Source organism: Musa acuminata, chromosome BXJ2-5 (assembly GCF_036884655.1).
Source record: "Musa acuminata AAA Group cultivar baxijiao chromosome BXJ2-5, Cavendish_Baxijiao_AAA, whole genome shotgun sequence".
Classification (NCBI taxonomy): Eukaryota; Viridiplantae; Streptophyta; class Magnoliopsida; order Zingiberales; family Musaceae; genus Musa; species Musa acuminata.
The window spans coordinates 1,335,362-1,476,284 of record NC_088342.1 but is presented as its reverse complement, the minus strand read 5'-3'; the positions used below and the strand labels follow the sequence as shown (position 1 = coordinate 1,476,284).

Here is a 140,923-nt window from a genome sequence, read left to right as displayed (position 1 = left end):
AGATTCAGACTAACCTGCTTGCCCAGACTCTAAGCTGATGTTGCAAGAATATGGGGGAAGTGAGTCAATAGATAAATCATTTTTTTTTTTGGTTGGAGCTGGATACAGTTACTTAAACATGTTCACATGCCTACATTATTTTATCTGAAATTTGAAATCTTCTAGATTTATGGTTTACTTTCCTGTATCCAGATTTCTTAGTTTTGAAATTTGTCACAAAGTGTTAAATCTAATTATATCAATTCAAACAGTCATCGAGAAACATTTTACCTGGTTGATTGTTTTGGAGTTGTATTTTTTTTCTCATCTTTTCGTTTTCTTTACATATTTGTTTTAAAGTTTTCCTTTTCAAGAATATAAATAATATGTTTGGTTGGGGACTTTATCTTTTGTTGTTGATACATCCAGTTCAAGTAATCTTACGTTCATGGTATGCAATTTCATATCGTACCGGAGTTTCGACGTTCACTCGATACGATACGAAATTGTATACCGAGCGGTATACCGTTCGGTGTATATATGTATGTTATATATATATATATATATATATATATATATATATATATATATATATATAAGGCGACATCACCTTTTATAAAATATTTATATATAAATATTTATATATTTTTTATTTTTTATTTTTGTTCCGCCCGATAATGGATGGTCCGTGTACCGGTAAACTGATGGACCGGTACGTATCACCCGTATCGGACAGTATTATTCGAAATTACATACCTTGCTTACGTTATTATCTATCTAAAATATTTTATTATTTTGTGTTAATAAATTCATATGTTACCTAAAATAATTATAAATATGAATTTTCAGATATTTGATCTTTATTCCATCTGTCCTCATCATTAGTCAGGAATGTTTATGACTTTATGAATGCCAGTATTGATGCATTTCAGTATTTTTCTAAAATTATCCTCACCTATTAGAGAGGGAAATATTTATGTGCTTGTTTGTTGGTTATGCTGCTTTAAAGCCAATAAAAGTTATGCTTTGTTTTTGTTTTGAATATTAGATGATTGATTAGGAGATGATTTGGCAATCAAAAGTGAGTTAGAGAGCTACTTGGTCGACGGTTGAAATTATATTGCTCAAGTAGGGGGCCTTCCATGTTCCCTGCCGTTTCTCAAATTTATGCTTGGCACTTCATATGCTCATTACTTGATGGCAGTTGATGTACGTCGTTTTCAAAATTTAAGTTGTAATTGAGATGTTTAAAATGTGCTAGATGAGCAGCCATTTAATGTTAAACATGTAAAAGATCTTGTTTCTTAAGATAAATGATTGCAACTTCTCAGTTCTTCTTGCTTTAAAATGCACACATAGAGAGTCCTACAATTTGGAAGAGTTTGATGATGAAGATGACTGCAAATTCTTAATCATGTTCATATTTCTTTAGTAATCTGCATCTCGGACATTCTCACTGTGTTAGAACCAATATCCTGGTTAAATGTTTCTTTTTGCCAAGAATCGTCATCAAGAATGTTTTACTTTACATGCATTGAATATTGTCTGAAGTTGTGCAAATAATTACTCGAATATTTTGCTCAGCATTTTTAAAGACTATATTAAAACAATCTTTAAGCACATTAATTGATGAAGGCATGTAGTATTAGTTTTGTGGAGACAACAGATTGTTGATTTTTCTTGATGAGCCTGAATTCAAATTCATCCTTGCCAGATGCCTGATCTCTTTAATGATGGACACGACCATTATCCATTTAGTCCGAGGCGCTACCTCCTTTTGTGAATGCAATCTCTTTCTTCTGCTGTCTTGAATTAGAATTACAGTTTCACATTCTTACCTCAGATCAGTTGTTATCTATTTCACAGTTATTAAATTAGTTGGGCTTGCAAGCCACAAGAATCGAGGACTGACTTTTAAAGCATGGTCCTGTGGCAGGTTACCTGCTTGGCATTCAACCCCTTCAATGAATGGGTCGTGGCAACAGGCTCTGCTGATAAAACTGTCAAGTTATTTGACCTTCGTAAACTTGAAAATGCTGTATACACATTGGACTGGCACAAGTAAGCCACCTTTTACTGTGTTATTACTTAAATCAGTTCTTCTACTTGTTAAAACTTGAAATCTTAAACTGTTGTTCACATTGTTGTATTATGACTAGAGAGCAAGTTTTCCAAGTTGGTTGGAGTACAAAAAACGAGACTATTCTTGCATCTTCTTGTATTGGTAGGAGGCTCATGGTGTGGGATCTTAGCAGGTATTCTTTGAAGGCTTTGATAAATGTTCACCTTGTACAATTTGACTGAATCTTTTGTTTGTGCAGTTATGATGTATTTTTTGGTTGTTTAATTTGCTAATGATTTCCCTTGTTTGCTGGCCTTAATCAATGGAGCATAAAGTTCTGTAGCATTATTAGATGGTTATGCTCATGTGGCCCCTTGATCATTCTCATAAATATCTAGTTTTTATGGAAAGTAATGTTGTAAAACTTCAATGCATTAATGGATTAACTGAAGTTTAATTAATAAATCAATGGTGTATTAAATTTCTAGATTGGAGGTATTCTTTTCTTTTGTTTGATAGGTTATGTTAAATATGTGGCTCGGTGCTATCATTTTAATTAGGGACAGTCATTTTTTATTTTAGTTTTTGGAGTAAAGCTACAGTGCCTCATAACTCATTTATAAGAAAAAGTGGGAAAGATAAAGAAACCAAGGTGGTAATAACCAGCAATTGCCAGCCCAAGCCTTCTCAGCACTAAGCAGTTTGGCAAAATCTTGAGTTCATATGGATGATGAGTTTCTGTTTCACATATTTCATGTGCATTGCATGATGAGAAGGTGCTGCCGGAGTTGGATCAATCTTTTACTCTAAACAATGGAGGCTTCAGATCCAAAGATGTGCAAGCAATCATATTTCTCAGTCAATGTCCACTGAGTCATTGAGTTGATACAGTCTTAATTGAGCTCAAAATAGTAAAGATAAGATTTCATGTCATATAAGAAGCCCTTGTAGTAGTGAAATCTAATAATTAGTATTTAAGCTTTAACAAAACACTACGAGTATCATGTATGATTGAAGAGAAGCTTTTGGACTAGGGTAAAGTTGCTCTCGTTTGAACTGGGTGTCAAGGTGTTTCCGAGCCTCTCTGTTTGTAGAGGTGATGTATGTGATTCAACTGAATTCAGAATTTATCCTTGGTATTTAATATCTTTAAAATTGCAGTGACGTAATAAAGTAGGATTTGATTTACTTTTTTCTTCAACACTGAAGCATCTCTCTGTAGCCTTTTCAACTCTCTTTATGTTGTCATGCTTGACATCTGCCTTGCAAGTCGAACATCTATCTCATGACAATTATTTTTACAGTCCATAGCTTAAAATAAGTTCCATACAGAAATAAAAGGATTTCCAAGGCTCCTGGCAATTATCTGACATCTGCAAACTATCGGGACGAGTACAACATAGAATAAACAGTTACTTTAAAATTCCTTTTGCTTTTGTATACTTGTGGCATCATGTTATGTTGAATTCACTGTCATGTGATATGCTTGCTTTGAATAGTTTTGTCTGATGAAATAATCGACCTATTAACTCGATAGGTTTAGAATCATGCGACTCAAAATGCTTAAAACTAGTTAATGATATCACATCCATCAGATACTTGTATGCTAATTTAAGTCTTCTCTTATGATGTTCGACTAAATTGTGAGTGTTGTAACATACAAACAGGTACAACGACGAACAAACGCCAGAAGATGCAGATGAAGGCCCAGCATCATTGCTGTTCATCCATGGTGGTCACACAAGCAAGATACCAGATTTCTCTTGGAATCCCTGTGAGGATTGGGTCATTGCCAGTGTTGCCGAAGACAACATACTTCAGATATGGCAGATGGCAGAAAGCATGTACCTTGATGAAGATGGTTTGCCAGGAAACGAATCTCCTTAAGCCTCTTAGATCACACATCCACCATCTGAAATCAGTAACCATGTCGAAAAGGACTGGTAAATTATAGACCAACATTGCCTGCCTCTTATTTGTAACTGCAGTCAGTGTTTGTTTCTTTGTATTTGTATCTCTGCCTTTGATATATATTAGATCTCTTTGTGGTATCAGCTCTTCTCTATGGAATGGGTATGCTTATTATTTTGCTTCATGACTTTGCTGCTGCTGGTGGAATTAATAGAAGAACATGTTATATATGGAAATAGGTAAATCACATGGTACATCCACCAAATCCGAACGGAAACGTACCAAACGATATTGTAACCCTTGAATCACAACCCATTAGAAAAACAAAATAAAAATTTTAAATCAAAGGCTTTGTTCGTTCTAACAGAAAATGTTAGAAAACCACATAGAGCATAAAGGAAAAAACCACGTAGCGGAAAATAAAAACAGAAATTAATTTTTTAAAAAAAATAGATTTATCAAATCATCATGCGAACATCGAGAGCAAAAAATTTTAAAAGCGACAAAATCGTATCCCCAAATCTATATATCTTAAGGAAAATTGTATATCCCCAAATCTACATATCTTAGTTCATGGATCGAAGATTATGCTCCTCATGTTCTTTCCTCGTATTCGTGTACCACCACACCGCAGCAACAAGGAGGGATCGATCCCTCTTGTTGTCCCCTCTTGCTGTCCTCTTGAAGGAGGTGGCGGCAATATAGGTCTAACTTATCATCCCTTTAAGCTCGAACTTTTATATATAGAGAGTCCTCTTTATTTACCCTAATGGATCATGTTTTAATGGGTATTGAATCTCTATCCAATTATCCTAGCTTAATGGATATTGGATCCTCATCCAATAATCACTCGAAGCCCTATTGGGCCTCATCAAATGGATCCAATAAAACATAAGCTTATTGGATATCTTATATCCACTCCTATATTCGTCACGTTGTCCTTCATATATGTATAACCCTTTAAGCCTAATACCGAGTTGGTCATGAGTTGCACTTGTCAGAACTCTTTCCGACTTAGTGAATTATTATCCTCATAATAATTCACTTAACTCATCGATTATAAACGTACTAGACCACTACGTCATAATCCTCATATAATACATAGGGATCTAATCCATTGGATTTGTCTGTCCTCAGTTACCGTGTATCTATAGTCCCTCGTTCATTTAATATCTTAGAGATCATATACTGGGTATGGTGCTTTCATGCATATATGAAATTCATCCAAGTCTCATTTTAATTGGATTCTCACAAAGAATTCCTTCTCTCAATCTGAATCTTGCGCTTATCGGATTCATCACGATTCGATTAATCCTAGCAAGAGATTTTCTTAAGTGAGAATATATGAAATATTCCTCTTATGATACCGAGAGTGAAAAATCCTCTATTGACATCTAATTGCCTTTATAAGGTTGGCTGACGTTCCCACTGACAATTTGTATTAGATTTAGAACTTCCAAACTTATAAATCTTGTATAAAAGAACGAAGCACTCAAACAAAACATCATTGGTATCTTAAGTCTAAGAACCAGATACACAACTAGGATTATGAAATCGCTATCTAACGATAAGGTATCAATAACCATCAAATATTTCGTAAGCAGATCATTCAGTGAACTCATTCTCTACTAAACACTTGCACTATATCCCTAATGTCCCCATATAAGCAAGATTAATTGTCTTCATCATATGAACGGATATATAACACATCAATTTGTCCAATTATCTCGATATCTCTCTTAAGTAATATATGACGATTGAAAATATTTAATAATCTGTGTTTAAAGTATATGAGGCACATGAAGTAACATGAAATCTCATTCTCAGTGCTGTCCCAAGTATGATGGTGAAACAGGAGGAAGGAGCTCAGACAAGGAGTCACATCTCACACACTCTTTAACTGCATGAAAAGAAATTTTCATGAAAAAGAGGAATAAATTGCTAAAGCAATGTTGTCACAAGAAAGAAGACCATTGATGATTTGAATTCATCCATCCCCAAACAGCAACCAAGCAATCAGAACATATACAATGTTTCTGAGGTGGTGCTTATTACAACGAAATCTTGTATCACGAATCACATTATTAAAGACAAAGTGCCCAGGAAAGGCTATAGCATGTCAGCAATTCCATCATGTCACCTACAAAAGAATACGAATAGAAATGCCACCGATTACTTCGAGATCCAAGAATTGCTGCACAGGGCTGCATTAGAAAGCATGAATCGTGTTCGTGGAGGGTCATTTACTTGTTAGGTTTGAACTGTTGTGACATGCTTCAACAGCATGTTGATTACATCTGCATGGATAGCTGATGAAGCATTCTTCAAGTTCTGGATCTTAGTCTCTGTTTCCTTCTCAAGCCTTTTCACATTCCATCCAGAACTACCAGTGCTCTGCAAACATCACCAGCGAAAAATTCATTTAAATACATTACTACCATCAAAACAAGTAAAACTCTGTGGGGGGGGGGGTTTCTAACTTTATCACTATTAGTTTGTGTGATTATGAAGGAGCAAGATCAGCATTGCAATGACAACTCTTTGCAATTCCTATACTCCAACTACATTCAAAAGGGAAAAGAAAGAAATCTCAAAACATCACCTCAGAAACTTTTCTTTGGTAATCCTCCTCTAAAGAGGTACGATAGGCAGCAGCTTCCCTCTCAGCTTCATCCTTTGCCTGCTTCAACCTTCCAGTCTTCACTGCATAAAAAAACATGAAAAAGATTTGGAAAAGAAAAAAAGGTACCGACTGTTGACCTGACATGAACTCTCTAACACTGGTGTCAACTCTTAAACAAGATTTAGAGAAGGAGTTTGTATGTGATAAAACGATCTCGTAGTCATAAAATCATATCCCATAATGCATGATTCATGCTGTCACTCAAACATATCACTGGAACTCAGACATGGAAAACATTACTCAAGTACCCATGAACTACCATTTTCATTTACAGCAAAAGGAAACTTCGATCAACACGTAATAAAGGAAAACATACCATGTTAATGAACCTAGAACAAGAAAACAAGAATAACGAGGAAGAAAGTACAGTTTCTGGCGCTAGAGACAATCTGCTGGGCCTCTTGCTCAGCAGCTAGCAGCATATGAATGCCACCATGTCCTCTTACGGGATCCATGACCTTGATACAAACTGAAATAGCAAATTACAATACAAACACATTATATTGGACAAAAAATCTTGATACTTGTGAGAACATAAAAAATAGCATCAAGAAGGATGATATTTGAAGGTTATATGACACAATTGGATGAAAAAAAATAGATTTTTTGGCTCGTAAGCGCTGGTGGAAATAGCATAACAAAAAGTATATAGCGGCATCGTATAAATGGTTGATCAACAGGTCTCAACCATGTATAATTAGTTGGTTTATTTTAGGATATTTCAGCTGCAAATTTGCATCATCCACAACATTCTCACTATCTAACAGATAATACCAAGATTTAAAAGCCATGCCAATCCGACGAACATCCTTAATCAAGCCATCTAGTGACAAATATTGCAAATGGGAAGCAATGCAAGCAGAAAACCCCCCGTCATCGAAGCGTTCGATCATCGTGACTCGGATTCCGGGAATACAAATCATACATTTTGATAAGGTTACGGCGAAATGCCGTTCAATTCTTCCCCCAGAAGCCCAGACATGTTGGGCCAAACTCTAAATTCGAGGGGATTGGATCTCAGAAAGATCATAAAACTTCGACAAAGGAAGGATCGATCACATTTCTATCTCATTTTAGATCAGAGAGAGAGAGAGAGAGAGAGATGGGGATCGAAAGGAACAATCACCTTTGGGTGGAGGACGGGGAGGGCCGGCGACGGATGACGGTGATGGGGAAAGGGACAGCTTTTAACGAATGCAACAAACGGGGTATTGTTAGGATGGCATTCGGCGGGACGTGTTGGTCATTACATTTCTGTAGGAGGGCATTATAGGAAACTCATGGGACGTATCAGTCATCATATCTATCTAGGAGGGTAATTTAGAAAAATTATAGCCTATTTTTGAAGATTATTATTTATAATCCTTTTTGTTATTTACATTTTAATAAGATCTTTTTCATTTCTTACTTATAATCTTTTATTCTTTTTATTCTTATTCATTTTAAAAGTGACGTAACATAATTAATAATAATAATAATAATAATATGAGACATTTTGTCATGAACAATCATCACTCAATCATAACACCTCCGTCATTTTTAAATATGATATAATTAAAAATAATAATAATATATGATATTTTGTCATGAACGATCATCGCTCAACCATAACACCTCCTTCAATGGATTATTCGTCGTTTTCGTTTTGCTTCTTTATATATTTGATAATATATTTTATCTTATTTTTATATATTTTTATTTAAAAACTATGAGTAGAAATAATTTACAGAGCGATCATTCATTAGAATGAGTAAAATTATATCAAAGTATCTTAGTTTTCATGTGTCATAGTATACATTTTGCAAGCTGCGGTCCAGAGAAAAACACAAAGTCATCTCAGCACCACAAAAACCTTTGGGTGGCATTGGTTATATAGGGGTCTGGGCTAATGTTGAGTGTTAATTGGATTCATAAGTTCGCACGTTAAGCTTACAAAAACTTACCAACACGCATGATACTTGGTGAGTAGTCGTTTGTAAACTTATGACTGTTTGTTTACCTTCTAAAGTTCTTATTTTTTCTCTTACAAACCTTGTGTTTATCGAATTGCTTATAAAATTGCACTCTTTGCGAGATGTTAAGATTTATCAATTATTTATTTTTGAACTAATTAATTTACTCTTTTATATATTTTTTGGGACCTGAATGAGTTTATAATTAGGTCGACTCTTTTATATGTTTCTCTGGTTATCTCAATGTCCCTCTCGAGTAACCTACAACCGAGATTATTTAGGATATATATTTAAAGATGAATCAATCTCATTATCGTGATCTCATCACGATACAATTCTTATTGCACAGATCCATCAACATCACAATATTTGTAACAGATAATATAAAGTGAAAAAAATATCAAATATATAATAAATAAAAAGAGTGTATCATGTCATATTTGTCATTACTCGCGTGATTAGCTTGCAGGGGACCTACGACTAACACTTACTGTGATAATAGATATTTTGAAAAAGTTCACTGATGTTATGCCACTTGAGTTACCAAAAACTCTACTGTCACAAAAAGGCCTAGATCATTACATCAAACTAGAGCCACGAGTAAAGCCTTAAATATTTTTCATCAAAAACAAGATGGAAGCCTCCAATTATCTATCAATTATCGAGCACTAAATAAGGTAATGTGACCAAGTATAGAGCACTCAAATTTTTGTGATGCCTTTTGGCTTAACCAATACTTTGACTACTCTCATGAACCAATCTTATCTTACTAGCTAATAAGATAAGATAAAATAACAGAAGTCGGTAGAACTTTTGAGATTATTGTCCATACCAGAAAGTTATAGGAGAGGAGAGGAAATGTCGAGAGTGCTTTAGATTTTATTAAAAATATATAAATAAAAATTTAAATATTCTTAATATAGATAATAATATAAATTTTTAGTTCAATGGTAGAAAAAAATTCGTCTAGCCTATCTTCAGTAGTCGGAAGCCATCTAAATAATCCAAATAAGTTAGAATGTTACGATTTTATTATTACTATAGTAGTATGAAAATTTCAACTAAAATTAGAAACCATTTCACTCATTATTCTCATAACAAACCATAATCTACACTGACCTGATGGTATGCTTCCTGAGATTTACACAGTTGGATTTGATCAGTAATCAAGTCAATATGATGAGGATCAAAATCCGAGACAGAAAAAAGACAAGAAAAATGTTGGTCTTCAGCATTAATATCATGATTAGGAAATATGATAAATGCTTGTTTGAAACCTTCAGTGTCACTGGAACCCAACATGAAGTGCTGATCTCTCTTTGGCTTTATGTAGTTCTTCAATCAGTCTGATGTTTCACTGCACTGTGCAGGGAGAAAAAGCAACAGCAAATGGAAGTCTCAAGGCCATGCTGTGTAATTGGATATCAAGTCCAAGAACACTGTTTTAGATGGATACACATATCTGCAAAAGATAGCTTCTTTCTTTTCATCAATTGATGTCCAAGATCTTACATGGTATACATCACCTGTTGAGCCATGAGTCACGCTAAGCTAACACACCATGTCACCCACAGAAATAAACAGTGTGCTTGGAACCATATGGGTCTAATTTTGATTTCAGAAGCAAGAAGTTGTCATCATGGAGATGAAATGGAGGTATCATGAAGCACTCTTCCCAAGTCTTTGTTCCAGGTAGAACTGAGTTTGCTGGCTCCTCTGTTCCAATGGCTTCGCAATAGATAGGGAAAAGACATCAATAGCTTCCAACCATGCCAAAGAACAAGTTAATTGGATCTCACTGTTCTCAACTGTGACCAAGAACTGGGTTTTTGAGTTGAAGCTCAAAGCTACATTTTCCACTTGTCCATTAAAGGACAGAATATTTTGTCTGTTGGAATGTGGCTTTTTGCTCGTGACTTGGGATTGCCAAGAGGTAGATCTGAACTGAGGTTGAAGAAGAAGAGTTGAGATAAAGAGTTTTGGGCCCTTATGCTTTAGGATATAGCTCATGAAAGAAATTGCAATAATAGCATGTAAAATCTGGTAGGTCATTTGGCACATTTGACATGATCCTTGAGATCATAGACATGAAATTTACAAGTATAAAGAACAAAACATGTTTTATGTATAATTTTTGTGGGGGCACTCTTTGGAAGTTTTGCTTACATCAATCTCTTTTTAATTCATCTTTTATTTTTTGTGGGCAGTTTTTGGAGATGTGGAGCTTTCAGGTCCTCTCTTTCTATGATTGAATATGGGATAGAATGGCACAAAAAGGTTACCCAGTTAGAGAACATCCTCAATGGGTTGGTTATAAAAGAGGTAAAAGAAGAAGAAGAAGAAGAAGAAGAAGAAGAAGAAGAAGAAGTCACAACTGTTGCAAGAGAGTCTTTTTCTGATCTGAATTCATGAACATTTTGGTCTCTCGAAGAACCCTGAGAGCCTCACTCGATGGATGTCATGTGAGAGTGGAGAGTTTACTGAGATCTAGCAACTGAAAGAAAGGAATCATTGCAGAACATAAGAAATTGACTACTTGCATGAAGAATCCAAATATCTACTGCTGCTCGTCTTTGGATCCTCTAAATCCCACCTTTTTGTCTCCCACATGCAGTACACCTGCAATAATTTAAGATCACTACAAACCCACAATCCCCCACACAGCAAACACCACCAGGTTGAACATAAGCTGAGGTTATCGGGAACTTGTACATCAACTTCAGCTGATCATTAACTCTGCAAGATGAAACATGTATCAGAAGTTTTTGTGATACACACTTGGCACGCATGTAATGATTCTGCTAGATGCTAGTTTTTTGGTCAAGCTTGCACATAATGGCTGCTGTGACAACTCCACGACGAGCAGCGAAGGCTGAGAACCAAACAAAGCTTGTCCCTAGAGAGAGAGAGAGAGAGGAACAAGTGCTGCATTGCTTGCAGTAACTACATAGACTCCTCGACACTGTCGGCAAGACTTGGGAGTCGACTGGAGTCACTTCACATAATGTAGTCGGTCAGCTTTCGGCATCCATGAACAGATGTAGTAATCTGATTGACCTGTGCACTGTTGTTGGCAGACTTCGTCTGGAGATGCAGAACAGTTTGCGTTGATGGGATCAACTGCAGGTTTAGATTTGAGATGTCGGAAAGCTTCATCACTTTCATTGACGAGGGAGAACACTTTCAATGGAGAGATTCTATCGCAGAGTTGCTGGTAAAAATGCCAACCTCACTGCATGCTTACGGTTTGGGAGCGAGCGAGTCATGCGATGACATGAACTGTGGCATCACCTTTCTTCCCCAATAGCAGTCGGATCAATCATGAGGCTCTAATACTCGATTAATCTGATAGCGAGCTTCCCCACCATTAGCACAAAGTAACATCTCATAACATTAAGAGGAGTCTCTGTCGTCCAAGTGCAATAGCTATAGCATTATTCCTTCAACCACCATAGCGTACAATAATCATTTTGTCTTTAATTGAATTCCAAAACAAAAACAAAAGTAACATCTTCAACTTCAACAATAGTCACGATTTGATGAGTATACAATCATTAACTTCAATTTAAATATTTTTGATGAGAATAGTAATTATGATAAGACTCGGCTGACGTCAAATGACGTCTCACGCAACAGTTCCTAGTCAATGCAGACGGGAACGTCGACCGAGGCGCATTAACATCCTGCCAAAGCTCAATTCTTCACGTTACGCCAACACAAAGTCAGACGCTACCAGCCTGCCTCCTGTAAGCGGGCAGCTCAGGAAGCAGTAAGCTTCCCTATAAATACCCTCTCGTTCATCAGAGAGAGAGAAGGAGGGACAGACACATAAAAACACTTCTTCATCTGAAACCCCCTCCACATCTGCTAACTTGATCATCGGAGGGGTCGGGCCGAGCACCTCGGCTCGACCTTTGTGCAGGTGCGAAGCCTAAGGTCCCCTCCGGACGCGCAGGTAAGGAATTCCTGCCCGGAGGAGATGGCTACACCGTCCTGATCGGACACCGCACCCGACCGCCTCTGCGGGCTCGAGGAACGCCCCAAGGAGGTCCTCGTCGTTCGAACCTGAACCGAGCCGCGTCGGCCCCAAGGCCACGACTCAGTTGTTTCCCACAACAATTTTATATTGTGATTCTGATTTATTAAATTAGTGGAGTCAATTATCTCATCCCTCAAATTACCACATTTCCTTCCTTTTGCTCCAAATAATGAGATAAGTGAAATCAAGAATGGGTGATGTTTCTTAATCCGAGGAGGAATAAAAGGTTGATGATGATTGGTGTAGGCAAAGCACCCATCTCCGAGCATTAAGAACCTTCCAAAACCTTAATTAATGATTCTTAAGCCTAATGGTGTCGTGTCATCAAAATATAAATCGAGTTAGAAAGAGTTTTAGGAGAAATTATCTAAGCAACCACTTCTAATAATGTTGGTAATTACGAGGGAAGGCAGATTAAAAGAACGTCGGTGATCGGACGTGCCTCCTCAGCCTCGCGCCGATCGTCGAATCCTGGCCGTCCACCGCGTTACCGCTCAACCCACAGCAACGGCACGTGTGCGCGCTAACCCGAACCCCCTCTATTTAAGCTCGAACGCGCCGCCCCTTCCCCCGCCTCCGAAGGAAACACGGTCCTCTCCGGTTCGGCTTCGGGCGAAAGCAATGGCGCTAGCGCCGCCTCCGCTGGAACCGAGCGCGGACGCCGACAAGCTAAGCTACGAGATCTTCTCCATCCTCGAGAGCAAGTTCCTCTTCGGCTACGACGACCCCAATCTCCTCCTCTCCTCCTCCGCCTCGTCGGCTGCCGCTTCCGCGCCCCGGCCCGCCGGGAGGGTCCGCATCCTCTCCATCGACGGCTGCGGCCGCCCCTCCGACGCCCTCCTCGCCGCCGTCTCCCTTGCCCGCCTCGAGTCCTCCCTCCGCCGCCGCTCCTGCGACCCCTCCGTCCGCGTCGCCGACTTCTTCGACGTCGCCGCCGGGTCCGGCGCGGGCGGCGTCCTCGCCGCCATGCTTTTCACCCGCGGGCCCGACGGCCGCCCCCTCTACGCGGCCGACGAGGCGCTGCGGTTCCTCCTGTCGCAGACCGGACGGTCGTCATCGGGGCATTTCGCCCCCGCGAGGCGGGGCCCGCTCGGGTGGCTGTTCCGGCGACGGCCTGGGGCGGTCCTCCGGCGGGTTTTCGGCGACGCGACCCTGCGGGACACGGTGAAGCCGGTACTGGCGCCGTGCTACGACCTGGCGACGGGGGCGCCGTTCCTCTTCTCGCGGGCGGACGCCGTGGAGGCGGACGGGTACGACTTCCGGATCCGGGAAGTGTGCGCCGCCACGTGCGCGGACCCGGCATTGGGTGCGGCGCCAGTGGAGATGAGGTCCACGGACGGACGGACGTGGATCGCCGCCGTCGGGGGCGGGGTGACGATGGCCAACCCGGCTGCCGCGGCCATCACGCACGTGCTCAACAACAAGCGGGAGTTCCCATTCGCCGCGGGGGTGGAGGACCTCATGGTGCTGTCCCTGGGAAGCACTAGCGGCGGCAGCCTGGGGGCAGAGGGGAGGAGGAGGAGGCAGGTGCCGTCGGCGGCAGAGCTCGTGAGGATCGCCGGGGATGGCGTCGCCGACATGGTGCGGACCCTCCCCGTCTTTTCCCCCCACCTGGTCTTTTGTTTTTAGCTTCCTTTTTTTTCCTCTTTATCTTTTACTTATATAACTGCAATCCTGACAAAAATGTCGATTTGTCGGCATTCCACGAACTAATCTCGTCCGTCCATTATTCGATGGTAACTGTTGATATGAATTCCGTATGATATCAGGTGGATCAAGCGATTGCCATGGCATTTGGGCCTAACGGGATCAGTAATTACGTGCGGATTCAGGTAACAAAACCCTTTTCATATTATTATTATTGATGAATAATAATAATAATAATAACAGACTCGGCGACAATAATCTCAGGCTAATGGATTCGGATCGGGCAATTATACCCCCAAATCAAGCAACGCCACGAAATTGCTTAGTTCATTGGAGGAAACGTTGTCGCAGAAGAACGTGGAATCGTTGTTATTTAGGGGGAAGAAGATGTCGGATCAAAGCAACGGCGAGAAGATCGAGTGGTTCGCGAGCGAGATCGCCAAAGAGGACGAGCGGAGGAAGAAGAGTCGGATTCCCGTGGTAGTGTTGAAGCAAGTCGTGTCACCGAGGACTTCCTCCACGGCGGCGTCCATCGTAATCGACGGAGATAGAGAAAAGACATGACTAAGCCTTGCAGGAAACCGAGTGCTTGGCGGCCGCAGAGCGTTGGAGGCGTACACCGTGTTCATGTGCTTAGATATGTAATTTGTCCTTGTGTCCTTTTGTTTTTTCTTGGCTTTCATTGGTGTACGGGAAGTCAGCTCGAGCTTTGGCGAAACGAGAGTTTAATGGCTTCCACTGCTCTCACTCGCCCAGTGTCGGATTCAAGATGGAGACACGCAGAGAGGAGTCCTCAGAACTCGCGCTGTTAAAACAAGCTTAAAATAAGGCCTCTCCCTCGTGGGTCCCACGGTACGGCTTCCGCAATTGGCGGCACGAGGAGGCCATTCCCGAGTGCTTGATGGGACCCGCCTGTAGATGCGAGTGCCGGTGACAGGAGAGACGGTGCATGCAAAGACCACCACCCGAGACGGCGAAAAGGTCGAGAAAGGAGTACTTAGTGCTGCGCCTAAGTACCCAAGCCAAGCCAACCTGAGCCGAATTCAGCAGTCCAGCGCAGATTAACCCACACGCGCGAGCCGCAATCGGATGTCTGCAATAGATCAGATACAAAAACAAGAAGAATCTCCACCATGAAATCCAACAGATGGATTACAGGTCTTTTAATGGCATTGCAGAACACAGGCTGCGCCTTGATAGCTTCATGGATTGCCTCAGAATTCAAGCATATTTGGATCTTTATGGAGTACTCAGTGCTGGAAACTCTTCCTTTGTCTCTCTGATCTTAGTCTGAGATGTGGAGAACTTTACTCCTTCAGTCCTTCACTTATTGTTAGTGAATGAAACAGAGCATATATTGGAGGAGATAGTATGGTTTGTTTAATGTTCTATGGCTGGGCAGACTTCAATGATCCCTGTGTGGATTACAGGGTGATGGTTGAGTGATGACCGATTTCCTCATATCAATTTTGCTCGCTTTCTAATGTACAAGTGCTTGAACTACTGACTTCTGGTGACAGTCATCATTGCAGAAAACCAAGAAGGTAAAAGCAATGCCTTCTGAGAAAAAGTATAGCTGAAAAGTTCTGATGCGTCTGCGAGAAAGTCCCAATTGAGGTGAAACATGTGTTCTGATGCCTGCTTGATTCCTTGTCAAGATGGAGAAGATAACCCATGGAACTTTCTGACACACACACAAGCTAACTTTGGCCCCGTAATATTCCATAGCAAGCATATGGTTGAGTTATCCAGTCGTCAAACAAACACTGAGACAAATCTAGTGGCTCAGCTTGAAGACTTGTGTCACTCATATATTTGGCCTGAGATGAGTTCATGACTTGGAGGTATGTAACCTGGAAAGGTTCTCTTCTTGACCTTATTAGGGTGCTTTTAAGATGGTGAGTTGTTTGACAAAAGATGACATTTTTCCAAGCCTTGGATGCTCTGATTTAGCAGAGAGATCTGAATCTGAACTGTAATGATCACCATTATTTCTGTACTTTTAAGTGCAAGAAAACAAGCATTTGCAGATAGTGTATTACTTAAGATGTATGAAGATTTAATACACTTTGCATGTGAACTCAATTGCAGAATAGTAGTGCAAGTGAATCAGAATAAATGAGCTTTGCAAATGGTTTAAACTTTGGCTGCATGGCATTTGAGACTTCCAAAGTGCTGACCTGCATGTTTCTTGAGTTGTATAGTATGTGAGGATCCCCAAAAAATTTGCATCTCATGAGTCCTAGAAATGCCAGGAGATCTACTTTTATTCTTTCTGACAATGAAGATAGATTACAGAAACATTTTGTGGAGCATTATAGATGAAGTAAAAAACCAATGAACCCCCAAATGAGTACTTTGTTGACAAGCAGATAACTGAACATTTATTTACTCTACTGATCAGAGCCCAGGATATGAGAGCATGAAGGGTCTCATTTTCATAGACCAATCAATGCTCTCTAATAAGATTAAGGAACACTATATGGTTTCATTTCAAGGATTGCTATATTATTAGGTATTTAAGATGAGAAGCAACTTAGACTTGGGTCAGACTCAAGTCGGAACAATTTCGATTTCAATTTTTCTGTTTTAATAGATATTTTTAGAAATTTCTATAAAGTAATTATAATTATTCAAAAATTTCAAAATAAACAGATCAAATTTAATAATTTAATAAACCATGCAGAATAATTTAATAGGATTCTAAAACTGTTTTAATGAATTAAAAATATTAACAAATTAATAATTCTGAATTGAAAATTTTAGATAAGATATGAAATATAAAAAAAAATCATGGAGAGCAAAATGAAATTAGATAATCACCCAAACCAATTTCTAAAGATTATTTACTCATGGTTTTAATGTATTTCAATCTATAATATCAATTGATAATTCTAAATATTTTTCAAAAAATTTAATAACTGTGAAACAGGTTCTATATCATCTAAATATTAAAATACGAAATTTATGATCCTTTTTCACACTCTCTCACACTGTGGGAGAGAAGATGTGGAAGGTATGGACGGCTAAGGAGCTCAAGATGTTCAGCACCTCGATCCATTTTATATTTATTTATTTATTTTATATTTTCTTTGTTTTGAATTTAAGAACGTTATTTATTATGTTCCATAATGAGGACTATTATTTATTAACTGGTAAATTCAAGAGAGTATGAATTTAATTTTGTAGTTTTTTTTTACATATATGTTGTTTATTTTTTTATAAGAAGGTGTCTCAACTCTATCAATTTGATATTCTAACCAACATGTTTGACAATATAGTTAGATTTATTTGATTTTAAGTTAAAAGAAAAAGACAAACAAGACTTTTATTAGTAGAATCAAGTAAGAGACTAAGTTAGAGGAAGAGGAGGATAAAATATATGAGGAAGGGGGTGGGGGGGGGTGCGAGAAGGATGAGGTGGAGTGGGCGGAGTAGGAGTAGGAGCTGGAGGAAGAAGTCACGAGAGAGAGAAAGGATAACGAAGAGAAGAAACGATGGAGTAGAAGGATGAGGATACAATAGAAGTAAAATGAGAAGCGAATGAGGTGGTGGTGGTGAAAAGGGAGAGGACGGGGTAATATCGAAAGTCAAGGAGATGGAAGGTAATTCTGAAAGAAATTAAAAGGTAATTTTAGATTAAATTGAACCAATTTAGGGTTGAATTGAATCGATATGATTTGATTTATCTCAAAAATATAGATTCTACCCTTAAAAAATGAAATCAAACTTAGTCAAATGATAATCATCATATTTTTATGATTTTATTAAGAGTATTTTGATTAAATAAAAAAAAACTCGCTTTCGTAAAAGTCAAATATGAAATTACGATATCCTAAAAACCTATCATCTCTTAAAAATTTATTACTATAAATTATTCTTTTTATAAATTACCCCAAAATAATCATAAATATGTGTGTTCCATCCTTTATGTTGGATCCTCAGCATTCACATGCTTCACTTATCATGTGTTATTAGTTATAATTGCCCTACAAGTCAATTATGGAAGTGATGACACTTTGTGACATGCTGCGACAATCTCTTTACTTATTATAACTAGTATTTTATTATAGTATTTGGATGTATATTGTGATGTCTTTGGATTTGTATAATGTGAATTGTATCGTGAAGAGATAACGATAATGAGATCGATTCATTTTTAAACATAGACCTTAAATTGTCCCGATCATATGTTACTCGAGAGGGATATTGAGATAACCAGATAAATCGATGCGTTGTACACTCGTCTATATGATAGAGACGACTAGTCTCATAGTTGCTCGTGTGAGAACATTAGAGATATAATGCAAGTGTTTATTAGAGAATAAGTTTACTAATTGATCCGCTTACAGAATACTGGATAATTAATGATACCTAACGTCAGACAATGATTCCGTAGTCTCATTTGTATGTCTGGTCCTTAGACTTGAGACACCAGAGATGTATTGTATGAGCGCTCTATTTTTTGACGCTGAACTTACATGTTTGGAAGTTTCAGATATAGTACAATCAATTATCGAAAATGACAACTAACCTTATAAAAGAAATTGGGTGTCAATAAAGGATCATTCATTCTCAATATTATGAAAGAAATATCCCGTATATGCTCCCTCAAACAAAATCCCTCGTTAGGGTCGTTCGAATTGAGAATGAATGAGTTCTCTAGAAGAATTCGATTAAAGCAAGACTCGAACAAGATTCCATATGAGCCTGATGTTACCATGCCCAATATACGGTCTCTGTGATATTAAATAGAAAGGGACCATAGATACATGTTAAATGTGAACAAATAAATCCGATGAATTAAATCTCCTATATCATTTGGGGACTATGACGTAGTTGCTTAGTCCATGGTCAATGAGTCGAGTGAATTATTATGGAGATAATGATTCATTATATTATAAAAAATTCTAAGTCGGGATGAGTTCTGACAAGAGTGACTCACAACCAACTCGATATCAGGCCTAGATGGTCAAATACATATGGTAGATATTGCGACGAGTAGATGTGCAGATATGAGATAACTACGAAGCTTCTAGTTTAGATTATATGGATGAAATCCAATAAGATTGAACAATTGGATAGAGATCCAATACCCAATAAATGAAAAATTCATTAAGGGTTAAGCTGCATGCACATCTATAAATAAGAGGAATCTTAATGTTCATATGCTAGAGCTTTTGATGGTCACCCCTCTTATTCTCTTCAACCTCCTTTCCTCCTCCTTGGCTTCAGCAATCTTGTGGTGCACATGGAGAGGGAGATCCTATAGTGATTTAAGGGGCATTATAGTCACGTATGTTGTGTGGATCACTGCTAAAGAGGAGCATACAAGTTCTTCTTCATCTTCTCCATAAGATTTGAAAATTTCAGGGATATACGATTTCCTAGGTAACACTTCTCATATGTACGATTTTTTATTTTACGATTTTTCTCGCACACTTGATTTTGAAAATTCTATTTTTTTTTTAATTTTTGCTACACAAGATACCATTATGAGATTTCCATACACGTGTTGTGCCTTAATTTCTTCATTATATCATTTACTAAGCATTAATATACTCTTATTCTACATTAATAATGAATTACTATATTAATAAAATTCCATTAAGCATTAATGTCATTTACTAAGCATTAACTATCACCTACCATTAAGCAAATACCATTAATATAGTATTATGATGATTTTTAAAATTTTAATTTAATTTAATTTATTATGATTTTAAAATTTTATTTTATATGTTTTTTAAAGATAAATGGCAAGACATAATCCAAACTCATAATATTATAATAAATTATTAAAATTTTATTTTATATCTCACTCATTAGGGAATAAAGTGAGATAATGTTAAATTTATGTGGTCTAATAACTTAATGATGAGATGTATTAATAAACTTATAATTAAAAGCTCTAAAAATAATAAAATATAATTTTATTTTTTACATCCACTTAATTACCAAATTATACCATTATTCTAAGAAACTCTTATGTCATCTACCAAACCCTAGTTGCTTGGTATTGCTCCCCGCCACTCTTCTGTTTGAGACCATCGACATCATTCATTGCTTGAGATTAGGGAAAGTTACTGAGAGCATTTACATTCGTTGGACGACGCTTGCCTCTTACGATTAGGGCATTTATGCCCATTCGACATCATTGATGTCGCTTGCCACTCAACATCGCTCATTACTCACGTCTTATGATTAAGAGAAGAAGAAGATAAGAAAGAAAGGAAAAGATGATGAGCTCATTTGTATCCATTTATAAAGTGATATTTTATGAATATTAAAAGTTCTTATGATGATATTATAAAAAATAAAAAAGGATTATGAATAGAAATATTTCATATCAAATGCTCAATTGAATTATGGAAGGGAGAGACTCTCCTAATTATCTTTTCTTACTATTTGATCTCACTTTATATAATGACAAGACTTACTATAGATCATCATCTCATCTTAGATATATTCTCTCACCTCCCTAATTAGTCTTTATTTAATCGATCATACGATCATATCATAGTAGTTTTGTGAAAAAGTAAAAAGAGAGGAGATCTCTCACCTTCCTAATGAGTCTTTATTTAATAAATCATAGTAGTTTTGTAAAAAGTAAAGAGAGAGGAGAAGGGTCTAGGATATCCTATTTAATAATAACATCAAGTGATATGCACAATCTATTTTTAATCTATGATATATTTTTATTTTAAACCTAGCTTAATTGTATTCCACATTATAGTTTAATCTTATACTTATGCCTCATTTTTATTATTTTAATATATTTTTCTAAAAATATATCAACATGAGTGGTAATATCATAAAAAACTTTAAAATAATATGTTTTTATAATATATAACCTAGGACATATTTGTAAAGAGTTTATAAAATGACTTATGAGATTCCAAATTAAAATATCTTGATTAGATTATTTTTAACAATGCTAAATTATTTTTTAATTATTTTCAAGACAACTACAATTACGCTAGGTTTATTAATGTCCAACATTGTATCGGTTTATTTTATAATTTATTTTAGAATATAAAAATAATAATGTTGTATTATAATTTTATTGTTATTATTTAAGCTTTTATTTTTTTAACATTTTAGTCATATTTTGTTTTTTAATTGTTAGATAATAATTTTATTTTTTTAAAAATTATATCAAAGTGGACTAAAATCATGGTTTGCATATCAAGTTGAAAGGATGAAAATAAGAATGGAAAAAACACTCTAAAAAAGGAATGAAAGTCACTCTATATAAAAAAAAGTTTTTTTAAAATTCTTTCAACTTATTACATCAGGGTTTTTCTAAGAAATTCATCCAAATATGGATGTTGCAAATATAATTGGTATCAATAATTTATCGATATAAATCTAAATAATGTAATTCATTTTATACCTTTAGGAACTATATTTTATATAATTATCAAAACCATTGACCTTCCCATCTTTATCTATTTGTTCGGAGAATCTCAATTATATTTATTATAATACCTTGATTAGTCTCATATAAATAAAATTATGATTAATTTATAAGGATTTGATGAATATACTATTATAAACTTCAACTTAAATATTTTGATAAGTGATTTAAGTCAAAAAAAATTAATAGACTATTTAAAATCGATTTAATATTTAAACATATTAAGAGGACTCAAGTATAAAAGTATTATCTCAGCTTAAACCTTTAGTTAACCCATCTGGCTTGAATTCCTAAAACCTTGTTAATAAGCATCAAGATACTTTTTGTATTTATAACTTTTTTTTTTCCTTTCCAATGGTATTTGTAAGTCTTTTCTAAAATAATTGACATATTCGACTCATCAAACTCATTAACAAAAAAAAAAAAAACAATTACAAACGAGCTCACAAAGAGACCAATTGAATAAATATGCATTTAATTATCCCAACTATTTAAAATCAGTTGTGTATCTTTTGCCTCCACTGATTACATAATTAAAAATATTTAAATTATTATTTATGGTCTCAAGTAAAATCTTCTTAGGTTTTACTTTGGTTTTTGTTCTCTCTCATCTTAATACTAATTCTCACTTTTTCTATATATATATATATATATATATATATATATATATATATATAAAGCAACAATTTCCTCTCATTTTATTCTTAGTAATAATATTATATATATATATATATATATATATATATATATATATATATATATATATATATATATATATATATATATATAAAGCAACAATTTCCTCTCATTTTATTCTTAGTAATAATATTAGACATTTATGTATGCACGCTCAATGCACGTGCAGGCACAAAACGCAGCCTTCACCACCCTTAGACTAACACCTGCAGAAACCCCAAAAGAGAGAGACGGCAAAGAAAGCTCTAGACGATGGCTACTGTCGCTGCCGAGATGAAGAAGACCAAGTACGATCGCCAGCTCAGGTAACACCGGGGTCTCACCTCATCTTGCCTTTCTGTCCCTCTCCCCCCGTTTGGAGAACCTGTTTCTTGATTGCTGTCATTGTCAGTGAATTAGGGTTTAGACTTTAGAGGATCATCATCAAGTCGTTTGGATAGGTCTCAACATTGGTGCTTTTCTGTCGAAGTTGTCTGCGGCATTGTCTATGTTCATTGCTGAGTGGATGCACAAGAAAATGTCGTGGTAGGCAAAGGATTTGAAGTTGCCGAGATCCATGTACTGTTGGAACTATTTTTGTCTGTTTCTTGTTACGTATAAGTGGAAACCTGGTTCCTGGATCCCGAGAACCACATAAGAAGAGGGAAAGCTAGAAAAGGTTTTTTGTGTTGTCGATTAAATAGTTAGGGGAAACACGGATTGCAGCAGCTCAGTTATGTGAGAGAGCAAGAGAGTTGGGAAGACAAAAAATAGCAGTGGAAAAGAATATATATTGCAACACCACGAGCAGCTCAGTTATCAGGAGGTGATTCCTAACGAGTTCCTGGCTTCTCCGATCTAATTTATTCTTATAATAGGATTCAGAGCGTTAATAGGAACCTTGACCAATCCTAAACCAGAGCAGAAGAATGAATATCACCCTTAAACCCTTGAACTACTTCTTTGACCTCAACCAACTCAAATTGTCTTAATCCTACTCTCAAACCTAACTTTTATGGCTCGACTCGATCGGACAACTGACCAATTAATTTGATGGACCTAGAACCACATTGCTCGAAATGCTTAAGCCTAACTTACTAATGATACACTTATCGTGTCTTTATAAACTAATTTGATTCTTCTCCCACTTCTAATGTGTGACTAAACTTTCAGTCTTTACAATTTCTCTCACTTAAGGTTTGACATCCTCAGTTAAGAACTAATACTAATATAGCTCATAACCAAACCCTAACATGGTGGACATAGTCAAAATGGTGGTCTCAAGCGTGATGTGCCTCTAGCCCATGGATGATCCTTCTCTACTTGAGCCCCTCATCGAGCCCTATGCTAGGTTCACTCTAATACAATTTGTTATGACCTTACTCATTGGATAACAACTCATTAACTTGAGATGTCTAGAATCACGTGATCCAAAATTGACCCGAAATGCAAGTCCAATTAATGACAGTACACTATTAAGTTTTTTAATCAATTTAGTTATTCTCGCACTTTCAGTGTAGGATTAAACTGTAGTTGTTTAGATTAACCTAAGCCAAACTAACTCATGTGTAACATGCCTAATTAGTGCACATACAAGCAATTTGTGATCCATTCCCTTGTTTTGCTTCATATTTAATCTAGTTGGTGTTAAAATATATTAGAGATCCATTACTAATTAAATTATTCCATAAAGTTTTTGTTGCCGGTGTCCAGTATTTTCTTGGTATTAGTTGTTATCTAATTTTAGTACCTTGGTTGTTGTATTAAAGGCCTGACATGCTTCTCTGCTTGATTTGTAGGCTTTTGTAGACCATTATTATGACGTGCATGTTTATCTTCATGTAGCTTTGCTAGCGTGCTCTAAAAGTTGGGAATATAGGTGCATGACTGCCTCAAGAGGAAGTACAAATTGAACATTCTAAGATCCATGGATTGCTGATTCTCAACCATTAAGCTCTTCTTCATATAAGCAAATACCTTTTTCCTGAATTAGCTGTTTGAGATATTAAGCTTATAGTGTTAGATAACCTTAGTCTGCTTTGTTCGAGTTCTTGCATTTCGTTAATTGTTTTTTGTGAGTTTTAACATTTTGTTGCTTGTTTCTTTCTCCTATTTTTTTGGAAAACGACAGGATCTGGGGAGAACAAGGGCAAACAGCATTGGAGAATGCTAACATATGCTTGCTTAATTGTGGCCCTACTGGTTCTGAAGCTTTGAAAAATCTAGTTCTTGGTGGCATTGGGAGTATAACAGTTGTTGATGGGTCCAAAGTTGAAATACATGATCTTGGAAATAATTTTTTATGTATGTATGCATGTATTGTTGCATGTTGCTTCCTCTTCAGTTTCATTTGGATGTCCTAACGCATTTATATAACAGTGGATGAAGATAAGCTTGGACAACCAAAGGCAAAATGTGTATGCTCATTTCTGCTAGAGTTAAATGATGCTGTTAAAGCTAAGTTCGTGGAGGAGGCTCCAGAAGATTTAATAGAGAATAATCCTTCTTTTTTTGCTGAATTTACCTTAGTGATAGCAACCCAGGTATGCTTTTAAGATTCTTTGTGGATGCTCAAGTACCAGTCAGCTTGCACACTTTATGGGCTCACTTAACCTTGAAGTTGATAGCTCGAGTCTAGACTTAATGCAAACTAGAATCTCATTATTCAGAAATTATTCTCAACAAATAACACATAGAAATGTAGTTTATCTTGGATATGCCTCGGAAATTCATCCAGTATGAGTGCACAAAGAAATTGTAAACGATCTAGAGACTGTATAAGCTATATATGTTTATTAATTATAGAGAAGCCTCAAAGGATCTTTCATCAATTTTACAGTGTGTTTACTAGTTACAAATTGCCTAGAAGGATGTATAAGCCCAATATTGTATATCATTACAACAGTTTCAAAAGATACCATTGTAAGGATTGAGGTATGTGGACTTACATTTAGAGAATATTTTGTTGAAGCAAAACATACGAGTTATGGAAAGGCTGTAACTAAGCAAAAAGAAACTTTTATGGGTGTGGTCCTTTGTGATATGACTTGATATTTAGTTTGCATAGAGTAGTGACAATTTTTTGGATAGGTCAGGATCGCTTTGACATAACTTGTTTTCACCTTGAACTGCTCAGTTTGCATTGAGATGCTCAAGATTGAGCCAAAGTTGTGGAATTGGAGTCTGTATGATCTCTTCCAATTCAAGGTGATAGGAGTTTATCGTGTTTGTGGGACTTAGGAAGTAGGTCCACCCTATCTGAATAGCAATGTCTGATTGTGAAACTAGCGAATTGTATAAGCAATTTTACATCTTAAATTTCTCTTAAATCTGACATGGTGATTGTCGGGCATCAAGAAATATTTAAGAACATAATTATACTTCTAATAGGGAGCAGTCTATATATTTGTAGCTTTTATTTCCTTCTTGTTTGGTTAACACTGTGCTACTTCATATAATTTACTCTGTACTTTAAACTTTATAAATTGTGCTCCATGTTACCTTTTACGTACAGTATTTTTTAGGTCAATTATGAGAATCTTTTATGGTTGTTATTGATGCTATGTTTTATTTTTTGCAAGGCAGCTAATGGAAACTTCATTAATAAAGCTGGATAAGATCTGTAGGGAAGCAAATATCATGTTGGTCATTGCTCGGTCTTATGGTCTTACAGGAATGGTTAGAATAAGCATGAAGGTACCTAAAACGTATATAGATGGCTACAGACCAGACTTCCTCTCCTTTGCTAAGTACCTACAGATCTGTTTTTGATTCACAGAAGTATTTTTGTTGGATGACCAAGGAATTTCTCCTCCTAAAATTGACAGGAACACACCATAATTGAGTCAAAACCTGATCATTTTGTAGATGACCTCCGTCTCCACAATCCTTGGCCTGAGCTCATAGAGTAAGTACTTTTATGCCTTTTTTAAAAAAACATTAGTATCAAATTAACTAATATGGATGACTGAATTGTATTCAAGTTTCTCTATGTTCACTTATAATGATTATGAGACCTTTCTCTTTGTTTGATTTGAGATCTGATGATAAACGTGGATAACCATTGTGTTGGTTGAACAAGTCTGCTAAGTTCTTTATGATTGTATAATTTCTGCAGGTTCTCAAAAACAATTGACTTAAGTGTGACAGATCCTGTTATACACAAACATACACCATATGTAGTTATTCTTATTAACCTTGCAGAGAAATGGGCCAAAGAACATGATGGATGCTTACCATCTACTAGACAAGAAAAGAGAGATTTTAAGGTGCAGGATTTGATTTCTGTAGTCTTATGTTTCTCTTGTATGTATGCATCTTAGTAATTAGATGTTTACTCTTTGATTATTGTTCTCTTCTTTTTATATAGGACTTCATAAAAGCCCATATGCTTAATATGGACGAAGAAAACTATAAAGAAGCTCTTGAAGCCTCATTCAAGGTGTCAATTTCTCGAGGAATAAGTAAGTTTCTGTGTGAAACATTTACACTTCTATTTATCAAATGAATTATGTAAGTTCTAACTTTATGGTCCAGTTCTCTTCATTAAGGTAGATGATATATCTGGTAGAACTATGAAATGTCTTTCCCTTCAGTCTTGAGAATAATAATCAGTGTACTTGTTGATCAATCACTACACTACTGTAGCATAAGTCTTAAATTTTGATGGTTTGAGTTCTTTACTAGCAGTTACATGGAAATATCATAGTTGTATGATAGAAGCATTATTTGGATCTGATGGATATTTGATATATTTTCTTTGAATTTAAACTCTGTACTAGCATCTACATGGAATTAACAAATTTTTATATGATGGAATTATTATGAGAATTGATAAATATGCTTAATTTGTTTTCTATGAAACATGTTCCATTTGATGCTGCAATTAACTAAAGAGGCGGTGCCTCTAGATAATGATGCCTTCGCTGATTGTCATAAACTATTATCATAGGTCTGGCTTCATGATTATGAATGGTAATAGAATTGCTGCTATAATTGAGATGTAATGCTTGTCCTTTGTCATGCTGCTAGGTTCTGATCTGCTTCAAATTGTGAATGATAGTGCTGCTGAAGTTGATTCAAAATCCTCAGATTTCTGGGTTTTGGTTGCAGCTCTTAAGGTTAATACATTTTTGCTGTGTGTTTTCTGAGTAAAACTCTGATTCTTGCATTAAAGTTTTATAATTCATGCAATTGATATTTCTGTCTCGAAAATGAAGCAGCCTTTTATAATTAGATCGCTGAAAGGATGTCTCTTTACTGTTCGTACTGCAAACTGTAAGAAATCCACTTTGGTTTCCAGATGAGACTCTTTTGACTATTATGGTAACCTAATGTAGGTACTCTCATGTATACTTCGAGTCCCTTTTATCTGGATACTTGGTCATATTTTTTCAGGAAGAACTAGCATAACAAACAGAGAAATCATGTATGTGCAGGTGAAATTAAGATAATGAGACAGAAAATTGACACTATTTGATGTTATAGAGTTATGATTAAAATTTTGCATTTTGATTTAATTACTGCGTTATCTAGTTGGTCTTCATAATTTATATAGGATTTTGTCGACCTATGTCGTTGGTTGAAACGGAAGAGAAAACAACTGGTTACATAAATCACAGGAACTAGAACATGGTTGAAGTATATGGAGTCAAATCTTTCTGGAAATTGAAGTACAAAAGTTGGTTTATATCCTGCTAGATGGTCATGTTTTCATTAGCAGATTGTATCATCTATTTTTCATCTGCCTGCAATATAAGTGGCATCATAATGTGCATGATACATTCAAGTAGAAAAGAACATTGTGTGATGCATTAAGGATGTCAGAATCTGACTATTTAATTTAAAAGGAGAGAAACTGTATAATGTCATTTTTCTGGCACCATCTTATGTTGTCATATGGGATCCATGGGTGTAACATGATGGCTAAAGATCATTTTTAATTCTATCATTAGAACAAATGGGTGGTGAGTGAACAACTTAGGTTCTTGAATTGAAAATTGAAGATCTTTTGCGAAGTCAGTACTGCAGTGGCCTAGTTTATTGAAGGTTTTATGGTTTGATATGTATAATTATAATTGGGTGCTTTCTGGTACGCTGTGCTACTGTAAAGGACCTTTTAGCGATGAAACATCAATCACTGTAGATATTGGTGGAGATTTTGCTGCTTCTCCACAAAGAAGGTTTCTTCATTTGTTAGTCTGTAAATAGTTCCCAGATTCATTATCTGATTAATTAAGGTGATTGGTCTATATGAATCCGAATCTGTTTATATTAAGACCAAGTGAAACTTCCATCTAAAATGACGATTGTATGAATTTAAGATCACTGATTCAAAGCAAATATTGTTCCATTTCGGAATTTTAGGGTCCTTAACCTTTATCGTACTGCAATATGCCACTTCATTATTTTCTTTGTTTTCTTATTTATAGGAGTTTATTGAGAATGAAGGTGATGGAGAGCCACCTCTTGAGGGATCAATACCTGATATGACATCGTCAACTGAGTCAGTGATGAACATTACTATCATTTTTATTTAATAATACCCTTCTTTGCTGATGTAATTTCCTTTTTATGGTCTAGATGCTATGTCATCCTGCAAAAAATCTATCAAGCTAAAGCTGAGTCTGATTGTCTTGCAATGGAGCAGCGAGTGAAGAACATTCTAAAGAGGGTTGGAAGAGATCCTGATGCTATTTCAAAGGCATATGTTAAGAATTTCTGTAAAAATGCTAGAAAAATCACTGTATGTTCCTTAAAGACTCAAATTGTGACCTTGTATCTAGCTGTTCTGTTTAATTGCCTATATAATGCTGCATATGTCCCTAATATTTATCTATTGTTCATTAACTTGAACTACACCTCTAGTTTGCTTTCTCTCTTTTGATTATGACCATAAATAAATTTAGTCTTATCTGCTTTGAAGAAGAAGCTTGTGAATTATGGTTCTGTTTTCTGGCTTCATCTTATCCTTCAATATTGCCTACTTCACAGATATGCAGGTATCGGCACATCGAGGATGAGTTTACATCTCCTTGTCTACCAGAGTTGCAGAAGTGCTTAAATGATGAGGACTATAGGTGAGATGCTATGATATTTTTCACAATAATTTCGAACACATGGTATTAATGAGAAACTTTATATTATTATTCATTCGTTAATTACTATTTTTTGTGAGCCAAACTCTACACAAATTTTCTAGAAGTTCAGAGGAGACCTTTGGCCACAAGTAGTTTAGGACTGGTAGTGTGGCACAAGGATAGGGGAAGACTTAAGAAAATATAGTTAGAAATAACAATAAAATTAGTTGACTTGTGATCTGTCTGCAGTGGCAAGAGAAGATCTACGTAGCCACCTCTAAATAGTTGGAGCTATATGTATTATTTTGTTGCAAGTCAAAACCCAGGACAATCTGCTGCTCTGGGATTTTTTTTTCCTAATCAAGTTCGAGGAGAATAATTCTTTAAACTTGGGTTTTACAGAAATGCAACTGTACAAGGTGGGAAGTAATGACACTCAAGTATTCTGTGATAGTTACTCAAATATCTGGTGGTTACAGTATATTGGAAGTGAAAACTTATTGATTTGGAAACAACCTTTGCTATTGCTTCAAAAAATATTGAAGTTTTTGCCAATGGATTTTAGCCCATACTTGATTTCTCTTTTCTTTGCTTCATCTTGTGTAGAAATGTCTTTTCACCTCAAAATTTTAATGAGTTAATTTCTTGTTTGCTCTTATCCATCTTTCTTTCCATACTTGGTACTTTTTATTCAATTACTGCAAGTAGATTATATTTCCATGAATATCCATAGGTGGAATTATCCACTGCTTTACTATCATTTTAGGATCATGTTTATAGGAAGTATTTCTTGATGATTAAGCTTGATCCATTTTCTAAGAGTTCTTTTTTGTTCATCGTTAACTTGAACTTTTGCTTGCCAACAGTTTTTCTTGATGCTCTTCCTATATTTTTGCAACATCAACTTTTTTTGGTGAGTTGCAACATCAACTTTGATATAGCATAAAAATAATGCTTTAATTTCACCAACCATTGTATCTTTTATGTAGCTATGTTTGCCACTCTGTTGGTTTTTCTTCAAAAGAAAGATAAATTAACAATTTTAAACTAGGAACTTCTGGTAATTGAATGGCTCCCAACGGTGGAACTGTCTGATCAGCCTTAACAACCATTATGTTTGAAACGATTGACTAATGGGAGTGGAGATGTGTGGATATACTATAATTCAAGATGTTTTGTTTTCTATTGTCGTTATGCATTCAGTTTTGTTTCAGATCGTATCTTTGTTGGTATTACCGAGTTCTATTTGATTGCATTATTCCACCAGGAATGTTAATTTGCATATCCTTTTATAAGCATTCTTCTTGGCTATCTAAAATCCACAACGGAGAATGTTGTGAGGGATAAAAATTGCTGATGATATATGGAATATCAATAATTTAATTACTTGTATTGGTGTGTGTTAGGAGGATGTGTTTTTTGAGGAGTAATTTGCATTTTGCAGTTATGCTGTCGGCTTCTACATCTTACTTCGAGCTGTTGACCGGTTTGCTGCCAATTGTAATAGACTTCCTGGGATTTTTGATAGGTGTGTCAGTAACCTTATCATTCTGTATTTGTCAGATACTTGCAATTCTGTAATTAATCCAGCAGAGTGGCTTACAGTTGTAAGTTCATACCTTGCAGTGGACTAAATGAGGAGATTTCACGACTGAAGCTCATTGCAGTTGGTATCCTAAGCGAATTGGGATTAAATGGACCAACATTATCTGAGGATCTGGTCACTGAAATGTGCAGATTTGGAGGGGCAGAGCTTCATCCGGTTGCTGCTTTCATAGGGGGGGTAGCATCTCAAGAAGTAATTAAGGTTTGTGGATTTAGATGTTCTTGGTACGATAGATAATATGTGAAAAGAGCACTCACTTGTTTTCATGGCTTTTCTTTCAGCTTGTCACAAAACAATTTGTCCCATTAAAGGGGACGTTCATGTTCAATGGAATCGATCACAAGTCACAGGTGTTGGTCTTGTAGTTGTGATTTTCTTGTGAATACAAGTATTTTGGCTTTGTTTCAACAGATGCTTCGCGATGTATTTGGACCATATTCTTTTTCGGTCCCCAACTTCTCCTTGTAACCATGGCATTGGCATTTGCATTTGCATTTGTGATACAATCCTTGACTCGGCACAAACTTATAAGTAGCTTGCTGAAGTTCTAAGGTTTAAAATTTCACCCATTGGTTGAATCATGATACTATGTTTGTTTGTTATGCATGATTAATGTTCTATTCATTATGACTTTTAGATCATTCTCGTGCAGCTATTAGCAAAACATTTGTATCCAATTATAGGGATGATGATGTGCCGTTGCGTTGGATGGTATTGTCTGTCCATCTCCTGTCTGTGATAACAGTATCATGCATTCATTCATTCATTCATACTGGATGGTTGAGAATCAGCTTAATGGTATTTGCTTAATGCTGAATCATAAAGAAAAAAGATTGATTGAAGACCACAGATGTGCTGCTTAAACACTGTCCTTCATTTCCATGTACATCCATTCGTTTCAAAAATAAACTGAAACTTACATATTAATATTAATAGAAAATGATCTTAAATTTATTATAAAACAAAAAAATGCAACGAAAATAAACTGTAATACGTTCGCTTACGTATCTTTTTCAAAAATAAACTTACATGTCTTTTTCAAAAATATTAATTTCGATATAAATATCGTAAATATTTTAAAATAAAAAATCAATACAACCTTTTTCAAGAACATGTTATAGTGTGAAAGTTTTATTAAAGTACGACAGAGGAGGAGATCGGGAGGAGAATGAAAATTGAGTTAGGTGTCCATAAGATGTTTTAGGGAGACCGACTCTTTACGGATGGGCATACAAGGATGTCGCACAACTTAGACAAAACTAGCTAAGTGCATGACTGATGCTGTTAGAGTGGGATAAGTATACTTAGAAACACTTGACATGCAAATGTAGATGACCTAGTGGGGCTGCATTGAGGGCAGCCAACACATGTTATCGTTTAGGGGAAACATGCGTTAAGATGTAGAGAAAGGAGTCGCTCAGAGAAATAAGCATCCAAGATTAGCATTTAAAAGAATTATCAACTCTTCACATGAGAGGCACCACAAGTACAAACAAGTTGAAAAGAATGCATAGCATACAAATGTTCAAACGATTGAGTTCGAGTTATGGTTCGGCGTCAGTAACCAAACTTGATGGTGCTCAAGGTAAGTAAGGTGCTTGGCAAAAGATGAGACCGTGCAAGGTAGAATAGATTGCTCAATGATTGAAAGATTATGCAAAACTCACAAAGGTGAGAGGCATGCAAAGGCTTAAATGCTTATGGATTGTCCGTGACCATTCCAAAGCGAATGAAACTTGACATCATAGAACATTGAAACTTTCTCTTCGACGGGATACGTCCACAGGAGGTTGAAATGTACAACAAATTCAATATATTGCTAAGCCTTGAAGGGTGCAATAGGGGTTATGACGAAGAATTACAATCTAGCAATGCATTCGCGAGCGCAGAACATCATTAAAATTCAAAATTCAATCGTTAAAAATAATATTATTAATTAGAATGACCATGTTTATGTCTATCCATTATGAAACTCTAGCAATTTTTTAATACGACACTTCCTAGCAAAGAGATGATTATGATATTTTCTCATTGAATTGCCCATGATGGTCATGTTAAAACTTATAATTTAAAACTGATTATTAGTATAATAATGTAAAAGTATTAAAACTTATAATTTAAAACTGATTATTAGTATAATAATGTTAAAACTTAAGTTCGCATTACTACAAACTAAACCATCAAAATATATAAGTGGTCAAATAATCGATCGACATTTTTAAAATTTTAATATATTTTCAAATTCGATGATAACGGATGGTGATTAATTCAAAAAAAGCGGACTATGTCAATTTTCAATAATGGTTTACATAATAATAGTATAAAAGGATAGTGACGTATATAAAATATTTAAATATTTAAAGAGATTATTAAAATTTAGTGGAACAAATATGTTTTTTTTTAAAGTAGGAAGGATAGATATAAAAAATTCATCTGACCATTACAAATATTGAAATACACAAAGATAAAAGCAATAAAAATAATTTAGATATTTAAAATTGTATTTTATAATTCATATTACCATATGAAAGCAATAAAAAAATTCATTTTTTTTCAAATTCAGCAGTAATTAAAGTATTGACAACATCGGAAAAACAAATATTTCCAAATTCTCAAGGGATTTGTTAAATTTTGGAGCTATTTTTAATGTTGGAAGGTAGATATTAAAAAATTCATATTATTAAACAAATTCAAAGTATTTCAGATGTTTTATAACTTAATTCATAGTTACTAATTTCCATTAGAAACAGTAATCACATCTGAACAAACACAAGAATCACAGGGACTCTTCTCCTCTTACATGTCTCTCTGTCAACTAAAAGTATTTATTTATGGATGCTAAAATTATGCTGCAACAAAAAAAAAAAAATCGTGTTCTTACTATTTATAACTTAGAACTGCAACTGCTGGTTAAAGATCAAAGCACACAAAATTGATGCTATCTAGCAAAAAGGATATAACCACAATTTTGATAAATTTGAATTAATACATTGTGTAATTGGTTCCCATAATGATTATTGTTCCTTTTATGCCAAATTCCAAATTATCAGAGCCAGATAAAAAGAGAAACTATATATGCATCAAGCAAAAAGGAATCAAAGTCACCATAAGGCTTTTATTATCTTCTTTCTACACCAAAGCGGTACACAAACAATAAAAAAGAACAGCTAGTTAAAAAAAATAGGCTGATGCTACAATATCTCAATACATATTTTGATATAAATGAATACCAAAGGTTGATGCATCAAATAATTTTAGGATTTGTATAAAGTGATCACTTGTTTGATTGTATGTATATTATGAATCCCCAGTATACATATATACCTTAAAGGAAAACTCCCTCAAAGACATGTAAACATATTAATACATTTGAGGATCTTGAATCAACTTCAACAGATCTATCATTCACAATTTGAAGCAGCTCAGAACCTTACAGCATGACAAATTACATCTCAATTGTAGCACTAATTCTATTACCCTTCATATTCGTGAAGACAAACCTATGAGACAGTGTCTCTTTAGTTTATTGCAGCATCAAATGGAACACATGCGATGTTCCATAGAAAGCAAATTAAGCATATTTATCAGATTCTGGTGATGATTCTATCACAATAATTGTTAATTCCGTGTAACTGCTAGTACAAAATTTATATTCAAAGAAAATATATCAATACATCCATGGGATTCCAATAATGATTCTGCTATGCTATTTCCATGTAGAGACTTATGCTACAGTAGTAGTCGATGATCAACAAGTTTGCAGATTATTCATCTCAAGACTGAAACGAAAGACATTTTATAGCTCTACCAGATATATCATCTACACCATGGTGAGTGCAACTGAACCATAAAGCTACAACTTACATAATTCGTTTGATAAATTAAACTGCAAATGTTTCACACAAAAACTTACTAATTCCTCGAGAAATTGACACCTTAAATGAGGCTTCGAGAGCTTCTTAATAGTTTTCTTCAATTATATTATGCATATGTTCTTAAATCCTGTATAAAAACACGAAACAATAATCAAAGAGCAAACATCTAATGATTAAAGACATGGATACACTAGGGATGTTCAAATTGAATCGGAAAACTGAATCAAATCGGAACTGAACCTGTTCAAAACCGATTGGGTTAGGATCGATTCACCAATGGTTCAGTTTTAAAGACTATAAATAGTTTTGGATCGAGGGTACCTTTTATTAATTTGGTTAACTGATTCGAACCAAATTTAATTTAAGAGATATCAATCCGGTTGAGTTTACTATCCTAAGCTCTTAACCGGTTCAAACCGATTAATCAAACTAGCCCAAAGACCCAATTTTACAAATGACATGGGCTCAATTTTACAAATCTTGTTGTGTCGCACAACTGAATCAAAATTTCAATTTGATTCAATTGAATTGAACCTGCTCATTTGAAAAAAAAAAAAAAAATATATATATATATATATATAAATTATTTAAAATTATAAATTGATTAATCAAATCAGATTAATCGATTTGAGTAGGTAGATCCATATCGGTTCCAATTCGTACTACCTTATTTAAATCGAACCGAAAAAATGATTTAGATCGATTTAACCCTTAACAGTTCAATTCGAATTGATTTAAATACCCTAGTACATACTAAAAAAACATAAGCCTACAGAAATAAAATCCTGCCCCTTAAAGCCTTTCTTTTAGATAGCAAGCATCCATCATATTCTTTGCCTCATTATTTTCTGCGAGGTTAATAAGAATAACTATATATGTCTTATGTTTGTGTATAACTGGATCTATGACACTTAAGTCAATTGTTTTTCGGAACCCTTAAAATTATACAATAATAAGAATACATAAGGGTTATTGATGTTTATCATCAGAGCTCAAATCAAACAGAGAGTAAGGTAAGCTCTCGTAATCATTACAAGTGAAAAATAAAGAAACTTAAATACAATAATAAGTCAACCGTGTTTGTTCTTTTAATATTTTTTAAAAAACAACATAAAATACTCACTCTATGAGCTCAGACTGAGGATTGTGAATTCAGAGGTCATCTAGAAAATGATCAGGTTTTATCTCAATTATGATGTGCTCCTATCAATGTTAAAAGGAGAACTCACATGGTCATCCAAAAAAATTACTTGTGTGAATGAGACAGATGTATGGAGACTTAGAAAAGGAAGCAAGATCTATAACCATCTATATACTTTTTTGGTTACCTTGATGCTTATTCTAACCATACCTGTAAGACCATAAGAGCATGGAATGACTTGATATTTGCTTCCCCACAGATCTTATCCAGATTTATTAACGAAGTTTCCAATAGCTGTCTTGCAAAAAATTGAACATAGCATCAGCCAATAACGACTATAAAAGGTTCTCATAATTCAACATAGAACACAATTTATAAAACTTAACCTACAAAAAAATATATGAAATGATTAGGATGCACAAACCAAAATCAGCCTTACATTGACACAGCAATGTGGAATAAAAGCTATAATAAATAAATAGAACGCTCCCTACCTGAAAGAAAGTCCATTACCTGCATAATTTGTTTAACTCACAGGTCTCGGCAGTCAGAATTCTTCCTAGTACTGAGATCTCACTTGCTGCAGGTCAAAAGATTCGAGTGAAATCAGACAACATGCTTTGAGGATGCATCTTTCGTGTGATGGGCAACTAAAGTTATGCAGGTCTTGTGCACCTTGCCCTTGCTGATGATGATGGAAAGCAGACATGGACAGTGATGAAGGATGTCAAGGTTGTCAAAGTGGGGGACTGAGGTGAGGCTAAAACAACACAAAGTGTATCTGCAATAAGATCCTCCCCTTCTTCTCACTGCCATGGCCTACTGCTAGTTTAATGCAGGCAATGTGGGGGTGAGAAGAATGACATTGCTGAGACAGAAGAGAAACCTACCATGAGACTTCGTATTCTTCAGAAATTATTCAAGACAAAGAGTGCATTAACCACCATAGGTTGACAGTAATGGAGAACACCAAATAATAGGATTCCTGATTCTCCTCAGTAAAATTTGTTTTTAAGACACACGATAATAAAGCCTCGTTTACTTGCATCATGTAGAATGTCAACTTATACCCTGTCAAGATAAATTCTAATATGTACTTCATGGCTCAAACAACCATCAGATTTCCAAATAACCCTTGAAAATCCTAAAACCAATTACAGTGTTCCCTAAAATATAACACATTCTGTAAACAATTGAGTGGCAACATATTCACATGAGGCAGCAAATTGATGCATGTAGAAGCATACAAGTCAGACCTTATTGCAACACTTATTCTACAGGAAGATAGAAAAAGTCAAGCATGGCAGCTAGCACTGAAATCAGACTGACATCACAGTTATTTACTTTAGAACAGTGGCATATCCAGCAACTACCCACAGCCCAGCAGCTACCAAGTCATGTAAATGAATTAAACCCTTCACTTTTACTAGACCTTATTTATAATTAAAGTTACACAAATTACATGAGCTTAATAGATTTATTGTCGAAACTTACAATTGCAACAGTTTCATTCCATTCCTTTGCTTCCAATGAATAAAACAGTGATTTAAAAAGCACTAGGCGCCAAGGTCCAAAAACGCCCGAGACGCTCGTCCAAACGAAGCGAGACGTTAAAATATAAAAATATATAATATAATTAATAAATATAATTATTTAAAATTTTAAATAAAAATATGCTATTAAATTAAGAAAATCTAAGATACAAAATCAAATGTCACATTAACAAAAAGTTTCAAAATTCAAAACAATAAAATTTTACATCAAAGTCATTCATCATAATCAATATTATCGTCATTTTCACACAAATCATCTTCATTGTATTTGTCCTTTTTCTCTTGTCCTTCGACTCCTTCCTCTTCATCAAAATATGTTTCATTCTCTATGTCTTCAACAATAGCAGGAGCCGAGCTTGATACTTTTGCACTCATTTTTCTCTTTGTTATCTGTCTTGTATATGTTTGTAATTCTCTAGCACTTGAAGCTCTTGTCACATTTCCCCATGTCAATCTATCATCTTCAAATACAAGCTCGTCTTCGGCATCTTACAAGTTAGCACTCATTTCTCCTATTAATCACTCATTTGAATCATCAATATCTTGCAATGAGATTGAATCAATTCTATTTTGCAAATCATGACGAGCCTTCAAAGCTTGATTATACTTTATGTAAACAAGATCGTGCAATCGTTGATGTTCCAACCGATTTCTTCTCTTCGAGTGAATCTGTCATGTCATATAATTTAAAAATATATTAATACATCTATCTAAATAAATAAATTAATTAAAAAAAAATATTTAGTGATCCTTATATGCTCAAAGACACTCCAGTTTCGCTTACAACCCCAAGCACTACATGTCAACTAAATACTTTGATAGCAAATTGTTGTACGTTCGGGGTGGAATTTCTAAATAGACTCCAACATTCAGCTACAAAATTTATGTTATTATTAGCAATAACATAATTACATAATATATATGAAATTAATTATATCAAATTATTAATACATGGAGACGTAGTTGTCCTGGATCAAACGGCCATTGGAATTCCAAAAAGATCTTCGGCATTTTTATATAAAAATAATTCACGAATAATCTTATCTTGAACCTCAAGGTTGAGAACTAATCTTACAACGCACTGATATAACCCATCCAAAACTTCTGCATCAAACCTAACAGATTTAATCCTATAAAAGAATTCAGGGTTCAAATAATATCCTGCTGCATGTAAGGGATGATGAAGTTGACAATTCCATCTTTCGTCAATGATTGTAAAATTTTTTTTATATTTTTCTTTATTTTCATTAAAAGACCTTTTAATCGTCTCCTTTGCTCTATCCATAGTCTCATAAATATATCCCATTGCAGACTTATTTTCATTATCCACCAACCGAAGGACTCGAACAAGAGGGCCCATTACCTTTAATATATAAACTACATGATTTCAAAAGGATGACATTAAGATGATATCAGTAGCTCTCTTGCCTTTTGCTTCTTTTGCCCATTTGCTTGTCACCCATTTCTCAGATTATGTTTTTGATGATACACGCTCTGTAGTGTCAAGGATGAAGTAGCAAATCGGGTGACACTATGTCTCACTAATTCTTTGTTCCCTGTAAATTCTCTCATCATATTCAAAGCCCCAATATGATTATAAAGAAATCCAACAACAAAAATTGCCCTTTCTAGAGTTTTCTTAATGTCTAAGATCTTTCCAATATCCTCCAACATTAAATCAATACAATGTGCTGTACATGAAATCCAATATAAGTATTGTCTTTTTGTTTCAAGCAATTTACCTGAGATAAAGGATAACAAAAATGATAAGACTAAAGAGTTTAACACATTTAATTGAAGATAAAATAATTAAAAAATTCAAAAGATGAATATTACCAGCTAATACATAGTTGCTTCCATTGTCGGTTATGATTTGAACAATATTTTGTTCTCTAATTTCTTCCACGAAATTATCAAGTAAATTATATATTTTGTCTCTAAATTTTACAAAAGATGAAGTATCTATTAACTTCACAAACATAGTCCCTAAAGGACAATTAATCATAAAATTAATTATACTCCTGCGTCTCGTGTCAGTCTAAACATCTGACATAATAGAGCAACCATGTGTTGCCCATGATTCTTTATGACTCTTTAGTAAGTCATTTGTATAATTCAACTCTTTTTGCAACAATGGAACTCGCATCTCATAATAACTTGGAGGTTTTAATCATGCGCCATAACTTCCAATAGCTTCAATCATATCCTGAAAACTGTCTAAACGAGTTGTACTAAGGGTAAGACCAGCCTGATAGAAGAAGCGAGCAATGTGCTGAATTGTTCTTCCTCTTATTTCTTTATCACAAGCATCACTTATATTTGTTTGTCTAAATTTTGAGCCTCCTGTTTGCCCTTGTTGCTTCTGGGATCCTTGAAACATATATAGATCCATCGATCCTTTTTTATCCTTCCTAGTACTCATAACTTCCTTTCCTTTTTTATCGTATACTTTTTTCCCACTTGGGTTAATACTCATAGAATAATCTTCTTCTTCATCCCTGAGATGTTCAATATTGTCTTCTGGTAAATTCCCGTAAGATTCATTCTTTTGTGTCTTTTTTTCATTCATATAACTCAGCAACTCTTCTTTTACCTCAGGTGGACACTTTTTGCAAGCTGCTGTATTCTTGAAATTTCCTACTAGATATTATTTTGCACGAAAAATACCACCTCTAGTAATCTTATCGCAAAATATGCAAGTCACTGCATTAGGATCTTTCGGATCCTTCATATAATTATACTTCCATGCAAGATCTTTTTTTGATGCCATTGGAGACTCTATTGAGTTGCTCTGTACACTTGTCATTTATCCTGAAACCTAACAATAATTTAAAATAAATAAAAATTAACAGTATTAAAATCAAAATAATATATTATTAATCTAATAAATACAAATACATTACTATTACTAGTATATAGTATACTGTTGACAGTATACAGTATATTGTTGATAGTATACTTTCGAAAGAAGAGAAGGAAGAGGAGTGTAAGGGAAGACCAAGGGTGCAGCGACAACGGTAAAAGTGAGCAGCGACAACAAGAGCGGCGAGCGGCGACAGTGGCAACAGCGAGCAACGGGAGCGATGACAGCGACAGCGAGCAGCAATAGCGTGAACGCGAGTAGGGTTAGGGTTGGGCAATGGCAGCTGATATCGGTGCTTTAGTTGGTTCGATTGAACCAACTAAAGCACCGGAGACCGAACCAGACCTAAAACGCTGGTTCGGTCGCTTGGTTTAACCCAGGCCTCGCTCGAGCCTAGGCGCCAGGTGCTTCGGGGGAGGGCCCAGGCGGCGCCTCTTTGAAGCGCGTCGCCTGGAAGTGAAGCGAGGTGCTCGGGCCTCGCCTCGCCTTGCCCGAGCGCCTATTGAAATCACTGGAATAAAACATAAAAGGAAGAAGTGAAAGTAGATAGAACGACAATTTGACTAATCCTTCCAAACTTTTCATATAAACAAATTACTAAAGAGTTTCCTCAAACTATCTCCACTTATAAACAAATGTAAATAGAAATCATCGTAAGACAGCAACAAGAAACTCCAAATATGAGTCAAGGTTAGACACAGTTTGATGTTTTACCCAACCAGACAAAATGAGCGATACGTACTAGTCCGGATAGGACCATCCCCACTCAAGTATCCAAATCATAAAAAAAAAAAAAGCATACTTTAGGGATACTTTAGGCTCGCAAACGCTAACCCTCTTCGCCCCAAACACTAGCCCTTAGCGTTTTGCCCCATGCAACAGCCCGTTGTTGCCTGTCATGCCTCACCAAGCAGTATTCCTTATCCTCTTCTCCTCCTATTCTTCCTTCCTCCTCCACAACCTCCGCTACCATCTCTCCTTCTTCCTTTTCCTCCATCACCTCTTCTTTTCCTTCCACTTCCCCATCCTCTTCCTCCACCTCCTCTTCTTTCTTCCTCTTCCCTCCTCTTCCTCCATTTTCTTCCGCCTCTTCCTCCATCGCCCCATCCTTTTCTCCTTCTTCATAAGACAGTGGTAATTTAAGAGGATTCTTAGGAACAATTATAACTAGGGTGCCAAATCACTATCGTACATAAGCTAGTGAAAATCATAGCTCAAACTTAGGTTTTAGCAGCAACAGCAACAACAAAAACAAGCCTTAATGTCCCCCGTACTTAAGTTTTAATCAAATCTTAAAAAACCAAGAATAATTTAGGGAACAGAGAAATAATGAAGCTGTACATGAACAATGAGTACCATCATCAAGGAGCATGTAATTATTTAGCACAAGGATGAATCAATTTCCAGTTAAATTCATTTGGCATATATTCAAGGTAAGAATGACAGCTAAACTAATTCAGGCAAGAATCCAAAAAGAATGAATAAGCAACATCATCAGCTTCATCCATTTAACTACATTACATCAACTCATCAAAAGACATTAAAGCATCAGGATTGTAAGGGAGTACATTCAACGACGAGCGGCATTCTGATGCATCTCCAGCAACTGTGTGAGCGATACAGCACTCCATCTCTCAGTTCCCTCCTGGACTTGTGCATAAAGCAGTTGCTTCACTGAGTCTATACAAATGCTTACATTGCCAAAGCCATATACAGGGAGACCATTATAAGATCTACCAACTTTGGGTAAGAAGAGGAGGCCTTGCTCCATTGCATAAGCCTCAATAGATTCCTTAAAGCTCATTTCATGCACACTGGACATACCATTTACATGGACTGATGAATAAGCCGCTGTCTGCTGCTGTGCTTCAAACTGTCGCTTTTCTGTAGCTCTTAGATAGCTGACATTCTCTCTAGCACCAGGTTGCACCACTTCCATGCCTTCTACAGCCTGGTTCATCATATCCAAACCTGCACTTAGGAGCATTCGAATCCGCTCATTGGCTAGTAGTTCTGCTGGGAAGAGGCCCTTCCAACCCATATACCACTGCATCACTTCATTGTAGTTAGGATTTGAGCACAGCCAATGATATAACACTTGCTGCCACTTGCTGAAGAAATCAACCTCCAACATGTGAACCATATGGTGAATTGGGATCACAGATGCCCACATCATCACCCAATTAAACTGATCTAAATTCTGATTAGCTGGGTTCACTTGAAATTCCTGCAGAGCAATCCTTAACTTTGGAACAATATACCGCACCATCAGATCCTCCCAACTAGCTGCATCAAAAACATCCTTCCATGGAGAAAGTACAGCATAAGCTGATGCATCACTTGCATGCCAAACGTGAAGAACACTACCTAGCTTGTAGTGAATTGTTTGGTATAAGGTCTCCAATCTCTGTCCTAGCAAGGGGAGCCATGGGTGAACCCAAACATGAATCGGAACAGTCTCTCGACGTGGATCCCATGTCTCAACAGCAGCCGTTAGCTTTGGCATAACCACATTCTCCAAAACTGACTGCAGAACCACCGGAGGCAGTAACCTTTCCCATGCTTCCAAAAATCGAAGCATTGGCTCTGGATCCCTAGCCTGCCATGTGTTAGTCCCCGATATCCTCACTGCAGGGAGAATAACCTCGCTGACCAGCTGAGCATAAGGAGAAGCAGTCGAAAGACTTTCGGAGAAATCATGAGGTTGATCCCCTTGCAACAAGTCCCTCCAAGATGATATAAGACTCATGCCATGCAAGGGATTCTGCAATGGCTCCCATCCTTGAAAGACACGGAGCAGTAAGGGGTATGCAAATGCACAGGCAACACAAGAGATGTTGCAGAGCTTGTAGTCCTCCCTGAACCTCTCTTTAATGTCTCTGAATGTAGCCAACAGTGAATCAAGTGTCAGCACCCCTGACAAGTTATCGTCTTTCACCCTTTCTAATACTCCAGCAATCATCTCCATCACTTGTAGCTGCTGCCTCTGTCTCATCTCTTCCTTCAAAATCTTCTCTTTCTCCATCTGCAAGCTAACCACCTTCTCCCTCTCCCTCCTCAAATCCCGATCAAGCTTTTGTATGTCAACCTCGGTAGAGTCCACAATTAGCCTCACATTATACTGGAGCTCAGGCATGGGCACCTCATTCTCTTTCATCTCGTCCTCGGCATTCAAATTCTCCAGACTCATCAAAACCTTAACTTGTGGTCCCCTCATATCAAGAACCTTCTGGACAACCTCGATACCTTGTTCCTGCTTCTTGGCAAGCAGCTCATCTGCTGTCAAAATTTCAACTTTCTTCTTCCCTTGTTTCTGCTTCAACCACCTCTTTTCCTTTGAACGTCCGGGCAGTACTGAGGAGGCCGCCTTCTCCTGCAGTGGTTCATCCAGGGCTGGCAATTTGGCTTCTTTGTAGTCATTGAACCCCATTCCCATGTTCTTTGGACGGAGCTTCGCCTCAATTGGGGCAACAATACCTTGCTCATTCTTCCCCAATCCAGATCCTTCCTTGTACCCCATCATCTTCATGAGCTTAAATCCTATGCCCTTCGTGTAAGACTGGAACTTCCCAATCTCGTCCGCACCTGAAACGTCCCTTTTCCCGAGGGGTTTCTTGGCCGTCTTCGATTTCTCTCTCTCCCACTCCTTCTCCTTCTCCCGTCGCTGCGCCCCTTCCTTGATTTTCCTCCCAAAGGCCGTCGGGAGGAAGCTATCCTCGTCCTCATCCTCATCGCCCTCGGGCTCCTTTTTGTCGGCCCGGAACCCTAAGCCATATCCCAGCCCCTGGCTAAGATCAGGAGCCTCGGCGGCACGGTTACCCTCCTCCTTGAGATCCCGATCGATTTCCTGGTTGGGCATGACGGTACCGGTAGAGACGAAGCGTACGGGCTTGGAGAGGTCGGGCTTGGAGACGAGGTCCCCCTTGCGGCGCTTCCGGGAACGGCGGCCTCCGCCACCGTCGGAGTCGGAGTCGCTGGATCCAGCGGCGAAGGCACCGTAGATGACGTCGTCTCGGGTCTGGACGGGGCGCTCCTTCTTCCGGCGATAGTAGAACTCGCCGCCGATCCACTCACCGCCCTCGTAGTCATTCTCCATTCCGAACCGTTCCAGCCCCTCGTACTCGTCGCCCATGGCGAGAGGACTTCTCTAGGCTTCCCTTCTCGGGACTGGTCTTCCTGGAAGAAACCCTAATCCTTCGATCGAAGCGGAAGCAAAGGCGACCACGAACCAAGCCCTAATTCTTCGGGTATGATTCTAATTCTTCGGGTAGATTTACTTGTTCCCGCCACCGACGTCAAGAGGCAGCAGCAATAAGCTTCTTTTACGAGGGTCCCAAAGCGGCCCCCTCGTTTCTCTTTCCAGTTACCGCAGGGGTAAATCAAACGGGTACGGTGAGAGACTCGGTCCACGACATAGCGTCAGATCACGGCGATGTCATGCCACGTCAAAAACGGAGCGGACGAATCAGCCGTGACACTTTTCGTTGCCAGGGCTATGTGTCACCACGTCACCAACTTTGACCCATGACTTGGGCGATGACGTGGTCCATATATGTGGGACCGGGCGCATGCATGGCTCCATCGGCCCAAAAAAAAAGCCCATACCTCTATAGTGATAATAACTCTTTATCTAATTAATTGGACCCAATTCAATCTTGATCGAACTTAAGTTTATTACTCAGACCTTGAATTGGATCTAATTTACTTCGTTATTGATATTTTAATTAAATGATATATAATATCTTACAAAATAAATATGACATATATATCCATAAATTTTTAGATATTTGTTTAAATATTAAGTTCTTCGTATATATGGCATTGCGGTAAGAATTACTATTTTTTTAAAAGATTATGTCTCTTATATTTTATATTTTATATAATTTGTCAAAGAAGAAAGTAATAAATTCGAAGTTTACGAACCGTTGGATAGATTCACGCACCGAAAGGGAATCCTAAACAGACGTGCGATTCACACCCGCTTTCTTACCCCAGGGAGAGTCCTGCATCGACCCCACATTACTCCTCGTGTGGGGGAGGCCGGTGGATGTTCAACGGGTGGATCGATAATTATTTCTCAAAGAAAGAAGAAGAAAAAGGGAAAACAAAGAACGAAACACCGAACCTGTGCTGCTTGCTGCCGCCGCTGTGCGTGAGTGAGGGCGAGCAAGAGGCCGCTCCATCACCAGACGCCAAGAACCCTAGCCGCCTCCCACTTCCGATCTAGGGGTCCTTGCCTTTCGTTCAAGATCTCTGCTCTCCTTTCCCTCGATCATTTTTTGCTCGGGCGAAGAGAACGCATCATGAACATCTTCAAGAAGAAGACCTCCCCTAAAGGCGAGGAAAAAATCTTTCTTTTCATCTGCATTTGTCGTCGCCGCGTTGGATTTGGTTGCTATCCGTGTATTTTCTCGGTTAATGTCCGGTTCCGATGCTTAAGATGTTTTCTTTTCCTCAAGAATGGAAGGAATTTGTGATCCGCATTCTTTTCCCTTTTAAGTTTTTCTTGATTTCTTTTGGGTACATGCTCCAGCGAATTTCTTGGTCGAAGTTTGCCATTTAGGGTTTTGTTTCCTTCTATTTTTTTCTTTTATGATCCCATTCATACGATATTTTGAGCCTTCCTCTTTGAATCTGATGGTTGTGCTTCGCCGCGCAGATGCTCTCAGGACGAGCAAAAGAGAAATGGCTGTCGCCACAAGAGGTAGAATCTCGTCTTGTGGATGCTGAGGGTTTTACTCTCTTGAGGAGTGCTTTTATATATTTGTCCACAAAATGATGAAAAGATCGGACTTGTATGCTAATTTGTGATTTGATCTGTTTCGTTTTCCTTGTCCAAATTCAGGCAGTAATTAAGCATCAATAGCTAATTATAGATCAAGCATTATATTAATATTCTAGAGAGTACATTTACAAAGAATAAATTATGTCATTATTTTGAGTGACTATGATCTTCCTATCTCGGCTTCAGGTGTGGAGCGTGAGATTGCTTCCCTGCAGTTAGAGGTTTGTTTTTCGTCTATGCTGTCCTCTTGCATTAAATCTTGTGCATCTATTTGGCTGTCTTATCCTGTTTGCAAAATAATCATCACAGGAGAAAAAACTGGTTGCAGAGATCAAGAAGACTGCACAAACTGGGAATGAGGTTTTCTCATTGTTGTTCATACAGTCTTATTATGACTTTCTTTGTTCAAGCAGTATTCTTGATATTATTGGAACATCTACTTCATTTATACGGTTCTGTCATCATGATACTATTCTGCACAGGAGGGATAATGGACAACTTTATTTGGTATGTTTACCCTTGTAGGCTGCCACCCGGATCTTAGCTCGTCAGCTTGTTCGTCTGAGGCAGCAAATTACAAACTTGCAGGGAACTCGTGCACAAATAAGAGGCATAGCAACCCACACCCAGGTCAGAACTTCTAGTTACTAGATTTAGTTATGAACTGCCAGTGTCTTCAAAGATGTCTCAACATGTGGAGAAAAATTGGCATTGGGCTTTTTTGCAGGCAATGTATGCAAACACTTCAATATCCACAGGAATGAAAGGTGCAAGCAAGGCAATGGCTGCTATGAACAAGGTCTGGTGGAAGTTTACTGTTAATATTTTGGGTGCTTATTTCAACAATGGAAAATCTATCAGCTAGATGTTGAGTCATTTACATGCTTACATTCTGATTTGTGATTTACATGTTTCAGCAAATGGAACCAGCTAAGCAGTTGAAAGTGATGAAAGAATTCCAGAAGCAATCATCACAAATGGATATGACGGTAACACACTGATTCATAATTTTAACCACTTCGATAGATTTTTCAATTCTACATAAAATCACCGGATAGTTTTAAATACTTTTCTAAGAAAGGGTGGCATAGTGCATGAAGCTCCTGCCAATATAAGTTCTAGAAAGTATTAATATATGCAACCTTACATTTATAAATAGAGATACCATTTATATGACCTAGCTACCCGAAAAGAGTAATGCGTGACACTAAGGCTTACCCTCACTCTTTTGATTTACTTTTGGCAATGCTTCTCATCCTGCTTGCTCTCTCTAATACTAGATGAAATATCTGACATGTTAAATTGTCGGAAATTATGTATCTACTCAAAACTAGACCACATTACAGCAGCAGCATGGAGAACAGTGCTGTTGACTTCTTTAAAAAAAATTCTCTGTATGAATTTGACTTCTTATTTAACTTTTAAATTCATTGAAAATTTGTCTGCATGGAGCATGTGAATCCTGAATTGGTTCATTCTTTTTCTAGAATCTCTTCAATTGGATTTATCTCTATTTTTGTTGGTAATTATGGTCACACTTTTCTCTTTAAAATATGAACGTACTGTGTTAGTTAATCTGTCCCATTGCTTGTTTGAGGTACTCAGGGAACAATTTATAAGTGCCTAACATCTGGGGTAATTTGGACATGGACTCCTATCTTAATGATTTGATGGGACTATCTTAATGAAATTTTAGTCTCACCTACCAATATTGTTAGCCATATGTTTGGTGTTATTGTTGATGGGTTGTTGGTTCTCGTGTGAGCCTCCAAACATGACGAAGATCCTCCAAAGATGAATAGGGAGTAACAACATGAAGGAAGATGAAATTTGAAACTTTGGTCTCGTAATGGATGCAAACTTCATCAACTTTAGTCTTGTAATAGTTGAAAATTTTCTTGAATAAATTTTTTGGATTCATGGCAAAAGCAATACACTTGTTGGGTTAGCTTGTAACTTGATTACATCCGTCGTGCAATGCGATTGCTAAAATGTGGTGGGTCTATGAACTTCTACATGAAAGGAGCTTGAAATGATAGTTTTCAGAAATGTCATATTTGCTAAGGTAGCTTAGATCGAAGGAGACTGTTGCCTGACAGGCATTGTTTTGTTGTATAAGACCTACCTGGCATATAGGGTATAATATCTGCTGATGTCCCTGATGATTTTCTCCAACCATAATCCAAACTTCAATCTTAGTAGCTTCTCAAGAAACGGTATTCTTAGAATTTTGCTTGATTTATAAGAACTTCTAAGATCAAGTAACCCAAAAAGTTATTATTCTACGAAGCCCTTGTCCTTTATAGGCCAAAACGATCCTTTTTAAACAATATGCAACAAGCTATAAGTAGTGTAAAATAAAAATGCATTTTAATTTCTTTACCACTTACTGATTAGGATTGATGTCTGATTTCCTGTATGTAGTGGATTCTAGCGAACCCATTTGGTCCTGAAATGAGATGGGAAATGGTATTGAAGACAACTGTTGGTAATTGATTATCAAAATGGGTATAAAATGTGGCTAAAGATGTTTGATAAAAATAGCTTATGATATATATACCAGTACCTTTTCAATAATATAACAGTAAGGGATTGATTGCTAATACTCATGAGCTCCCCTTTTTGTTTATTGTCATCTTTGACCTACTTGAGATTTTTTGCTAGACCTAAAGCAAATTTGTGTGACCCATTACAATACAGTAGTTGAAGGTTGATATATCTCTTAGTTTGGAATTACTCATATCTGGAACCCATGGGAATAACTCTATGTTTCAAATGAAAGTTTGGATTATTCTTGCAAAGGATTTCACAACACTCAAATCTGCTTCTTTGGATGGACATCTTTTTATCAGGATATGGTGCAATTGAAGATCGATTGGTTAGTTATCTAGAAATTCATGAACTTATGTTATTAAATGAAAACCTATTATAGGCAAACTCCTTACAATTAAATACATTTCTTGCCTAGATATCTGTAGTCTCTCTCTAGCCCCCTTTCTCTTCTGTGCATCCATGTGAGGAAGTGTGTGTTTGAGCGTGTTAAGCACTATACTTATGCTACAATTTGTGCAGATTGAGATGATGTCAGAGGCCATCGATGAAACATTGGATAAAGATGAGGCAGAGGAGGAAACAGAAGAACTCACGAACCAGGTAAGATAAATGTAGCTTTGGCAGCTCAATTAGAATTGAGAATGAACCTTCTCCGAAGCAAGCAAAACTACTTTATTTTGGCTCCAGATTTCGTTTGGTGCATTTTGCGTGAATTAGTTTTAATCTTATTTTTTGTGATTTCTTTTAGGTGCTTGATGAAATTGGTGTTGATGTTGCCTCACAGGTAACAACACATTTTGCATACCTATTTGGTGTGCTATTTTAGATATCCATATATTGTTTTCTTCCTACTTTAAGTTTGTTTTTGTTTGTCCTTTTTCAGCTATCTTCAGCTCCCAAAGGGCGGATTGCTGTCAACAATAAGAAAGTTGATACTGCCTCAAGGTACGAAATATTAATTAGCACGAGTTGCATGTGGAGTTCAGGTCATGTGAATGACAAGCCATGAGTATTCCCATTAGGTTTCTTCTTAAAGAAAAGCTATCTTATTTGCGCCCTTTAGTCACTTCTTGTTCTTGTAGCAAGTATTTTTGATGTTGGATATAATTTGTGCAAGCAAGTCAGAGTAGTTCTGCTTCATGCCGACTATGCGATGCATATAGCAAACCCACTGAGTAGCTAGAAAAAGAAGGATTGTCTATGTGTGTGCTGTATTGTCATGTAATTATGATAACTTCTGCCAAAATGCATCTCATTCATATAAACCTGTAATTGCAGGAATGTAGCTCCAGAGAGTTCTCAAGTCGATGATCTCGAGAAGAGGTTGGCATCTCTGCGACGCATCTAATATAGCCAAATACTGTTCTTGCAGTGTATGCAAAGTTTGCTCGAAGTCATCAAATGTTTTTTTATCGTAAACTAGGTGTCTCTATTCTTTTAAGGTTAATGCTGTAGTATCGACCCTGCCAATTTACCAGCATCGTTCTCATGGTTTTTAGTGTTGGAGCAAAGGACTTGTAATAACATGCATACCATATGAGAACAATGTTTCTCAGTTACTGTAAATTCATGAACTTGGTGTCGAACTTTCTGAACTGGATCAGATACTAAATGTTTGCTTGCAAAACAGACATTTTGGCTTAGTGTGGAGAAGTGTTTCTAGATTTGTTTGGGCTCATGGAAGATTTGTAATGCTTTTGGGGGCAGAGGAGTTTTGAGGTGCAACTCAAAGGTGGCTGAATTTGGTTGCTTTTGTGCTGTACTAACAATGTGATAGATTGATACCTAAAACATTAGTTTGAAGTGTTTAAACAGTTTAATGTGATAGAAATTATTGTAACATTGATAAGATGATCTCATCAGTCACCAAACTTCGAAACGTTTAAATGCTTTCTATTGCCCATTATAATTGATTTGATCTGACTCCGTCAAGCTATGCTAGAACATGAAAGATTGTTTCTAAGATTGAAAATTAGAGAGAGAGAGAGAGATTATTATTAAGAGGGATTTATAAAAAGGTGTTTTTTATACTTGCTTGATATTCTTTCATCATGAAAACAATAGGAGATATTATATCTTTTCCTTCGTATTCTTCCTTGTAATTAATAGAAAAAAAAAGAAAAGAAAATATCATTATCAAGAGAGTTTAGAAAAACTATTATTTTTTGTTTAATTTTTCTAATAATTAATAAAAATTCTTATCTTCTATCTTAGAAAATAATATTATTATAATTCATAAAAAACACAAATGAATCATTTCGAAAGTTTTTATCGTATAACCGTTCGAAACTTATGGAATTATGATTGGATCATTCCTAAAAAAAATCAATTTTTTTTTATCATCTAAGAGTCCACTAAGAGGCTAAATTTTTACGGATCGACAGTGCAATTGAGCAACTATAGTCTTAAAACTAAGATGGATGAAAAATATTATTATGACTCAAATATGAGAAATATTTATCATTCGGAAAGTGGGAAAAAAGAAATTTCTAAAGAAATACATTGAGAAACGATATATGTATTGAATCTTTCAACGAGATAATACTTTTTTAAATCTCTTAAAACAAATTTTGTTCCAAACATATATGATATGCTATGGTTGCTTACTTCCATATGGTGCAAATATTTAAATTTCACTCTTTTATATATTTTTCAGACCCATTGCCGATAGAAACTACCACCCATCTCTCTCTCTCTCTCTCTCTCTCTCTCTATATATATATATATATATATATATATATATATATCATATAATTCATACACACACACATATATATATATATATATAATATTATTATTATTAACCTTCTCCACTGTTCCTTCACCCCCTCAATCCTCGAAGCTGCCACCCACACTCACCCAGAAGATAGCAGCTCCTCACAGGTTTCTTCTTCTTCTTCTTCTTCTTCTTCTTCTTCTTCTTGGGGTTCAGTTTTACTGCAATGTGATCATGAAATGGTGGTTGATGCCGTAGTCTGGTCGGGAAGTCTCAGCACTGTTGCCACACACACTTACTTGATGCTTGTTTGCTAGCTTTTTATCTTGTAATGAATGAAAAGCTAGCAGCAGGGTGAGCTCGTCTTCTTCTCCATGGCTGTGTAAATCTCAGTATCTTTTCCAAGATAAAACTGTTCTTGCTATTGCTTGCAAATCCTTGGGTTAAGTTTCAGATTTATATTTATCAGTAATGGATGTTTGCCCGAGGAACGAGTGATCAAAATCGATGGAATGTCTAGATTTTTTGGTATGTCATTCTACAGTTTTGATGATACGCCATCTATTTCATTGTCCTCCTCTCCTTAGAAAGAGAGAACAAAACAAGAACACACTGCATCGAATACTTTGTAAATAGAGGAGTTTGACCGATGGAAGATGGATGATGATGTTTCTGATTCGGATACAATGACATGCAATATGATCTGGCACAATAATTTGGTGAACTCGGGGACCCAATGCTGCAATAAGCAGCAGCATTCGAGATGTGAAGCCATGTGAGAGCAGTTTGCTCGAGTTGCAAGTCGGCACTGCACAACTGTGATGCGCAGAGCAGTGCCAGGAAAGCTCTGACTTTTGTGTTGTCGCAATGCGGCGGGCGCGCGCGCGCGACACCGGCATGAGCAACCTGCTCATGATAATACCAGATGAACATGAACTCGTCTTTTCTGTGCTCATCTGCAGCTTCGGAAAGGAGAATTATCCGAGTAGAGAAGGAAGGAAGAACACGATGTTCTGTTCTGCATCTATCGACACAACCAAACATCTTCCTCGTTTCAGATACCTGTGAAAATTCTCTGTGTGGATCTTACTTTAGCTGACCTCTTTACTCTTTACATTCTTCTCTATCCTCTATGTATCCACATAATCGAAGCAGTACAAGGTTTGGAGCCACTCGGATTGCAACCCCGAATCCTCACTGAAACCGAACGAAATGTGTTGATCGTTGCAGCTGAATTCTCACCGTGATGCCATGCATGAGAATTTGCTGAACTCAGAGCCCCAGGTGAACGTCTCGATCACGTCCCTGCGAGAAAAGGGGAGGTCCCAAAGCAGCTCAAGATCTGCCAGAGGCTGAGACCCAACAACAGAGCTGCTATTTTCGCAGTACAAATCTATCATGAACGAATCCATCCTCTGCAACCTACTTTAATTTGAAATGCAAGCATTTAGATCACATGACGCTATTGCCTGTCATGATCATGTGATCGATCAGCTTGTTTCCTCAATTCATAAATAAATGTGAGGATAATACTGCGATGCCTCGGTGGTCCCTAATGTCAGTACAGAATGCAGAGAAGATGAATGCACCAGGGAGATTGCAGTAATCCAACATCCGTAAGTGATGCAGGATTGGATTCAATTCCAATCTTCCGGGATGTCGACTGAAAGCGCCTGTAATCGACCGTAATCTATCATCATCCCTTCCTTCATTCACATACAATAAACCGAGTTCTTTAGTCGTGGAAGATTCTGCAGAAGCACGAGTTTGTCAGACACTAAACAGTTCATGCAGACCTCCCATACAGAGGAGATTAAATTTCTGCGCTTGCAGAACGCTGAGGCAGGGGCGGATCCGAAGCAGAATTCCAACAGGCCACGGCAGGCAGATTGATGGAGTGGAAGAAGGCAGAAGGGAGAAGGAAGATCCGGCGAGGGCCAATCGGAACGCTGGATCCAAATTTGTGGATAGAGTAGAAGCATGAAGGGACATGAGCTACGGCTATGAGCTGTGGTCATGGTTCCACGAGGCCCTACCACGGGCATCAGTCGATCTCAGGCCTACCAACATCAGATGAAAGAGAAGAAAACAAGAGGAGAAGAGCTGTCCACTGGCCCAGTGGTGCTGCAATGATTTTGATGAGTACTCAGTGGTGGACCTCCAAAACATTCTCCCACTCTTCCTTCCACAAAGGCACTTGTTATGTGAAAGAGTGTGGCTCACTAGGTTGAGACATAAACACATCAGGATTAACATGCTACACTCCTCAGGCTCAGCTTCCATGCAAACAAATCTTGTCAACATGAGGTGACCAGCTTCATCTGATGGAGTGGAGCAAAGAAACAGATGTATGTGGACAAAGCACCATAAATGCATGATTTCATTGAGAATCTACAACCAGAAATTGGTCAAATAGGTGCAGAGATAAATCCAACCCCTCATGAGGAAAACCAAAATCACTATCTGCAGCATGTGAGTATATACATCCAAGGAAATGGTTTCATGTACCTGATAACATCCTTCAAGGCACAATATGCTTCCCTTTGGTGGTACCAAAGGGGAGGATAAAGATACAAATCATTGTGCCAAAGTAGAATAAGATGCCTACCAAGAAATTTGGGTACCTTGTCCCATTATCTCATGAAAACATGAACCAGAACATCTTTGTACCACTGGTGGCAGTCACAATTCACCATAAGTAATCGATAACATTCCAGAAGATTAGTGGTCCCATAATTCATTTTGTTCCTCATGAAAAGAATAGTGTGCCGGTCACGGTAAACATTAGTATCGATCTTTGAACTTGAGAACGAGACTTGTTCCGAGTCGGTAACGAGCGAGGTGATCTCTTGATTTTTCTCTATCTAGTTGGATTGTTCGGAGAATCAGATGTAAACTTTAATGCAGAAAATATATCATTTAAAATTAGACAGTGGCTCCTAAGATGTAAAAGTCTACTGATGATAATGACAGGATTGCAAGGAGTCATTGTGGAGTGGGAGCTGGATGGATGAAGAGCCAATAGTGCAATCACAATGTCTACATCACTGTTTTCAGCAATCACCAATTGGTGAAATAGATAATGGATATTTATTTCGTAGTGAATAAAAAATACGTATTCTATTGATATTTTGCACAATAAGATAACAAGTACCTTGTACTAGCTTGAGTTTCTAGCTCAACTAAAGGCCAGAATTTCTCATTCCCTTGTAATATACATAACAATTTCTGGCTTCAGCAGGTGATCAGGAGGATTAACAAGGAGAAGGCAACATGGTGATCGGTCAATTCCAATCTTCTGACCCCGTATCTTTGCGGCACCAACTCCGCGGCAAGTCCACAAAGAATTGTCTGAGATAAAGAGTAGAGCCGACTCTAGATTTGAAGTTCCTCCTTTAATCTGCTTACGAAAGAAATAAGTTTCAGTAAGTAAACCAAGAAGATTTCTTCCTGCACCATGTTTTAGACTCATAATTTACGGTAATCAAAATTACCATGAGACGAACATCGTCTTTCATGATATGGACCAAGAGTCAGGTAAAGAAGAATTACTGAACACTTGCAACTTACCAGATTTGTTGTTCCTGATACTTGTAGGTCCTCCGGCAGCAGACGGGAGAGTGGTATCAGGTGATGCTGCTGATTGATTATGCTGCACCATGTGCGATCCATATGCACAAAAGTTATGAAAACCAAGGTACCGGGCATATGATTCGGGAAGATGAATGTTCTGCATCTGGCTGGGAAAGTTTGCTGCACTTATAGCTGGGGAGGGTAAAAATGATGCCTGGTTTCCGCTGGAAACTGGGGCTACAGATGCATTGACAAATGGAACTCTTGGCAATTGAACTGCACTATGAATAGCAGACATGGATGCATGACTCATTCCAATTCCCATTCCCATGCCTGAAATGTATTGTTGGACACATGGAAACATCATCGACGCCATGCCACTTCCCATCCACATCATCTGATACATGACCAACGATACAATCATCGACGGTTTCTGTTATATATATGTGGAGAAAAAGATGCAAAGGCACTAAAATTTTCATACCTGAACTTGCAGCTGAAGCGTTTTCAGGTACTCAATTGCTTCATCCAGCATTGATGCTTTATCTGTCTGAAATTATGTATAACCATAGTCAGACGAAAAATATGGCTGGATTGGAAATGCTCTTTCTACAACCTTGACTGTCAGAATCATGATCAAGAGAGACATATGTACCTTGTTGCAATGAGGTATGAGCTCCTGCAGAGCCTTCATTTTCTCATTTATTCTATCTCTTCTTCGCTACATGATAATAACACCTTCATAAGGACAGAGACATGAATCATTGAGTTGAAGAACAGGGAACTCATTTTACCCTCTCTGAGAGATTGTGGACCTCGGCAGCACGGCTTCTTCGTTTGGACGTCGGTCGTGTAGCCTGCTTCTTCTCATCGATTGACTCGTATTCAGCTTCCTGCAAGTTTCAGAGACCTGAGGTGTCAGAATCATCTTCAAAGAACACTGAACAAGAAAAAAAAAAAAAGTGGAATTATTTAACCTCTTAATAGAGTACCTCACTCTGGCACCCAGATTCTTCCACATCTCTTGCCTTCCTCCTCCTCTTGTGGCTGTGATTGCTCTCATTCTGCTGTGCTGATCTTCCATAACTGCAGCCAGAACCACCTGAAGATGAAGTTACAGTGCCTTCATGTGCCTTGGATTGCATTCTCTCAGAGAGAAGCCTCATGCCAGTGCCCTCTCTAAGTCTTGTGACAATGTCAGCTGCATCATTGCTAATATTATTGCTTGGATCGGTCTGAGCTTGAATCTGATTACTTCCACAAGCACTTGACCCAACTGTCATCATCGAGGACTCCTGGGCACCTGCCTTGCTATTGCTCCCAGATCCTCTGTGCCCCAGTCGGCAACTCAAGGATCCCAAATCAGCCTTCACTTGCTTTGAGAAGTGAGGAAAGTTGAGGACACCACTGTTAGAATTTTCTAAGGAGGAAGATTGTGGCGTAGAGCCCATAACATGTGGTCTAGGAGGGGGCATAATGTTGTCCTGGGGATGAGGAGTGGACTGCTTAGGAGCAGGTGCTGTGAAAGCAGTGCCGTCATCGGTGAAACCGAATTTTAAGTACCTATCTTCTTCCTCCGCAGTGAAATCCTTGCTGATATTTTCGGAGACAACTGTGTCTGTGCCTGTGATTTCAGGGAAGAACTCAGAACAGAATTCTTTTTCGAAGGAGTCATCGAGAGGGAACTGGAACCATGATGCAGCCTCAGCCTCTTGGATCAAGTTACTGGAATCCCCAAGGGATTGCTCATATTTCTGCACTGGATCAGGTTTCGAAGCTTGTTTGAATTCACCGACCGGAGTTCTCCGGTGAGTCTGGCTGTGCATAACAACATGTCCATTCCTCCATAACAGCTCCACAAGCTCGTTATCAGGTCTGCAAGATCAGAAGAACACAAGATGATACATATTGGTTGAAGTTGATGGAAGCCGAGGATGGAAACAGAGCAAGTGGGTTCTGACCCCATTGGTTTCCTTTGATTTGTCATGGGAAGGAGATCTGTCAAACGTCCAGAATCATCTTCCATGGTCCAGTCAGGAACATATTGATTCATTGATGGACTACGAACTTCTCCACAGAAAGAGAAACAAAATCAAATCAGAACAAGCGAAGAGCAACATAATGGCCAGGAAGATATCACCACATAACATTCAGCAAATGCTTAAGTACATAACCCAAAGATGGAACAGGAACACAAGAAGAAAAAAATCTCCAGGTTTAGATTTAGTTTGAAGACAATGAAAACCTGGGAGGATTATGCGATTTTTTAATGGAAAGATTATGAGAAACTGAATAAAATAAAAAGGACGATGGAGATTAAAATATAGACATGTGACTTTACAATACTCAATCTAGAATCTAGTTATGAGACAGATATCTTTAAAGATTCGGAAAAGAAGGAAGAAGATGGAAACAATAGTATTGCCAAAGAGGGAAAACAAGCACAGATCTAATTAGCCACGACAAATAACCAATAAAGAAGAAGAAGAAGAAGAAATCAGAAAGAACAAAAGAAGCATAAGAAACGAAAGCGCTGAAGAAGGCCAATCGACATGAAGGAAAAGAAGGATTTTTGCCTAAAAAAATCTAAAGCATGGAAGAACAGATAAAATAGCAAAGGAATGAAACAACTCCAACTCCAAGTAGTAAGTAAAATCCAAGAGAAAGCATGCAATCAGAACTAATAGTATGCAACCCAAACAGAAACATCAACATTTCATCATGAAAAAGACAAAGGAAGTTCAACAAGTGGTTCTGATTTCTAGCACAAAACAGATATCAAAACCTCACGAGACAGCTCAATTAATCGAAACCAAACTACACACAAATTAGAAAGAAGATCAAGTGTTCGTTGGGCAAAAAGGAGAAGAAAGCCTTGGCAAATGTGAAAAATCCACAATGACCATGAAGGGAAGTACAGAAATCAGGGAGGAGAAGGGACCAACCTGCTTCAGCAAAAGCTCTTCTGAATTCGCCAACAGGCTCTCATGCAAACAGTGAAGTATCGTCAAATGGAACAGAATTCCCCCTCTCTCCCTCTCTCTCTCTCTCTCTCTCTCTCTCTCCCTGTGCTTCCCAGCTTTCTTGTTCTGAAGAGGCCTTCAAAGAGCCTTTATGAGAGTAGTGTTATGGATTTGACCCTCTTCTCCTTTTTAACCACGCCATATTCGGATATTGACAAGGAGGACGACACATGACATCGTTATCGCATCACAACATGCCATTTATCATGCTACCTGCTAAGTATTATCTTCTCTCGTTACAGAATCTTTGGCTATATATATATATATATATATATATATATATATGTATATATACTGTTGCTTGTTTCAGTATGGCAAATCTATGGGTTGAGCATCATGCCAGGCCACGTTCCTCTGTTGTCTGAATCCAAGTTCTATCACTCCAAGGCATGAGCAAGTTTTGGGATGGATCAATTAATCCCAAATCACAGAGTCCAAATCATTTGCTTCGGCTCCATAGATGATAGTGGGTGTACTTTCTTCTTGTCATTGCATACAAGGAGAGTGCAAAAGTTGCATGTAAGCACTGTCGCATGGATTGGTCTGATTCAAAAGTCAAAAGAAAAAAAGAGAGGATTCTGAAATCTGGATGAACGAAGAAAAGTTGGTCATCAATCGGATGAGGAAATCCTGCTGCTTTTCTTGACTTTGCAAACCCAAACAGCTGATTTCCCAAGGGAAGAAGAAAATGTTAAAATCTCTCTCTTCTCTCTCTCTCTCTTGTTTATCAGGCTTAGTTAAAACCATTATTTTGATTCAAGAATGAAAGAGCACAAAATGGCTCAGCTGAGTACATGCATCCTTCTTACGAAGATAATACAGACTAGAAAATGGAACTGCGGACAGGATAGAAAGACTGAAACTTGGAAGAAGAGTGAGAAGATTTCCTCCTCTCGAGAACAGTGTCCTTTTCCAGATTTATGCAGTAGCCTACACAAGTGGTATTGTGACTGCTTTGTCCTTCGTGAACACCACAAGATTTGATCTTTCTCTGTGACTTGAACGTGCTTAAACTGAAGTAAACAATGGAAGAGAAAGTTAGACAACCAAACCAATTGCATAAGTAAACCGTATGTGGAATTGGATGGTTGACGTATCTCTTATATCATTCCCCGCTTATCCACAGAATAGAATAACCGGAGTTGAGACTCCGTGTCGCCCCATAAAAAGTGGATTCAGCATTCATCCTTCTCTCCCAAATCCTCTCTATTTTTGGGGTTCGTCAAGGAAGATGAGTGGAAGATGCAGTGTCATTATCACCAACATGTTGCCCTCAGTTTATGTCGAGAAGCATGTTTCCTATGGGTCCAAAATCCAAGTATCATTTAATAACATGCATTCATTCCATCACCATCAACTATTTCTGGACCAGGAAAAAGATTCACTACCTCTCCCCTCCTCTCTCTCTCTCTCTCTACCTCTGCCTCTTCTGACTCCTTTACTGGGGTGGAAAAGTCATGGCGAGGGCAGGAAAGGCCATGTGGCTGCTGTTCTCTTAAATAATTGGACCAGGAGTTGCTCCGAGCCAGGTTTGAAGTACCAATAAATTTGGCTTAATCTCACACTCGAACACAGCTGCAACTGCTGCACATTGCCCACCCCTGCAGATCTTGCCGCAGGTCTCACACATGAACCATTGTCTTTACCCCTAGAATCTTCCTCAGCTGTGCCATCTTTGTGATCAGCAGGGTGTCGCAGAGGAACAGCTTAGGATTTGCAGCACAAAAAGATGAAGGAAGAGGAGAGAACACAAATCAAGATGAATATGAATCAGGACCGAGGAACAACTTTGATGAAACAACATGCATATGGAATTTCCTAGACACCCTTTTTGTGTGAAATCTATATGAGCCTTAAGTCTTGATTAACTGAAAGTTGGTAGGCATTTGATCGACAAGTATTGTGTTTAACTAAATCAACATCCAAGATTAAGGAAGAACCTGTGTCCATCATAGGTACCATGGAGAGATCAGTGACTCGTTGGTTGCCTGCTGGAACATGGAGAGAAATAAAAATAAAGATGCGTAAACATTTACATGAGGATAAATCCATAGTTATCTGAGAACAATATACACTTCAAGAATGCTATACATTGTAAGGAATTGAAGTTTCCACAATCTTAAATTGAGAATGATATCAAGATCATCATACTTATCTGTTCGACTCAAGCCAAAAAATTCAATGGGCCATTTGGGCATATTATCAGAGAACTGACATTGAATAAACAAATGAAAAACCATCTTTAACATAAAAGTGCCAGTAGTTTCTATCATACATAATGTTCTGAAAAGCTGTGTCAAATGCTGATATCACATTTCATGTTTAAAAGCTGGTATGAGACCACAATTTCTGGCATTTTATATTTGATGTTCTACAATTCTGAGTCTAAGTAATGCAAGAGAAACAAAAATATAAAGCACCATGAATTGGTTGCCTGAATGCTTTCGCTTTGGTTGAAGTAGCTACAACTTTTCAGCTGGCAGTGGTGAGTCTTCACCCTCGAGCACCTACAAGCGCTTGTAGTCTTCCTAGGATGGGTACAACGGTGTCCTGAGCTATCACTTTTGCTAATGTCTATAAATGTTATATCATAAACATAAGAATCAAAGTAGCATATGTTATCGAACAACCCTTTTCTTCGTTTCATTCATAGCGTAAAAGCGTTGAAGCTGAATTATGTATCATATCTCTTGACATCAGAAAAGATGAGCATACGCATATTCTTCAGGCAAACACGATTCATTAAACATTTCTATCAAAAAGAAAAGAAATTGACAACCTGGAAGTAACTTTAATACACCAAATCAATTGCGGCAGTTCTGAAGAGAAAAAGAAGGGACCTGTGTGGGAGTCCTGCGATAATTTTGTCCCAGCTCCTTGACTCGTCACCAGAACAAATGATACAAGTGAGTTTGTGACCTTCCGGGAGTACGGAGGATTCTCTCTGGTGTGCACTTTCTTGTCGCGCTAACTTGACGGTGCCGATTTAAGCAATCCCCAGAACCCTAGACGAAAAGATTACATCTTCGAGCGAATTTAGTCTCCAAAATCGAATTTTTAGACCAAAAGATGGCTTCTTTCGAGGCGAAAAGCAGGGTTTCGACGGAGCCGCAGGACCATCAACCACACGACACAAACGACGGTCACGGAGATGCAGGAGGAACAGCAACCGAGTAGAGGACACGAATGGCGTACAATTTTGTCGACGGAGCTCATCAATGACGGAAGCCTTCGTACCATAATCGACGACGACACTCCAATCGCCCTCTCTCTCTCTCTCTCTCTCTCTCTCTCTCTCGATGGAGTCTTCGTAACAAAACCAAGAACGACATCTCCACTGCGTGCTTGAGGTATATCCATTCAGATGAATATATAATAATATAAAAGCTTTAAGAAGAAATGAATATTGTTAATATCGAAAAGTAACATTTATATCTCATTAATGTATCATTAACTCAACCTTGCCTTCTTATAAGGACAAAGAATTTTAAACAAAAAATAATACTTGTAAAAGAAGAAAGAAATTAAAAAAAAAATCTAGAAATAACCTTACCTTGTCCTAAAAACAAAGAATTTTAAACCAAAAAATAGTCCTCGTTGTTTAAAAAAAATTAGAAATTAGGATTTGATTTTTGTATAAATATATCATGTATCTCTAGTCTTAGATACGGTTATTCTAGATCCGAAAAATACTTTAAGTTCCTAAATTATCCCTAAGAAGATTATTTTTCGAAAAGAATAAAATAAAAGAAGATTATGTACTTGAATATGAATAACTAGGATTTGTGCTTTAATATGAATAACTCGAATGTCTCGTAGTCGATGTTGTAGATTTTTTTTTCTGTGGATATAGGTAAGGATTATTATGTTAATCTTATGTTAGTTTTTTAATATGTTTCTGATTATTGATCTTGTTTTTTTTTTATAAGTCCTTCACCCTTTCCAACATTTTTTAGTGTTTAGTTGTTATATATATATATATATATGAAATCTTTGCTAAATACATACACACTAGTATTGGTATAAAAGGTTGTTATATCATTTGTGTTAATAATTAAACATGTCTTCCAAGGATATTCATCTCATTGTTTTATTTTCTCATTATAAGAACAAGAAAAATGTTATTTGGTAGTTAAGAAAAAACTTTGATTTTAGATTCTAACTAATTTGTGTAAGGATTTCATGTGTTTCTTCACAAAAGATAATAGTTCAATAAATAATATTGCAATCTTCCATGTACTTTGTCAGGACACTTTGAGCCATTTAAAGTTACTCAAAAACTTAATGATCAAATTTGTCAGAAACACATTGAGATGATCAACATGCTTAAGCTCCTCTCTCCTTCTTCTTTTTGATGAACAGATCATGTAATAGAATTAGTAAAGCAACTCAAGCATATAACGTAGATCATGTCAAAGCTTCAGCTTTCTCCAGCAGTGGCTCCTAGTCATACTGTACCGAGCTTGATTTCAAATCAAGTATATACATAGCAGGTGCTCATGGTTCCTGCATGTTGTTCTCTGGGCTATGGCAGGTGGTAGGGCAAGAAAGAGTCTGGGAACGGTAGGCATATGGGGGCAATGCTACCTTCGGATAATTGGAAATCCCAATAGTTGTAGCAACCTCGGAGAAGATGAGGATGAGCATAGTGAAAAGAGTTATTTGGTAGTGGTGTATGACTCGAATGGTGATCTGAAAACTTTTCGAAAAGAATTACAATTTGTAGTCAGGTTTCTCAGCTTCATGGAAGTAATTGAGAAATAATCTCAGGTGAAGAAATTTCTTCTTACATTTGAGTTCACTTCTGTAAGATTCTTGATGAAAGATAACAGTTTAACAAATAATATCTCATGGACATACTCAAAATCTCACACAAAAAAAGCATATAAATTACTAATCTATTAATCTTTGAAGATGGATAACTATTTAAATATATATATATATATATAGTTATATACTTGAAAAAAAAATCAAATTCTTTAACTTGTTGTGTACTTCACCCTCACCAAATGAAAAAATTTCACTGTCTATATGTTCCGAAAAATGAACAATCATATACTTTTTTTTCCTTGATTTTTCATATCCGTCCTCATCAAAAATGATTTACGCGAAAGAGAAAAAGAAAAACATTAGTATGCACTAACTCACACTAATATAAATGCCACAAAAAAAAAAAACTTCTATCAAAGTTCATATAGAAACTCAAACTAATATGCAATTTGTTAACTTGTATGGGTGTGTGTATGTCTTTCAGTGACCTTTATAACCACATAAATTACAATTTTTTTGGCAATTACTTATAAGCAATAGATCTGTAGATATTTACACTAATCGTTCATACATTTCTAGTGTACAAAATGAAAGTATTTATTACCATTAAGGTGCTAAATCATCAATGTTTTCTCTCGTAGAAATTAATCATGTATCCTCAAACTAGGTCCTACTTGTTTATATGCCCTATATGTTATTTTGTGTGGAAAAGAGTAAATCATTTTTCCCAAAACACATATAATTATACGATTACATGGATGCTTGAAACTAAGTTATTGATTATAGTAGCTTTCTTGAGCTGCATACAATATTGATTCTCCCAATATTGAAAGCAAAACTGGCAAATGATGCATAAAATATAGTCATCACTGCATCAAAAATTAAAGGCTAAGTAAGTGCTTAATCTTCTTCTATAGTTCGTAGGATCAAATCCCTTTCTTCCTATTCACACAAGATAATAATGCATGGTAATGCCACTAGCCTTTTAGACAACTGTTTGTGCAAGCAAAAGAAGCCATTTGCAGTTAGTACACAAAGAAGCTTCAAGTAATCATGGATGAGTAACTTATCTACTATTACAACCATGCATCTTCCATTGTATCTCATCAACCATGGGAAGTAATAGATACTAACATCGAGTTAATTATAACTGGCTACTACATGGAGAACTCCATCAACTATACTACAGTAAAAGAGTGAGGTCCCTCTTTCATCACCACCAAATAACTGCATACTCAGCAGCTCTAGATTTCACTCCCATCCACATATATTTATATATATGGACTACAAACTAAGTTAGGGTATGTATATATCTATACCTACCCTGACCTCATCATATATCTAATAAACCTTAGGTTCTTTACTCAACATCATCAGTCAGGCAGCTGGTGCCACATCATTGTCGTCGTCGTCGTCGTCGTCGTCGCCGCGACCATTCTCTCGACGCACCACGCTGCGTAGGGCCATGTCCGGCACCTCGGCGACCACCGGGCCAGGGAGAAGAGACCTCTCGGTGGAGACGACAACCATTGCAGCTTGATCGAGGAGGAGATCGAGAAGACAGTGGAGGGTTTGGAGTGAGGAGAGACGCGGCGTGGAGCCTCGTATTTATAAGGGTTGCCGCAGTGGGAGCTGATGATGCCTCCTTCGCCTTTTGCCCTAAGCCGTATCTCTCTCATGGAGAAGGGAAAGGGAGGGTTCCGACCACGGCGGCTCTCGTCCACATTCTCGTCCGGCGTGGCGGATGGGACCCACTGGTTCGGGCATGGCTCATGGAGGGTGGTGGCCGTGCACGGTCTCCACGTGGAGGCGACGATCCATGCACGTTCTCAGCGTCCCGGGGGTGCGTGCAGGACTCGGGTCAACGCGAAGTCAGCCTGATTCTGAAGGAGGTCAAAGAAAAGTCAGCCTTCGTACGAGGCTAGTCTTCGTCGTCAACAGATGTATACGTAGGCCTTGGCATCGAGATTATTTGCGTAGAGAGATACACTACAGGTACAAGATATTTGAGAGCAAGAACTGTACGGACGTACATAAATATATATGTGTATACGATTGATTGCATGACATATTTAGTGTCGACCTTAGAAGTGGCGGTCAACATGATTATTTTAGTTATCATTAATCCACAAAATATATTTTTCAGAAAATAAGAGAGATATTTATGTAAAGTAACATAATAATACCTTATAAATTTCTTCAAAAAAAAATGAAAATATTCTCTATAATTTTTCAACCGTTGGACGGACAAAGGAATGATATTATCAGTCAGAGGAGGGGACCAAAATAAACACTTAACAGTCAACTGCGTTAATATGCACAGTTCATTCGTGGCTGGATATACCTGCTCATACAATTTAGTTGGTAAGGCTGATGTAGCTGTATAATAGCAGACGGCTTTTTGTCCATCTAATTTGTAGATCACCATATTATAGGTATAGTTCAGCCATGTCAGAACTGCTGACATATTATTGATATGGTGGAGAAAATTGAATTCCATGTTCTATTCTCAGGACAGTCTCCATATTATTACTATGCCCGCTTATTGATATGGTGGCATCAACACTTGGCATCAGCAACATCAAGGTATGAACTGGTATTCGTTGTGTTTTAGGTTTAAGATCTTTTTCTACTGCATGTATCATGAGATCCAAGTCAAACAAATAGCAGCAATATTTCTTAGATTTTTCATCACAACAGATCTGTTGCATGTTATTCTACCAAACAAAGGAGATATATTTGGACCAAAAGAACCCTAAAATGGAGATGCTCTTCGCTGAGATTGATGGACTGCTTGTGTCTCCGCTTCTGGGAGACTGCACACCAGCTCAGCACGATTGAAGGCCGATGTATAGAACACTGGTTAAGATTAGCTTCATGAGGGTTTGAGCATTTTGAGCTCAGCAGTAGCTCCACTAAAGCTGCTAGTTTGATTCACTAAAATATGCCAAACAACATTTCTTTATTTGGATCCGAAAACCCTACAGCATATCTTTCACATTTAAGTGAAGCAATTTTGTTTGAGCCTCCGAAAACAGTAGACCTGCCATAATCATCCTAACGTACATACTACAGAGCATCAAACTCTTCGCTCAATATCATCAGGCAGCTGGTGCCACATCGTTGCCGTCCTCGTCCTTGTCATCATCAATCATCATCATTGTCACCACGGTGGTGACGACATCCATTGCAGCCGGTAGACGACGACGATGATGATACATGTATATAGTGGACGCTTTTCGGGTGAGGAGAGAAGCAGCATCGAAGCTAGTATTTATAAGGGGCAAAGCATGAGGAGATGCCTCGGTGGGGGATGGTTTTCAGCTTTCACTACCGGCTGGGGCCGGCCGGTGTCTGGGGGAAGGAAAAGGAGGCCTCGTGGGGTGGTGGTGGTGGTGCCACGGTGCTCTCTTAAACATGTTCGACCGACGCGGCGCACGGGACCCGCGGGTTTGGTCCTAGCTCATGGAGGGTGGTCGCTGCGCACGGTCTCCACGTGGATGCGGCTACCCATGCACGTTCTTAGGGTTGGCGGCAGGTGCCACGGCGGACGGAGTGCGCACGTGCCGGACTCTGGTCAAAGAGGAGTCAACCTGACTCTGAACTGCTCTCCGCCGTCAACTTGGAGTAACCACACAAATCTCCTGCTAACTGTCACATGAATATATATATATATATATATATATATATATATATATATATATATATATATATATATATATATATATATATATATATATATATATATATATATATATAGTGGTTTCGGTTCTCTCCTCTCAAATTACGACTTTCATACAGACATTTCTATTTTCTGTGTGTGTCCCATAGAAGAAAGTCATATGTTCATACAAATGTAGCTGAATAATAGCAATGAATTTTGTCCATCCAATATGTAAATAATCATAATGTAGATGTAGTGCTCAGCCATATATTCCATATATTTACTTCTGCTTTCTGACTCAGATTTATGCCACATTCTATTCTCAGGATATGGTGGCATCAACATTTGGGTGTAATAACTGCAGTATCTGCCACATCAAGTTATGAATGGTTTCCACTGCTTTTTAGGTTCGAGTTCGTCCCAGTCTGCAATGAACTTCACCATTTCTTGGAATTTCCGGCACAGCAAATTTACTGCATAGTATTCTACCAGATGCCAAAGGAAAGACAGAGTGTTTCGACCAAGAACCAAACATTGGACGTCCGATGGATTCGGTCATGGCCTGCTGAAACTAATGGAGCCTTTGTGAATGTACCAAGTGCCAGCCATTTACGGCTAGGAGGCCCCTTCATTAAGCTGCTAACGTAACTTGTGCTGATGTTGCATCTCCATGTCGGATGGATCAGCTTCTCCTCAGCCCAGAAAGTTTCAGCACATCGACCACTTGTCGAGAGAATACGCATGCACGAATCCCCACACAACGGCAGGAGATCGAAAGCCATGCATGATGCAGTAGAGTTTTGGATCCACTGGATAGAGCTCTAGGTTTTCAATGGTGACGAAGAACAAGCAACAGCTCTTTATGATGATAGGCATCAACTATAAGAGTGTACACGAGCTCAGCATGATCGGCTAAGATATTTCTCAAGGATCTGAGCATGTTTAGTTCAGCAGTAGCTACTAAATCTTCCGGTCTTAATCATAACATAGGAATGAAACTGGTTACACTTCTTGCATTGGATCTGATAACCCTACAATATACATATTATAGACCCTCTACTCGAGGCCATCACGCAGCTGGTGCCACATCGTAGTCGTCGTCGTCGTCGTCGGCGTCATTGTCACCACCATCGTCTCGTTGCTTCACACTGCGTAAGGCGGCGTCCTTCACCATGGTGACGACCAGGCCAAGACCGAAAGACCTCTCGGTGGTGACGACAGCCATTGCAGCCTGATGGAGTAGGAGATCAACGAGGCCGATGCAAGCGTGATGGATATGTGGAGTGGAGGTCTTGGAGTGAGTAGAGGACCAGCATCGAACCCGGTATTTATAGGCGTTGCTGCGCTAGAGATGCCGTCCGGCTTTTCGAAGTGGGTGGGAAGTGCCATGGTATGTCCCGTCCACACGTTAGACCTACGTGGCGCGTGGGACCCCGGGGTTCGAGGCTGGCTCGCGCATAGGGTGGGCGCGGCGCATGGTCTCCACGTGGATAAGGCCATCCATGCACGTTCTTTGCGTTCGCGGCAGGCGCCACGAGGGAGCGGGCCGCAGGTCAAAGCGAAGTCAGCAGTGTGACTCCAAACTAGGTCGAAGAAAAGTCAGCGCGATGCTGAACTAGTCTTTTGTCGTCAACGAGCTCGAGGATCATCACATACGTCTGCATTTTGACATTAAGATTTGCATAGATCTTTAATTTAGTAGATGTTTGAAGTAAGAGTTGAGTATTTAATATCTGAGATCAAGAGCTCGTGTTGTATAGGCTCACGTTTATGATATAGTACTCATGGTTGTCTGTGGCACGTATCTCTCGTATCAGAATTTGGTGTTGATACGACAAGTGTTGATGTCTTATTTTATCGACATTTACTGTACAAGGATTCATGTATCAATATTTAATCGACTAAAATATTCACCATTAAGGAAAAACAAAAGTTAAAGGATTATTCTCAATAATCCATAAAGTATATTCTCTTGCTTCAAGGTTTTATTTTCAAAAAATAGAAATACCATCTGTACTTTCATAAACTTTAGAAACCCTCACTTTGTAGCTCTAAAAATTTATGATTAAGATTTATCATCAAAAGTAATTCTCTTAATATTTCAATATTTTCAAATAGATGATCGAGGAAGTTACGAACGTAGCTAGTATATCATATATGAAGAGAAGATTGATAAACTATACTCGTCATGATGCATAGTTGTTGCTCGGAGATCAAAGTTATTATATTAATGGAGATAAGTCTGGTAGATTAAGAGAAATTATTATTTTATAAAAAATAATTACAAAAATTATCAAAGCTAGAAGAGGAAAAAGACATGGATGTCAGATTAGATAAAGGAGTTGTCATCATGCACTAACAAAAGACCGAGCACCATTGGATTGAGGTTGAACAGATCGGATCGAATTAGAATCGCACCGCCTATTAGTGATATGGTGTTGGAAAAGAAATCATCAATGTTGAGAGCAAAGCCTCAAACGCAAGAGAGGTGTCATCAAAGCAAGAGTTCTAGTGGTTGGAAGAAAAGTCATTGAAGAAGCAGTGGACACTAGTAGATCTGGGGAGAAGCTTGTGATCTACAATGTTGACGATGACCCGCAACGAGGAACACGTTGCTAACCATGAGTTGGAGAGAAGGGAGTGTTGCTTGTGACGAGAGAAGGAGGTCAATGGGGGAGAAGGAGGAGATGTTGATGAGGGAGTAAGGAGACACTTAGATCAACGAGTAATGATATTGAGCAAATCTGTTGTAGTGCATAGCAACAAGGAATGGAGTGAGTCAGTAAGGAGGAGCCATTGTTGTTGTTGCAACGAAGCTAGTGACAAGTAGCATACAGAGATAGGATCCTTTTATTTTCTGTACTTTAATTTTATTTTTTGTATATTTATTTTCTGCATATTTATTAAGTCTGTTTAGTTTAGCTGAAGTCGGAACTCTATAAATAGGGATGTAACTATTTTTTTTTTCAGTTATCTATGAAAAATATTATTCTATCTTTTGACAAACCTTAGGAGGTCGATCCCCTCGAAGCTATCAAGGAGGGCCGATCCCCTCGAAGCGATAAAGGAGGTCGATCCCCTCGAAGTGATCATTCCCTTTCTCTTTTTCTTTCTACGATAAGACTTTAGAGATCCTAATTGTTGGATCTACAATTGAGATGAATAAAGGATGACTCTATGATAGTTTGATCTATAACTGAGAAGAATAGAGGATAACTCTGCAACGGAGAATAGAGGAGATGGTAGTTCACTAAAGAGAGAAGGCCTATACTTGCTTAAGGTAAAGCAGCTCTAATATAATGAAGAATTGATTATGAAAGAGATGTGAGGGAAAGATTTCACTCTGCATATATCATGATGATTAAATCTCAAATCATATATTGATTGATGATTAGAACGAATACAAAGTTATCATTTCATATTTATTATTATTACAATCTTATATGTCTAATTTTATCAGACATTTATTGTACTATGATTCATGTATCAATATAATTTATAAAAATATTCACCATTTCATATTAAGAAAAAAAAAAAAGGTAAAGGACTATTCTCACTCATCCATCTTGCTTCAAGATCAGAACAATTATGTCTACAGAAACAGGAGAAATACCATCTGTACTTTCCTAGAAACCCTCACTTTGCATATCTATATATATAACATAAAGATTTATTCTGTATAATTATTCAGATACTTTTTTCTCTCAATTTCCTGAGAAGAACTTCAAAGGAGATTACTCAGGCAGATACATATAACTGATTATAAGCAAGACATTTGTAAATCCAATTTATATATCATCGCAATGTATAAACACGCATGCAGGAGCGATGATGAAGTCTTAGTTTTGGTTTCTATGTCACTGGAGAACACAATTAGCTTCTTGTGATGAGGAATCAACTGCAAGAGTATACACGAGCTCAGCATGAACTAAGGTTGCTCTTTTTAGGCCCAATCACATCACAAGAACCAAATCGATATACTCATTGGATCTCACGACCGTACCACGCTATCCTCACACTCCAGTGAAGCCCACAAAGAGAATACACCAGCCCTCGACATACATAATATGGACTCTTTCTTTACTCGATGTCATCAGGCAGCTGGTGCCACATCGTTGTCGTCGTCGTCGTCGTCATCATTGTCGCCACCATCCTCTCGTTGCTCCATACTGCGTAAGGCTGCGTCCTTCACCATGGCGACGAGCCGGCCAGCTGGGACCAGGGTCCTCTCGGTGGTGACGACAGCCATTGCAGCCAAGAAATCAACGAGAACAATGGAAGCGTGTGGTGGAGGCTTCGGAGTGAGAAGAGGAGCAGCACTGAGGCTGGTATTTATAAGCGGCGTTTCACTCCCTGTGCTCGCCCGCCCCGATTGCTCTCGAGGAGAAGGGTAAGGGGGAGGGTACGTGGCCGCGGTGGTGTGTTCTCCTTCGCACGTTCGTCCTACGTGGCCGTGGGACCCGGAAGTTCGAGGCTGGCACATGGAGGATCGCTGCGGCGCGCGGCCTCCACGTGGGAGCAGAGACCGTGCACGTTCCCGGCGTCCGCTGTTACGTGCAGGACTCGGGTCAAAGAAAAGTCAAGCTTTCGTAGGTCCCATCTTTAGTGCGCATTTGTGTGGTGGCCCGGTGAGCTCCAACACCATCACATCCGTCTGCCGACATCAAGATTCGCGATGATGAAGAAATTGTATAATTTGGTGTACGGTATATATATATATTCTTTTTAAATGATATCATTCATATATATCACCCGAAATATGACTATAATTCTTCATATTATAATCACATAATGAGTCATCATAAAGTATTCAATGTTACTTAGAGCTTCAAATAATAACTAAATTAGTTTTGATTTCCATCCTTGCAAAGATTCTATTTAGTAAAGGGATAAGGTTAAGAATTGGCATGAGTTATTCCTGTTGTGATTTCATCTAGTAAGATCCAATTAAAAGTAACCCCAAAACCTAATCTCATGGATATACCTATATAAATATACCACATATTATCGTCACAAAAGTTTATGACTTCGCTCACTGTTCAGCGGCATGGTGGATTTAGCGCATCATTGCTTGCTGTGATATCTGTCACATCAGCAAGAGATGTATTAGATTGTCACATGTTATTCTATCGGAGAAAGAAATATAAAATGGAGCTTTGGTGTCGTGCATCTATGGCTGGGAGTACCAGTCATTGAGGTGCAGCAAAGCTTCGTACTCCTCTGCAGCGTTTAGTGCTCCGGAGCTCCAGTTCGGCGAGTCTCCCGGTGGTGGCACCGGTTCCAAGGCCGGAACAGCGTCCGCCGCCTCCACGAAATCAACATCTTGAAGCCGTCGAGCGCATGAGTGCAGCAGAGGTTTGGTTCCATTAGGTAAAACGAAAGCTGAAAGAAGTTTGCGATGGTGCTGTAAGAACGAGGGAGGAGGTTTCTATATACGAGGAAGAATGGCTGGGCTGGGCATGTAGTAGGTGAGATGCATGGTAGGTGGCAGCAGTTCATGCCTTCACCAGTAAAGAGCGTGCACAGGTGCATGCAGCAGGGATGAAGGGAGCTTCATGCACGCACTCGGCATGCCTTCATCGCTCGAGAGTTTGAGCACATCGACTGCAGTATTCGCTACAGAAAAGTTACAGGTGGAGTCGTTCTGTATGCTGGTTTTTAGCCTCTTTGTTCCAATGACACAGATACTAAATTACCTGTTAGCTTTAGTTGATTTTGTAAAATAGAGGAATATACTGTAAAAGAGATTAATTTATTCATTGAGATAATTTTTATTTATATAGATTTTAAGGAAGAGATATTTTAATCATGTACTCAAATTACGTAATCAAATCAATCATTTAAATATGTGATTGATCCTTTGATTGAGGTTACAAGGATGTTATTGTATATTTGTCTCTATCATTATCTTCTATTATACCCTCGTAAAATTAAACTCATATCAAGAATGCCAATCTTGATCCAATGTAATAGAAATATTTTACGAGTCAGAAGTTTTGTGAAGGAGTCTGCTACTTAGTTATAAGTATCGATGTAAGAAACATGTAATTGATATCCGATAACTTCATCTCTAACAAAGTAAAGTCGATAATAATGTATTTCATACGTGAATGGAACATCAGATTGGTATATAGGTATATGGCATCGATATTATCACAATATATTTTATGAGTAGATTGAGAGTTAATGTCAAATTCGTATAGCAAATTGGTGACCCGATTGAATTCTACGCGATGGTGGCAATGGCTCGACATTCAGCATCAATGGTGAATCTTACGACTATATTATGTTTCTTGAAACTCTAACATATTAGATTTGCTCTAGGAAAGATAATGTAGACAGACGTAGATGTTCTATCATTAGTATTGTCTGCTCAATTAATATCGAAGAAAGCATAAAGATGAAGTAATGAGTGTTTACAAAGAAGCCCATAATTAAGATTCCATTTTAGATACCATACGATATGTTTTAGTACAAATTAATGTGTGGTGAAGGGTCAACACATAAATTATGATAGTTTGTTGACCGTAAATGAGATATCTGGATATATAAGAGATAAATATTATAAAAAACCAAATACTTCTCGATATTATATACGATCCATAGTTGGGCTATCATTATATAATTTGAGTGATTTGGTAATAGAGTATGGGGTAGCGACTTCTTTGTTATTTTGTATATTCGTCTTTGATAATAGATCTTAAATATACTTCTCTTGATATAGAAAAAGTTTAGAAAATATGAACTCTGTTTTCACTCTTAGAAAATAGCATAAGGTTCCTAGATCTTTGATGAAGAATCGATCTATCAATTACTTAAGAAATTATTTAATCTTCATAGGATTATTACTTTGTAACGATACTATCATCTACATAAATTTATAGATATATAGTACTTCCCTTTTGTTATCATAGAAATAAAAATATGTCAGACTTAGAATTGATGAAGGTAACTAATGTAAAAAACGAGCCAAGTTCAGTCTACTAGGCTCTTGGAGCTTGGTGAAGTTCATAAATAACTTTTTGTAGTTTATAAATATGGTTTAGATATTGAAGCTGAATGAAGTTATGAGGTTGTTGTATAAAGACATCTTCGGTTAAGATCCCTTATACAAAAGTATTGTTAATATCAAGTTGGCATATATGTCAACTTTGAGTGATAATCAAACTCAAGATAAGTTAGATTATCATCGGTCAAACAACTGGACTTAATATTTCTATGAAATTAATTTTTGGTTGTTGGTAAAACCTTTTAGCCACTAAATGTGTTTGGTATTACAAAGGATTTCATTTAGGTTTTACTTAATTTGAAAGATCCACTTAAACCCGATGATATTTTGTATGCAATGAAATGATACAAGAGTCCATATGACATTATAGATTAAAATACAATATTCTTCACACATGGTTTTGCCATAGTATAGAGATTTTTATGCTTGTATGGTGGTTGTGGGTTTAGTAGATAGAGCTTGTTGCATAGAGGTCAAAATTTTGATATGGTTTGAGTATATCATTTTTTAAGCATAGAGGTCAAAATTTTGACATGGTTTTGAATATATTATTTTTTAAGTACATTGTCATATAATGTTCATGCTCGGTGGTATTATTAGGCTATGTTAAAGGTATAAGAATTAGTAAAGAGTTACTGATGCATACTTGATCAGGCTGATACACTTTAGTGTCGCTTGGTCGAGGAGAGGACAAAGATATTATTTGTGGTATCGAGAATGTTGCTTCATCGGGCATTACAAGTTAGTGGAGAAGAAGATGGAGAAGTTGCGTAGAGGGCGAGATGCTGCTGAACTGGAGTGATAAGGGAGTGCTGGTCTAAAGGAGAACTATAGGCTAATGTGGTGAGAGGTGTCTTTAAGGGGGGTTTGAGATATATTTATATGAATCCAATGGTGTATGGTTATTATAGTGGCTCGTATTACTAAAGCTATGTGATTTTAGAATAAAAATACGGACTCAACAAAAATAACATAACGCAATACAAAGACCTTTTAAGTTTGAGGATCACAGCATCAAAAAGTATTATTGTCAAGAGAGTACCTAATGAAGATGCAAGGCTTCGATCTTGGTGTTAACTTTTTTGTGTAATATAGGGTCATAGCTAAGGATAATATAAACAACCAAATACTTTAAGTTTTTAAAGATTTAAAATTTTATAAAATATTTTTTCAAATGATAATTGGTGTTATATGATTGAAATGAGCATGCAGTTAATAAGGTAAACTATAATTTAAAAGATTATTGACCAAAAAATTAGTGGCATCGAAGCTTAGTGTAAAAGAGTGAAATCATTTTCAACTATATGTCTATACTTTCATTCAATAAAGTTAACTAGTTCAAGTATGTGGTGGTAACTTAAGATATTATATATCATAAAATGAGAGATAAGTTGTTAGAGCTTGTTATTCGCCTCCTCCATCAGAATAAATTATTTTTATGATAGATTGAAAGAAGTTCTTAACCATCTTTCTAAGATGAGTAAAGATTATGGTAACTTAGATTTATATTTGAGAGGGTAAAATCATATATATTTAGCAAAATAATATATGAAAATGATATAAAATCTAAAATTATCAAAAGAAATGATAAGTGTATGACTCCAAAAATCGATATAGATAATTTCAAATGATTTAGAACAAGATATGAAAAAATTTTCAAAAGATACTTAGTGACTTTTATTATTAAGGTATGTATTACAATGAGTTACAATTCCACTTGATTTGAAAATTAGAAAAAAGTAACAAAAAAGTATCTATTATTGAATGGAGGGTGATAGATAATCAAGGCGATGTTGCCACGTATCAATTAGAGCATCAATTAAGATAAGAGCGGTTGGTTGGGTGATTTGTGAAGTTGACGATCACTCATAGATGTTATTTTTATTCTAGCCTCGAACCAAGAATAACCCCGTGCTCAAATCCTTTATAAAAAATGAGTTAAGAAAAAATTTAATAAAGGTGTTATGTTTTTTATAAAATTGAGAAATAATAAGATTTCTTTTTATTTATGAAGTGTACATAAAACAACATTGAGTGTAAAAGTATTAGTGTATGAATTAAGTATTATTGAACTAGTATAAGTAATCTAGATTTTATACTTTTGTTATGTGTCCGATTTTGTCACAAAGTTGGTAGATGACTTTATGTTGATTATTATTGTTGAGATGCTAGAGCTATTGATACTTATAGTTGAAACTATTTCTTGAGTTATTTGGATTGAAGTTACCACAATGATTAGAGGGTTGATAGTCTAATGGAGAATGTTGACTCTACGTGTTACTCATATGTCCAGGAGCCATCTTTTTCAGTCCTTTGTTGAAGTTTTTATTACTTTGATTATTTTTTCTTTTGGATTTTTAACTAAATTGAGTTGTGATAGTTAGTCCCGTCAAACTCTAGATATGTTTCATGATCAATTAATTTATTATACAGTTCTTCAAATAATATCAGTAAGACACATGCCCAAATTACTATAATTAGTTCATTATATTTGTCTCCTAGGCTATTGAGAGTATAAACAATGACTTTTTCATCACTCAGATGATGACCTATTAAAGCCAAGTCATCTATAGTAACTTTTAAATTTTGCATATAATCAATAATAGTACTTATCTCTTTTATTATTTTCATCAAAATAGATAAAAGACTTAGTATACAAAGTGCTAGAGTGATTGACAATGGTGATTTATAACTTTGACCATATTTCTACTGTAGTGCTATACGAAGAGATTAGTGGTGTTATGTAGTCAGCAATTGAGACTTAAATTGCTTATAGAATAAGATGATCTTATCATAGCCATAACTTGTTATTAGAATTTGGCATTGGGATAGGTTCTCCTGTTATTTGCATTTTTTCTGGTGAGCAACGAAGAGAGTCATCGATGTAATCTAAAAGATCATATCCAAAAGGGAGATTAGTGAATTATGCTCGTCAAGATATATTGTTGTCACCTTTGGATAGTTTGAAGGAGATTAGAGTTGCTGCATTGATGAATATAAGTCCTATATGTTTAAATGAGCTATTATTTCTTGATAAAATAATAATTTGGGCGTTAGATGAGGAGGAAGAAAACATGGATATTAGTTGGTTACTTACAATATGAATACTCACCAAGTAAAGTTAAACATAGGAGGGTCATAAACGATCTACTTTGTTATCCGTCAAGTAGAGCTGAGCAATGGTGGAGGATTGTCAAAGGAGGTAGATCTAATTTATGATCAATATTATCATGGAACAGATCAAATTTGCAAGGTGAAGCATATCTATTCCCTCCCGCAGTCGTTCTTTTTGTGATAATGGCACCCCGATGGCTAAGATGGAGTCACACAGATGGTGATTGCATCTATAACTTAGTAGAGCCAATGATGACGGAGTGGGAAGCGTTGTCCTCTAGGGACGGAGGCAATAGTCGATCAATGACTACGCCTATTATAAGCATAACTGGTGGTAATGGAGGGGGGAAGCATTTGTCTATGAGCATAACAAACAATGATGGAGGGAGGTGAGTGATGGAAGGGGGGAGCGACAGTAGAGGGGCTCATTGTTCGATAAGTATGACTACAGTGTTATCTCCAACTCTTAGATATCTTAGATATGTAGATATGACATATGGGATCTAGGATTTGCATATCAGGGTAGACTAGTGAGAAAAGATGGTGTTGCAAGTCAGTGAGGAAACGAAGCTTGATCCCTGATAGTGCGACACTGGTGGATCTTTCCAAATAGAGGATCTGAGTAGCAAGCAAAGCAATATCAAAAAAAACTTCAATGAAGAATAAGAGAAGAATAGAAGAGAAAGGAAACTATGATACTATATAAAATAAATGAATATATCATGAAAGGAATTAATTTTATTGAGATAATATATATTTATACCGCTATTGAGATAATATATATTTATACATATGTTCGACGGAGATATTTTTCCTAATCATATACTTAAATTACGTAATCAAATTAATCACTCAAATATGTGATTAATTCTCAAAATCATAAATTGATTAAGAATGCACGTACATCATTCTATTCTTGTCTCTATTATCATCTTCCATCAAATTTCTCTGTCGGTGATACAAACTTTCATGTTTCTGACTACTAACGATCGGCACCTTTGGGAGGTGGATTTGCCAATCTGAACCCAACCTGACCTGGATCGAATCCATGGATCAACTAAAGATACTAGAGTGTCTCAACCCAACCTGGCCCAGTTGAGCCAGAGAGAGAGAGAGAGAGAAAGAAGGCTCTCTGGAACGCAGCCAGCGTGGAATTCCTGTCAACAGTCCAACGTCATTCCCTTTTACCATTCCATTCTTCCTCCGTCTTTATCCCGCAAAGCTGGTGGCTGCTTCTTCTAACAACTCCAATCGACCGTGTCATCGTGGCGACTGGAGATGGAGGGGAGGAGATGGGAGGAGATGGAGGAGGACTGCCTCGTCAACATCTTCCGGCGGCTGAGCCTGGTGGACTTGACGGTGGCCGCGCCATCGGTGTGCCGGTCGTGGCGCAAAGCCTCCCTCGACCCCCTCTGCTGGAGAGTGCTCGATTTCCGGGGCATGGACTTCATGCCATGGAGCGATCTCTGCAAGAGCCTGGCGGCGCGGCTCTCCGTACGCCGTCCGTCCTTCACGGGACTGCTCAAGCTCGCCGCCACCCGCAGCAAAGGCACCGCGCGCGAGCTCCGCTTCCCTCGCGTCTTCGGTGCCTCCCTTCGAGATCTGGTCTACGCTTCCGACGCGTACGCACTCCTTTTCTTCTTCTTCTTCTGCTGCTGCCTACAAGAAACAAACATATAATGAGATGAATTGCTGACAGATGCCCGAGGTTGAAGGTGGTTGTTCTTCCTAGGCTACTGTCGGCGGAGGAGCCGCACATCCCGAAGCTCGTGGGGAAGTGGAAGGAACTCGAGAGACTGGAAATGGAGTCGAAGCCATCTTCCTTCTTGGAACTGGTAAAGCAGATCAGCCTCAACTGCAAGCGATTCTCCGGGCTTGCAATGTCCGGGTCTATCAAGATCGAGGACGTATCTTCAATCGTCGATTACCTTCCAAGGATCAAGAATCTGTGCCTCCACGACTCGTATTTGCCCAAGGAAAAGTTGCTGGCGATTCTGAGCGGCAGCAGAGAGCTGGAGAAGCTGAGCGTGACCGACTGCATCGGCTTCGAAGCAGATGAAGAGATACTGCACAAGGCTTCAGGACTCGAAGCTTTCGAGTACGAGGGATCAAAGTTAGCTGATGACTTGGGTTATGAGACGGATGAGTGTGATCCACTCTATGTTCATGTTGTATAGTCGGATCCAAGTCGTCTCTGTCACTGCTGTTGCTTTGGTTTCTTGCAATTCCTTGCACGACATGCAGTGCGAAACATGAGAAGTCCCTGTTGTTGGAGAGAACCAACCTACCTACCTACCATAAGGAAGGGAAGGGTGCAGTGATGTAACGATTGATAGACCTGATTCTGTGCATGTTTAGATTGACACCTGCTCCATCCTCCATGGTCTACCGCAACAAGCTTCTTCCTATGTTCTGGCAATGGCAAACAGAGAAGATGGCTTCCGCCGTATCAGAAGTAGGTGATGAGAGTTTATTGGTGATGCAAAATGTGAGAAAACGTGAAACGGCGGAGTTGGAATGGCAAATCGAAGTCAAAACCCATGACATAGACGAGACAGAAGAAGAGATTACCGGGCGTATGGATGGTGACGGCAGGCTGAGAAAAATGCATTCCCCCTTGGGAAGGAGAACGGCAATCCGATGCCTTGCGTCATTGCTTCCAGTGGTCCTTCCTTGCCATCAATCTCTCCGAAATCTGCAAGCTTTGATGAAAATTTCCATGGATGATGCCGACGCCGAGGGTCCTTACGATGGTAGTCGGCGTGCCCTCATGCCCTACCTTCGACAATAGGCGTTCCTCTGGGATTCCGTCAAGAACCACGAAACCCTAAAAGAAAAACGATCCATTAAGCCTGTCTGGGATAAAGCCGTGCCTTTTAGGTCTCACAAAATAAGGACAAGGAGGACTTCAAGAACATTGACAACTACATCCAAGAAAAAAATGTGTCGAATTTGGAGAACGTTAAGAATCTGAAATCTACATCACAACCAAACAGGAACAAATGCAAGAACAGAAACAGTTGTGATCTGGCTGATGACAAGACTTAAAAGAAGAAACATGTTGCAGGCACCACCCAAATCCTTCACTAAAAGAGAGGATGTGTGTGTGCGTGTAACATAAACCTGTATGCTTCATCACAGATATGTTTGTATGGAATTCCAACGAAGAGCAGCAATGCTAAGCTCCCTATAAGAAGACTTCCAGGCACCACTTACAGCGTTGTTCTAGCATACATAGAGCTAATACAACCACATACTAAGCTTACCAGAATCTTACAAGTTCCATGGTGCATCTTTTCAGTGAGTTGCCAACATGGCTCAGTTAATTGAAGAGCCACATATGTGACAAAAGAAGACCAGACCTAACACATAGTTCGGAGCCATCTGATTTGTCTCTCCGGAGGCATCAACCAGGAACTGATTCATAAGTCACAGATCCACTATCACTTCCATGAGCACTAAAGCCAGTAACAGGCATCAATCTCTGAGCAAAATCAAGCAACACCTTGTGCTGATGCTCGTCTGTATGAGGAAGGCTCGCTCGTAACAGATCAACAGGCATCTCCCTGCTTATAGCTCTGGTTGCCTCAGATCCGACGACTGCATCGTTTGGTGCCTGAACAAGTAACATTTGAAGAATACTGTCATATTTACTCAGACAATATTTAGTGAGGAGACCAAAGAAAGCATCAAATGATGCCTGCCACAGAGTTCGGTTAGATATGCTGCAACTGTTTGCAGCCTGAGGGTCTGACAGAAGATCGGTTGCCCGGTCAAGAATGGATTTTACGACAACAGTGGCCCCATCACCGGCTGAACTTCCAACAGGGCGAAGAGGTGGTTGTTCAGGCGAACAGACTATGGCTGCAAGGCAAGCACCGAGTGCATTCAATTCCATTTTACTCACGCATAGAGAGACAGTCTTGGCGAGATTGGTTATCGTTTCGGCTGCACTGGAATCTGAAGGTAAACCACCAAATAAAAACCTCAGGTGTCGGAAAATGGCCATGCATACCACTCGCATGAGCTCACTTCCAGGGTTGAGAAGTTGAAGATAATGCGATAAGAACTTTCGGCCTTTGGCAAGAGAGACTATGCGAAGGAAAGCAATGTCATCTTTTGGGCCGAGTCCAACTGAATGGCCAGCTTTATTGGAGCCAAGTGGATCAACGAGATTAAGTGATGCCGCAAGCCCTTCCAGGAAAACCTGCCTTCTCCGTCTCAGTTGCGATCCGCTGTCTTGCGGCGGGTTGAACTGCAAAAGCCTATCAATATCATCTACATTGAGAAGTACACAAATACCATCTTCAATGGTGATTCTAGCTGCAAACATCGGCTCATGCTCAAGAGGCTTCATGGAAGACTTCTGATCATGGGTGCCATTGACCGACGAGGATGTTGTGTCAAATTCAAGAAGGGGTTGAGGTCTACGAACCAAAGAGAGTGGAACTTTCCTGAGTGCATCAACTGATTCATTATTACCATGTGACCGAGAAGGCAGATCTTTTATAGCTATTGGGCAGAAATTGTGCTTCAGCCTTCCAGTTCCAGTTGATTTTTTTGCAAGACAAGCCTGGTGGTAGTAGTCATTTACGTAAGGATCACTCGCGTGTGTTGCTGCATTTTGAATTCTCAAAATGTTTTCTATCTCTTCTGGCGACATGTACTTGGACCTAATCTGTGGCCATTTATTATCACTCTTCATATCTGAAGACTGGTGAGAAAATCGGAAGGTCTGTTTTCCTCTTTGTGATGCTTTCAATCTATGGTCTCTTGTATCAAACATGGGAATAGCCAGATCAAATTTGTACCTCATTTGTGGTGGGGAACCATGAGGGTTCAATCTAGTCTGCAAGTGTGAGAAATGGGGAAGAGATGGCTGGAACTGTTGCAATTTCTGATGTTGATGCTGCAACAGTATTTGTGAAGCTCTCAAATTGCTTGGCAGAGATAATTGTTGCCGTAACAAGTTAGGAAACATATCATCGCTTGATAATCGGCTTGCTCGGTTCAGCAGATAGTTGTTTGTCTGGCTACTCATCCCAGGGCTAGGAGGAATAATCTGAGATATGTCTGAACCATAGTGCAATCCATGAGTTAATCCTCCCAAATGTTGTTGAGAATCAGAATAAGGCACGAGACTCGGGCCAGGTAGCTGGGGCCCAGCACTAAGAGACGGTATGCTTAAGTGCCGAGTAAGGTTTATCAACGGCTGAGATCGTCCACCAGGTGGAGAGTAGGAAGTGACACATAAATTGGGCATGAAGACTGATTCCCGAGCGTATTGCTGCTGCTGCTGCTGCTGTTCTTGTTGCTGCTGTTGCTGTTGAGGGTACGAAGATGCTCTATACAGTGGTTTGGATTCTGAAAGCAAAGATGATGAGGGGCGTGGCTGTGACCACCATCTTTTACCTTCCTGAATATTTTCAGCATCTAATATTCGCTGATCAATCCAGTTTAAATAGTCTCCCTCCTGTGTCCAGTCCACAGTTGAAGAACCTGAAACAAAAAGGAGTTTTGAAATATAATGTGCCACAAGGAAAAATAGAAAGCAAACTCTTTTCCCAATGAGAGGAGAAAAAATGGATACATTAACTTGTAGATCTTCACTGAGAACCTGAAGAAATATGACAAAAGGATCCAGAAGGAAACCACAAATTCAAGAAAATTGCAAAATGAAAAGTCACAGAACATAAAAGTCACAGAACATAAAGCAAACTCTTTTCCCAACATAAAAATGCTTTAACAAATTTTAGCCTTGAAGAGAGAGTTGGATCATACCATCAGCTAAACTAGTTAGGAAACATGTCCTCCTCATCATGATAGAAACATGAAAATTGTTCAACTTGTTCACCTTTTCTTGTATAAAATTGTCTATGATGGTAATAATTATTGCACTATTCCATCTTGGCAGCGGGCTTCTATTTCTCGTTTGCTAAAATGCCAATTGGACAAGTTAGGTAAATGATCCAACTAACATGATTTGATTGCTAAAATCCACAGTAACTTTTAAATAAGGCTAGGTTGAGTCTTTGAAAATTTTCTGACCGATGACATACTAATTACTTGTAGACTGGTATGGACCATTCAAGCCTGGAGATCCAACCTGAAAATCAGCAGGTCTGAACAAAAAAATCATATTTTGGACCAAGAAAAAAATAATATCAATGACAAGGGGGCATGTTCAGGTCAGAATAGGAAGATGTATTTCAATCCCAATTCAGCACAGCGTGATCTTATATAATAAATATAAATTTTATGTAAAAGTATAAGAAAATCTAATAAATACTTGTATATATTATAAAACTGTTAAGAACAAAATCTTAGAGCAGCTACTGGACTGGTAGCCCTTTTACAAACATTTTGTGGGATTATATTCCACTAATTATCAATTTTCCATGACTACATAATTCTTCTTTCGGGCATAAGTTGGTGGAACCTGGTCCTCCGTGTGATGTTTCAGGCTAGGCTTGGTTAAAAGATTAGGCCTGAAGGAACATGCTAGGTCGAGCTCAAACAAGACCTGGAAAAATCCAGGCACAGTCAAGCCCATCCTAACCTGCCCAGCTAACCACTGGAAAAAGCTAATTACTTGATTTTATAAAGATGTCTTTTAAAGTTACCAGGATCTAAATTTAGTAAATTGATTCTTCTTATAAATTTATTTTATTCCTCTAGAAAAGAAAAATATACTGTTTTGGCATTCTATATTCCAAAAAATATATAAAATAATGAAAAAATATAATTATTTGAAACCTCGGTCGCTTACCACAAGAGCTTATCCCACCAAATATAACTACTCATATAGATATGAATGGGAGTGATCAAGAAGATGCAGCAGAATCATATCACTAACTGGTTACGCTAGAGCCCTAGCCATGTGAATGTCTAGACTCTAGTTTGCATCTGATGCACAATTTTGAAAAGCAATGCCCTGCTAGCCAAGACTACAATGAATATAGACATAAGATAGTATTTATAAGGTTTTAGAATTAAAGATGTGTACATCAAAAACAACTGTAAAAGCATGTTTAAAATTTTCAGTCAGTAAGAGAGCTCTTATGTTTAATCAAAAAAGGGATGGTCATGTTTTTCGTTTGACATTTGTGCGACCTTTATTCAAGTTGATTGAAAAAATAATCACTATTATCATTCTTACGGGTAAAGGGATGTATGCTTATCAACTTAAGCATGCTATCATAAAATTCTATTATCATTCTTACTGGTGAATGGATATATGCTTGTCAAACAAAACAAACTATCATAAAAATTTAAAAAAAAATTCAAAATTCATTCCATTGATTGCCTAATGAAAGAACTCCAAAACCCATGCTGGATACCATAAAGATACCAAAACAAAATCACTCACTTTCTCTAGAAGAAGATCCTCTATCACCAATAACTCCTGCAGTCCTTGGGTCATTTACAACCCTATTCAACTGAATCAAAAAATACAGAAATTTTAGGTAACAAGTGAATAAAAAGCATACTAGTCACTATACTGGAAAAGTGGACATCAATGGAATGAGACATCATAGCCCATAAATCCACTGAAAACAAGATAAAGCATAAAGAACAGATACAAAAGTTATAAAAAATGTGAATGACATGAACTTCCATAAACTCTGGAGCCAGCAGTCTATCTCATAGAAGAGACAGTGCAATGCAGTTCGGTATTTTGGATATCTCAAACAACACAAACACACCAGCTGGCCTAATGCTCAACAGGCTAGCACTTCAAGTTCAAAGTCATACAAGCTCTCATCAATAAACAGGAAAGCAGTAAAGGAACATTCATCCTCACTTGATGCACATCTCGATCATTCATGACTTGAATTATTAGTTCGAGAATTGAACAGAATTATCTAGGAAAGAAACATGGAGATAAATCAAATCAGCAAATAATAGAATATTCCATGAGCTATACTAGTAGGAAAAAATTAAACAAATCAAAGTATACTAGCAGGAAAAGAATCTGCCAATACCAAATATATTGTGCAGAAATCCTGCCATAAGTAATAGTTTATTGTACACAGGATCTCTTATTTGACAATTAATAAAGGTGCTTCAAAGAATGAATTCTGCCTGCATATCTTTAACTCTGAACAATAGTAAGATTTTTGAGGCATTAGCCAGAAATTATGATGGCACCAAAGACCATTACAACTAGGAGTCTGGATAATTTAAGGAACAAATAAAATGAATATTTTATAAGTATATTTAAGGTAAAAAAAAAATGACAAGGCAAGCCATTTGTTTGCTATAAATCCTAATGTGTGGTACAACTCCTTGAGTTTTAGGCTAACTACATTTATATAAAAAGGGCATACTCCATGCACAAGGCTCTTGCCAATGCGGGGTTTGAAGAGGGTCAATATCTGCAACCTTACCTTTAAATACTTAAAGAGGCTATTTCCATGACTCGAACCCTGTTACCGTTGTACCAAGGCTAACTACATTTATAAAACACTTAAAAAATTAGCTTAGTTGGTCCAACTCATGAGGCATTAAAATCTATGCAAGAATCTCTATTTCCAATACAACCAAAGCAGAGCATGTTTTGGCACAAAAGTGAACTATTTCAGACAAAAGGAATCAATATCTGCATTTTGCAGTCTAAATTTAGTTCCATAACAGAGTATGTAACCAGTTACTTGACATGTACAATGTTAAACCCCTTATAAATTAATATATATTTTTAGAAAACAGAACATCTTGGCACAACCAAGCTCCAACCCTACAAAAAGAATCCACATTATTCCTTTCTGTCTCATAACCAACTCTATGTAGATTTGAAGTTTTTTTTCCATCCAAATTGATTTCCATCTTAGTTTCATTTCTCTTATTGACAATTATTAACTAAATGTGTTGAAGCTCCTGAGCAGGAAACCACTGACAAAACTAAACTTCAATACAGTAAAATTTAATAACATACAAATCTAAAATATGTTTGTATTACATCAAGATACTGTGAAATTGGGCTTATTTCCAGATCTTCCCCTGCCCTTCCAAAAGCAATGCATAGTCACATCTGATCACCGAGAGGAGCGAGAGAGAGCTCCCGAATCCCTTCTTTCAATAGTTGAACGCCTTGATCAAGAATTTGATTGATCCCCCCACCACCAACCCATAGGAATCAATAAAAAAAGGCAAATCCCTTGGAGTCGCACTTTCGGCAGAGACTCACTTATGGTAATGTAAGCACGAGAATACAGGTTCTGTCTCTCTCTCAACTCGAACGAAGGATGAGTTAATTCGTGAATAAAGGCGGGGATTTGGATTGGCAGACAGAGAATTCATGGCATCAAAAGAGAGGCAGAGACCTCACACATTGGATAGCCACCCAGGTCTTTGTCATTCCTCCTATTTATTTGAAATGGTCCTGATTTCCCTTCCCTTGACTAACTTAACCTGATTTGAGGGCAAAGGATAAAAACCTGAACCTGATGGCGAATAATAACCGGAAGACTTTTAGAAATCCCAAGCAAGTAGAACGAACTGCTTACCGTAGTTTGACTTAGATAGGGCTTTCGGAGAGCACTGGAACTTCGACCCTTTTTTCAGTTAGCAAAAAAGCTAAATTTATAATAGTTTAGCTTATTTACAATTCTTTTTTTCCCTTCTTTTACACAACCACATCTTTGAGTAAACTTCATGGTATAACAGCAATCACATAAAACAAAATGATATTTGTCAATCATGATACATGCAAATGAAAAAATTATAAGGCAATTGTAAATTATACATTGAAAAAAGTCAACCTTAGCAAAAGTGCTAGCAAGGTCATCAGCATCAGAGAGAGAGTCTAAAACTACAGCCTGCAAATGGAACAAAATAAAAACATGATCAGAATTTAAACTAAGACCATTTATGTAATATGTCTAAGAAAAGGTAAAATCAGGATTAGACATCATAAGAGCATAGATGATTTTTTATTAACTCCATAAGGAAGGAAGAAATTTCTTTATGCAGGAGATGGAACAACTGGTCGCCACAGTTGAGTATCTCAGTTCTGTGAATTCTACGGAAACCACAAAACTCGACCCAATATAAGTAAAAAAAATAAAAAAGAAAAAAGAAAAAAGAGAAAGGTGATACTTTTTTAGAGTTTAGACGATGTGTCCAAGAAAAACACCTTCTCTTTCATTGAAAGAATAATAGGAAAAAAATTGTTATGAATATTAAATTTATTATTAAAAATTGAACGAATGAGCGTATGAGCATTCTTGTGCTCCAAAAGATATTACCTCTTCTCTGTCTCCAATGGTAGAGAAATGGTACTCAACATCAATCCCAATAAAACCAGCATTGTCACCGCCATTGTCTTCTATACACCCTAACTCAACTTCCTCCATGACCCCCTTGCCAAAGAATGCATATTGTGAAGCATCGAAGAGGGCATTATCTACGAGAAGCAAATGTAGCAACCAGCCAAGTTACAACAAATAAAAGGAATACAAATGCTGATTATTTGATTAACGGCCAATATCATTCACATGACAGCAAGCCAAAAACGACGAAACAAGCAAGAAACCAACATAGTAAACCAAGAGGATGCAATGGGTAAACTAGGTGGAATTGGAAACAACTCATGGTCAAATTAAATATACAGGAAGAGATAACGCTATACTTCCAAGCATCAAAGCAGCAAAGAACTGAAGCTTCCAGTGACCAATATAAAATAAAACCACGATCTAACTCGAAGACGAGAATGACTTAAGGGCAAAAAGCTGTGGTGAAGCTTCACAAAACACAACAACAGCAAGATATTAGCTTTTTCAACCATCCATTCAAGAAAGAAACAGAGATAAGGACGAAAAAGGGCACTTGCAGGTATCGTCCTACAGATCTAAAGTGGATTATTAACCTCATCCAAGTTGAGACAGGTGATTTACTCCTTGCAAACCAAAGAAACGAACTAGTCGCATTCCAAAGTAGGGGAAAGCCAACAGTGGCATGGAAATCAAACATCCATTCCAACCCAGTAAACACCAAAAAAAAAAAAGAGTAGAAATTTAAGCTCTACTTCTACTGCAACCGGACAACATGATCATCCACCCAAAAAAAGCCAAGAAACACGAAAATAAAATAGACAAAAAAAATTCACCTGCGACGGCATCGCCGAGCTCCCTGGGACCGTCACGGGGGCGGCCAGGGCTCCCAGGAACCCCTCCTTGCCCCTCGAATCCCCTCATCATCCCCGCCCGCCACTAAACCCTAACTCAAGAGGATCCCAAGCAGGGACGGACCCCCACGCCAACCAACAGAAAAGAAGCCCCTTTGCATCGAATTCTCGGGCTAGGGCTTCTCCCAGAGCTGAGATCTCAGTAGAAGATCGAGAGCTACAAATTAAAGGACTAAGAACAATAAACAGATCCAGAACAAGGAAACTGGCACCTTCTACGAGAGAGAGAGAGAGAGAGAGAGAGGGCTTCTCCACTATACTCTCTTTCTCTCTCCCCTTTGTGTGTATCGGACACCTTTTGCAGCATATGAGGCATAAGGAAATGGGGGATGTGTTGGGTTGTTGGTCTACGTTGACTTAGGTTATTATTTTGGGCTATTTGGGGCCGCCTCTTCACAATAATTTAATTGGGCCATCTCACTTGCTTCACATCCAAGTCAATGTATGTTGCAATTAATTTGGGTCAACTTGTCATTTTGGAGTTGGACTGTAACATCAATTTTATTAGGATAAAGTTAACTTAATTATGCAGTTTTTTTTATTTTAGTATGAAAGTGAACTATGTGTATATGATATTATTAATTAAGGCACACATACGCCATTAGAGGTACGTCCAAAGATAATGACAATGACAGATGATTTTATTTAGATTATTTGATTGATTGATTGATTCATAGTTTTACACATTTCAAATTTGTATGATTATGACTCTTTCTAATAAAAAATATTTAGTTAATTAGGTCATGGCGTGGAGTCTGATATCAGAATATATGTATTATTAAATATTTAAATCTCCATTTGATACTGGTTTTGGCAATTAGTCTAATATTTTTTTTAAAAATAAATAATTAATTTAATTAATTAAAATATTGACTGATTGAACCAATACAATCTAATATTACATGTTAATACCGATAAAAAATTTTCATATTGATGAATAAATCTTTTTATGTAAAAAAATATTATTATAGAAAGATATTGTTAACATTTAGATCAATCCGATGTGGTTCAGACCTATGTGTAGGTGCCTTCTGAAGTGAAAATATCAAGCTCCAGGAGATTATCTAAGATGCCTGCGAGATATAAACGTCAAGCTCCCGAGGTAGTCGTTCGATGTGTCACCTACACGAAAACTAAGATCATGAGAGGCTTTTCGAACTGATTCCTCTAACATCTAAGTTAGTAACATGAAGTAGATGAGTCTCATGATAAAAAGTGACCTTTCAACTATGTTCAAAGTAAATTTTTATACTTGATAGCAAAGAAATCATAGTATGTAGAATATTTTTCAAGAATAGTTTTTAACTACCTTTAACATTCTCGATTTGGCTTATTTTTACATAGACAACTCATAACTACATATCTTAGATCGATGTCCATGTGGGCAAACTTGTGAGGGATAACTTTTATCTCGTTTTAGTTTGAATGTCACGCGAAATACAAGTATTGGATGGTGATTGATTGATAATATCTTTTATATTATTTGTCCACCTTCAAAGTTGTGCTATGGGGTTTCTTTAGCGAGGGTCTTGAAGCACAATATTTAACCTATATTACACGTTGGTTCTACATTATTTTAATTACTTCTTTGAAGGGGGAGTAAGGGTTCCCCACCAATGTCCCTTGAGCATACCCAAAAAGGGATTAGGAATTCATCTTCTGTGCCTCGTGCAATGAAGCAATTCATGCATGACAACTAGCCTACCTCAAGTGGAGAGGGGATTAGTGCCCATCCCCTCCTTTATGGTCAACAAGGTAGATTAACACCTGACCCACCTGCCTCCGATGAAAAGGGGGTCGGCACCCCACCCCTCCACTGTAGTCGACGTCCCACCCCTCCATTGTGGTCAACGTCAGCCTCTCAGTCTTAAGCAAGGGGGGAGGTTAGTGCCTCGAGCAAAGAGGGGGTCAGTGCCGAACTCCTCTATCATGGTCGACTCCTGCCCTCTCTTCTTCGAGTGAGCCTCAAATGAGTCGAATTTTCCCAACCTCCATGTCTTGAGCAAGCTTCACTTAGATTGATTGAGCTTTCCCGATCTAGTTTGACTTGTGCTTTTGAGGGTTCTCTTCGGGTGGGATGAATTTTTCCTATGTACGCACATTAGGCACATTGTGCCTTGTGTATCCCGCTGTGATAAGTTTCTTCATACACGGGTTAAGTTTTATTAACTTATACATCTCAAACATATTTTGTCTCATGCCTCCCATTATTGTGGATTTTTTCTTATGTGGGTCGGGTTTTTTCGACTCATGCATATTAAGCATATTTACCTTGTGTCTTCCATCATTATGAGTTTTTTCCTATAGGGTTGAATTTTCTTGACCCACGCACCTTAAACATATTTTACCTTATTCTCCTGCCACAACGGGTTTCTTCCTACGTAGGTCGGGTTTTGCCAACTCACATATCTTTGGTATATTTTGCTACATGCCTCCTATCAAGGTGAGTTTCTTCCTATACATGTTGAGTTTTCTCAGCTCACGTGCCTTAAGCATATTTTACCTTATGCTTTCCATCATTATGAGTTTCTTTTTACATGGTTTGGGTTTTGCCAACTCATACGTCTCAAGCATATTTTGTCTTATGCCTCTAACTATGGTAGGTTTCTTCCAATGTGGTCCTGTATCAATTAACGTCTCTTCAAATTTGATCGAAAAAACACCTATCTTTAATATGATAGAAGAGAGATCGATCCCCTCCATATAAATCTCCTTTAGCAATAAGAGTGATGCTCATTCTCTTATTTGAGCCTATATAATCTCTCTTATGAGCCTTTTCTTCTTAGCCTTGGCTCTTTTCTTCATAGCAAGTTGGTCATTGATTCTCTTCTTCGGGGCGGATCGATTACGGGGTATCTCGTCCTTCAAGCGTGTCGGCTCTCCAATACCTTGGACCTTTTAGTATCTCAATCTCGAAGAACTTCTTTTGTATTTATAGGTTGATATGTATTTTATTTCTCACACAAGCTCCTCCCAATCTCACGGCCATCGAATAAGCAAGGAGGTTGGAGCTTCATCCTCAAACAGTCTATGGGTGAAGGAAGTTTATCCTCTCCTTCGTTGGGAGAGTCAGTTCTAGTGAATCTAAGGATTCTTTGAGATTTAAAGATCATGAAGGACATATGATAAAGGTTAAGTGATGAGCACACAACTCCTATATTGCTTGTATATCAAGTGCTCCATCCTGCTTGAGTTTGAGCTGCAAGTCCATCAACGGGTTATCATCCATATGACCTAATTATTAGGTTTCTTTGTCTATCTTCTAATGCTTTAGAGGTGGGACTTTGCTTTTCCCTCGACTTAGTGATTATCTTGCCTTAAATGGTGGAAGATATTACCCTCACAAATGGTGCCCAAGTTGTAGCGTTGTTTGATATTATTTATCATGGAGTGTTGTTATATTGGTATTACCCCAACCCGTAAATTTTTTTTTGCCTGCTTTCAACTGTGTAAGGCAAAAAATACCTACTACTTGACTACTCAGGAGGATTTTAAGGTTAGTAATACCCTTTCGAATAATAAGGGTTGGAAGGAGCATTTCTTCTTTACATGTACAGGTCAAGATTGAGGGTTCAATCTCGTCTAGTCCACATATTCTATAGATAATACATTTTCTTTCTTATCGAATAAGGAGGCAAATTAAGTGCTTCAATTAAGAGATATTCTCTTTTATATGAGACTATCAAGAAGATAGACAAAAACTAGCTGATCGACATGAATCTCAACCCGACTCCTCGGGTATGGATCTTTTTCGTTCTCCCTTTCTTCTTGTTATATTTTGAGAAATTAACATGTGCAACCTAATAACTTTCATCTCATATAAGTATGAATCTTTGAGCCTTGAGGAGAAAGAGAGTCGGCTCTTCTTTGGGCATAATAATGGCTTCTTCAGCTTTTCTCTCGTTCGTTCGTATATTGTCACTCGAGACATCGACCCTAACATAGTCCAACCATCTTTCCACCAAAGTATCCTATTCTCGATAGGTCAAAGAATCGAGGTAAAGCATATTCTTGAAAAGGAACCGAACAAAATGCTTCCTGCCCTCGAGGTACTAGGATTTTTAAAGGACTGTTAAAGCTTAAGATCTTTCCTTGAAAGAAGAGGAGAGAGGCAAATGTTAGCGTTTGACCTATGCAAGGGCAAGTTCTTGTGCTTCACAATGCTGAAGATAATTAATCTACCAGACCTAGAATTTCTAGATATATTACTATATTTAGGATGAGAGGGATTGCAAGAATGGTAGAAAATATAGAGCAATATTCCGAGGGTCCTTATGTTCCAGGATAATAAAGCAGATTTATCATTCTCCTTTAGAGGTTTTGTTCGATGTAGGCTACCGTAATAAAGTACTAATAAGCCAAATCATAACTAACCTCAGTTGGTACCTTGTTGTTGTATCATTACTAACTTCATCGCATTCGACTTTAGTATCATCATTATGTCGTAGTCCTTCTCGATCGCACATGGGATGCCGACCAGCTTGGGATGTGAGATATACTTGGCCAAGTCTTAGGGGTCCATAGGTAGTGCCTTGTGTCAAGTATTATTCAATAGAGAGATCGTCATCAGGTAGCACTAGTATGACTCTCTTAGGTTGCTTCTCAACTCTCTGAAGTTGACCCTCATCGGGAATCTTATCACTACGTGATAAGTCAATACGATCAGCCTTAATTTATTCAATGTGGGTTAGTCTATTATCACGTTATATACTTAGGGGATATCTATCATCATAAACTTAATCAGCATTGTTTTGAAGCAAAGCTCATCTACGAATGTTATGTACAAGTTTACAGTTCCGATAGAGGAGATGGAGTTGCTAGTGAGCCTTGTCAGCGAAAAAGTCATTGATGTGAGGTTCTTAGTTGACATCTTAAGTTTTCGGAAAGCATCAAAGTAAAGGATATCGATAGAATTATCTTTGGGTTGCCCTATTCCCTTGTGCTCTTTTCAATGGTAGCTCGGGCATAAGTCTTATGACTAGATGAGCTAATCCTCTCGTGAGACACTCTTGATATATTGGTATCGTGTCAAGTTGAGGAATCTTAGCGAGTGTCAATAGTGATAGAGCCAGGGACTGTGACTAAGTTGATGGCATCGCTTATTGGACCAATTAGGGCAAAAGTAAAGCAACAACCTATATCATGTCTATTATCATCTATACTTGTCAAATAAGATTTAAAAACACTTCAACAAGGATGAATAAGTAGCCTGAAGTCATCCTTAGGGGTGAGAGACTTGGGTCATTGTATTGGCACTAGTATTACATTAGAGTTTACACTGAGATGGATGCACTAATGTGTGGAAAGGATGACTGTTGTCCTCCTTGGATAAAAGTATTATGGGTTGAAGACAAAACCTATTCGTTCGAGTGTTCATTAAGAAGATTGACGGGAGGTGTTCCTACGATATCGAGCCCCCATTTTAGCACCAAAATATCATGAGAAGATATTAACATTCCAGTTAGCCCGATATAATTCAAATCATGTGCATAGAATTATTCGATGTGGAAATATTGAGCTTCACGTAGAGTTAGAATCATATAAAGAGGGATCAGTTCAATTGTTCCAAAAATAATTGATTTAGACATAATTTTTGTTAAGTTAGATTCTTCAAATTATCCTACCTAAAAGTCATATAGAGTTCAAATCTGTTCATTTCTTATGCATAAAGCCATCGTTCCAATGCAATGTCAATATAAAGATATTAGGAAGGTTAATGTTTCCGTTATTAATTTAAAATTTGGAAGTAAAGAGACTATTTTCATGATTTAAATCTTAATTTATGACTTTAACAATAATTTTTTTATATGCTTGATTTATGCATGCCAAAATTGCATCATTCTTCATACTTGGGAGACCTTTTACATCAGATTAAATCAAAGGATAATTCCTCTCCCTCTCTTGTTTCATTTAAACGATTGCTATGTTTATGTTGGAATTGCACATAATAGCATCATTATTTACGGTTCGTTTATTTATTTTCTAAAAAAATACAAAACAACATTTAAAACAGATAGTCAGAAATATGAACTATATTTTCCAATATTAAAATACGTCATCAATAGTCGTGCTATCCCCGTGATTTAATGCGATCTGGTCGTCTCTTTTATATTTCAGCGCCTTATCAACACCATTAATAATTATCAGAAGGAAAGGCAAAGCCTCATCAAGAGTTGTGCTCGCCCCGTGATTCAAGCTGATCCGATCGTCGTATTCTTGATGGGGCGCGGCTGCTTTAGGGAAAGAAAGCACGGCTCCACTCCATCGCGCCAATCGCTCCGCCGCCTCGTCCTTCTTTCCACCTGCCCGCAGCGCGTTTGGACCACCACCGGCTGCCCTCAGCGTCCCGAACCGACGCCATCGGGACCGCCTCGCACACGCGTCCCCCAGCGCCGCCTCCGCCTCTCGCTCTCTCGGCGCCGTGCGATGCTATCGTCGCCACGCGTCTTCCCTTTTTGGCTCCCTTTTTTCTGCTTATATTATCCGCTCTCTCCAGGGAGACGGCGTGCTTCGACGGCCGCGTTTCTCCTTGTTATGCCCTTCGACCTAGCGTCGAATTACACATATACCGCTCTCGTCCCTTCGTGTCCAAGGGCTTCTCGGTCATTTCATTCGCTAGTTGGTAAGCGCACGTCTGCTTTTAGAAGATGCACCTCTTACGTCGGGCAGGGGCGAAAGGGTAAAGAAAAAACAAGATTATTTTTGCGGTTACACTCCGCACAAAGATGAAAATTAGAAGAAAGATGCAAATATCACTTTAATGTATCTGATCGTAAAATATTGTGTGTCAGGGGTGTAATTGCATATAAGGCTTGAGAAAGAAAAGAGGGTTATTTTATCAAGCGTTGGGGTAATAAAGGGCTGATAATTATTTTGATCGCGTCGTGGGAGGAAGGTGGGGAGAAGGCGGTCGAAGGTGTTGGTTGCGGAGGGTCAAAGCGACGCTGGTGGGATAGAATCCGTGTGTTCCTGAAGGGCGAAAAAGTTTCATCCATCGACGAGTTCGAGATCCAGGTAGGTGTTGCTCCCGCTCTTGAGCACTCCATCTCGGTATTTTTGTGGACGAGTATGGTCGATGGAGGCGGCAGTTCAGCGGTTTTCTGGATCTTTGCGCTTTCTGGGGTTGAAGTGGTCTCTAAGAAGCGGAATTTGTAAGGTGCTAGGAAATCAAGTGGTTCTTCTGGAGGAGATTTTGCTCTCTCGTTTCTGGAATTTAGTGTGGATAGATGTTTTGTTGTTTTATTTGTCATCGTGCGAAAAGATCTCACTTTTATTGGGAATTTTAGTGAGCAAATTTGGGATTTGGGGTTCTTTGTTCTGTTCGGATGGCAATTTATCGTTTAATACTTCTTGGGTTTAAATCGAAATGTCGTACTTGTACGACAAATTTTCTAGCTGGATGCGATAATACTGTTCCTGTGGTTTATGATTCAGTGGTTTGATCGGAAATAACAGATTTTGCTGTTGGAAACATTGATTAGTGATCGAATATGGACTCCGCGAGAAACTGGTTTCGTAAACTGCAATCTAGAGGGGAGAAAGTTAAGCCTGGAACGGAAAAGAAGGAAGCAGGAAGTGCGAAGGATATGCAGAAGCCTCCAATCGATGAGGCGCCTTCGAACATCACGAAGCAGAAGGTTGCCGCTGCAAAGCAGTACATTGAGAACCATTACAAGTCTCAGATGAAGTCCTTGGAAGATCGGAAGGAGAGGTGATCTTTTTTATGCATTTCCGTTTCTTTTTTTTGCCTTTGAAAGAGTTACATTTTAGGTGCTTCTTATGGCATCAGAATATTGGTTTCAAGAAGTGATATAGACTGAAATCACTGATCACTCAGCTCTAACAAAACTAGTATTTGGTCTTTTACTTCGTGAAACCCATTAGAATGAATTTAAACATATTTTCTAGGAAGTCTTACAAGATTCCATCGATAAGAAACTTTCTATCATTGTATGATGGAAATGGAGATGGAGCTGGAGCCGAATATAAAGGGAAGCTATTTGTTGTCACACAGCATGTGTAGGCTATTTTTATGAAGCAAGTGCACTAGATATGCTGACGACTAGTAGTTAGCCATAGGATATCAAGCCTGCATGAGCAAGTCTATCAAATGTGCTGCTGGCTATTATTTTGCTGGAAAAAAGCTATCACCCACGTACCACTGAGGACATCTCTCCTTTTCTTTTGCGAGCTGCTTAAACTCCACTTACATCACTAATAATCACCTGGATTTCATTTTGGTGACTTCTGTATTAACTGTGGCATGATTGTTTTTGTTAGGATCGAGAGCACTAAGAGGGGGGGGTGAATTAGTGCAGCGGAAATCTTTCAGCGATTTAAAAACGAAAGCTGCGTTCGTCCGATAAAAACGATTTCGATGTAAAAGCCGATTCTAAGATTACTTAAGATTAAGCGCAGTTTATGTCTAAGCACAGTTTACGTCTAAACTGAGTTTGCGTCTAAACGCAGTTTTGCATCTAAACACAGTTTTACGTCTAAACGCAATTTTGCGTCTAAACTCAGTTTACGTCTAAACGCAGTTTTACGTCTAAACGCAGTTTGCGTCTAAACACAGTTTTGCGTCTAAACTCAGTTTACGTCTAAACGTAGTTTTACGTCTAAACGCAGTTTGCGTCTAAACGCAGTTTTACGTCTAAACGTAGTTTTACGTTTAAAAGAAGTTTACGTCTAAAACACAGTTTGCGCAGTTTACGTTTAAACGCAGTTTTACGTCTAAACGCAGTTTGCGTCTAAACGCAGTTTTACGTCTAAACGTAGTTTGCGTCTAAAACAGTTTCAAAGGGATCTAAACTTAGAAGCTAGTTCATAAAAGCGCAGAAGACAGTTTTGCAGAATCAAAACACAAACGTAAGCTGATCGTATGAAAAACACAGATTTACGTCTGAATGCAGATTCGAAAAGATCAGCACTTAGAACTTGTTCGTAAAGCCGCAGAGAGCAGTAGTTATGTAGGAGGTTTGCAGTAATGATAAGGTACTCGAAATAAAAGCAAACCAGAGATTTAGAGTGGTTCGGTCAGTCTTGACCAACTCCACTTTTGGCTTCCTCCTCCGACGAGGTCACCGACGTCAACTAGCTGCCTTCCTTCAATGGGCGAAGGCCAACTGCCCTTTTACAGTTTCACTCCTTTTGATGGGCTCAGGAGACAACCCTTACAGAACCTTTCTCTCCTCACTTTACAATTCAAAAGCTTAAAGAACAGAAGGAGGAGACTTAAAGGCTTTACAACAATTTTGAGCTCAAGAATCACAGAGAAGATCAAGATTTCGGTGTTGGTCTCTTGCTCTTTCTGTGCTGAATGGGTGGGGTATTTATAGGCCCCAACCCAGTTCAAATTTGGAGCTCAAAACGATCAAATCCCAGAATTCCGGGATAGGCGGTTGCACCTCCTGACTAGAGAGGTTGCACCGCCTGGCAGAGCTCGGAGACTGAGCCCAGGCGGTTGCACCTCTCTGTCAGGGGCGGTTGCACCGCCTGAGTCTGGCTCGGAGACTGAGCCCCAGGCGATGCCACCTCCTGACTGAGGCGGTTGCACCTCTCCTGCCAGAGCTCGAAGACCGAGCCCAGGCGATGCTACCTCTGTCAGGGGAGGTTGCACCGCCCAGTCTCGCTCGGAGACTGAGCCCAGGCGGTGCTACCTCCTGGCTGGAGCGGTTGCACCGCCCAATCTCCTTGGGAGACTTAGCCCAGGCGGTGCCACCTCCTGGCTTGGGCGGTTGCACCTCCTGGTGCAATCAGGGTCCGAATGGTTAGCTCCATTCGGCCCAATTTCAGTTTTTCAGGGGCCCAATTGCCCCTGGATTAAGCTAATGGGATCACCTCCCATTTCCAACTTAATCAACGTGCTAACTACGATTAAATCTAGGACAATTTCTGCAGCTTTGCTTCGGTGCGTCAATCGCTTCTTCCGGCGAGTTTCCGGCGAACTTCCGTCGATCATCCGATGAACCCTCGGTGATCCTCCTGCGGACTTCCGGCAAACTCCTGGACTTGCGACGATCCACTTGGCGAGTTCCGACGAGCTTCGCTTGGCAAGCTTCTGGACTTCTCGGATTTGTTCCCGTAGAACCTCCGACGACCGTCTGAACTTCCGTCGAACTCTCGAACTCCCAACGTGATCATGAACTTGACTCCGGCGCAACTCCTGCTGCTTGTCTAACTTTCATCGTAGTTAATCCTGCACACTTAAAACAAAACTTCGATCGAGACAATTAATCCTAAGCAATTTAACCAAGTTGTCCGGCATGTCATTGGTCCCTCGACGCTTCGTCCGATTCTTCGGCGCATCGTCCTCTCCTGCAGCCTATTGCCCAATTGGCCAGTTGACTCCGCAACTCCGATATCCTTGGCACAATACCCGCTCTTCGTGGCCCGATGCCCGAGTCCACGGCCCGAAGCCTTCTGTCGATGCGTCGACCGATCCACCGGCCCGACGTCGAATCTTCTGACATGTTCCTTCGGCACAACATGATTTTCCTGCTTTAATTGTCTCATCCTGATCGAAGCATCTTGCGTCACTCAAAACGCAGATTAAATCATAAACATATATCAAGTAGTTTCATCATCAAAGTATGAGATTCAACAATCTCCCCCTTTTTGATGATGACAACCACTTGATGACGGAGTTAAACTTAACTCCCGGAGTTTAAACAAACTCCCCCTATCAATATGCCATATTGATAGAACCTTGAATTCAAACTGAATTCAAGTCATTGCAATATTCATCATGAATACTTGCAACACGTCGACATGAACATATGCATAAACTTATGCATCACATGTCATGTCATCAACATACTTCTCCCCCTTTGTCATCAACAAAAAGGAGAATTACCACAATCAAGTGTGTGTGATATTGGTTCAACTCATTGCATGAAAAACATAATATCAAGTTTTATCATCATGCAATCTTGGAGCTAGAAGATTTAGCAAGTGTTACATCATGCTTAGAACATTTATTCTATCAAGTTTTAGATATGCAAGTTTTATAGCATATAAGATAGCACTTTTGGTAATGTTCAAGATAGCAAGTTCTATATCATGCAAGCTAGCAAATTAGAGATGTTCAAGAAGACAACTCTTGCTTCTTGAAAATTTTGTTCACTTTGCTAGATGCGCAAGTTAGCATTTTTGCCTCTTGAGATAGGCAAGATAGCACATTTGCTTCTTTTGAGATAGCAACTTTTTGCTTCTCTTTAGACCAACAAGCTAGCAATTTTTACGATATACAAGTTTCACAATATATAAGCTAGCAAAAATTTCGAAAGCAAATGCAAGATAGCTTTCTTGTGTAAGCTCATGATTCTTGCTTCCTATTGCAATGTGCAAATTGCATGTTTTGCTTCTTGAGATATTCAAGATAGTGATGTTCAAGAAGACAATTTTTCTTCTTGAAATAAGCAAGTTAGCATTCTTTGCTACTTAAGATAGGCAAGCTAGCAATCAAGTTTTTGCATCTTCTTGACTTGTACAAGCTAGCTATCTCCCCCTTTGTCATTGTAAAAAAGAAAGAGAGAATACAGTTTTGTAGTTCTTTTTTCCTTTTACACGATTTCAAAATCATGACAAAGGATGAATAATCAAGTTATGAATGTCAAGACAATTTTTCATCATGAATATTTTATCATTGCATGCATTATTATCATAAGTTGAAGTATTACATGCATGATATCATATCACCATTCATAATTACATTAATGTTTCAATATAACAATTTCTTCTCAAAATGTGTAACTTGGCACTCATAGCATTTTAAATCATGATTTACATCACATCATAATTAGAAAGCACAAGTATTGCATGCATAATTGCACATCATAAATGTTTCATATCATGATGGTATCAATTTTGTCAAATTATATCCTACCATGCATGATCAAAACTTCTCCCTATTTTATCATTGAAAACAAGAAGAAAGTAGGGGGAAGAGCATAAAAGTGTTAAATATATCAATCATTTCAAGGCATTTACATCATAGATCAAGTCATGATTTGTGATTCATCATAAAGCAAGTTAGTTTTCAATCATCATATAAGGCATTTAAGGAATTTTTGAAACATAGGAGAATGATTAATTTAAGCATACAATGTTTCAATCCAATTCAAGTCATGAATATCAATGCTTTCATATTGTGAGTATCAATTCATGAATACCACAAGATATTATTTGTGACTTTAATTTTGCAAGATCAAGATTATGATTTAGATAAAACTTATTCAAATCAAATCATTCACTTGAAATTCATAATCGAGTCATTAAAATTAATTTCGAGATTCACAAAATATCATGAAATCATTAATCTCGATCAGATGGGAAAAGCATTTTTTAAGAGATTCTTTTTCATCTAAGCATGCCTTAGTTTTTATATGCCAAATTAAGATAAGCATGAAGGTTCAAGACATAAGGCAAAGAAATCTTGTATTATGAAATATATGATATCAAGGCTCATGATTCATTCGAAAAGATATAGTACAAAGAGCAACTTAAAACATTCTTATCAAGATCACATTTTAAAATATTCCAAGTTTCAAGATATCAATATGACACTTCATTGAATTGCATTTCATTTGAAGAACTCCTTTTTGATAAATGTAGGGAGCATAATGAACGATCTTGATTTATAAAGAGCTTCATGTTATACTTATCAAGATCATGATTATGATTATTCTCTTTAGCAAAGAATCACAAAAGCACTTTATTTTTGCATAAGAAATCTCATTGTATTATGATTTATAAATTCTTTTTCTGCACATGAATCATAGGAGATATGAATGTGAAACAAATCTTCGCAAGCAAAAACACTATCATTCATATTTCAAGATGGAATTTATAAGCAGGAATCATTTCATCAAATCCATTTTAGAAAAATATTTTTCATAAGTGTATAAGAAAATCTGATTGTTAGGATACCAATTGTTAAGTGAATCCGAAAATGAAATTAACACTTTCATATATTCAGACATGATTTTTGCTATAGATCTTGAAATTAAATCAAGAAGATCAAACAAGCTCATGATCATGGATAACTTAAAATCTCATGCATAAAATTGTTAATAACCATTTAATATTACATCTTTAAATCAAACGTGATTTCATTCAACAATGTTAATCAAACATGATACACATTATTACTTCTTAACCATGATCAAAATCATTTTGTTTGTTTATCATGCAATATTATCATTTTCGAAATTATCAGCATGATCATAATTTTTGTATTTTTATTTTTAAACATGTAATTTTCAAGAAAATTAATTCTAAACTAAAAAAGAAAATATATCATGAAAGCATCAAGTAATTTTAAAATAAACCAAAGGCATTTTAATTACCTCAACGTTGTAGGCTGTTAAGGCGTAGTTTGCCGCCTCGTTTTTGTTGACTTTCTCGTCTTCGGAGGAGCTCGATTCATCCCAATTTTTGTTCTTCTTCTTGCGTTTAAAGCAAGTAATTCCATTCCTTTTGCTTTTTAATTTTCGTTTCATTTGTAGTTTAAGTTCACCATCACTTGAGCTTATGCTCGAGTGGTCTTCAAATGTTCTATGTCCCAAATCCTTCCTGTTCTTTGGAAGGTTGGTTTGTTCATCATTGTCCTCATCACTTGAGTCATCGCTCAAGTGGCATTCATTTGTCCAGAGTTCCAAATCCTTCCTGTTCTTTGGAAGGTGATTGTGTTCAACATGTTCATCATGTGCATTGTGCACCATTTCATATGTCATCAATGAACCAATTAGTTCTTCAAGTGGTAAGTTGTTTAGATTTTTAGCTTCTTGTATTGCAGTTACTTTTGAATCCCACTTTTTAGAAAGAGAACGCAAAATTTTGTTTACGAGTTCAAAATCCGAAAAACATTTTCCAAGAGCTCTTAAACTATTGACGACATCCGTGAAACAGGTGTACATGTCGCCTATAGTCTCGCTTGGTTGCATTCGAAAAAGCTCGAAATCATGCAATAAAAAGTTAACTTTCGAGTCTTTGACTCTACTAGTTCCCTCGTGCGTGATTTCAAGTGTTTGCCAAATGTCAAAAGCCGTTTCGCACGTGGAAATCCGATTGAACTCATTTTTGTCCAAAGCGCAAAATAAGGCATTCATAGCCTTTGCGTTTAAAGAAAAATACTTCTTCTCCAAATCCGACCATTCGTTCATCGGTTTAGAGGGAAGTTGAAAACCGTTTTCAATGATATTCCATAAATCTAAATTCGTAGAAATCAAGAAAACTCTCATTCGAGTTTTCCAATATGTGTAGTCCAATCCGTTAAACAACGGTGGACGAAAGACCGAAAAGCCCTCTTGAAAACCATGAAGAGCCATTTCTCTCGGGTGTAAATCCGAAATGAGAAAAACCGGGCTCTGATACCAATTGTTCGGATCGAGAGCACTAAGAGGGGGGGGGGGGTGAATTAGTGCAGCGGAAATCTTTCAGCGATTTAAAAACGAAAGCTGCGTTCGTCCGATAAAAACGATTTCGATGTAAAAGCCGATTCTAAGATTACTTAAGATTAAGCGCAGTTTACGTCTAAGCACAGTTTACGTCTAAACTGAGTTTGCGTCTAAATACAGTTTGCGTCTAAACGCAGTTTTGCGTCTAAACACAGTTTTACGTCTAAACGCAGTTTTGCGTCTAAACTCAGTTTACGTCTAAACGCAGTTTTACGTCTAAACGCAGTTTGCGTCTAAAAGTAGTTTACGTCTAAAACACAGATTTATGTCTAAACACAGTTTGCGCAGTTTGTGTCTAAACACAGTTTTGCGTCTAAACTCAGTTTACGTCTAAACGCAGTTTGCGTCTAAACGCAGTTTTACGTCTAAATGTAGTTTTACGTTTAAAAGAAGTTTACGTCTAAAACACAGTTTTATGTTTAAACACAGTTTGCGCAGTTTACGTTTAAACGCAGTTTTACGTCTAAACGCAGTTTGCGTCTAAACGCAGTTTTACGTTTAAACGTAGTTTGCATCTAAAACAGTTTCAAAGGGATCTAAACTTAGAAGCTAGTTCATAAAAGCGCAGAAGACAGTTTTGCAGAATCAAAACACAAACGTAAGCTGATCGTACGAAAAACATAGATTTACGTCTGAATGCAGATTCGAAAAGATCAGCACTTAGAACTTGTTCGTAAAGGTGCAGAGAGCAGTAGTTATGTAGGAGGTTTGCAGTAATGATAAGGTACTCGAAATAAAAGCAAACCAGAGATTTAGAGTGGTTCGGTCAGTCTTGACCTACTCCACTTTTGGCTTCCTCCTCCGACGAGGTCACCGACGTCAACTAGCTGCCTTCCTTCAATGGGCGAAGGCCAACTGTCCTTTTACAGTTTCACTCCTTTTGATGGGCTCAGGAGACAACCCTTACAGAACCTTTCTCTCCTCACTTTACAATTCAAAAGCTTAAAGAACAGAAGGAGGAGACTTAAAGGCTTTACAACAATTTTGAGCTCAAGAATCACAGAGAAGATCAAGATTTCGGTGTTGGTCTCTTGCTCTTTCTGTGCTGAATGGGTGGGGTATTTATAGGCCCCAACCCAGTTCAAATTTGGAGCTCAAAACGATCAAATCCCGGAATTCCGGGATAGGCGGTTGCACCTCCTGACTGGAGAGGTTGCACCGCCTAGCAGAGCTCAGAGACTGAGCCCAGGCGGTTGCACCTCTCTGTCAGGGGCGGTTGCACCGCCTGAGTCTGGCTCGGAGACTGAGCCCCAGGCGGTGCCACCTCCTGACTGAGGCGGTTGCACCTCTCCTGCCAGAGCTCGAAGACCGAGCCCAGGCGGTGCTACCTCTGTCAGGGGAGGTTGCACCGCCCAGTCTCGCTCGGAGACTGAGCCCAGGCGGTGCTACCTCCTGGCTGGAGCGGTTGCACCGCCCAGTCTCCCTGGGAGACTTAGCCCAGGCGGTGCCACCTCCTGGCTTGGGCGGTTGCACCTCCTGGTGCAATCAGGGTCCGAATGGTTAGCTCCATTCGGCCCAATTTCAGTTTTTCAGGGGCCCAATTGCCCCTGGATTAAGCTAATGGGATCACCTCCCATTTCCAACTTAATCAACGTGCTAACTACGATTAAATCTAAGACAATTTCTGTAGCTTTGCTTCGGTGCGTCAATCGCTTCTTCCGGCGAGTTTCCGGCGAACTTCCGTCGATCATCCGATGAACCCTCGGTGATCCTCCTGCGGACTTCCGGCAAACTCCTGGACTTGCGACGATCCACTTGGCGAGTTCCGACGAGCTTCGCTTGGCAAGCTTCTGGACTTCTCGGATTTGTTCCCGCAGAACCTCCGACGACCGTCGGAACTTCCGTCGAACTCTTGAACTCCCAACGTGATCATGAACTTGACTCCGGCGCAACTCCTGCTGCTTGTCTTACTTTCATCGTAGTTAATCCTGCACACTTAAAACAAAACTTCGATCGAGACAATTAATCCTAAGCAATTTAACCAAGTTGTCCGGCATGTCATTGGTCCCTCGACGCTTCGTCCGATTCTTCGGCGCATCGTCCTCTCCTGCAGCCTATTGCCCAATCGGCCAGTTGACTCCGCAACTCCGATATCCTTGGCACAATACCCGCTTTTCTTAGCCCGATGCCCGAGTCCACGGCCCGAAGCCTTCTGTCGATACGTCGACCGATCCACCGGCCCGACGTCCAATCTTCTGACATGTTCCTTCGGCACAACATGATTTTCCTGCTTTAATTGTCTCATCCTGATCGAAGCATCCTGCGTCACTCAAAACGCAGATTAAATCATAAACATATATCAAGTAGTTTCATCATCAAAATACGAGATTCAACAGTTTTTACCTTTCCATTAGCATTGCCTCTTGTCCTCTTACATTTTAACCTGAAACTTTGATCTTTCCAACTAGGGTTTCTCTTTACAATTAGCTATAAATTTCCAACTATACGGGTCACCTTCATGGAGTTCCTCATGCCATTGACAGCTATTGAGGGCATGTAACTAAATTAACTAAGAAGTACTTTATTGTTCGTAGCTCGCTAATACTAAATGTCACTAAATTAACTAAGAGGTTCATCTATATTTCATTAATTGTACTAAATATTACATGCAATCTGTTTTTTTTTTTTTTTGCTCAAGTAGTTTGATTTCATGAGTTCTTTATAATTTGAAGTTTAGGCAACCTGTCTCTAAATGCTTGATTATCACCTCTATGCTTCTACATCTAAATGTGTGCATCAGTAGGTTTTTGCCACAACACATTTTTCCTTGAAATATCTAAGAAAATTGATGTTCTTGATATAGTTACTTTTTCCTAGCCTTTGTTCCTCACCATCTTCCATTGTTTTGTTGCTGAAGCCGTTACTGGATTTTACTCATCTACTTTACAATTTAAATGATTGGTTTTGATGTCAGTCAATCTACATATTCATCACCTTGTACAGAATGAGTGATGATTGTTTGAATTCTTTGACTTTCTAAAGTGTGCAAAAACATTATGCAATCTACGTCTTTTGCAAATACTATGGGCCTAGAAAAGTGCTTCAGCAATTTTCTTGTTTCAAATATCTTTCTATTTAAATATTTTTCATGCTCCTTTTCAGTTTCTTTGCTGTTGCATTTCAAATTGCCATTACTGTTTCTCATAATTATCCATTGATTATACTACTCCTCTCTTTTACATATTGCTTTTATTTTTTGATTGATTATTGAATCGATTCTGATATCATAACCATTGTCACTCGTGCCTTCTCATTATGAGACTAGTTTTCTTATTTAAATATCACCTTTGGGTTAATTTTCACTTAAACATCCTTTTCCATTCAATGGATGATAATTTCAGACGCTGGATCTTAGAAAGGAAGCTTGCTGATGCAGAAGTTTCTGAAGAGGAGCAGAACAACTTACTGAAGAATTTAGAGAAAAAAGAAACAGAATACATGCGTCTTCAAAGGCATAAAATGGGAGTGGATGATTTTGAACTTCTGACCATTATTGGCAGAGGGGCATTTGGAGAGGTTAGCTTGTGCTGAAGTTCTCATTTTGAGGAATTTTATCTTCAACATTAACATACAGTGTTTCTTGTTTAACATTAAAGAATATGTAGACCTACTGAAAAACAACTAAAGTAAGAGAAAAGAGGTTGTAGCCAACAATGTGTGCCTTTTGCTAGTTCCTTGTCACAGTGCGGTCTGATTGGAGTCTCACTAGCTTGATGAGTTGCGAATCACGTGAACCAAATGCTTTAGCCATATTGATAGTAGCATACTCATCTAGTCCCATATAGCTTCATAACCATCCTCCAACTCCTGATGTGGGACTAGATTGGGTTGTCATGTTCCTAGTTGTTTGTTTTAAGTTCCATGGTCATCTTTAAAGTGGCTCCAGTTTTCTCTTCTAATTTAAGCTTCATCTTTTTTGAAGTACTTTGCTTCTGTATTTGGATGGTAGGGCAACTTCTCTAATGCCATTGTATTTGCTTTCTCCTTTAGCTTTGGAACATCCTCTGAATTTCCCATGTGAATGTTCCTTTCCAGTTTCAGTTATTAGGTTTTGGATAGACTTGTTAAATACATGTTTAAATATGCTAACCTTCTTTTTGTGATACTTTTAAATGGCATAAAATGATTTAACGTGGTTTGGTCATTTGGTGACATCGTGTTCCTTGTCTAAGACCAGTACCTGATCACCAAATCACCAAGTTGATCTTGGATTTAGGCTTCTTGCCACAAAAGTTCATATGGCCAACTTAATCATAAATTAGATAGAGGATTAAGTGAATGTATGCATGCTATTCAGAGGTTACTCGATTAAACACTTGTATTGATGATTGTAACTTAACTGTTATTGGATGCCTGATTGGAATATTGATCAGGTTTCTGCATAATTATGCAGGTCAGAATTTGTAAAGAGAAAACAACTGGGCATGTATATGCAATGAAAAAACTTAAAAAATCTGAAATGCTTCGGAGGGGCCAGGTATGGTTAATATTCATTCATCTGTTGTTTTTTTGTGTTTTTTACAATCTACCGACTGTTTTTGCATACTTTGTAGGTTGAGCATGTGAAAGCTGAAAGAAACCTACTTGCAGAGGTGGATAGTGCCTATATTGTGAAGCTCTACTTTTCTTTTCAAGATGATGAATATTTATATCTTATCATGGAGTATCTTCCTGGAGGTGACATGATGACTCTACTCATGCGTAAGGATACATTGACAGAGTATGAGGCCAGATTTTACGTTGCAGAAACAGTATTAGCTATTGAATCTATTCACAAGCATAATTACATTCACAGGTATGCTTCTTCCGGTTGTTTATCTCTTCTTGAACAGCACTGTAGTGGACTCAGTCTTGCTTTTATCTTTTGTAGGGACATTAAACCAGACAATTTATTGTTGGACCGAAATGGTCACATGAAGCTTTCAGATTTTGGTTTGTGCAAACCTCTGGATAGTAGTAGTTTTCCTAATCTTAATGAGCCTGATTATGCAACGGGAAGAAATATCAAGCCTACACTTGATGATAAGCGATCTAATATCTCTCCTGCTCCTAGGCGTACTCAACAGGAACAATTACAACACTGGCAAAAGAATAGACGGATGTTGGTAATATTCAATCCTAAATTATTTTACTTCAGTCTCTGAATGACCATTATGTTATGTGTATCATAATTTCTTTTTAAGTTACCTATTAAAGTATTCAATGTTGAATATATAAGATTATACAATTTTCTTATCCATTTGAATGACTAGAGTAAACATGCTTAGAGAGTATAAAGTGACATAAAAATTGTTCCAAGAATGTTGTGTTATGTATAAACAAGAAATCTGATCCCCTTTTGGGATTATTTTCCAATATATATCTTCTGTTGTATTAGTTGATGGCTAAAACTGGAGGCCTATTATGCCATTAGTATAAACTATTTGCTCTTGTATGTCAAATCATTAGTTTAGCAAGAAATTAAACTTTTTATACTTCTTGTACATCTTATTTCTACCTTACCGTAGAAATATAGAACTTGATCTATTGGTTTTTTAGCTAATTGTAGGGTGACACTATATGTTTCTGGTCCAAAACTTGTGATAACATTTGCTTCCATTTTAGAGGAGATGTTTTAGCATCTTCTTCATTCTAGCACATTCTCATTCTGTTGTATGTTCTTTGATCTATCCAGGCTTATTCAACTGTTGGCACACCTGATTACATCGCTCCAGAAGTTCTTCTAAAGAAAGGATATGGAATGGAGTGTGACTGGTAAGGTCCCCTGTGTTTCTGTTTGAAATATATATTTGAATGTACTGATCACATGCAAATTTGTTAGGTGGTCGCTTGGAGCAATCATGTATGAGATGCTGGTGGGTTACCCGCCATTTTATTCTGAAGATCCCATGTCAACATGTAGAAAGGTCTGTTAACTGTTACCTAACATTCCAGATTTTCGCAATCGTCTTGGCAGGCTTCTGGTAATTGTAACTAGTTTATGTTGTCATTGTGTTCAGAATCAGGGATCTGATTCTGGTTGTCAGGTGTACTTGTATTAACTAGTAGATTATGGCTTTGGCTCTCATGCTGGGGAGTTACATAAGAAACTGCAAATCATATAGCTAGCACACTATTTTATTCTAGGTAATAGACATGCCTCTTATGTGAGTTAACATGCCAAAAAAATGGCCATGCTATGTGTCAACATTATTGTTGTGGCTTATCCAACTTCAAATCCGGAATGGTGCGTTTCATGCTGGTTTGTGCTGATCAGCCTGTCCATTCTTGGTTAGTTGTAACAGAAACTAGACCTTTTTTAAGATAAAATGCATATGAGGAACTAGTCTTGATTGAGGAGCATTTCCAATAAACTGATTATGTTGGCATTAGTTTGGTTTTCTTATTTGCTTCTATTTTGCAGATTGTAAACTGGAGAAACCACTTGAAGTTTCCTGAGGAGGCTAAATTATCAGCTGAAGCTAAACATCTTATTTGCAGGCTTTTGTGCAATGTAGAGCAAAGACATGGGACAAAGGGTGCTCATGAAATAAAGGTTTGCACTTTTTAATTTTCTGTGTCATCCTATTTTTATATTATGTGTGGAAAATTGATATCAACATCATGGTCCAGGCACATCCATGGTTTAAAGGCACCCAGTGGGAGAAACTATACCAGATGGAGGCTGCTTTCAAACCAGAAGTTAATGATGAGTTGGATACTCAAAACTTTGAGAAGTTTGAGGAGGTATACCTTCCTGTCAGTAATCAAAATTATTGCTTTGTGAATAAACTTATAATACAGTGCTTGCAATCACTTGCCATCTGTTACATCATCCTTTGGAAGCATATTTGTGCTTCTTCCTTGAATACTTTGATTGACCTTTATCTTGATGCAGACTTCAGCTTCAGTTCAAACTTCTTCAAAATCTGGTCCATGGAGGAAGGTATGTTTTGCTCTATTGCTCCATCAATTACATATTTTTTTGATAAGGTCATACTTAATTTTGATTGAGATAGTTTAGTGTTATGCACTTACATATTATTATGGAGTAGTAATTTTATGGTTGATGCCATCATTTCTTGGTGACTTGGAACCCATGAGTATTGAATGTTGATGCCTTTTGGAATTATTACAATTTCTGATTGCTACTTGAAATACACAGGTTTGCTTTTTGGCATTCAGATTGAGTTATTGCTTTTTGCAGTAACTTCAGAACATTCTAAAGAGTTAAGAGTCCTATTATGAGTGTCTTGTCTAAAAGAAAGCTATCCATTTTATTTGGATCTGAAAATGGGAATTATCCATTCTAATTTAAGTTCGAAATTCTTGTTTTCACTACTGTATGTGAAGGTTTAGTCTATACTAATATTGAAAATTTTGCTAAATGATTCAATCACATTGTGGGTACTAGGGTTCAATGTTTTTAATTTCGTAACATACCGCCTAGTATGGATAGTACATACTGCTCCGCCAGCCTATCAACGGATTGTCTGCTACTAGCCCGATTCTTCTTCCTGGATCTCGGAGTCATGATGCAAACCTTATTCGATCCTAAGAGAGGAGCAGGGGGGAGAGAGAGAGAGAGAGAGAGAGAGAGAGAGAGAGAGATGGGGTTGTGCGTCTTTAGGCTGGACAGGTGCGTGGGAGGGCGGTGGAGCTTGCAGGGAAGGATGCGATGGCGGTGGAGGAGGGCAACCAAGCGGCGGGCGTCGATGCGAAAGGTGATGGGAGTAGAGAGAGAGAGAGAGAGAGAGGGGGGAGGGATGGGGTTGTGCATCTCGAGGTTGGACTAGTGCGTGGGAGGGCGACCAAGCGGTGGGCGTTGAAGCGGAAGGTGATGGGAGGATTTATAGAGAGAGGGAGAGAGAGAGAGGAAAGGAGAAAGCAAGGGGGTGGGATGGGGTTATGCGTCTCGAGGCCGGATAGTGTGTGGGAGGGCGACGGAGCTCACCAGGAGGGATGCAGTGGCAGCGATGGAGGAGGGTGACCAAGATCGACGAGGCCCAAGGGTTGGGCGGGGCCGATCCCATGTCTTACAGCAGGGGGTCACGAGTCCTGACTGAGTGCATCAAGTCAACTAACCCGCATTCGATGGTCGTTGTGGTCGAACCAACCCGCATCTGCTTGCTAGAATCTTGGCATATTGCAAGGTATCGCTCAATACACCAATATCGTATCATACCGAGAAAGGCTTGGTACGCTAGTATGGTACGAGATTAAAAACCTTGGTAGGGCTTATTTCCAGACATGTAAAAATATGATAAGGTTAACAAGAGAGAGAGAGAGAGAGAGAGAGAGAGAGAGAGTTTTGTTTCTAGATATGAATAAAAACGATATCATTTAGGTGATAACAATAATGAAGAACACTCATGTAGTTTAATATTGCACATGTAGGAAAGAGAATTATCAATTGCCTTCAAAAGCCCATTATGTGATCATTATGCTTGTCTAAGAACTTGATGTTTCCAAAGATAAACAGATAATAGATATGAATGCTCATAAAGCTGACAAATTAAATACATTTTGATAGCTATATTTGTAGTTGATCAATAACAAAATGGTTCAGATTTTCTTTTGTTGTATTAATGTTTCATCAAGTGCCTTTTATGTGTATTTTTCAAAACCCGATATTTATGATAATTTCTACTATTTTTGAGAATATGGAATGGTATTCTAAGTAGGAGTGGCTGATCATGCAAGTTAAATATTGCAGTTGGGTTTATTTGTGTTGGTTTTCAAGTCAGTCGGAATATGTTCAACACTGAACTGATTTATAATTTGGATAGATGACGTTATCAATTACTTTGTATGTGTGAGAACTCGTTGTTTGTGTTGGTTTTCAAGTCAGTCATAACATGTTCAACCCTGAACTGATTTATAATTTGGATAGATGTTATCAATTACTTTGAATGTGTGAGAACTCGTTGTTTGTGTTGGTTTTCTAGTCAGCTTAACTGATGTGTGTTTTTTCCATCTGGTCTTACAGATGCTTCCATCCAAGGATGTCAACTTTGTGGGTTATACATACAAAAATTTTGAAATTGTAAATGACCATGAAGTCCTTGGGATCGGTGGTTCTCCCTTTCAGTTTCTCTGATTTTCTAGAATTACTTTATTTTTGTCTTGTCTCTGATATTTTTCATGCTTGTCATGTTTGTACAGCCGAGCTAAGGAAAAAGAGTAATAAGCCAAAGAGGCCAACAATCAAGTCATTGTTTGGTAATATGATGCTTCTTAGTTTTCTCTGATTGACTAGTTGGATTGGTTATATGAGAAAAATTGCTTTATGCATGTGGTTTCAGACATGGATATGGCTGCTACTCCAAATCAGCCTGTCCAAGGAAGTTTTCTCAAGCTATTGCCTACGCAGATGGAGGTGCCCGAGGGCATAGAGTCATCCTCCCACTCCAGCAGTTCTTCTCTGGATCAATCCCAATCTCGATATAGATAGGGCCAATCGCTCCGAGGGGTTGCTGGTTAATAACCAAACAACTAAGAAGTTTGCTATTTTGCGGTTGCATTACTATCTCTTCCATTATCGTGTACATAAAAAAGGGGTTGCATGAGGCATCGGCTTAATTACCTGTAAAGTTGTGGTTCCAATTTCATGATGGTAACCTCAAATTCCTTAATTTTTGTAACAATGGATTTAAAGCTGACATGAGGGTTGCTCATTGTAATGTAATTTAACCACTGAAACAGATGGTTTTTTTTCTGAGCTGTGCAATGTCTGAAATGTAGGTTTTAATGAATGTAAAAGAACAATCAATTTCTTTTGTGTAACTTTTCAGATTGTGCAAGAAGCAACATATTTATGGTCATGTCTTGGCATGATGAAGATTAATAATTTGTGGTTGGATCACTGTATTTCAGATTGTGTGTATGATACGAAGGTTTTCTCCTGTGTGCAGATTAATGTGATATAAAGTTCATTAGTGGAAGTTTGTTGTTCTGGTGGTGAAGTTTTCTCTCCTTTGTGTCACGGACTTAGTTGGTTTTGCTTAAGTCATACGATATCTTTACGTGTTCGTCCGCAAAGGTCGATCTCCCCGAAACCTCTCATGATCCCTTAGGACCTACAAAAGAGAAAACGGGTTAGAGAAAGCGTCTCACTCGAGATCCACAAGCAAACATCGCACAATAAAGGGTCAAAATAGTCCAGTATAGATCGAATATCTTTCACAAGTGTTCACATGATACAATATTTATTTACAAGCCTAAGAAAACCACCAAACCCAACTAAAATGAGGCTGTTAAGCTTTTGACCGTTTCTCTACATACTGTGCAAAGCATGAACAAACAGAAAGACACGGACATACATAAGTATTACATCAAACATCCTATTTAGAACTTTGTCCATTACATTCTCCCCCACTTATTTTTTTGATGTCCTTGTCGAAGCTTTTGCCGACACTGCAACTCCTCGCCTTTGCTGAGTTTTCAATCTTCTACTCCAACTGCAATGTGCATCTTGGCTCTTAGCTACTCTTCGCTATTGTATTTGAGTAGTTGAACTTTTGATCCGCCATGCTGCTTCAACTCGCCAATGACTCTAACTCTAGTGTGGGGTTTGCTGAGTTGTGTTGATCCCTGTTGGTTCCTACGGATCCTCCAGATGAAGGAAAAAAACCATCCTTACTATGCGCCAGTTTCTCAAATGTCTCATGCTGCTTGAATTGGGTAGATGCTTGTTGGAGCTTTAACGAGCATCGCCTCGCAAACTTCTGAAGTTTTGGGTCATTCCTCTACAAAATTTGCTCATTTACTCTTCTTTCACTTAGTTGTTACTTCCAAGTAGATTCACATCACTTCCGCTTTCGATTGGCATTATGTTGGGAAATGAAGCGGATAATCTACTCTCAGTAGCACTGATCACCATTGGTGAGGATTTGACAACTATTGTCTTCTAATATATTCGAAGGGTCTTTGAACCTGTGCAGAGCTCCTCTGCTGGATAGATAAGAGAATTGAGGTACTCGGTTTCACCCATTCTCTTAAGAGTTGAGAAGACAATGGTTACTTGACTTCGCCCGCCTCCTCAAGGGTTGCACTCCATGCATCGAGCTGGTTATTGGCCTTCGCCTGCTCTTTGCTCACACTTCTGAAGCACTCGAAGTGTTTGCACTCCTTGCATTGAGTTAACTACTGTGATTCACCTTCTCAATGTCATCGAACTTCTGGAATGCAGGAAGTTTTCACCCCAACTTGGAGTAAGTCTCTAATAGTTTTGGTCGCCTATGGGATTGTACCGTTTTCTTCATCAACCCAACCGCCTACTCCAATGAGTAGCAAAGGTACAACACCGTGTACTGCTTGCTTCGTTCCTTGGTTGTGCACTCTTGCATGACCCGAAGTCCTTCACTTTCGGCTATCTTGATAAGATGCTCGTTGACACCGGTCTTATGAAGTTCCTTGGCCTCTACCCTCAGCCTTATCTCGATACTTAGAGTTTACCTCTACATGCCCCACCTCCTCGACCTTTTTCACGACCAAGCGCTATCCCTCTATGAGTGCAAGAGATCAATGCCTTTCACGGAAGTCCCACCTCTGCGGTACCATGGCGCTACCATGCCTATGGCCCTACTATCCGTCGTCTCGCATCTGCATTCATTTTCTTCACAATCAGTAGATATATCTCTGTGGCACTCCTCCGAGTCCACCTTCATTCTAACTTATGCTTGATTTTGAGTAGCTAAGTCCCTCTGGACTCCTCGTCGCTGCCTCGCTCCTTTCGACCCCCTGTTTCAACACCTCTATGTTCTCCAAACAGCTCCCTTTGGTCGATGGAAAGATAAACTGCAACTCTCATGCATGGCCTCTGCCATCACGTTGTAGGGTTTGCACCGATTTTGTTCTCCTTAGCTTCCTTGATAGTAACATTCGCTTACTCGACCTTGTCCTCTGACTTGCCGGGCTCCCTTAAGCCAATATAGGCTCTAGAGCAGTCCAACTCTCTAGCTGCTTCGATCACCCCTCTACATGATCAAGTCCTTCCCATGGGACTCACTAGTACTTGCATTCGAACTTTTTCCTCGGTAGTACACAACCCCCCATATGCTGATGACCAAAGCTTTCATCCGATGCAAAATTTGATGCACACACGGAAGACTCGCCTCTGCGGTACCATGACTTTTACTCCTTGAATCCATAGCCCTTCTTGCCATCGTGTTGTTAACCGAAGTGGAGCTCTCAGTAGCTCCCGATCATACCTCCGTATGATATAGTCCCTCATGGGACAATGTTGTGTGTATCGCATTGCCACGAACTGTTCCACCACGATCCGTTGCACTATGCTGCCTCCTAATGACATCTCTATTACATTTTGACTCTTATGGATGAACTCGAATTGTGATCATTCCATGTGTGGCCTTTGTCCGTAACATCTATACGTAGAATAACAAACTAAATGATACATAATTATTATTCTATCTTTAAACTATATCTTGAAATTTGGTTAAAAATAAAGAATGCAAATTTATGGTCTCTCAAAACATCATTGATTTATTCAAAACACAAATAAAATAAAAATAATTATTCCTCCTCCTCCTCCTCCTTCCTGTGAACCATAAAAAAAACAAAACCTTGGAAAAGGACATCGTCTTTTTGAGAGAAGGATTCTCCTGAGAAAATGGCAGAATAATTTGTTCATTCCACAAGTAGTTCTCCGGATCAACCTTGGCCTTCACTTGTGCAAGCTTCTTCTAGTTAATCAAGAAGTAGTTGCTTCCCCAAGCACCAGCTTGCCTGTAACTCGTCCTTCCCAAGTCAATGTCCCTGTGGTCGAGGTAAGCAGCCCTTGGACTCTTCGACACATGAGAAGACATGTACTCGTACAGCTTCCTCATCCTCCCCAAATGCCTCTCAGTCACTGCCTCTTCCGTCTCAAACTACCTCATCAAGGTATTGGATGTTGTACAGGTTCCCCGTCCTGTGATGGAAGACAATGGTAGTCCCAGCTATTTCACCCGTCCTCCCTCCCCATGGCTCCATTATCATCACCATGGCCTCCATCATCAGCTTCCATATCCCCTTCCACCCCTTCTCTGACTTGGCCTTGAAGGAGCTATTGTGCTGCGGCCTCCTATCTAACAATATGGTCGAGTTAATGCTGCTATAGTCTGCGAAGTGGAGTGTAGACTCCAGCCAGCTCACCTCGCTGCAGTCCGTCGCCTCCAAGCCCAGCTCAGATAAGCTCTTCTTCATCACCGAGAGAAGAGCGCGCCGCCGCCCGAGGAACATGCCTTGGCATATGACTTGGATTGTCCGTTTCCCTGCGCCTCGTCGTCGTCGACGGCCAGAACGATGGCCCTGACGGTGAGGTCGTCGGCAAGCTTGGGTGCGACGTGCTGCCACCTCTCCACCAGCTTCGTTGCGCCCTGTTTAAGGGTTCTGGTGATGCCGAAGACGGTGACTTTGGGAGGCACGTGGACTAATCTGATCTTGTAGGAGAGGACGACGCCGAAGCTTGCCGCGCCGCCTCCTCTTATGGCCCAGAAGAGATCCCCGTCCATGGATCCCTGTGCAAGATCTCGCCTCTGGCATCCAGCATTAGAGCGTCGACGATGTTGTCGGCGGCCGTCCCGTGCTTCCTCATCATCATCCCGATCCCTCCCCCGCTGAACTGCACCCCGACGCCGACAGTGGTGCAGATGCCGGCGGGGAACCCCGGCAGCGACGTTGTAGTAGACCTCGCCGACGGTTACACCGGTCACCACCCAGGCCGTACCATCGGCTGCGTCGACGGAGACCGACCGGAGGCTGGAGATATCGAGGACGACGAAGGGATCGTCGCCAGCGGAGACATAGGACATGTCCTCGTAGTCGTGGCCGCCGCTCCGGACCGTGATGCGGAGGCCGTGGGTCCGGCTGCAGGCGACGGCCGCCTGGGCATCAGCGGGGCACGTCGGGAGGACGACGAATGCGGACTTGGTGGTGCCGGCGGAGAGGAACCTGACGTTCTGGATGGAGTAGCGGAGGATGGTGGTGTTTGGGGCGTAAATGTGGTAAGCGGTGGCGATGGAGGGATCCATTCCATTAATGCTTAACTGTCTCGATCCGAATCCTACCCAATTTGTTATATACCGGCGTTTTGGACCCACAAGCTTATGATATCCGGAGCCTAGGTGGATCCGACCCGTTAACGTCCCTGCACAAGGTTATGTTATGTTCCCTAATCTGCCCTCGCCTGGCAATTTTATTCCTAAGAGTCGAATCGACGGGGGCGGAGGAATGGATCGCAGACAAGAAGAAGAAGAAGAAGCCGTAGCGACGGGGGATTGGCGCTTCAGAAACCTCGAAGAAGCCCTCGAGATCACATCCCTCCGCCGAATCATCAGCGCTTACCAAGGACTCCTCGTGCTCTCTGTTTCCCTTCTTCATCTTCTCTCTCTTAATCGCTCCTTTCATTTCATTTCTTGGGAACATCGAAAGCTGGTTGCTTCCGTTTCAAGAATCCGGTAATGTGCTCGTTAAGATTGGCATTCCGAGTTTACCTTCTTGGTTGATGACGGGGTTGTTTCAAGGTCTCCACTGTTTTGCTTATGATTTGCAGTCCTCGTGTGACATGTGCATCCGAGATTGGTTTCACATCGAAATCTGTTTGCTTCCGGATGCCCTCGCTGTTCTTTCTCTGAGTTCCCGATTTCCATGAAACTGGCTCCATGATACGTTGCTTGATCAGGATCCCCAACTTGTCGTGAAGATTGGCTTTCTGAGTTTTCGTTCTTGAGGCTTTCACTATGTTGCTTATATTTTCTTGCCTTCGTGGTTACGTGCACTCCAAGATTGGTCTTACATCGAAAGCTGATTGCTTCCATAAGCCCTCCCTGTTCTTTCTCGAGTTCCGACGTCCAAGGAAATGGCTCCTCGATATGGTGCTTGTGAATAACAAAGAACTCGATCAGGACTCAAGTACGGGAAGAGACATCTGATCACCAAGATTGGCTTTTCCAATTTGCATTCTTTTCTCGAAGATATCTAAGATCCGATTTCCAAGAAAAGGGCTCAAGCTCGGTGATGTGTTTCTTGAAGTGGTTTTACATCGAAAGCTGTTGCTTCCATAAGCCCTCAGTTCTTTCTCGAGTTCCGACTTCCAAGGAAATGGCTCCTCGATATGGTGTTTGTGAATAACAAAGAACTCAACCAGGACTCAAGTACGGGAAAAGATATCTGATCACCAAGATCGGCTTTTCTAATTTGCATTCTTTTCTCGAAGATATCTACGATCCGATTTCCAAGAAAAGGGCTCTAGCTCGGTGATGTGTTTCTTGAAAGAAAAAGAAAGGATTTTTTCAGGATTTTGGTATGGAAAAGAAGTTATCTGATCACCAAAATTGTCTTTAATAATTTGCATTCTTTGCTCGTCTTTCTCGTGGTGTGTGGGTTTACTTTGGGGGATCCATTTTATGTTCGATTCTATCTGTTTGCTAACAAAATGTTGCTTCAGTTATGACATCAGAAGACGCGAAAGATCTTTCAGAGAGCTTCCACCACCTTCCCATATGGTTAATTCTGTTTATTGATATACTACAACGATGACGACAAAGCCGTAAGTCCTAATATTTTATTCATTGATATGTCAACTTTAAATCACACTTTTCTTTCTAAAAATTTCTTGATTTTTACTGTAAGGAAAAAGGAAACGAATTATTTGCTTCGCTGCTCTGGTTTATTAGCAGGCATTAACAGCACTGCTATATAGTGCCATCTGCTATATAGTGCATTAACAACACAGCGTTGGTTAAAAGTTGAATTGCTTTATTTCTAATGAAATTTGCTATTACCTTTCACCCCACGCTCACCCTTCTGCAGTCCCTTCTCTCTCATCTTCTGATAAGGTACACCAAAGATTTAGATGGTAATGGATTTTTTGGACTAAAATTTTTCAGTCTTAATCTAAGCTTCTATGTGATGGCAAAGAAGGTATTGAATTTGATCATCAATTTTAACTACTCCATGACATCTATATTCTAAAATGATTCAAACTGCAACTCCTGACAATAAAACCGTTCTACCTCTGGCCGATTAATGAAACTTTTCTAATCTATTGTTACTCTGTCCAGTTGTAATATGGACATCTTACATATACATGCCTTAGCATATAGAACTTAAGTTAATTGGTAGTTTGTTATAACAATTAACAAACATGAAAACACATTGATCTCCACATTGGTGCTCTTTGTTGTCTGGCTCGAAGCTGGACCTTAAAATTGATCCGCGCTCCTGTTCACATTGTAGCTTGCTCCCTATTGCTTTCCTTTTGGGACTAGTGATTTGGGATATAAGCGGTGCTGTTATTTCTGAGAAACATCGATTTTTTATTTTTGAGGCAGTGAGATATTAGATTAATTTTAGTCTTACTTGTTTCTAAAAATCAGTTAACCTCCTGCCAAACTCGGCAAATCCATGTTGGACAATGTCCCCTAAGCGATTGTTATGAGAAACTCTCTTTGTAGAGCTTAAAAACAGTTGTAGGTAAAAATTTGTCCTACAATAAGTTTCAATGTAACCATCATGTTGATGCTAGAAATGGATGTTGTTGTCAAAGGTTATGTGAACTTATTTTCTAATGGTGGGCGATTTTGCAATACTAGAAAAATCAGATTAACATATAATTAAATTAAATTGTTTCTATAATATGAGTTTGAATCTTCATAATTTGAATTTTATGAATGTAGGTTCATAATGTTGCACTACATCGTATCTTCATAATTTAAAATAAAACTTCAGGAATTTTTTTCATGATCTGTCACCTCATCTTAGTTTAAATGTAGTCCTTGTTTATTTTTTCCATTTCTCCTAGTTGGTGCATTCAAGTTCTCACAGACTTCACCTTGTCATGGATGAATATGACAATATCATCTGAATTTGATCTCTAAAGTCTGAAGGATCTTACTTTTCTTTTTCTTCCTTTTTGTATATGTGTATTTCTGAATGGGAGTGGGAGACATCAGCTAGATATCCTTCTTAGTTCTCACTAGGTGTGATAGTAGAGAGAATGAACTTAACATCCCCATCTGTGACATATGTCCATTGAATCTAGTTTGGAAGATGCAAGAATGGTTGCTTCCCATTATGGATTTGAAAGGGAGGTATGCACAATTATTTTTATATTATTGCAAAACTGTGCAAACATGTTGTTACATGTTATTGTTCTTTAATGACCATGTTCAATGATGCAGAAGGATAAAACATTTGTGACGATATACACTGCAAATCTTCACTGTATGATGCAAGTAAGCTTGTAATGTTTTACATTATTTCTCTTGTTTACATATTTTTTAATGAAGTTGAAGGAAAAGTAACAATTTTGCATGCATCTAAAAGTAACATTAGTTTTCAAGTTTTCATATTTTGCATCTAAAATGCCCTAGAACTTACACACGTAAAATCATACCATAATTCAATTAAGGATTTTACATTGTACAAAGATCTATTAGTCGATCCCAAATAGTTCAAGTAGCTAAGGTGATTCACACTTAGTCTGATGAGATAAGTGTATGAAGAATGTACGAAGATGCATGTAACATTGTGGAAGAATGTACGAAGGTGCTTTGCTTCGTCTCCTGCTCCAAATGCTGCTTGACTTGGTGGGTAGAGATTACTGCTTGAGGGACTAGGAAGATATGGATATATGTTTGAGTTGGCTTGTGACTAGATCTCAGAGTCAAAGATGTCATGGATCGGAGATCTATTATGTATACGGAGGATTTTGGACTGTGGCTTGTTCCAGAAATCATGTTGCTTGATATGTAGGTTGAACTGTCTGTCATTGGGAGATTACAAGAGTTCATGAACTCGTTACAAACAAATTTCTCTCCTGATTCTAAGGTAAATTTTTGACTATCTAGTTCCTTCAAGTTTATATGCATTACATCATCCATCACCCTTTATGGAGATGACTAAAATTTAGTGGCATCAAAGGAGGAGATTGCAGAACCAAAAATGCCTTGCAGTTATGGTGACTGCATATAGTGTTCTGCGCTTAGTGCTGCATATAGTGTTTGGTGACGGTGGCCATCACAGTGCATCCACAGACGAATCCCTTGGGGGCTACTGTTCCCATTGGAACACCGTTCTTGGTTGCAGGTCCTCACATGTCAACCATGAAGTGTACATCTTTGGGAGTGCTGATTCCAATTAGAGCACTGTTCTTGGTGCAGGTCCTCACATGTCATCGATGGAGTGCTGCACTACTGTTCTTGTGGCCAAAACCATCATCAAGTTGCATTTAACAAAAGACAAAACTGTTCTTGAAGATGTTTGGAGAGGAAGAATAAAAAGGTCTTCTTTTCAAAGACTTAATATTTGCACAACAATCTTATTGGGCACAAAACAAGAACAAGAACGAGAACCGCAGAACAAGCATCATTCTGCTGCATCAACCAAAATAATTCTCCTATCAAGAACAGAAGCCCTGATTCCATCATGATCGAGGTTCTTGATCACAGAGCACGAACCTCGTGAGGCCCAAGGCGCCGCAGGACAGCGCGAGGAGCACCGTGGTGGCGAGATCCCTGGCCGACCACTTGCGCACCTTGGCGGCGCCGCCCTTGGCCTCGACGCGCAGGCTCTTGGCCCGCCGCAGCGCGTCCACCTCCTTGAGCAGGTCGAACTCCGCGCCCTTCCGCTTCAGCTCCTCCACGCACTTGGCCAGCAGCAGCCCGTCCTCCCTCTCGCGCTCCAGCAGCCGCTCCAGCACGCTCTCCGTGTCGGCCTTGTACCTGACGGCCCACACGATGGCCAAGGAGCAGACGAGGGAGCAGAGGCAGGGGATCCAGGAGCGGCGGCAAGCGGCGGAGGGGGGCCGCGCGGAGGCGGACGCGTGGTACAGGAGGAGGAGGACGAGGGAGTGGAGGACGAAGAACAGGCAGTAGAGGGCGGCGATCTGGCGGCGTACGGCGTCGACGCGGGACTCACGGAGGGCGACGCGCCGGGCGACGATCTCCTCCTCCTTCATCCACTGCTTGAGCAGGAGCTTGTGGGTGGCGCTCTCGGCGATCTGGTGGAGCGGGTGGCGAGGCTTGTGGCAAGGGTCCGCCGATGGGCCCCTGCTGCTTCCGCCGCTGGTCATCGTCTCCTCCTTCTTCGGCCTCCAAAGGGGAAAGTGAAGTGGTAAAAGAAGAAGGGATCGAGTTCGACTTATAACGGTACTATTTGAACTGATTGCAACGGTCGAATTGGGGGAAATCTGGTCTCGGGCTACACGAAATAGCGCACGACACGGCACGCGCTCCAACGGTCGAATTATCTCAGTCGCCGTCTACTACTACGCCCACCGAAAGCCGTGTCCGCCTTTAAGCATCGCTTCTCCATCTCTTGCTCTGCTACCTTTCGTATGAGAAGGAAAGCATCGGTGTTTGTCCTGCATCACCATGTCCGGGGGTATAGATGGGCGAGGGGCACATGGATGAGGAGCCTGTGGTGGTGCTCCCTGTGCCCGTGGGGCTCCGGCCGAGATCGAGGTGGGCGAGCATGCGCAAGCGGACCATCTGGGCTCGAGCCATGGCGAGTTGCGCCTCGAGAGCCTGGACTTGGCAATGGAGGGAGGAGATGACGCCCACGCACCCGTACACTGGATCTCGAACCCGGGCGTTGGCCTCGTACACCAGGCTGCTCACGGCATCTCCTCGGTGCTGCACTGCAATCTCCTGTGCTCGCACGACAAGAAGCTCCACATGGTGAGTTCCGAAGCCCAGACTCGTTGGAATTTAGGGGTGGTGTGCGTGAGAGAGACAGAGAGAAGGGGACCTGCAAGAGCTTGCTGACATTGCTAGCTCCGAACACCCTGTGCACATTGGCGAACTTCTGCGGCTCGTCGGCCGGGAAGTGCGGGGCAAAGACGCAATCCCATGCGCAGCGCCGCCTCAAGAGCTTGCACGCCGCGCAGGGCGAAGCTGTGCCGTGCTGTCTCCCTGCCTCTTTCATCTTTCCGCAGATTCCAACCTCAACTGACCTTTAGCTCCCATGTTGGAATCCTTCCTTGCCTTAAACATAACCTTGTAGAAGAAGACAAGAGAGCAAAGGTGGGTGAGGGAGAGGGAGAGGGATGAGATGGTGTTGGTATGTGAAGACAAGATGTGGCCTATGGTTTACACAGTCAACGTGCACATGGTGAAGAGATGGTAACGCTGTTGGACCTACCTTCCTCCATGTCGCTTTGTCGTCTCTCACCTTCTTTCTTGGGGTCCCGAGCTCGCAGATTGGTACCTCTCTGCAAACAAATTGTGGGCGCAAACCCTCCTCTGCTTGTGCTACAAAAGCTCACAAGCCTCCAGTCGTCCTCGCGAAAAAGAAAAGCTCTTGCACTCACATGCATAACAAATATCTTCAATCTTCAGAGAGAGAGATAGAAAGAGATTGGTAGCAAAGAGATACAGTTCAGTTCGATGTTTTGATCCTCGACTTTGTTGTCCGCTATTCATATGCAACAAAATGAACCAATCAAGCCATGTGGGATTTCTTTTGCTCCACCCAAAGCCTATCTATCAACCAACACTTCCACACACATCAGTCTTATCGTCTTCATCTTCTCTTGTCTTCTGATTCTTCAATGGTAGTCTCACGCATAATCAGTCAATCCACATCCTGCCTTCTCATCCCCAACTGTTTACTCTCTTCCTCAGTTCTTTATAATCACTGATGACCGGTATGTTGGTGTTCTCTATCTATCAAGCGTCATTGTGCCTAATCCTGCTACTCCATCTCAACATATCAGTCTTCCTTTGATTCCACCTGAGCTATTTCGATTTTGGAGAATCTCCTTTACAAAAGTAGCTTGATTGGTTGGAAATCAATCACGCATCAAGGCAATATGGTCTTAGTTGGCATGAGAGGCCTGACTGAGATCATGAGATCCTTATCAACATGGGGCCATCTTCACAGGCAAGTGACAAGAAAGAAAGTTGGGTAGGGAGTTCAATCACAACCTGTTTGCCACTCAAATGGTAGAGCCAAATGAACAAAAAAACAAAGAAAGTCTTCTGTGCAAATTATATATGCATGAAATGTGGAGGAAGATACAGTTAATACCACACAAATGTCGGGAAAAATTAAAATCCTCTGCCAGAGCAAAGCTTACTCAAAACACTATTATTGAGTAGCTATCAATCAAGTTCCAATGTAGTTAGCTGGCCACACAATATCAACCAAGCTCAACTTGTGGAGAATTGGTGCATAACTATCAATCATTTGTATCTCTTCTCAAACACGATGAAAAAGATGAATGAAAATTTTGACAGGAACACTGCAAGCTTTTTTTTGTGTAAACATTGTCATCATAACTTCTCAGAATTTTGTAGTGTTTGTTAAATGATTTGAAAGTTCCTTGTCAATGGCCAGTATAGTAAGTTACATCTCATAGAAAATAGTCGGGCTACTTGTGTTTCCTTTGTTCTTTGCGTACATGCCATCAATCTTTTATGGCATGAAAAATAGACATACCTAGAAATACTTGTCAGATATTGATTTCCGGTTGGACAAAGCTTTAGTTCGTATGGCTCAAGACGGCATCAAATTTTGGAGTAAGATATGTCTTCCAAAGACTGCCATGATCGAAATTTTGCTGCTGATCCTCGTCATTGGAGCAGACCCTCTTTGGACCATCAAAAGGAAGAACGTTGGTTTCATTCTCTCTGACAAGAGGTGTTGATCGATGGTGCTTCCAGAAGGCAGGAAGTTTGAGATACCTTCCGTAGAAGGCCAATGCAATCGCTGGATTAACCTGATTTGGCCTGCAAAGATAGCCATGCAGTTGAGTGAAAAAGGTACCACAGCTAAGTGAAGGAAATCATGCAGAAATATTTGTAATAATGTTTCATGCAGGTACGCAGAAAGTATAGGAAGAAATGGGAAACCTTTGTGTTCCAAGATTCAGAATTTTGTTCCACCATGCAATGACATCTACTAGATTATTATCGAGCTTTCTCGCATCAAATAAAAGCACATTGAAGTCAGGTAAGCAAGCATCTTTGTCATAAGGTTTATCAGACACCCAAGTCTTTGCTTCTGTTCTTTGGATTGCATTTAAAACTTCAAAATTTACATAGTCGCCCAATCTTCTGTTGCAGTCTTCAGCAGCTGCAATAGCATAAGACCCCAAGTCAACATCAAAGAGCTCCTCAACATTTCCCTGTAGAAAAAAAGGGCAGCAATTGCTTAGAGAGAAAAAAATAAAAAAAGAAAACAGTCCAATGTCATTCTGATACTCCAATTTTATCGCCACAAAATAGTAGATTACTTAATATATCTACAAAAATGTTTTCTGTCTGTACCAACTGCAATATCCTATGAAATCTTCTGATTCTAAAACATTATGTGAGAAAACACAGGTACTACCTTTTGCATCCGATCTCATGTTTATGCAATTTAGTATGAACTCCATAATAATGATTACCTCGATGAATTGGAGGTAAGTTACACTTTGTGGAATTCATTTAGAGTAAATGGATCATTTTCTGAATAAAGCCTTAGTTGGCCCTATAGTGTAAAATACAGGTCGGAGATCAAATGTTCATTAAAGCTGTTCACAAGGCAATCAAACATCACCATGGACCATATCCTATGTCTGATAGCCAAAATCTCATGAGCCGGATAAGGTTTTGTGGTAAAGCTATGTTTGATGTCTTGGTAGTTTTACCAACATTTATGAGAAATTTTCGTGGGGACTATAAGAGATTACATAAAATAATTCTAAGTCAACTGTTCTAAAAAATTTGTCTGTGTTCTGAAGTATCAAAACAGTTCCACTACTACAACAGACTCCAATAGCCATCAGCAGTTGAGAAGCTCCCTTTCCATTTACTTGCCCCTTCATTTTTCTTCTGCCTTCTGCTTTGTCAACACAGATCCCAAACTGTGACTTGTATCAGTTTGATAAATGGTCATATGTAAAGTGACAAACCCACAGAGGAAAATGTTATATAACCTGCTAAGTAAGAACTACATGATTTTCTGCCACATCAATCATGAGTCAGTGACCATGGAACACTAACAGAAATCTGGAAAATCACATCCAGAACATCAGTCACAAAGGCACAGACAATGAACTTCCTATATGTTCCTCAAAGAATTAAAGCAACAACTTGACATAAATGTAATTGTTCTTTCCAATTAATAACATATGGATTACTAACAAATTACAGAATTTCAATGTGATAAGGCATCAAATATTTACGTGAACAATTGGTGAAGTGGGAGTAATAACATGTTTTGGCCCTAATACTAAGTGGATATGATAAATATAAGGGAAATCAGAATTACACGCAAGCAGCACTTGGCACCAAATTTAACATGGTGCAGTTTTGTGGCTATATATACTGATATGTGATTGATCAGAACAGAAGAGATCATCAAATATCAGGTTGACGCATAGTGTGTTTCCTCAGCCCAAAAGACTGAAGATATGCCTCTCAGTTGGCTAAGCTCCTCGAAGGTATTGGAGGAAACAAATTATTGAGCCAACTAGCATAGAGCCATATGTATAATCCCTTACGACCGGAGTAACTATCAGTATTATCCATCTTATATCTGGATGAGAGTGGTTGTCTCAGTATTATCCATCTTACATAGGCATAGGTTTATTGGTTGTACCACATAAATTTTGTGCATTGTTGGGTGATTGTCTTTTTTTTGTTCCCTTCTTTCTTCTCTGTTCTCTATGATGTCCCTATTTAGGTCCTTAACAAGAAATCCTTTTTTCTTTTTGGCAGGAGATGGAGAATGTTGATGCCTACAGTGTTCTTTAGGGAGCATAAAATTTGTCCAAATCAAATCCTAAGAGGTTCAGACCTAAAATCTTGTTTTAGTTGAAGAATGTAACCAACCATTGAGCCACATCCTGGATGGCCTGTGACTAGGAGCAACAATGGAGCAGATATGGACCAGTTAATGGGAAAACTACATTTAAATCCTCTTTTGATGACCATAAACGAAACTGATATGGATATTAAATGGATGACAAATTTTGAAACAGTACTGTCAAGATGAAATGGATACAAATTTAGATATATTATAGATCCAAATCTGAATCAGATTAAAGGCATATACACTGATGTGTATATTACATGAACTGAGTATGTTACTGTCGAATTATTAAATTCAATAAGAGAACTTCAAAGCAAACATAGAACAAAAAGGGAGAACCAGAAACAAAATAAAAGTTACCATAAGCAAAAAGATTAATCAAATTACATCTTTCATTGTATTAACACTTCTGAAATATTCAGACATTCAGATATGGATAGATATTTGCCCATATCTTTATTTGTATCTGATGGTGTTCAGATGGCAATAGTTGAATACAAACACTAATATGTTACGACATATATTTATGGAACTATATGAATTTTAGTTGACCAACTTTCACCCTTATTTGTGACTAAGAAATCTATGACACTTCTCATAAAAATCAGAAGATAAGCCATGAAAGAGGTACCTTTACAATGGTATTTGGCGAAACATATAGAAACTTGTTCATCCGGGAATTGATACTTGGGATGGCAAAAGGTACAATTTCATGAAGTACAGACTCGATGAATTCCCCCTCTGATGTAGGAGATATTAGTTTCTCCTTTACTTCCTTTAGCCTACACAAAATTAAGCATGAGCAACATATCAAGACATTTGCAAAATTATGCTGTTGAATATTTGACACTTACCCAATGATTTCGAGGTTGGAACGAGGCAAGAAAACTTTCAGCTTATAATATGATAGCTTCTCATCCTCGGTTTCGGATACAAAGAAATGGAAAAAGATATTCTCTGGATGTCTGGAACAAAACCAGTGAATAAAAGATATATTTTCAGAAGGTTTTGCAAAGTGAAATTGAAATATTATGAAGATGATGAAAGCAATGCCGATCAGTTCTACGTAGTTAGCCAATGATTATGAACCTATACATACAGATGTGAATGAGCAATCCAAGGAGCCCAAACAAAAAAGCAAAGGAATATCTTATGAGCAATCACAGTATCAAATGAGCTTCTTATTCGATCAAAAAAATACACCAGAAACAAATTTCCTGAATTTTCTCAATGACGATTACAGAACTGATCTCCTGCTTTATCCGAATATGCATCACATTAGACATAATTGTTTAGATCAATCAACTTGATTAATTAGTCAATATAATTAACTCTAACGCAACTAGGATCAAGCGTGGCTATCAAAAAATCAAATGGAAAATTGAGGAGTAAAAAAACCAAAGCTGGAAGAAGAACCTTGAGCTAGAAAGAGTCGAGTTTGCAAGTACAGCAAGGACTCGAAGGTCCAGGCAATCCATCCAAGAAAATATATGTAACTTTCCAACATCTGCCTCTCGCTTGGTGACCGCACTATGTTCTTCTTTCTCAGGAGTCCTCGAGTTAGCAGACTGTCCAAAATAATGACTTCATCTTAGTTCAAAGATCGTAATTTTCATGAATTCTACTCCCTTCACAATGCCAACCAACATTCAAAACACTATCGTGAAGGATTTACCATAAGAAATCGACAAGACGGGGGGTGAAAGGGAAAAAAAAAAGGGAGGGGGGGAGCTCACGATCGGTTGCGAGCGATTGGGGTCCAGAGGAATCCAGTTGCGGTGAGGGTCGGTGGGGTCGCGGAAATGGGTGGCGGGGAGGAACTGCAGACAGCCGAGGAGGACGATGAGGCCGAAGGCGAGGGACTGCAGCGCCGGGCGGGGTCGCGGCGGGGGGTCGATGTCCGCGCGGAGCGGCTCGGCGGGTGGCGGGCGGGGCGTCGACGAGCTCGGTTGCCGCCGCCAGAGGCCGGATCCGGAGCTGGCGCTGGGGTCGTAGGAGCCGGCCATGGTCCTCGTCGCGCCTCTCTGGCCGCCTGACGCCTCCGGTTTGGCGTCGCAAGTGGAAGAGCGGGGCAAGGGGAATTTGTTTTGGGGTCAACGTTACCGGGGAAGTCGAAAAAGAGTCCTCTTTTTGTTTCCTCCTCGTCAACGCAGACACGGCCGGCATCCTTCGGCTCACGTGTATAAAGGAACCCCTCGCACAGGGTTTAAGTTTTCGTCCCACTGCCTACTCGCAAGATCAGTGGGTCCCAAAAGCTCAATATATCGTGGCCACGAGATAGTCGTGCATAACGTAAACCCTACCCAAAAGAATGTATAGTTTCCAGCCCATGCGCTACACACTTTACGATTCGGGAAACGACGAAGATGATCACATCAGCCGGAGCCGAAACCAATGAAGCGTGAAATCCTACTCTAATTAGGTCAATCGGAAATCGATGAAACGACGAAGATGATGATCGCATGCGCCACTACACACATCATGCCGGCATAATAAAAGACATGAACTAATTAGCTCAATCCTACTCTCGTGAATCGAGTCAGTGCGTTAGATTTGATAAAAGTTAGAGAAATCTTATTTTCTATCATGCTCCCGCAAGAGTGTGCTCCTATCAAGGATATCAATCTTGGATCGATATAAAGCAAAACGTTTATGAGCGAGAGGTTTCATGAGTGAGTCAACTAATTGATCAGCCATATGTATAAGAGAAACTCGTAGTTGACGGTGAATAATTTATCTCACACAAAGTAGAAGTCGATAGCAATATATTTTATACGAGAGTGGAACATCGGATTAGCACAATAGCTCTATCTTTATCACAATATATTGTAGGAGTAAAATTAATGTTGAATTCCTTGAGCAGATTTGTGACCCAATTAAGCTTTTTATAATAAATCTTGAATGTACTTTCTTTGTGAGAGAAATATATCGAAAGATGTAAATGTAGCTTCCATGTCTAAAAAGTAGTTCAAGACTCCTAGATCTTTAAGCGAGAATCGATCTACCAACTGTTTGATGAACGCTTAGATTTCCACGGGATTATTGCCTGTGATAATGATGTCATCCACATATACTAGAATATATATTGTGTCATTATGGTGTTGTCGTAAAATTAACAAGGTATCTGATTTGAAGTTGAAAAAGCCAACTAAAGTCAGAAAAGAGCCAAGTTCTATGTACCAAGCTCTTGGAGGTTGTTGCATAAAAACATATTCAGTTAAAGTCCCTTGTAAAAGGGTATTATTAACATCCAACTATTGTAATTGCTAGCCCTTAGTGGTGGCCAAACTTAGGATAAGTCGGATTATAGTGGACTTAACAACGGGACTAAATGTCTTAGTAAAATCAACTTTAGGTCTTTCATGAAACTCTTTGACGACGAGGCATGCCTTATATCGAGTAACAGAGTCATCTGGGTTCCGCTTAATTTGAAAGACTCACTTACACTTGATGATGTTTTGTGTATGATGAGAGGGTAATAGATCCCATGTTGAGTTATGGAGGGAGGCATTATAATCATCACATATGGCGGTACGCCAATGTAGAGATTTTTGGGCTTGAGTGAAGATGGTGAGTTCAACGGTGGTGGATGAAGAATCCATGATAGCATGTAGGTTAAGGACTTGACGTGATTTGAAAATACCATATTTAGAGCGTGTGGTCATAGAATGATTGGAGACTACAAGATCGTGAGGTTGTGTTGTTGGAATAAGCGGTTGAGAGTTATTGACACAGGCTGAGTCAAGTGGAGGTACGTCAATGCCACTTGACCGAGAAGGAGGTAAAGATAATGGTTGTGTTTCTAAACTTATTATCTCATCATGTTGAAAAGAAAGGAGTAGAGTCGGAATGGAGGAAATGGGCAATTGTTGAACTGGAAGAGTAGTATAGTGTGGATCATGAGGGGAGGAATTGGACGATGTCATGGGAGGCTCGTCGGGTTGGATCGGAGGTATATTCCAGTAAAGAATGGTCTACATAGTAGAATAGGTATGGTTTTGGAAAGGAAAGATAGACTCAACAAAAATAACGTGACGTGATATAAAGATTTTGTGAGTGTGGAGATTATAGCAGCGGAAAGCATTAACTTCAAGAGAGTAACATATAAAAACGCAATGATTATATCATGATGTTAACTTATGAGATGCATAGAGACGTAATTATGAGTTTACGAAGGTTTGAAGGTTTGTAAAATAGTGTGTCAAAGGGAGACTGATATTATATGACTGGCGTATGCATTCTATTAATAAGGTAGACGACAGTTTGAAAGGCTACTATTCAAAAGTTTGAAGGCATGGAAGCTTGATGTATAAGTGTGAGCCCAGTTTCTACTATATGTAGATGTTTGCGTTCGGCGGAGCCAACTAACTGAGGAGTATACGGGGGGAGACTTGAGGTGTTGGATACCAACTAACTGAGGAGTATACAGGGGGAGACTTGAGGTGTTGGACACCACAAGCTGAGAGATAGGATATCAGGGCTTGATATTCATCGCTACCATCAGAGTAAACCATTTTGATTATAGACTAAAAGTGGTTTTCAACTAACTTTCGAAAGGTGGGAAAGATGATGGAAACATCAGATTTATGGTGAAGAGGATATAACCATGTGTATTTAGTGAAGCGATCTACAAAAATGACATAAAATCTGAATTTATCAAAAGGCATGATTGGAGTAGGGCCCCAAACATCGGTATAAATAATTTCAATTGGTTTAGAGGAAGAAATGGAAGATGAGTCAAAGAGCTATCGATGACTTTTATTACTAAGACATGCATCATAATGCGTTATAGAACTATATGATTTAAAAATAGGAAGAGAGTAATGAGAAAGTAATTTCTGCTGAATAAGGAATGAGGGATGACCAAGACGACGAGCCGCAACAAAAGAATGAACAGTGGACTGGGTTATTTGTGGAGTTTACGGCCATTCACCAAGGATGCCACCATGCTCAAGTCCTTGACAAGAAAGGAATCAAGAAAGAATTCAATTGAAGTATTATTATATTTGTAAAACTGAGAAATAGAAATGAGGTTGAGGGGCGCATAAAACATAATTGAGTATAAATTAGAAATGAGGTTGAGGGCGCATAAAACATCATTGAGTATAAATCTGGTAGTATCAAATCTGAAGTATTGTGGAACCTATAAAAGAGAATAGAAGACAGGAATTACTAAAAAAGCTATTATCGCATTGACATATCCTCTCCTATTTATACAAGTTAGTAAAGAGAATTTCCCAAAAGATTTCCTTTTATAGTTAGGAAAATCTTATCCGTTATATATATCACATCTATTCCATTCCATTCATATCCAACTCTCAATCCGCAAGCATAAGATCTATTCCATTCCATTCGATTCGATATCCAACTCTCAATCCGCAAGCATAAGATCTATTCCATTCCATTCGATTCGATATCCAACTCTCAATCCGCAAGCATAAGATCAGGTAATCAGTAACTTCTCTTCATTTATCTCTTTCATTCAAGTGTTAGATAGATAAATGCGTATTCGACGTTTACAACATACATCAAACAGGTGACCTCTTAATTGTACGTTACCCGACACACGTCGAAGGAACTGGTAATTAGCATTAAGCAGTACTATTGCATGCATGCCACTGACAAGCTTACTGCAATTAAAACTCGTCTTCCGTGTTCTTCTTCAAGTGTATCCACAGTCATAGGGGAGGAGGGTTTGATCTCTCATGAACTCCACAATCCTTCCGAGCTCGTCCCAGTCACCATCCGATCTGAAGCACTCGTCCATGGTTGGACTTTGACCCGCGTTGGTGTACAGCAAGGGAGGTTGGTGAATCGGGTTCCACTGGCCGCCGTACACCTGGTTGTTCTCCTGATAGTAGTGAGTGGCCAGCTCCATCTCTCCCTGCTCGCCGTTGGAGTGGCCCGAGGAGGCGCAGCACCGGTAGTCGTTGCCGTTGTCGCACTCGAAGCTGCTGGTTACGCAGCTGGAGTCAGCTGGGATTTGCTTGCGGGTTGACGATGTCGATGATGCTGCTCTCCAACTGTTCGTTTGCTTTCGGTAAGAGACAGGACTCCTCTTGAAGATTCTGCAGATGGTCCAAATCTCCTGCAAAGCAAAGCAAAGCAAAGCATTCAGGTCTAGCATCCGAGTTGCCTGTTCAGCTGAAGCTACAGGAAGAAGAGAACTCACAGCTTCATGCATGCTAGGAGTGGTGGTGATCTTGCCGCTACCACCGGCGGGAAGGCGGAACTCATGCATCATCCAGTCGGTCTTGGTTCCTTTTCCGGCGCTTCCTCGGTAGTAAACCAGCGACTTCTTAAGGCCGATGCAGGCGGCGGCGTGGCCAGCTGCGGGGTGTATCGGCCTGTCGATGCCGGTCGCCTTCCAAAAACCAGACCCGGTCACCCTATTCGGCCTGATGCTGTTCCTGTACTTCCTCCCCCGGAGGCAAAAGAAGTACCACTCCTTCTCTCCGGCGGTGATGGCTTCTGCAACTCCACCATCAAAGAAGAAGAACGCCAGTAAGATCTCTCTGTGAGAGACTCAAGAACACACACACAGAGATCACGCAACTCAACTTACTTGGTAAATCCCATGGGTCGTACTTGTATATATCGACCTCCTTAATGATTTCGACGCTGAGCGGCTTCTTCTCCACCTTGCGTAGGAGGTAAAACCCGACGAGCTCTTCGTCGGTGGGATGGAACCGGAATCCGGGGAGCACCACATCCTCTTCTTCTTCTTCCCCTACTGCCACTGCCTCCTGCTCTCCCTTCTTCTCCATAACTTGTGGGTCAAGTGATCAACTTGGAACGCTGGCCCTCCTCATATATGTTTCTCCGCGATGACTCATTCCAACCGCGCATGCATACGAACGACAACGCAGCCGCTGCAGTGTTGTGAGAGAGGCTGGGAATCGTCACTGTCGCCAGTTAAATCGGTTGACGTATGCATGTTAGAAATATCGTGACGAGTGTGCGGAATAGTCATGTTCAGACGAGCACGATCTTTGACTTGGGATCAGCGCATGTCAGCCGTCTGATACCACATGGAATCAGTGATGTTTAGCATTGAGTCTCGCACTATAATAAACCATTTTGTCTATGCAGAATAATATATTACAATGGAGATATTAATTAAATAGAGAATTATAAGTTTTCCGGGAGTAGATATTTGATTCATGGCACTTTACCAATATTATTTATAAAAAAAAATACTTGATAATTAATGATCGATCAGGATCTAATTTATAATATTTTAACTTAAATATTTAAGTATTAAATATTTATAATATTTAAGTATATGCATTCATAATAAGCAAATATTATATACATACTTAAGGTCGAGCCGATAAATTTAATACTTAAAATATCTAATAAATATATAAAAATTAATATCAAATTATTGTAATATCTAATATTCTTGTCACGACCCTTGATGAGTCAAGCAAGAGATAATGCGGTATACTCATCAGGTTCTTATAAGTTAATCATACAAATTCTTCACTTTCGATGTGGGACTAATGGGATATTATAATTCTAAAATTATATATATATATATATATATATATATATATATATTATAAGCACGCGAAAGGATTTTTGTGATATTATAAATTTATTTTCTTGTGTTCCACAAAATTTTCTCCCCACGTGGCTTGGAAAGGTCGTAGGAGAGAGAAATTACTGGTGCCTAAGCTGATCGAGTTCTACTCTTTCCCATTGGACAAACTAAAGTAGATTCACTGTATGAATTGCAGGATCACAATTATTTTTTTATGAGCTCTGAGATCGATCTCAAAGACGCAAAAACCAGCTTTTTTTTCTATCCATCGTCTTCGTGTCATTTTCTTATGCTGTCAGGACTTGGTCAATTATGATAACTCAAAATGGTGGCATCAAAGGTTGCCAATCACATCAATTATCACATTGGTGTGGAGGAGCACTCATTGAGATTGACTGCTTGTATATGTTTTGTATTCATGCAGCACTTGATGTATGTTAATCACTCATCGACATCGATCGCAGCTATATGTTATGTGATCATGGAGCACATGATGTATATTAATCACTCACATCAAGTATCATATTGCTTTTGACAAGTGGTATGGAGAGCTCATTCTGACTGACTGCATCTACCCATGTATTTTTGTAGTCATGAGCTGATGTCAAGAGAGTTGGAGGCATACGACCAATGGAACACAAAAATCAGCCATAATATAATATCTTATCACAGATGAGAGGGATGAAGCTTTGTGCCAGTCAAATCACAGCCATATCTTCAGAGTTGTGGTCGTAATTTCCATATCATAACATCATTCTACTTTTCCAACCAAGAAGTACAATTCTAAAAGCTTGCTGCAAGACCTGAAAAGTCTGAGGTATGACAAGGACACCCTTACAAACTAATGACAAAAATGAGGTGTCAGTGTGTGCTGCAGAAAATAATTCTCTTCGTATTTCTATATGATGTCTGAACATGTCTCATCTTGTTCAGACTCGGAAGAATTGCTGAGAAATCAAGATATTTTCTTCATGACAATTAGTGGGTTTTTCTTTTATTGAATATCCACATGTTGCCTCCACAAACACATAAACCTATAAGCATATTGAAATGAGGAGATAGAAATCAACTCGAAGTTAACTTTCACATCAAACGTGAGTCAATATGGTACATGTAGATTAATTTTCACATAGCTCCAAGCAGATTTGTATTCTCTTTGCCTATGCGGGGCTGCTGCTAATATGCTAAACTTCACATCTGTTTTTGATCTATGATTGTTTTGTATACTGCTTCAGTAATGGATGACAACACTGTTGTTTATGTTTCTAAGAAACAAGAGAAGATTTCTTGGAATTCACATCAGAGGAAAACGAAGTACTAACAGTTATCAGCAGAAGTCAGACAAAGCCTTTTCCTCTACTATTTCAGAAGATCAAATTCCTAAAGTACTTCAAGTCTAATGAAAATTAGCCATCTTATATATATATATATATATATATATATATATATATATATATAGAGAGAGAGAGAGAGAGAGAGAGAGAGAGGTTACTGTGCAGAATCATACAAAGACAAGCAAGAAACTAATGTTCCATGAACGTAACATGGGTTTGATGATAGATTGGGTGTCAACAGTGTCGGCTGTTCCAAGAGCTGCGAAATCTTCTCGTCCTGAAATGGTGGATCTTAACATTTCCTATGGTTTGCAAGCTTCCTAGCAGTTTCCCAAAAGGAAATAAGTTGCAGCAGTCGACTTTCACCTACTAATACCGAAGCCGTTCGTAGTCATGGCCACATCTTATGGTGCGAGATAGAGACTGTTGTGCCTAGCAACTTTGACCGACGGCAGCTTCCATCTTTGTTATGGACTTTTAAGAACTAGTACATCTTTGTTGTGCTTGATCTGAAAGAACTATTGTTTGAACAGGCAGTCATTTCTTGAGCAAAGAAGCCAATGCATCTGTGCCATGATCTTATGACCCAGTTATCTCGAGCCTTTAAACCGAGATCGTCCAAGGGGGTCGATGGTACCCAAGTGATATGCATCGCCAAGAGTTAGTAATAGGCCTTAACCTCGTGCAATTAATCCACAAATGAAACGTACAAGGGACTAGCCTTTATTGGAAAGATTAGAATAGTCAAATGACAATGGGAGACAGGGAGAGTCAAAGAGAAATTGATGGAAGATTTGATACTTCAAAGGGCACAGCCTCCGGCAACAGTTGTTTCCTTCCCTGAAATCTGTGACCAGTTCAATGGTCTTCTTGTGGAAAGGCAGCCAGTACCATTAAAATAAATTCCTCATTAATATCACACGAAAATAGGGACCATCTTAGTCCAAGGAAAATAATAAAAAAAAGGAGTAAAACATAGACTGTTGAAATCCAAGGTTTAGCAGCTGAGAGGACCGTCGCAGCCCTCGGCCGACACCGCTGTCGATGACTTTAGGATGCACGGCCCATAGTTGTAGGAGAGTAACATCGTACTGTTTGTTAGATTATGACACTGTAACCAGATCTATCTTGTATTTAAATTTATTTGTTAGTATCATTCCGAAAAATATTATTCGGTTTTGATTTATGATGTTTGAACGATTTGGTTTTGATTTATGATGTTTGAACGATTTGTTGCTAGTGAGCGAGGTTCTTTGTGTTTGATTGATGGACCACTATCGACAGCTTACTATCTATCGATAGGAGTATTATGGAGGGTAATGGCCTCTGGTGGTTGTTAGCCTAATCTGTTGGAAAAAAAGGTACGAAAAGAAGAGGATAAAACCCACTATGGAAACAAATAACAAACACAAGATCAAGAATACTTTAGGAAAGATATTTAGGCTTGAAACGTGTATAAACACTTTCCTAAAAATGATATTTGCACCCTCTTCTCAATAAGATTGCTCTGGGTTTGATGCAAATAGTTTTAGTGGATATGACAAGCCTTTAGAAGATCTGTATTGAGCAAACAATAAAGAATCTTCAGAGAGGAATTGGAGAATGTCTAACTCAATCACTTGGAGAGTAAAGAAGAGCATGAAAGAGTTATGTGTGTAATTTACCCCCAAATAGCTATTTATAGATATTTTCTTAAAAGACACGATCTTTGAAAATTAACTATTTTCTCAAAAGACACAACCTTTGAAAATTATAACTATTTTCTCAAAAGACACAACCTTTGAAAAATAACTACCAAAAAATAAAAGAAAACATCTTTTCAAATAAATCTTTTGAAAAGAAATTCTTAATTTGAACAATTTATAACAATCCCCCACTTGTTCAAATTTAAAATTTTCTCCAAGTGATTAAATAGTATTTATGAATAAAGTAATATATCTTTCGATTTGAATATTACCTTAGTGTAAGCATCACAAAGTGAAGTCGAAATCCCAAATAACATAAAAGCTTTGAATTTGTTATTCCTCATGACAACACCAGTGATACCACACACATAAATACAATATTCTTGTATTCCTCATAAAATCTCGCTTAGCTCTAATATGACCTTGGGCTCATCCAAGTTCATGAACTTTTATGAGAGAAACTCCAACTCTCAATCGAAGCGGCACCACTTCTAAGTTCATATAGGTGAAGTTCTTATAGTATCTTTGTCACTCTTTGAGATATTTGTCCTAACTTGACTGAACTTCATTAAGAGTATAATTAACTCAACCCTCATTCGATGACAACCAGCACTTTAACATCTTTAGATGGGACTCATAAAATATTCAAAGTGCTGAACCACTCCACATATCAATGACTTGTTCTTACCCTTTGAACTCTTCATTACTCATTTCATAATGTTGAGTAGGGTTGCTATCATTGGTGGATCTTTTATTCAAGGAGTTTTAGCCCCATCCATTTTGATGTTGATCTTACAACTTCTCTTGTAAGAGGTTTGGTGAATGGATCAGCCAAATTCTCACTTGTTTTCACAAATGTGAGTGAAATAATCCCACTCTTGATTAATTTCCTCACATAATCATGTCTAAGACTTATATGTCTTGACTTTCCATTATATATTTCACTATATGCACGAGCTAAAGTGGCTTGATTATCACAAAGTATAGAAATTGAATTCACACTCTTAGAAGTCAATGGAATTTCTAATAAAAAGTCTCTCAACCATTCAGCCTCCTTTCCTGCATCTGCTAGAGCAACAAATTCCGATTCCATAGTTGAGTGAGTTATACACGTTTGTTTCTTGCTCTTCCAAGAAACAGCGCCACCTCCCAAGGTGAACACCCAACCAGTAGTGGATTTGTTATCTCCAAAACTCGATATCCAACTTGCGTCAGTATATCCTTCTAAAATAGCAGGAAATTTTGAGTATTGTAGGCTATAATCTTTGGTTCGTTTAAGGTACCCAAGAACTCTTTCAATAGCCTTCCAATGCTCTACATTTGGATTGCTAGTAATTCTACTCAATTTACTAACTGCAAATGCTATATCAGGTCTTGTGCACTGCGTTGCATACATAAGACTTCCTATAGCACTTGAATATTCTAATTGAGCCACTGTTCTTCCAACATTCTTGACTAATTTGATACTTGGGTCAAATGGGGTATTTGCTTCTTTGATTTTTAAGTGACTGAATTTCTCCAATACTTTCTCTATGTAATGAGTTTGACTCAAAACATATCCCCCACTATTTCTTTTTACCTTGATACCTAGTATAGTATCAACTTGCCCAAGATCTTTCATCTTAAATGTTGAAGATAGAAACCTCTTTGTTTCTACAATACCTTTTATGTTGTTGCTCACTATTAGCATATCATCAACATAAAGGCAAACTATCACCATCACAAGTTTTGAGATAAACACATTTATCTGCAATATTATGAACAAATCCATTAGAAAGAATTATTGCATCAAATTTCTCATGCCATTGTTTTGGAGCCTACTTTAAACCATACAATGATTTAATAAGTTTATACACTTTATGTTCATTTCCCGATAGAACAAAACCTTCGGGTTGTTCCATATAAACCTCATCATCGAGGTCTCCATTTAGAAATGCCGTTTTGACATCCATTTGATGAACATAAAGATCAAAAATTGATGCTAAAGCAAAAATAATTCTAATAGATGTGATCCTAGCCACTGGAGCATATGTGTCAAAATAATCTATTCCTTCCTTTTGTCGAAATCCTTTAGCAACTAACCTTGCTTTGAACGTTTGGAGAGTACCATTTATATGATACTTCCTACAAAATATCCATCTACAACTAATAGGTTTTGAGGCAAAAGGTAAATCGATAAGTTCCCAAGTATGATTTGACATAATAGAATCCATCTCATCATTAATAGCATCTTTCCAAAAAGCAGCATCACGAGAAGCCATAGCTTCTTTAAATGTTTTAGGATCATCTTCCACTTGTAAAACAAGAGGAATTGTTTTTAATACTCTCTCATTAGTTCCTTCTACAAGGTAAAAAGAAATACTTTGAGAATCAATCTCATCCGATTTTAATGTTTTTGCTTTTCGTACACGAGTACTTCTCCTTAATTCGTAAGATTGCTCTCCAACCTCTTGTGAACTTGATTGATGTCCAATCAAAGGAATTTTAGGTTGCTCACCAATCTTTTGAGATTTCTTCACTAGTGACTCTTCACTAGTTGGAGGATGAACATTATTACTAGAAGTCAATAAATGTTCAAAGAACTCCACATCTCAAGATTCTATTATGATATTAGACTCTAAATTAAGAAGTCTATATGCTTTGCTATTTGAGGCATAACCTATAAATGCACATTTGATTCCTTTAGGTCCCAATTTTGTCCTTTGAGGATCATTATTCTTATAATATGCAAGACACCCCCACACTTTAAAATAACCAATGTTAGGTTGTCTTCCTTTCCATAACTCATATGGAGAGATCTTATTCTTTTTAGAGGGAATTCTATTTAAGATATGACATGCAGCCAATAAAGCTTCTCCCCACAAATTATAAGATAATTTAGCATGCAACAACATAGCATTAATCATCTCTAGATAAGTTCTATTTTTTCTTTCTGCTAATCCATTTTGCTCAGGTGTTCTAGGTGCTGAACATTCATGAATTATGCCATGTTGTTCACAAAACAAGTTAAATTCATTAGGAAAGTATTCTCCTCCTCTATCACTTCTTAAAGCTTTAATTTTCTTCCCCAATTGATTTTCAACTTCTGCTTTATATGCCTTAAAAGCATTAAAAGCATCATTTTTATGTTTCAATAAGTACACATATGTGAATCTAGACATATCATCTATAAAAGTAATAAAATATCTATTACCTCCTCTCGTTAATATGCCATTTAATTCACATATATCAGAATGTATTAAATCTAACAAATTAGTATATCTTTCAACACTTTTGAAGGGTTTCTTCATCATCTTTGATTTAACACAAATTTCACATTTATTAAGATCATCAAAATGACAATTTATTAAGCCACACTTAACCATTCTTCTAATCATGCTAATTCCAATATGTGCTAATCTATCATATCATAATGAATAAGAATCAACAATATAAATAGAAGCAACATCTTTATTAACTTTAGAATCATTGTCAACAATAGATAATTTGACCATTCCCTCAGCGGAATAGCCTTTTCCAACAAAAGTTTCGTTACGGGATAGAATTAACTTTCCGGATTCAAATATAGATTTAATTCCAGGTTTGCTAAGGAGATTCCCACTCACTAAATTTCTACTCATATCCGGTACATGAAAAACATTAGTAAGAGTGACTTTCTTACCTGAAGTGAAAGTGAGTTCCACATTTCCCTTGCCAATCACCTTAGAACGAATTTTATTTCCCATTTGAATCTCTTGCCCTTCCGTGACTTCTTTGTAAGTCTTGAAGAGTCCCTTATCATAACAAACATGGACGGTAGCACAAGTATCGTACCACCAACCAGAAACCTTGCCAAATATGACATTCACTTCGCTCACCGTAGCGATTATATTATCATCTCCCTCAACGGAGTTAACTTTTGGTTTCTGGCCTTTTTTAAATCTGCAATCCCTAGCAAAATGACTAGGTTTTCCACAAACAAAACAACCTCCACTCTGTGGCTTCTTAAATTTTCTTTGATCCCTTTTGGGGCCAAAATGATTCTCCTTGTTTTGTTTGCTTTTGTTGGAATTCTTAGGCTGATTCACAACATTTGCTTTTATATTACAAAAAGAGTTCTCACTCTTATCTCTCATCCTCGATTCCTCCTCGATTCAAAGATGTTTTTGAATTTGCTCCAAAGTAATATCCTTGGAGTCATGCAAAATCTTCTTCCTATACCCTTTCCAAGATGAAGGCAACTTGGCTATTACAGCCCC

General features: G+C 38.6%; 14 protein-coding genes, 1 long non-coding RNA gene and 1 pseudogene across 22 annotated transcripts in view; 6 read left to right on the top strand and 10 right to left on the bottom strand.

The window, feature by feature from the left end:
• Positions 1-4,092, top strand: part of LOC135612048 (WD-40 repeat-containing protein MSI1-like) — an 8,520-nt gene extending 4,428 nt beyond the window's left edge. The window contains exons 4-6 of the mRNA XM_065107775.1: positions 1,916-2,040; positions 2,139-2,234; positions 3,709-4,092. Of these exons, the coding sequence (XP_064963847.1) occupies positions 1,916-2,040; positions 2,139-2,234; positions 3,709-3,928 (441 nt within the window). The 3' untranslated portion in view covers positions 3,929-4,092. The remainder of the gene's footprint in view (positions 1-1,915; positions 2,041-2,138; positions 2,235-3,708) is intronic.
• A 1,812-nt stretch (positions 4,093-5,904) lies between these two features.
• On the bottom strand, positions 5,905-7,866 carry LOC103983737 (V-type proton ATPase subunit G1). 2 transcript variants are annotated; one of them, XM_018826059.2, is made up of 5 exons: positions 7,762-7,866; positions 7,003-7,104; positions 6,555-6,655; positions 6,200-6,346; positions 5,905-6,092 (listed from the first exon to the last, which is right to left on the bottom strand). In XM_018826059.2, exons 2-4 carry the CDS (start codon positions 7,088-7,090, stop codon positions 6,203-6,205), a joined length of 333 nt encoding a protein of 110 aa, XP_018681604.2. In that variant the 5' UTR covers positions 7,091-7,104; positions 7,762-7,866; the 3' UTR covers positions 5,905-6,092; positions 6,200-6,202. The 2 variants fall into 2 exon arrangements, with proteins under 2 accessions (XP_018681604.2, XP_064963368.1); XM_065107296.1 differs by having other exon boundaries at positions 7,003-7,093; positions 7,762-7,811.
• A 5,344-nt stretch (positions 7,867-13,210) lies between these two features.
• On the top strand, positions 13,211-15,020 carry LOC103983543 (patatin-like protein 3). The gene is made up of 3 exons (XM_009400774.3): positions 13,211-14,207; positions 14,396-14,458; positions 14,538-15,020. The coding sequence occupies exons 1-3, from the start codon at positions 13,248-13,250 to the stop codon at positions 14,835-14,837; spliced, it is 1,323 nt and encodes a 440-aa protein (XP_009399049.2). The 5' UTR covers positions 13,211-13,247; the 3' UTR covers positions 14,838-15,020.
• Positions 15,021-22,561: 7,541 nt separating this feature from the next.
• LOC103983544 (NEDD8-activating enzyme E1 regulatory subunit AXR1) lies at positions 22,562-31,634 on the top strand. Of its 2 annotated transcripts, none has more exons than XM_065107774.1 (14): positions 22,562-22,694; positions 24,500-24,672; positions 24,748-24,911; positions 25,954-26,064; positions 26,196-26,275; positions 26,486-26,636; positions 26,738-26,831; positions 27,400-27,488; positions 28,800-28,873; positions 28,951-29,071; positions 29,362-29,447; positions 30,892-30,975; positions 31,074-31,254; positions 31,335-31,634. In XM_065107774.1, exons 1-14 carry the CDS (start codon positions 22,642-22,644, stop codon positions 31,416-31,418), a joined length of 1,545 nt encoding a protein of 514 aa, XP_064963846.1. In that variant the 5' UTR covers positions 22,562-22,641; the 3' UTR covers positions 31,419-31,634. The 2 variants fall into 2 exon arrangements, with proteins under 2 accessions (XP_064963846.1, XP_009399050.2); XM_009400775.3 differs by having other exon boundaries at positions 28,951-29,113.
• A 3,199-nt stretch (positions 31,635-34,833) lies between these two features.
• Positions 34,834-44,774, bottom strand: LOC135584731 (septin and tuftelin-interacting protein 1 homolog 1-like). Of its 3 annotated transcripts, XR_010486730.1 has the most exons (4): positions 42,054-44,774; positions 36,745-36,937; positions 36,583-36,649; positions 34,834-36,363 (listed from the first exon to the last, which is right to left on the bottom strand). XR_010486730.1 is itself a non-coding variant. In XM_065107771.1 (2 exons), exon 1 carries the CDS (start codon positions 44,615-44,617, stop codon positions 42,056-42,058), a length of 2,562 nt encoding a protein of 853 aa, XP_064963843.1. In that variant the 5' UTR covers positions 44,618-44,774; the 3' UTR covers positions 34,834-36,363; positions 42,054-42,055. The 3 variants fall into 3 exon arrangements, 2 of the variants coding, with proteins under 2 accessions (XP_064963843.1, XP_064963844.1); XM_065107771.1 differs by lacking the exons at positions 36,583-36,649; positions 36,745-36,937; XM_065107772.1 differs by lacking the exons at positions 34,834-36,363; positions 36,583-36,649; positions 36,745-36,937 and adding an exon at positions 37,965-38,291.
• An 822-nt stretch (positions 44,775-45,596) lies between these two features.
• On the top strand, positions 45,597-50,466 carry LOC135612047 (vacuolar protein sorting-associated protein 2 homolog 2-like). Its single transcript, XM_065107770.1, has 11 exons — positions 45,597-45,822; positions 46,145-46,189; positions 46,457-46,491; positions 46,580-46,630; positions 46,796-46,900; positions 46,998-47,069; positions 47,188-47,259; positions 49,343-49,423; positions 49,572-49,607; positions 49,707-49,768; positions 50,102-50,466. Exons 1-11 carry the CDS (start codon positions 45,789-45,791, stop codon positions 50,169-50,171), a joined length of 663 nt encoding a protein of 220 aa, XP_064963842.1. The 5' UTR covers positions 45,597-45,788; the 3' UTR covers positions 50,172-50,466.
• A 4,174-nt stretch (positions 50,467-54,640) lies between these two features.
• LOC135612045 (transcription factor PHYTOCHROME INTERACTING FACTOR-LIKE 13-like) lies at positions 54,641-58,221 on the bottom strand. The gene is made up of 8 exons (XM_065107769.1): positions 58,058-58,221; positions 57,074-57,179; positions 56,105-56,987; positions 55,907-56,005; positions 55,768-55,833; positions 55,597-55,662; positions 55,110-55,509; positions 54,641-54,939 (listed from the first exon to the last, which is right to left on the bottom strand). Exons 2-8 carry the CDS (start codon positions 57,163-57,165, stop codon positions 54,935-54,937), a joined length of 1,611 nt encoding a protein of 536 aa, XP_064963841.1. The 5' UTR covers positions 57,166-57,179; positions 58,058-58,221; the 3' UTR covers positions 54,641-54,934.
• A 657-nt stretch (positions 58,222-58,878) lies between these two features.
• LOC135611657 (uncharacterized) lies at positions 58,879-61,419 on the bottom strand. The gene is made up of 4 exons (XR_010486619.1): positions 61,331-61,419; positions 60,976-61,140; positions 60,076-60,123; positions 58,879-59,841 (listed from the first exon to the last, which is right to left on the bottom strand). It is a non-coding gene; the product is annotated as an uncharacterized LOC135611657 (long non-coding RNA).
• Positions 61,420-77,970: 16,551 nt separating this feature from the next.
• On the top strand, positions 77,971-79,029 carry LOC135612044 (F-box/LRR-repeat protein At3g48880-like). The gene is made up of 2 exons (XM_065107768.1): positions 77,971-78,314; positions 78,392-79,029. The coding sequence occupies exons 1-2, from the start codon at positions 77,971-77,973 to the stop codon at positions 78,867-78,869; spliced, it is 822 nt and encodes a 273-aa protein (XP_064963840.1). The 3' UTR covers positions 78,870-79,029.
• Positions 79,030-79,849: 820 nt separating this feature from the next.
• LOC135612043 (protein PAT1 homolog 1-like) lies at positions 79,850-88,184 on the bottom strand. The gene is made up of 5 exons (XM_065107767.1): positions 87,800-88,184; positions 86,940-87,097; positions 86,454-86,510; positions 84,062-84,131; positions 79,850-82,191 (listed from the first exon to the last, which is right to left on the bottom strand). Exons 1-5 carry the CDS (start codon positions 87,888-87,890, stop codon positions 80,099-80,101), a joined length of 2,469 nt encoding a protein of 822 aa, XP_064963839.1. The 5' UTR covers positions 87,891-88,184; the 3' UTR covers positions 79,850-80,098.
• A 6,550-nt stretch (positions 88,185-94,734) lies between these two features.
• Positions 94,735-112,139, top strand: LOC103983551 (uncharacterized). Of its 3 annotated transcripts, none has more exons than XM_009400781.3 (14): positions 94,735-94,891; positions 95,359-95,588; positions 105,678-105,852; positions 106,730-106,813; positions 106,890-107,131; positions 107,207-107,441; positions 108,011-108,090; positions 108,158-108,242; positions 108,740-108,871; positions 108,949-109,062; positions 109,214-109,261; positions 111,305-111,389; positions 111,481-111,537; positions 111,621-112,139. In XM_009400781.3, exons 2-14 carry the CDS (start codon positions 95,368-95,370, stop codon positions 111,767-111,769), a joined length of 1,707 nt encoding a protein of 568 aa, XP_009399056.2. In that variant the 5' UTR covers positions 94,735-94,891; positions 95,359-95,367; the 3' UTR covers positions 111,770-112,139. The 3 variants fall into 3 exon arrangements, with proteins under 3 accessions (XP_009399056.2, XP_018682309.2, XP_018682308.2); XM_018826764.2 differs by having other exon boundaries at positions 111,305-111,361; positions 111,621-111,714; XM_018826763.2 differs by having other exon boundaries at positions 94,746-94,891; positions 95,333-95,588.
• A 1,984-nt stretch (positions 112,140-114,123) lies between these two features.
• On the bottom strand, positions 114,124-116,791 carry LOC135612041 (berberine bridge enzyme-like 8; annotated as a pseudogene).
• Positions 116,792-120,578: 3,787 nt separating this feature from the next.
• On the bottom strand, positions 120,579-122,302 carry LOC135612042 (uncharacterized). The gene is made up of 2 exons (XM_065107766.1): positions 122,068-122,302; positions 120,579-121,967 (listed from the first exon to the last, which is right to left on the bottom strand). Exon 2 carries the CDS (start codon positions 121,388-121,390, stop codon positions 120,743-120,745), a length of 648 nt encoding a protein of 215 aa, XP_064963838.1. The 5' UTR covers positions 121,391-121,967; positions 122,068-122,302; the 3' UTR covers positions 120,579-120,742.
• Positions 121,644-122,244, bottom strand: LOC135613218 (LOB domain-containing protein 4-like). The gene is made up of 2 exons (XM_065110314.1): positions 122,068-122,244; positions 121,644-121,967 (listed from the first exon to the last, which is right to left on the bottom strand). The coding sequence occupies exons 1-2, from the start codon at positions 122,242-122,244 to the stop codon at positions 121,644-121,646; spliced, it is 501 nt and encodes a 166-aa protein (XP_064966386.1).
• Positions 122,303-123,548: 1,246 nt separating the features above from the next.
• Positions 123,549-128,252, bottom strand: LOC135612040 (probable galacturonosyltransferase-like 5). The gene is made up of 6 exons (XM_065107765.1): positions 127,857-128,252; positions 127,537-127,688; positions 126,975-127,085; positions 126,752-126,902; positions 124,173-124,447; positions 123,549-124,049 (listed from the first exon to the last, which is right to left on the bottom strand). Exons 1-6 carry the CDS (start codon positions 128,124-128,126, stop codon positions 123,803-123,805), a joined length of 1,206 nt encoding a protein of 401 aa, XP_064963837.1. The 5' UTR covers positions 128,127-128,252; the 3' UTR covers positions 123,549-123,802.
• Positions 128,253-131,571: 3,319 nt separating this feature from the next.
• LOC135611656 (transcription factor JUNGBRUNNEN 1-like) lies at positions 131,572-132,923 on the bottom strand. 2 transcript variants are annotated; one of them, XM_065107293.1, is made up of 3 exons: positions 132,686-132,923; positions 132,293-132,597; positions 131,572-132,208 (listed from the first exon to the last, which is right to left on the bottom strand). In XM_065107293.1, exons 1-3 carry the CDS (start codon positions 132,885-132,887, stop codon positions 131,783-131,785), a joined length of 933 nt encoding a protein of 310 aa, XP_064963365.1. In that variant the 5' UTR covers positions 132,888-132,923; the 3' UTR covers positions 131,572-131,782. The 2 variants fall into 2 exon arrangements, with proteins under 2 accessions (XP_064963365.1, XP_064963366.1); XM_065107294.1 differs by having other exon boundaries at positions 132,293-132,591.
• Between the last annotated feature and the right edge of the window lie 8,000 nt (positions 132,924-140,923).

What these genes read in the sequence shown, in the direction of transcription:
- LOC135612042 (XM_065107766.1), bottom strand. Translation starts at nt 121,390, where the DNA reads ATGACCAGCGGCGGAAGCAGCAGGGGCCCATCGGCGGACCCTTGCCAC.
- LOC103983737 (XM_018826059.2), bottom strand. Translation starts at nt 7,090, where the DNA reads ATGGATCCCGTAAGAGGACATGGTGGCATTCATATGCTGCTAGCTGCT. An exon ending in TGTCTCTAGCGCCAGAAACT is followed by an intron (nt 6,656 to 7,002) that starts GTACTTTCTTCC and finishes TTTTTTATGCAG; the next exon opens with TGAAGACTGGAAGGTTGAAG. An exon ending in ACCAAAGAAAAGTTTCTGAG is followed by an intron (nt 6,347 to 6,554) that starts GTGATGTTTTGA and finishes TGATGTTTGCAG; the next exon opens with AGCACTGGTAGTTCTGGATG.
- LOC135612047 (XM_065107770.1), top strand. Translation starts at nt 45,789, where the DNA reads ATGAACATCTTCAAGAAGAAGACCTCCCCTAAAG. An exon ending in TTGCTTCCCTGCAGTTAGAG is followed by an intron (nt 46,492 to 46,579) that starts GTTTGTTTTTCG and finishes TAATCATCACAG; the next exon opens with GAGAAAAAACTGGTTGCAGA. An exon ending in GCATAGCAACCCACACCCAG is followed by an intron (nt 46,901 to 46,997) that starts GTCAGAACTTCT and finishes GCTTTTTTGCAG; the next exon opens with GCAATGTATGCAAACACTTC.
- LOC103983543 (XM_009400774.3), top strand. Translation starts at nt 13,248, where the DNA reads ATGGCGCTAGCGCCGCCTCCGCTGGAACCGAGCGCGGACGCCGACAAG. An exon ending in GGGATGGCGTCGCCGACATG is followed by an intron (nt 14,208 to 14,395) that starts GTGCGGACCCTC and finishes GTATGATATCAG; the next exon opens with GTGGATCAAGCGATTGCCAT. An exon ending in GTAATTACGTGCGGATTCAG is followed by an intron (nt 14,459 to 14,537) that starts GTAACAAAACCC and finishes CAATAATCTCAG; the next exon opens with GCTAATGGATTCGGATCGGG.
- LOC135611656 (XM_065107293.1), bottom strand. Translation starts at nt 132,887, where the DNA reads ATGGAGAAGAAGGGAGAGCAGGAGGCAGTGGCAGTAGGGGAAGAAGAA. An exon ending in CGACCCATGGGATTTACCAA is followed by an intron (nt 132,598 to 132,685) that starts GTAAGTTGAGTT and finishes TTGATGGTGGAG; the next exon opens with TTGCAGAAGCCATCACCGCC. An exon ending in CTCCTAGCATGCATGAAGCT is followed by an intron (nt 132,209 to 132,292) that starts GTGAGTTCTCTT and finishes TTTGCTTTGCAG; the next exon opens with GAGATTTGGACCATCTGCAG.
- LOC135584731 (XM_065107771.1), bottom strand. Translation starts at nt 44,617, where the DNA reads ATGGGCGACGAGTACGAGGGGCTGGAACGGTTCGGAATGGAGAATGAC.
- LOC103983551 (XM_009400781.3), top strand. Translation starts at nt 95,368, where the DNA reads ATGGACTCCGCGAGAAACTGGTTTCGTAAACTGCAATCTAGAGGGGAG. An exon ending in CCATGAAGTCCTTGGGATCG is followed by an intron (nt 111,390 to 111,480) that starts GTGGTTCTCCCT and finishes ATGTTTGTACAG; the next exon opens with CCGAGCTAAGGAAAAAGAGT. An exon ending in AACAATCAAGTCATTGTTTG is followed by an intron (nt 111,538 to 111,620) that starts GTAATATGATGC and finishes ATGTGGTTTCAG; the next exon opens with ACATGGATATGGCTGCTACT.
- LOC103983544 (XM_009400775.3), top strand. Translation starts at nt 22,642, where the DNA reads ATGGCTACTGTCGCTGCCGAGATGAAGAAGACCAAGTACGATCGCCAG. An exon ending in TGGTTAGAATAAGCATGAAG is followed by an intron (nt 26,065 to 26,195) that starts GTACCTAAAACG and finishes TAAAATTGACAG; the next exon opens with GAACACACCATAATTGAGTC. An exon ending in CCTTGGCCTGAGCTCATAGA is followed by an intron (nt 26,276 to 26,485) that starts GTAAGTACTTTT and finishes TAATTTCTGCAG; the next exon opens with GTTCTCAAAAACAATTGACT.
- LOC135612045 (XM_065107769.1), bottom strand. Translation starts at nt 57,165, where the DNA reads ATGAATCAATATGTTCCTGACTGGACCATGGAAGATGATTCTGGACGT. An exon ending in AATCAAAGGAAACCAATGGG is followed by an intron (nt 56,988 to 57,073) that starts GTCAGAACCCAC and finishes CTGATCTTGCAG; the next exon opens with ACCTGATAACGAGCTTGTGG. An exon ending in TCATACCTCATTGCAACAAG is followed by an intron (nt 55,663 to 55,767) that starts GTACATATGTCT and finishes ACATAATTTCAG; the next exon opens with ACAGATAAAGCATCAATGCT.
- LOC135612043 (XM_065107767.1), bottom strand. Translation starts at nt 87,890, where the DNA reads ATGATGAGGGGATTCGAGGGGCAAGGAGGGGTTCCTGGGAGCCCTGGC. An exon ending in GCTCGGCGATGCCGTCGCAG is followed by an intron (nt 87,098 to 87,799) that starts GTGAATTTTTTT and finishes TGCTTCTCGTAG; the next exon opens with ATAATGCCCTCTTCGATGCT. An exon ending in AGGATCTTCTTCTAGAGAAA is followed by an intron (nt 82,192 to 84,061) that starts GTGAGTGATTTT and finishes TTTTTGTTTCAG; the next exon opens with GTTCTTCAACTGTGGACTGG.
- LOC135613218 (XM_065110314.1), bottom strand. Translation starts at nt 122,244, where the DNA reads ATGAAAGAGGCAGGGAGACAGCACGGCACAGCTTCGCCCTGCGCGGCG. An exon ending in ATGTCAGCAAGCTCTTGCAG is followed by an intron (nt 121,968 to 122,067) that starts GTCCCCTTCTCT and finishes GTGCGAGCACAG; the next exon opens with GAGATTGCAGTGCAGCACCG.
- LOC135612040 (XM_065107765.1), bottom strand. Translation starts at nt 128,126, where the DNA reads ATGGCCGGCTCCTACGACCCCAGCGCCAGCTCCGGATCCGGCCTCTGG. An exon ending in TCCAACCTCGAAATCATTGG is followed by an intron (nt 126,903 to 126,974) that starts GTAAGTGTCAAA and finishes AATTTTGTGTAG; the next exon opens with GCTAAAGGAAGTAAAGGAGA. An exon ending in CGCCAAATACCATTGTAAAG is followed by an intron (nt 124,448 to 126,751) that starts GTACCTCTTTCA and finishes TTTTTTCTACAG; the next exon opens with GGAAATGTTGAGGAGCTCTT.
- LOC135612044 (XM_065107768.1), top strand. Translation starts at nt 77,971, where the DNA reads ATGGAGGGGAGGAGATGGGAGGAGATGGAGGAGGACTGCCTCGTCAAC. An exon ending in CTGGTCTACGCTTCCGACGC is followed by an intron (nt 78,315 to 78,391) that starts GTACGCACTCCT and finishes AATTGCTGACAG; the next exon opens with ATGCCCGAGGTTGAAGGTGG.